This window comes from Prunus persica, chromosome G7 (assembly GCF_000346465.2).
Source record: "Prunus persica cultivar Lovell chromosome G7, Prunus_persica_NCBIv2, whole genome shotgun sequence".
Taxonomy (NCBI): domain Eukaryota; kingdom Viridiplantae; phylum Streptophyta; class Magnoliopsida; order Rosales; family Rosaceae; genus Prunus; species Prunus persica.
The window spans coordinates 8965887-9108778 of record NC_034015.1 but is presented as its reverse complement, the minus strand read 5'-3'; the positions used below and the strand labels follow the sequence as shown (position 1 = coordinate 9108778).

The following is a 142892-nucleotide window of genomic DNA, read 5'->3' as shown; positions in this document are numbered from 1 at the left end:
TTGAATACAACTAAAAATTATCAGTTACAAGTATATTGAATTAATTGGATTGAACTTCTAGTCATTGAATAACAATATGGAAGAGAATAGAAGAGTAGACACTTAGACATAGCGCACCGTAACGTCATGTCCTCTGTTCTTCACAGTAGCAGGAGCTGGTTTGTAGTCCCTTTTCAATTTCCCCAAGTTAGGGAAAACCTGCACCCTTTGGTCAAGAAGATCAATTGGAGACTGCAATTTTCCATTATCACAGACTTTCCAATGTGGGTCAATCTGGCCCCATTTCTTTGGTCCTTTACCAGTTCCTTCAATATAAGTAAATTTGATTTCATCACCTGCTCATATTCCCCAACCCAACACCAAATTAAATAAATAAAAAAAATGATTAGTAAAATCACAAGGTATATGTTAATGCTCAAAGGCAAGAATAATTAGAATCAGTTTCCTTATCTTAAACAACTTCCCAACACTGTCAAAAACTAAAATATTCCACTTTTCATGGGATAACCAAAGTCTCAAAGTACTGCCCATGTTCACAGTCTCTTTGCGTGTGTGTGTGTGTGTGTGAGAGAGAGAGAGAGAGAGAGAGAGAGAGAGAGAGAGAGAGAGAGAGCATCTTTTCTTTTCTCAGACAAAGAAAAGATGTGGATGCTGTTCATTAAAAGCAAAAAGATAGATTGATATTATAAGAAATAAAAAGTTGGAAGGAAACTGAGATTGATTCAAACCTATTACAAATAGAAAGAAGAGAAGCTAATACTTTTTTTATTCCCAAGCATACCAAAAAGATGTCATAATGTCCAAAACTGAGGCATGGAATATGGTGCTCAATCACGTGGCAATGCTACCTAAATTCAAATGCATAAAAATAGAAGCCTACTTCTTTTCACAAGGAAGTTCAAACTGGGACATGGGTATCTAAAGATTTGAATCACCTAGATCTTAACCACATACATAATTTTAAAATAATAAACTTGTTGCTGCCAATGAGGCATTGTTGACTTGTGGAAGATAGCTACCAACAATGAGAAAAAGTCTAGGCCCTAGGGGCTGCATTGAACCTATTTATATGTACTATATATCAACAACACAAGGCTATTTTTCATTTCATTAATACCATAAAGGTTGTCATAATAGAAACAGTAACAGATGGGTGATTTGAAACAATAATGAAGATCCAGTTAATGCACGAAACAGTATCAAAATGACTTCTTGGTGTCTCATTACCTGATTGACCCATAGAATGTGAACCCAAAAAAAAAGAACCTTTATATCTTTTCTGATAAAAAGATGATACTTCAATTTCAAAGTGTTTGGCTTGATTTCTGATTGGGGGTTTTTATGATTCAATTATGAATCACAGAACAAAAGGTTTTGAGAAAAATGGAGCTGCCATTTCAGCATTATCCAATATATTATGTCTGTGTGTGTGTGTGTGTGTGTAGAGAGAGAGAGAGAGAGAGAGAGAGAGAGAGAGAGAGAGAGAGAGAGAGAGAGTGGCAATGTTGCCAAGGAATTGGTAAGTTGCTCACAGTAGTACAGAGATAATTTGTAATTATATTTCCCAGAATTACTCATCAAATAAACTTCAAAAAGATTTTATGGATGTTTCCATGTGTGCTTGGATGAACAAATGTGGGAAGCAAGGAATTAAAAACAGTGTACAATATCAGAAAACAAAACCCAACAGAACAAATGTCTGAAAAATCATTGCCACACACACCCAGGACAATGTGATCTTTCATCACAACATGCAATAGAAAAGAAAGAAAACAGAGGTGGAAGAGAGAGATTAAGAGCTTACCAACTTCATCATCAGGCTGATCGAGTACTGCTCTGCAAATGGTGAAGAAGGACTGATGAGGCAAGAAAATGAGAGAAGCTGCTAAAAAGAGAAGGAAGAAGTTGGAGCACATCATGTGGTCTTTTGGGGTCTCTAGGTTTGGTGGAGTTTTGGTGATGGAGTTTGAAATGGCATGTCAGAATGAGTAAAGAAGAGTTACTTTATAGGGAGAGGGAGAGTATGTGGGAGACAAAGCATTTTGGTCTTGCAGACCAGAGGAGTATTGTGTCTTTTCCTTAACCCCACGCTCTAATAAGCTTGGTAACGGTTTTCTTGGCTTTGGTCTCTGGCTTTCCACCTGCTGGCAATGATGTAACGGTAAGTTGGTAAATATCACAATAGTTACCATTGGTGCGTTTACAGTTTACTAGTGAGCAGCTCAATCACAATGGGGTTGGTTTTGTAATAAGAAATGAAAAGGGGTCATTTTCACTTTACTACGGTTGGTCCCAGTCGTATACATAATGTTTATTTTCATGTCAATTTATTACGTTCGTTAGTGCTGTCGTCAATTCCTCTGTTAAAACGTCGGCGTGACAACCAATAAGTCCACATAGACTCTACATAGACACACATATTATGCCACATGAACTAGAAATTTTTTTAAAATAATTAATTACAGATTTAACATCAAATATATAATATAATATAATAATATTTTTTTAAAAGTAACATAAAACCTCCCCATGCCCCAAAAATTGAAAACAAGACACCATTATCTTTAAAATCAAATATATATTGTAGTGGTTTGAAGTATTTACTCCTTCAGACAAGGTTCGCATCCGTGTAGTGTGTGTGAGTTTAGTATGCTATCGCCTCTTTCAATAGGAAAGGTCTTCAAAAAAAATAAAAAATAAAAAAATAAAAAAGTAAAACAAACAAGAACAACGAAACCAAGCCCAGAAAATGCCCACCCCCAGCTCAGCGTCCCTAACATGTTGAGAACTGAACTCTATAAAGCTATTCGGGAACAAGAAAGTTTGTGAAAAAATTGCACATATCATTCAGAGACTCAAAGGGTCTGTTTAAATAGAACTGACAAGAAACAAACTAACATGAAAAAAAGAAAAAAAGAAAAGGAAAAAGGAAAAAGGAAACACAGTCCCACGTTTAACAACTCCTAAACTAGTGGGATTCCCCAAGAAATTGGTCAACTAACAATCAAGTACCTAAACAATGGATTATTGAAACCAGAAAACCGTAACATTCCCTCCCTTAAACTGAATGCTATTCAAGCATTCAATTTACAGAAGATCTTGAATAAACTTCAAGTAACTCCCGTAACTTCTCAAAGGCATCTATCTTGAGTGGTTTGGTTAAAATGTCTGCAACTTGATCCTCACTTCAACAATAGACAAGCTCAACAACTTCCTTGGTAAGATCTCGAAGAAAGTGAAACCTTACATCAATATGTTTGCTCCTTCCATGGAGCACTGGATTTTTGGATAGTTTAATAGTCGAACTATTATCACAAAAAATCTGTGTAGGACCTTGCTGACAGTATTGTAACTCTTCAAGAATTCTTCTCAACCAAACAGCCAGACATGCACAAGGTGCAGGAGCTATGAACTCGGCTTCTGTTGTAGACAAAGAGACAACTTGCTGTTTCTTTGAAGACCATGAAATAGCTTCTGAACTCAACATAAAAACATGACCCGATGTGCTCTTCATGTCTTCTAATCTCTAGCATAATCACTATCACTAAACCCAATCAAATCTGAATTTTCACTCCTTTTATAGAACAAGCCAAAATCAGTTTGTACCTTGCAAGTAACGAAGTACCCTCTTTGTAGCAGCAAAATGATTTGTTTATAAAAAGTATTGTCAATCATCTTTCCTTCAGGATCACTTGTGAGCTTTTCTCCTGGTATAATTGGATTCTTGATTGGATTGCAACCCACCATTCAAAATCTTTCAAGAATCTCTTGCACATACTTCTTTTGTCCAATAAAAATTCTAGCAAAAGATTGCACCACTTCAATACCAAGAAAGTAGCACATCTTTCCTAGATCAGTCATATCAAATTCATCTATCATAGTTTTTTTAAACTCAGCAAACATAGCTTCATCATTTTCAGTAAAGATCAAATCATCTACATACAAGCAAACAATCAGAATTTTACCTCCTCCTCCAGATTTGATAAATATAGTGTGTTCATAGGGACACTTGTGAAAGCCCACCTTTGTGAAGTATGCATCTATACGACTGTACCAAGCTCGGGGTGCTTGTTTCAATCCATATAGAGCCTTTTTCAACATGTAAACCTTACTCTCATTTCCCTTTTGTACATAACCCAGGGGCTGATCAACAAAAATTTGCTCTTTTAGGTCACCATGTAGAAAGGCTGACTTTACATCAAGTTGAAAAATGGGCCAAGCCTTCCGTGCTGCCAAAGACACAACCAAACAAATGGTGTCTTGCCTTGTGTTATGAATTTTAGACAACTTGCAACATGGAGATTATAAAGATTAGTCTAAACACAAATTATACTCGCAAGTGCACAAGGTCAATTGTAATTTAGTATGACAAATACGAGGTTAGTCCCACGAGGATTGAGTTCAACTTCAAATTAGTCTAACCTAATTTACTTCACAAAATACTTTAACTACTTTAATAATATTAATAAGAAATTAAACGCGTAGCATACTCACGTAAATACAAAAAGGATTTTTGAAACAATGATTTAATTAACTAAAACAACGAAATTAAAAGACAAAACAAGTAGAAAGTCACGAAACAAAAATAAGAGAAGCTCAAATTGATAAAATCACTAGGAAAATTAATTCATCACTAGTAATCCGATCATTTGAATTGAAATTTGCATGGATAGATGACCCATGAAAAATTGGATGGTTTTGAACCATTTTTCTTGTTGTCAATGTCCAAGAAAAATAATGAGTAATTTTGATTATCCCATTAATTTTTCCTAAAATTGACAATTGCACTTGGGAAAGTGTTTTGGCAAATTTTGGTTAAGATAAACTAGGGATTTGAATTTGGTTGCGGTTGCGTCTATTGGGATGTTAGACTGCCTACGTACCCTTGACGGGATCAAACCGACGTAGTTCTAAATTGATTTGGAAATTAATGGGTAAGTGTGGCCCACTAATTGGGAATTTGTATTTTTGAGACAATTTGGAGATGTTGAAATTTTCATAGGCAGATGACCTATGAGAAAAATTAGAAATTAATGGGTAAGTGTGGCCCACTAATTGAGAATTTGTATTTGAGATATTTGAATTTAATCTCATTGAAATTTGCATGGATAGATGACTCATAAGAAAATTTGGAATAGTTTTGTACCATTTTTATTGTCAATGTCAAAGAAAACTAATGGGCAATTTTGATAAACCCATTAATTTAATTTGATCATTGATAATGCATTTGTATCCAGGCATGATTTTGGGGACTTGAAAGACTTCATGAGTCTTGTTCCAAGTAGGACTTGCACAGTGACAGTTGAGGATGAATCTTGGAGCAAACCATTAGTCGTTTTCAACTGGACTTGTAAGCAAAGCATGAGGCACTTCTGTTTTGCCTTCAGCTTTTATGCTTCCAGCGTCACTGACTAGTTATTGTTTCCTCGGTTATCAAATTTAGCTTCCATGCCGCTTGAGTCATTCTGTTTGGCTAAGTGCCAACTTTTTGGATTGCCGGAGAAAGTGAGAGAGTAGCCATGACTTGTGCCTATCTAAATTCCATCATTTTCCCATAACAAAATAATGTGGTCTCTCTTGAAATAAAAGAATGGCAGATATTTTTTCATATGGGAACACAGAGCGTGATGAGAGGCTCTAAACAATGCCATGTTACCCTTTTGGCAAAGGAAGACAAATGTGCTAATAACTTGTCATTACCCATAGGCCCTCCAGCAAAATTGGTAATGTATGGCTTGGCTTCATATCACAATGCACAATAAGTATTGCATTGCGTTCAGCCTCTGTAAAATATTCAGAGAATTTTGAGAGTACAACCGCTTATCAAGGCTCCCATTTGGCATCTCCACGAGCTTCGATTTTCTTCTGTTTACATTCAGCAAAACATAGTAAACCAAAGGCCTTGCTTTGCTCCAGCTGGTCCCCTCACAGCTTGGTGCCATTAACAAGTGTCTTTTTATTTTATCAAGACACCCAAGGATAAAAATCCTTCTCCCAGTGAAGCATGGATAAGCCATATTATTCCTTGTTGGATTTGAAGACAAGAAGCACAAGAAGAACCTTTTCCGAATAGGATTAGTCCACAAGGATTTCTTTTAAAAAGGTATATGTGCACCACAACTTGAGAGCACCAGCAATTTAAACGATAGCGCTTGATATTTTGTTGTTGTTCTAAACCAGTTCGTACAGGCTGCCTGCTGCATCATCAAAAGAAGAAACAATCTGTTTCTTCCCCTCCTGAGGTTTCACGTGGTAACCCCCTGCCTTCCTTTAGTTCTTTATTTATTTATTTTATTCATTGAACTAACATAGCTTTTGCATAGGCAGCAAAAGCAACAGCAACAAAAGACATTCTTGTCAATTGGGTGACTTAAGGATTTTCCTTTGCAAGTGACGTGGAGCCAAAAGAACCAAAGCCCCTTGTTGTCTTTTGCTGTAACATCCCAAGGTTAATAACCAAAGAGATAATTGGCAGGAAGTGGAGTTCCAGTTTGTTTCTCCTTGCTCATCGCCAGCTACATACAAAGAGCACAAAAGAAACCTCTTGCTTTTCACATGGTGACTTCACAACCAGTAGTTTTCTCTATGCTTTAACTGTTGTTTTATCTTCAGCAGAGCGACAAATTCCCATCAGCTTGGGTCGGTGGGTCGGTGCTTTCTCATAGCAAAAACCCTTCTTCCTCTTTTTCTTAATCTTTGATTCTTTCAGTTTTTAATTTATTTTTTTTGTTTGCTGTCCATCTCATGCGAACGTCATTGAACGAGCTTTGGCTTTTGTGGCACAACAATGAGAGGAACCTAGAGAACTCTAGGATTTCCTCTACCCCTTTTCAATAGAGTTGTGCAGGAGTTTTTTATTGTTTCGGTGGTTTGCCTGCCATGACAATCAGTCCACACGAATTACTGTTGAATTGGAGGTTGGACACATCCTCGAAAGCACTTGATCAGAGCTGCCTGTTGGAATGATGATTGAAATCATCATAGAAGACAATCCTTCATGTTGATTGTGGACTGGATGTCTGAAGACATCGCTGGAGTTATTTGAGCTGAGCCAAGCCTTGGAGAGATTCTTAACTTTGTTTATGATGATTGAAATCATCATAGCCAAGAATCTCTGTGGACTGATAAATAGAAGAAAAAAAAAACTGGGTGCAGATCGTATCCTCGGAAATACTTGAGCGGAGCTGTCCTTAGAGAGATTCCTGGCCCTTTTTATGATGATAGAAATCATCACTGCTAGGAATCCTTAAGTTGAACGTAACCTGAAGTCTTGAGCAAAAACCAAAAAATTGTGCCATGAAACTAAGATTTTTACCTTGAAATGGCTCTTCCCTTTCTGAAGTGTGCTTGCTAATTTTTCCTTCCTGCAGCTGTTCTCCTTTCTCCTCCTTTTCTTTCCTGCGGCTATTCTCTTCTCTGCCTTTTTTTTTCTTTTTTCGATGACTGTTCTCTTCTCCCTTTTATAGGCCATTCATTTTGAGGAGTTTGAGATTAAATGAATAATCACTCCTTGGCTTCAATGTTTGACACAACACTTTAACTGAAATATCCTGTAGGCAAAGAATTTAATTCCATTTGAACACGTGCTCCATATTGGTGTTATCTTATCTTATAGGAGTTTCAATGTGTGCAGCCATCTTCTTTTATTTAATAAAAATTATCATTTAAACAAAGGGTTTTGTGAAAACAATTTAAAACCTGAGGAGGTGTCTATGTAATTTCTAAAACCTCAGGGAGTTTTGTGAAAAAAAACCAAAATCATGAGGGGGTGTTATTGTAAATAACTCGAAAGGCAACCGACCTCTTAACCTCAAATATTATGCTAATCATCATAGGCAAATTATCCAAATTCATTGGACTCATTCTCATAAAGGCTCGTATAACTTTAAAAATGGTTGGAGTTGTAGTGGACATGTAAGATTGGTGATTGGATTTTGCGGGTTTATGGCCTTGTTTGGGACTACTTCTATAAGAAATAAGAAGTACTTTTGCTCATATGTCTTTTCAGACACACTATTATTAAAGGCACGTAGAAAATTTTATTCAAAAGCACTTGGAAGGTTTTTCCGTCTTCATAAAACCCATGTTTTTAGTCATTAGGCCTTATCCAACCCATGAAGGGCTAAACTCAAATTTTCCCCTCCAAAAAGTAACTATTTGGGTTTTGCCTGGACTCAAATCGTTTTTTCTCCCAACCATCCGGACTCAAATTTTAAGTCCACAACTTTATTAAATTATTTAAGAATGGTTTAAGTCTAATTTTTTTTTTTTAGGGATAACTTTTCTTCATTCAATCTTTTTAAATAACTTCATAATTAAATTTTTTGAACAATTTGACCTAAAAAAATTGAAATTCTGCAAATATAATTTGACCTAGTTAAATTAAAAATATTGTTTTGACCGTTGGATTTAAATTTCAGCTGTTGAATTTTTTTTTTTTTAACCATTAAAATAGTTTATATTTAATCTAGATCGTTGATTTAAGTTATAGTTAGAATATAAACTAATCATAATAATCAAATTCAATTGTACAAGTAGATAAACAGCAGCTTGACAAGTGGCTGGATAAGTAGCCAAACAGCAACAGCCCAGTAGGTCAACTAGGGCCCATGACAGATGCTGTGCACATGGGGCTGTTTTAGGTGCAATGGGCTCCATTGAATAGTGGGTCCAAGCAATACTTGGACCCATATTTGGGTCCAAATTTAGGTTTTTTCAAATTTTGGGTCCTTCATTTTCTTGGGTTGGGAGAGGTTTTGGGCAATATTTTGGGTTTAGGTCCTTAGGTTGGAGATGGCCTTATAGGAGTAGTTCAAAACATGTCTTTATTGTCAATCTACATAAAGCGCATGTAAAGGGTTTCTGAGTAGTGTTTTTTTTAGTACAAGCGATAAGAGGGGATTTACATAAATATTCATTGGGTGTTTAGGGGTTTCGAACATCTGCCTACAAGGATGGAGGTGGAGGAGCTCAACAAATTTAGCTATATCCCATTGGATTCTGATTGGTGTTTAAATAAGTGTCAAGTTCAAATCCTCATTCCTTCATTGATTTAAAAAATAAATAAGTACTCATTTGGGAGTACTTTTGGAGCAACGAAAAACACTTCTAAATGGGTGAAAGTGCTTATGTCTTTTAAAAATGGTGTGTTGACAAAAATTGCAAAAGCGCTTTGGGTGAGGTCCAAAAGCACTTGGGTGGTTTTGAAAGAAGCACTTGGGTGGTTTTGAAAGAAGCACTTGAGAGATGCTTTTTCTTAAAAGCGCTGCAGGATAAAAACACGGGAAGCACTTGACTCTCTTTAAAGAAACTTTTAAAATGCCAAAAATACCCATATTTGATTTTTTTTTTTAAAATGCAAAAATACCCTCCTCCTTTTTTTCTCTGTGTCTCCTATTAAAACCAAAACTACCCGCGAAATATCAGACGCCATCTCTCTCACACACAATCTGCTCTGGTCGGCAACGAAGCTTCAGCCTCAACACCCTTCATCAACACCCTTCTTCTTCTTCTGCCTTCACATCCACAAAGTCACAGCACACACCAACTCTTTAGATTTTTTGGACTTCATACTTCAGGGGAATTCCATATCCTGGTGGACTTTTCATCTGTTATATTTCTGCTTCTTCTGAAAGAGAGGTAAATCATTGATTCTTGTTAAACTTGTCTTGCTTAAATCTCATGTTTCTGTTCTGTTAGTTGGTTCTTGTTGTTTCCAAATTTCTTGGCTTTTCTGTGTGTTCTCATAAATCCCAGCAATTGAACTTGAAAAGTTCCTGAATTTTTCGTTGACCAACAATTATCTGGACTAACCTTCTTCAATGTATTGAAAAAAAATAGTGAAATCCATCACCGAAGGGACTCCACTCCACAGACCAGGTAAATTGTGGAGCCTCAAAGAAAGGGCTCCTGAAATGTGGCTGTGGGATAACAATCCAAGTTAGAATAATAGCTTTAGTAATTAAGAAAAGATTTTGAATTTATTTGTATAACCTGGCCAAAGGAAATTGAGATGTAAATGCCATCTGGTTTTAAAACCCCATGTCCACCCTCAAGAATCTGATTATGTTTCCTTGGATTATCCAATTATTTGTATTATTGTGTTTCCTTTTCATACTTGTGTATCCAAACTACTTTGGTTACAAACAATTTAAGGCGGTTCAATATCGTTTAGCATTTTAATTAGTACTGTCACACAAGCTTTCAGTGTTTTCAAACTGAGTTCAAAACTAGAAATTCGCAATGTTAAATTTCTGTCACTTTCAGATCCAGTTTTCGGGATAATGATGCTCTAACTTGTTCCCTTAGTGACTGATAACTTTTTTATGTGCTGGAGTTTATGAATGGAATGAAAACATATTTACTTTTATCATTTGTGAAGTATATATTTACTCATATATATACCCTTCTCATGTTTTTATTTTGAGATCCTGTGAATTTGTATTTTTTATGTTTATTATAATATTTTGGGTTTCTTTAAATTTTTGTAAAGTACTTTATAAAATTGCTTTTACTGTGTCAACCAAACACTCAACAAAATATCAAAAGCACTTTTAAAAGTGACATCCAAACAACAAACTGCTTCTTTGTAGAAGTGCTTATGTCACAAGCGCTATTGGCATAAGCACTTCCGAAAGAAGCACTTCCAAATGAGCCCTTAAAAATTAAATAAATACTCGCCTCTCGCTATCTTGGGCCACCTTTTTACTCTGGGCTGTGCCTGTGTTAGTATTTTTTGTTTGTTTATTTGGGCTTCGGCCTGCCTCTTAACCCGGGGAAAAAAAAAAAAACCGGATAGCAGCGAAACTCCTAAACCTAGAAGAAGCAAAACGACCTTCTTTCTCAACTCGCAGTTCCAAAACCCTCTCAGTCGCTTTATCTCTCTCTCTCTCTCTGTCTCAGCTTGTTGCCGCAAAACCCAGGAGCTCTCTGGCTATGGCGGAGTACGACCTAACTCCACGCATCGCGCCTAACCTAGACAGGCACCTGGTGTTTCCCCTTCTCGAGTTCCTGCAAGAGCGACAGATGTACCCAGATGAGCAGATCCTCAAGTCCAAGATCGAGCTCCTTAACAAGACCAACATGGTCGACTACGCCATGGACATCCACAAGTCCCTCTACCACACCGAAGACGTCCCCCAAGGTAAAATTATATACATGGTATATAGTTTTGTGTTTATAGGTGTATGTGCTTTGGGTGTTGTGTGTGCACATTATGTGTTTGACAATTTTTCTGTTTGATTATGGGTATGCTTAGATATGGTGGAGAGGAGGGTTGAGGTGGTGGCTCGCCTCAAGGCCCTAGAGGAGTCGGCGGCCCCGCTTGTGAATTTCTTGCAGAACGCGGCTGCCGTTCAGGAGCTGAGGGCTGACAAGCAATACAATCTCCAGATGCTCCATGAGCGTTACCAGGTTGCCCAAGTTTTCTTCTTTTCCTTTTACTTTTTAAAACCCAGGAAAAGTAAAGCATTTAAAAGAATAATTGCTTATGCTATGCAGTGCAATACTGCATGTGTTTATAAGGTGTTATCTTAGAAGCCTACTCATTTAATTGAAAAAGGTCTAATTGTTGTATGATTAACATTACTTTTATTGAATAAAGAGATTTGGTTTTTGTTTTTGTTTTTGTTTTTTGGAGTTATTTTGTTTTGGCATAAGTTTAACTCTCCTGGCATGAATTTTTTGAACAGATCGGTCCACAGCAGATAGAGGCATTGTATCAGTATGCGAAATTTCAGTTTGAATGTGGTAACTACTCTGGTGCCGCTGATTATCTCTATCAGTACAGGGCTTTATGCACAAACAGTGACAGGAGTCTGAGTGCATTGTGGGGAAAGCTGGCAGCTGAGATATTGATGCAAAACTGGGACATTGCTCTTGAAGAGCTTAATCGCTTGAAGGAAATCATCGATTCAAAGGTTTAGAAATAATTGATTCAACGGTTTCCTTATTTACATTTTCACACGCTCACACACACGCAGTTGTTTATTTATATGTCCATGTTATTTTAATGAGCTTTTGTATAATGGTGGTGATTTTTGTTGCAGAGTTTCAGTTCGCCTATGAATCAGGTGCAAAATAGAATATGGCTAATGCATTGGAGTCTCTTCATATTTTTCAACCACGATAATGGAAGAACACAGATCATTGACTTGTTTAATCAGGACAAGTATGTCCTCTCCCAATCAATTTTTAATTTTTTTTACTTTTACTGTACAATGACATCTCGCTTTATTTATTAATAAAACAACCCATGCCACATTGTATCTCTTTTCTTATCACTCCCCATCCCTGAAAGTTTGAGGAATTTCTAATTTGTCTTGGATTTTTCTTCTTTCTGGGAAACTAATCTATCTTGGTTTTTAGTTGACATATTTATCATCTTCATCATTTTATTGGCACTCTTGTTGCTGGTGCTGCGTTTTTTCTATAAATTTGACAACTTTGCTTTTGCTTTTATCAATCCTTAACATTGATAATCTCATGCCTCTACTAGTGTCAGCTTATTTTTCTGAACACGACTCGTTATATTATGTGTTTTACACATATTTGGAAAAAGAAAAAAAGAAAGATGCTTATCCCAATCTTGTTAGAGTGGCTTAATTGACATTTGCATGAATGTTATGAATTATGTCTAATTAAAAGTTTGGGTGGAGTCTAGCTTTTTGTGGATAGGATGCCATTAAGGTAGTGATTCTTAGCCAACAAAATGACTAGGGTTCAAATATTTTGCTTAGAAATCGTCTGATACCGCGCCAATATTTTTGAGTTATAAGCTATTTAAGATATGCTTCCCCCTTCTGAAATATTGATTTTTGGTGAAGACTGAGTTACTAGACATTTTGTACTTGTATTTCCTGATGGGACTGTTGTGAGTTTTTTCAGGTATCTGAATGCCATTCAAACCAATGCTCCCCATCTTGTGCGTTACTTAGCGACTGCATTCATTGTCAACAAGAGAAGGAGACCTCAATTCAAGGACTTTATAAAGGTTATTCAGCAGGAGCAGAATTCTTATAACGATCCCATAACAGAGTTTTTGACCTGTGTATATGTTAATTATGACTTTGATGGTGCACAAAAGAAGATGAGGGAGTGTGAAGAAGTAAGTGCCCGAACATAGTGGATTGTTTGACTTCTGCTGTACCTTAATTACTCTTGAAAATAGGTGGTTGTATATCTTTTCAGTTTAGGCCCTGGATTGAACTTGATTTGACTATGTAGGTAATATTGAATGATCCCTTCCTTGGAAAACGAGTTGAAGAAGGCAATTTCTCAACTGTACCGTTGAGGGATGAGTTCCTTGAAAATGCTCGTCTATTTATCTTTGAGACCTACTGCCGTATACATCAGCGCATTGACATGGGGTAATTGCTTCTTTTTTGGGATTGTTTCTGTGTCAACCTCGTTGTTTTGACATTTAATATTTTACTTTCTATCTAAGAAAGGAAAACAGTAATAAAAATCTGTATTTCACCATGGAAAGTGGTCTATGAGCAGCAATATGTCAGCATTTGCATCGTTCTTTTCTTATTTTTGTTCCTTGTGATTTTCAAGACACTATTGTGCATCCCTGTACAAGGCACTTCTAAAAGTCATTTTTCTTAAATATTTGGGTGCAATTGACTAGTCTTAACATGCTTATTTGTTTTTGGTCCAGAGCTTGGGCGATAGAGGAGTAATGTTTGGATGAGATTTGTGTTAAGATAAAAAATTTCAGGCATAATTTTTTTAGTATGTGGTGCATGCATTTGGAGTTCATATATAAATTGCAGGAATAATGTATGGTTGAGTACATATCCGTAAATATTTTCAGAAACATAATTGACTGTATTTTAGTACCATTACCCATTATTATCGGTTTTTTTAATTAACTTACCTTCTTCACTCTTTTCTATAAATACTAAATCCAATTGAATTGCTGTTTGATAGAGTGCTTGCAGAAAAGTTAAACTTGAATTATGAGGAAGCGGAGAGATGGATTGTGAATCTAATTCGCAGCTCAAAGCTTGATGCCAAGATTGACTCACAGTCTGGAACTGTTATAATGGAACCTAACCATCCGAATGTGTAAGTTCATTGATATAGATCTTGAAATTGATAAGAGTCCGGTTGTTTTCGTTTATGACTCAGTTTTGTCTTTATGCTTTCACACCTTTTTGTCAGTTTTAATTTTCTCAACTTTTTTTTTAACAAAAAAATTTCATTGTTTCACTGGATTCCAGGTATGAGCAACTGATAGACCACACTAAGGCATTATCCGGACGTACCTACAAGTTGGTTGGTCAGCTTCTGGAACATGCCCAGTCACAGGTTGCTCGATAAATTTTGTTCAGTTCCTAGATATCCAAGATATTCTCTGAAATTTCGTTGACTTGTAACTGAGGTCTGAATTAGCAAGACTAGAAATCTTAAATTTTTGCCAAGGAGTTCACAAGCTTTTCTCAGGAACATGTTGAGATTTGTTGGATAAAAATGTAATTTACATTTGGAGGCATTTTTTGTCGTACCTTTGGAGCTTGGCTTTGAGGCTTACGGATAATGAGTTCAAATTTTACTCTTGCACCATCTAGTCTTTTATTTTTTATTTTTTCAGATGCCCAGAATAATCTAGCTGAATGCGTTTAGAATTAATTAAGAGGTGTTATTGGATTTGTAGGAAGCTCTTATTTATAATTTGTCATCCCATTTTTCCAAAGTTTTGCATTCTACTTGTTACATAGTTGCTAAAAGCCCGTTTGATAACCATTTCAATTTTAGCTTTTAGTTTTTATTTTTTGTCCTATAGTATAGAAGAAAATGAGAGTGAGAATGGGAGTGAGGAGATTGAGAGAGAGGATGAGAGGGATGAGTAACAGAAGTGAAAACAAAATCTTGAAAGTAAACAATTTGAAATAGATTTTAGTTTCTAGTTGTTACACCTCCCTCCCATCATCTCCTCTCATATTCCCTCAATTCCATCTCCACTCTCTCATTCTCACTTTCATTCTCTTTTTCCTCTATGTTCTAGCACAAAAAAATAAAAACAAAAAAATAAAAATTGAAATGGTTATCAAAAAAGTTAACAAATTGCAACTTTTTCCCTCATTTTAATCGAACCACTGAAAATTGGATTTCCCAAAAACCGTTTATTAGTTTTGTTCTTAATGAGCTCTTTGGATGAAGTTGTAACATCATATTTGTGAATAACTTCTGAAAAATAAAACCTTGGAACTAACCTCAGCAGCAGTGAGGGATGATAAAGATTTGGTCCGATCCATTCCACTAATCACACTAAGAAAAAAGATTTTTATGTTGAACCCTGTAGAGTGAAATTACCACATATTTATGTTCCTAGGTTTGTCAGTATGAGAGAAATATTTTCTAAATAATTTTTGGATAAAACATTGATTCGATTGATTCTTCCACACTTTGTTTCCAAAAAATGAATTTAAAGATAATTGGAGAAAGTTGAGTACAAGCAGAAGAGAGAAGTAGAGGGCTACATCTTTTTATAAGGGCACCATCCAATAATTATCTATAACATGGGCTCACTCATTTATTCAATTAGTACAAACAAGTAAAAATTTTACAATTATTTATCCTCGCTGTTTGTTTTCCATCAAAATGGATGTAAACCAAAGAATTCCAGCTCTTCTTCCATAATCGCTAGCACTTGCCGAGCATCAGAGGTGCAGGACTGAGGTGTTGATCGTTGTATTTTGAAGGTAGTAAATGTATAAACATTGCTGTTGTATTATGACCAAAACCCTCTCATTTCTTTTCCTGTAGATATACAAGATACCAGGCTCAACCTCTTGATATACATTCAAAGCTAGCTTTCAGATCAAAGACCGGCTACGTTTGACTGGATCCATTATGAGAATAATTACCTGAGCCCTAGCAGCCAGCACATTTCCATCGATCCCCTATGAAACTAGGGCCATTTAAAAACATGCCGTGCACTTGTGCGGAAAACTCAAATCTTCCAATTCCCTTTTACCATCGAGAATACGAATTTCCATATGTTCTCCAATTCTCCCTGCCGTAGGTCCGACTATTAGAACTTCTCTCAAATGGAGAGCTATGGAAATCAGGTCTTCTATAACTGTTGCGTCCAGGACTCTGAAAATCTGAAGATTTTCTATAAATGCCGCTTTCCTTGCTTTCAATTTCTACTTTTCTCATCTCCTCCTCAAGATCATATTGTGAGCGCTGTTGCAGAAAAAAAAAAAAAAAAGTGGGTCTAGATTTAGTAAAATGCATGGTTCAAGTCCTGGTTGAAGTATCTACCAGGTACTTTTCTAACAAATTTGCTACTTGCAACTGGACATGTTACTAACCATCCTGCCATCTAAAAGGACTATCAAACAGTAAAAAAAAAAGAAAGCATGACATGTCACCGAAAATGAATGGGTCTTCAATTAATAGTCAAAAGTACGAACCTTAGATTCAACTTAAGAATCATCATCTTACTTGACCACCAAACATGACAAAAGGACAGAAAAAACATAAAAAGGATGTAAAATAGGAAATCTCGAAGTATAAGGTCACAAATTTAAAAAATGCAGTTGCTGTATCAATATAGGCTAAGAAGTTTTTAACATGAACATTAAAAAGAAAAAAAAAGTAAGGCCAGAATATGTCTTTGAAAAGCAAATAACATATATTGCAGGAGCTGGTAGAATCAATATGTTGCATAAATAAAATGGTTCGAATCTAAGTGTAATGACACAAAAATACTCGAGCATCAATCACGTGGACTACTGTTGCATAAGTGACACCCTAGTACCAATATTCTTTTAAAGTAAAACATCAAGTAGCACACATGAAGCGGAAAAAAACCTTAGCAGGGTCTGATAGTACTGCATATGCCTCTCCAATCATTTTAAAGAGCCTGTCAGCATCCTTGTGAACCTCCTGAGAGATTTCTTTCCAGAGTTGCCCTTCATCTCCACTCTCACTCCTTGCCAAGAATTGGCCAGCCTAAATCCGCCCAAAAAAGAAAAATCAAAAGAATAGGATGTCAGAGTAAAAGGAACAGCAAACAAAGATAAACGAAAATGGGAGGTATAAAAGTTTAAAACCTTGTCTGGATGATGCTTGAGAGCTGCCTTCCGGTAAGCCTTCTTAATATCAGGACTTGCATCAGATGGTTTAATTCCCCTGGCATTGAGATTTACAATCAGTTCTTTGCAGAAGTTGCAGCAAAATAGGCATAAACATAAAAAAAACTCGACCTTTATAGAAATTTTACCATCAAACTATCAGTGACATAAAAATAATAACAGAAAAATAATGAAATGTTGATAATAATAATTATATAAAACTATCATGAAAACGTTAAATAATTACAAATACAGCTAAGTAATCAACCCCTAAATCTCAATCATAATTAAATAAATTTAAAATAAATGAAAACAAAGAATGTCTAAGCTTGCATCTACGCAATGTAAATACACTGGCTCTTATATCCATCATTTCTTAGAGCTTAATAATACCAAGGTGTTTCCAAAACTGCCCATAATCCCCCGTTTTCTATTTATAACTTTTTCCTTTTTCTGACTATTAAGCTTAATGAGAGATTTCGTATTGTAATTTTATCTAATAATATCAGATTCCCTTAACGTAACTCTTAAAACTCTAAATTTCGTTGACACCAGCCTATATTTTATGAAATACTAACTCTACTGATTCAGTATGAAAAAACTAGGCTCCTAGAATCACATATGAGCAAGGCGATTACTGAGCTATGAAGGCATTAAGATAATAAAAACTTACAAAATGACATAAAAATCCAAAGAGATTCCTTTCTTAGCTTCTTCTTCTATCAAAGGCATTCGTCGATGAGCATGCCGTAATTCTTTTACACTGCCATTGGATCTACCTTTTGAGCTACACTCTTTGGCTTTGTCATTAGATTGGTTTTCCAGAATGGATATAAGTCTTTGGAGATCACTAGCTGCCTGTCCATAGTCTCGTATCATCTCATGTAAGGTGGCTCTTCTAGAAACTGCCTGTTAAGGGCAGAAGCAGTCAGAAACAAGAAAACTGATGGAACAACTTCAAGTTCAGAATAAGTCAGTGCTAAAGAAATCAATTATTTAGAAACTGAAACTATGAATATTGACACAATGGTTTTCATAAACTACAATTACAGGGGCCGAGGATGACCATGTACAAAACAAGGTAACATTTAACAGACCACCTTGATTTCTTGCCAAAATTAGGGAAACCAAACTAATACATTTTGTTCTTTTTAAGAAAACAAAATGGTATAGTTGTTTTGTCTCTTCATTATCAATGAAATAGAACAATATTTATTATAGCATTGCAGCTCAAACTTATTTAAACCATTCTATGAAGTCCAGGACTTCAGTTGTACGCATTGTAGCTTAAACATTGACATCATCAATCGGAATATATCAAATTTAGCATAAGCTCAAGTAGTCACAGATATAAGATGAAGAAAGAACTGCAATTTTTTTTAATAAACAAAATGAGTATAATGAGAAAGGTGAACGTCTGAAAGATTGCCAATGAAATTCTTAGAGTTTACTGATCTTGTCAAATTTTGATATCTACAACTCAGTAATCAGGATGAAAAAGGGTGTTCGTGACAAGGCCTGTCATTAAGAGCTACCAAAGACCCTAAAAGAGAAATTCACAGGGTTTGTTCACATCATTAAAGAAAAGAGAACAAGTTAATTATTAGTTTACCCACACGTGCTTATGTGGTATCCTGCTTGAAATGCACTTTAATGGCATTACCTTTACATAATTTCCATCAAGAGCAATGGCAAGACTGCAGTCTGCAATGGCATCAGTAATTTGACCCAAAGCTTGGTGTGCTGCACCACGGTTGCACAAACAGATGGCTGAAAATGGACGAGATCCGAAATTGCTAGATAAAGCAACAGTATAATGTTCCAATGCTTCTGCATATCTTCCTGATCTAAATGCTTCATTGCCTGCATTCTGTTTTTAGGAAAGTTGTGAATTTAGTTCATTGTGTTCATTTAAAACTTTCAAGATTAACTCAAATGCTAAAAATTATAGGCATAGCTAACTAAAGTTCCAATCCCATACAATTGGATGAAGTATAAGCTCCTAGACAAAAGAACAAGAGCACTTATGAACAGTATGCCAGCATAAAGAAAAACAGCCTAGTTGTACATAACAATCATTACAGTAAAAGACGACTATCAACCTCCCACCAACCCACACCAAGAATAGGCTTCAACCAAACAAAGGAATAATTCAGTTGATGAACTATCTCAGCAATTTAAAACACTACAGTCTGGGACCTCTCTGACTGTAAGCATCTCTTTCCTTCCTTACTTTGGATTCAGGGGAAACTGCATTCTAATATTATAGCAAAGAAAAAAACCTAGTATCCATGATGTTATTTATTAGATACATATTACCAGTAATTAGAGAACATTGAATAACCAGGAACTTTTTGTTTCTGGAGGGTACTTTCAGGTAAGTGACCCTAAGATTTATACTTTCCAACTTCCAGAATGAAAACAATCTATCATAATGAAGGTTTGATGTAGAAGTATGTGCTACCAATCTCTCTTTGTAGTTAAAAACCATTCAGGATATGCTAAAATTGCATGCTTCACAATTGACGCAACACACGCTATACATGATACGCTAAGCATGATAGCCATAGATGGCACCTACGCAGATGTCAACTAATCCTCCACCCTACTGCAAAGAAATTAAAGCAACAGAGCACTTACCTTGTGGCTTAAAAGTTCGCGTATGGTGACAGCTAACGAAACCGCTAATTCCAATTTCTTACTTGCATACCTACATAGTTAAAATTAGATTCAGCAATTTAAATATCATTAAGAAAAGGACTGCCCTGATTAAACTGGAAAACATAGAAGTTGAATCTGCGCAGAAAACATTGTGTATTACATGTCTTTAGTAGATTCCACTTCCTGTAGCTTCTCGAGTAAATCAAGAGCTGCCTCAAGCCTACCCAAATGAAAGTAAGACTTGGATATGAAGAACCACCTCCACAACCTAACACTGTTCAGTGGAGCGAAATTCCTTTCAGCAAAAAACAAACTCTGCTCACACAACTGAACCGCCTCTTCAAACCTCCTTAACTGCAAAATGCAACAAAAAATATACAAAATATTGAGACCACAACTTTGGGTACAAGGAAACAAACACTTTATTATTATTTTTTAACTGTCATATAAAGGGGGAAACCACCACTGTGGGGGCTTGAAACCAACATAGTGATAACAGAAAGAGACCAACAGTTAAATGTACAGAAGCACCAACCACTACACTCTAATTGATTCAGTAAACTAACTAAAATAAATGAGTGGAGTAATATGGCAATAGAGCACAGACCAAACACAGAGCCTCTGCTTTCATTTCGAGCAATGTTTCTGAGTATAAACTAACTGACATGGCCTCAGAAATTATTTCTAAAGCAGTGAGAGCCGCATCAGTAGTTCTCTGGTCCAGCAGCTTGGCAGAACGATTTGTATACTCGACCACTTTCTGCAAATAAAAAAATCACATATATGTTCACATCATTTTGACAAATTGTTTATTATAAATAACTGGATGCTTGAGAATAATAAGATTCCCTATTGAGAAGAATACTTAAAACATTGATTAAGTGTATATTAAAAGCCACATAATTCATGTCAAGCACACTAACTGTTATCCTTTGGCATAAAAATTAATTATGTAAATCAATATATTAACTGATCGATATACAGCTCGCATAAACAGCATTAGTAACATTCCCCATCACAAATATGACAGGAAATAAATGCAGTACCTGAACTTTTTGTAGTCCATCTGCAGAATCTATTACAACTCTTCGATCCAAACACACACCACTTCCTGATTCTGAGCACTTATTGAAGTACTGCCGTGCAATTTCAACTTCACCGAGCAGAAGATGGCAACTAATATAAAAAACAGAAGCATATTTAGATTATACAACACATTAAAATAGGCATGCATTGCAAGAGCAACAACACATACATGATACAACATAGATATACATGAAACTTTTTCAACAATATAAGCTTGGGACAATATTTATTAAGTGAGGGTAAGTGAGCCACAATCCATTTCCATATGGCTCGGAAAATAATCAAATCACCTTAAAGAAATAAAATAAAATGACAAACAGAATCACCATATCAGTCAAAGAATATTCACCAATGCAACTCGAGTGGGCTGAAAGGCTAACCAAGCTCAACCCGAGATGTGTGTTCTGGTTTTAAACCAGGGAACAACCCACTAAGGTTGCGATGAACTCAACCTCATCTCAATCCGTCAGTAAACTTATTAGCCAGGGTTACCGAAATGGTGAGGTTGAGTTTAACACAAACGAGTTCATAAAAGCAAACCCAATCGTTGAAAAACATTTGTGTAAACATAAATCAACAAAATCAAGAGTAAAATAATCCAAGACTAGTTACACCAATTCAACATCTGACAAAAGTTCCACAACATTAAATATATCATATAGCTTAAGATACTAGTTGATATGTGCATATAATATATGAATGCATTTAATATTTTTATCAGGTTGGGTATTGAGTTCAAATCAGGTCGAGTCTCAGGTTCTATGTTGGATATTCTAGGTAGTGAATTCAAGTGATCTCTGGTTGAACTCAGGTTATTCAATCGCCAAATTCGAGCTCAACCTAGATTTGATTGGGGTGGCATTTTCCAACCCAAGCTTCACTAAAACTCTCTCTAATCTGCTCGTATGAGCTCAAATGGAATTCATAATTTGTAGGCATACAAACGGAATACTCACTTAGCTGCCCTCATTTGAACTTTGAGAAAGTTGGGATCTAATGCAGTAGCCATCACACAGTCCCCTAAAGCTTCCCTTATCCTTCCAAGAACCATTCTTGTTGCAGCACGGTTGCTATAGCATAGCAACAGAGGCTTAAGGCAGCATCCTGATCGTTCATTAGAAGGTATAGAAATTATTCCCTGTGTGTAAAAATCTTCAGCTTTTGAAAGATCTCCATTTTTATAGGCTTCGTTTCCCCTGACAGAAACCAAATCCTTACATTGTGAGAAACATAAGAATCATCTCCAATGAAACATATAACTAATAAAAATTGTTGTAAAACATAAAAGATAAAAACTCGTTGTGAAAGTATAATGCAAGGAGCACCTGATCCGCCATTTCTCACAGGTTTCATGAGTAGCAGCACTAGAAGAAATATTCACTTGCTTAAATTGTTCATTTGCTTCAGATTTACCAACTACATCTGCAGATAAAGGTTCCTTTTGTTCATTTGCTTCAGATTTACCAACTACATCTGCAGATAAAGGTTCCTTAGAGTGGAGGGTAAATAGGTCAGAAGATCCAAACTCAACATTCGGACTTGGAGTTATAACAAACGTCTTGTGACCAACTTTCATCCTATTTTTCTTTCTATGCTGTTGGCGCTTTCCCATCATTGAGCTACCTTGAGCAGAAGACGATGCCAAAAATGTGAAGTATTTATCTTTCATATTTTCAAAACCTGAAGCAAAAAGTGGTGTTTTACAAGCACTTTCTTGTCTCTCTATATTTAAGCCAATGCCAACTCTAGCTTCTTCTGAATCCAAACCAGCACCACTGATACTACTCACATGCTCACTTTTGGAACTAAAGCAGGGAGTTTCAGGTTCAGCTCCAGGACCAGACCCTTTCCACAAAAAATCATGGAAAAAGATTTTCTCACCAATATACCTCGAATTCTCCTCAATGGGCTCTTTACATATCCGATCACCTCTGTCATCCAACCCACTTCCTGCAGCAATCAAATCTTCACCTTTAGGATCAGCAGGAACTGTTGCATTGGAGGCACAGGGTGCACTATCGTTGACTAGGTGGTTGGAGTCAGTAGATGTCACAGAAGTTTCCCTTGAATGTGGATCAGCAACTCTTGTTTCCTCATAGGGAGAGAAATCCATGGGTGAGTAACATCCAGAAGGGTCTGGGTTTCCTTGGGAACTACTTTCCTTGGGCACATGATCTTGAACTGGCCATTGCTTACTCAGCTTTGACTTTCCCCTTTGTTTCCTTGATCTTTTGTCCCTAAATGACCTACCCTTCACACTGAACTCCGAAGTTTTATTTAATTCAGGAAAAAGATTTGCTCTAAGACAGGAAGGATCCAAAAATGACGTTTTAAAGTCCTCAAAGCACACTCCAAAACCATCTGGAGTGCTAGTAGAACTATTTTCATCTTTCTTTCTTACTCCACCCACAGAAGCTGCTTCAGAAACACAACCATTGCTTTTGATGCCAGGACCAATTGATGAGGATGAACATGGGGCAGTAGCTACATTTGGGTGTGTATTATTATTAATTGGATAATGAGAAAACTGTCCTGCCTCAACACTCTCATCACTTCCTGCCTGAGATGTAAATTTTTTGGAACCAGAAATTCCTATAGTGGCACCCTCCGTGTTTCTATCACTTCCAAATAAGATATGGTTCTGGTCACTACTTTCATCATTATCTCCATTATTTTTCTCTGAGGCAACATAAGGACCTCCTGAACACTGACCACAAGAATTACTTTCTGAATTGGTCTTGCAATCTCCTAAATTTTCACTACTCAGTTTCATTTCATCTTGACACTTCATGACCTTGCATTCAGTCAAACTGGAACCTTTCTTAGTGCTGCTTCCAAATACAAAAAAGCCCTTATCATGATCTTTATTTGAGATGCAACGCTCCTCAGCATGAAATTTAAAAGGATCAGCTTCCATTTTCTCAAACTCTGTTTCACTCTCTACTTTCATCTTCCCACCAAGGACATCAGGAGCCAACTTTTCCAGTTTTCCACTAGAGCTTTTCTTTCCTGAATTCAAGGAATTCCAACTAGAAACAAACACAAAACCCATATCATTGTCCTTCTTTTCCTCACCTTCATTATCAATTTCTGTACTGCCAATACCATCACAACCTGGCGTCCCCTCATTTTCACTGTGTTCTCTGTTTCCTGTATTTGAAGTAGACCCAAAATCATCCGAGCCAATAGTAAACACAAAACTTGCAGACTCCCTATTTTCGGCATTCAACTTCGGAGCTGAATCTCTTTGACTAGCTCCAAGCCCAGAACCCACATTATACCCTACTTCACTCTCTATTTTCATTTTTCCACTATTATATGTGCTCGGTTTCTCCACATATCCACCACATTCTCTCATTTCTTGATTTGAATCCAACTTCAAATCCGAACTCAAACCACTGCTGTTAGCACTAAACACAAAACCCCGGTTATCACCCTTCTGACATTCTGTTTCAGTCTCTGTTTTTTCATTCCATTTATCTTCAGAAACGATCGCTCTCACATTTTCACAAAATTCTCTCTTTTCCCGACACAAACTAGATCCCAGACCATCCTTCTTCGCACTACACTCATAACAAACACTCTCCAGCTTATCAGACTCTCTTCCATTCCCAGTATTCACCTGCCCCCTCTCATCAGAACTCAAAATTTTCACCTTCTCACAACTCTCTCCCTCCCCATTATCCAAATTATCATCACAACTCGAATTTCTCATTATTTCACTACTCCCTTCCTCCCCATTATCCAAATTTCTCACTATTCCACCACTCCCTTCCTCCCCATTATCCAAATTCTCATCACCACCAATCTTTCTAGCACCAAACACAAAATCCACACCCCCACAATCACCATTAGAAAAATTAAACCCATTGGAAGAACTAGTACCATCACTTACCGAGCAAAACGGGTTGACCCCCGGCCCACTCTCACCCGACCCAGTTCTTGACCTTGAATGCTGCTTCCTCATCTTCACAAACCTCGGCCGCAACCGACCCGATCGCGACGGCACACTCGGACCGAACTGACACTGACTTCCATTGTCGTTTGAAGCACCGAGGTTAAAGGTGGGAGAGGACGCCACGTCGGGTACAGGGTTAGGGTTTTCAGGAGTAGAGGAGGATTTGGTCGGCATAGAGGTGATCGGAGACCGAAAATCCACTGCCGCCGGCGACATTCCGACGAAGCCTGAAATAAAAATTTAGGGTTTTGGAATTGCTAGGGATTGGTTTCCTGTGAATATATATAAATATATATTGATAAATACTTTTGATATTTAGGGTTTTGCTGAGTTTAGAAGTTATAGAGCGAGAGTTGTTTATGTTTGTTGACAGAGAGAAGAAGAGGGCTTTTATTTGGTCAGGGTTTGGCTCTCTCTCCTCTTTCTGGCTCTCTTCTATGCTTCGCAGACTTCATAAGAGTGAAGTTAAAAAGAAAAGAAAAAAGGACGGTAGCCTTCTTGAGGAAGGAATTTAAATTTGGTGACGTGGTCACTTTCCTTTTGGTCCGCGCCTTACTCTGCTTCTTTCTATTGCTTCTGAAACCAAAACTAAGACCCAAAAAATTATTATACTATTTTCTTTGAACTTTCTGAATGTGAGGTGGGCATTTCATTTGAAATATCCACCTACCGATTCTATTGTATTGACGGATTGGTTTGGTTTTATTAAATAATTAATTTTTAATTTTATTTATTTCAATTCGATTCATATTGAAATGTTTGATTTGATTAACGAGTAACAATATTCTTAATTTGACAGAAATCTGTACCGATCTAATATTTATAATTATTTTATTTTTTATATAATAATATATACATGTCAACTTATTAGTGGGCTATTGACTTGTAAATACAAAACTATGATTGGTATGAAGTCAATTGCTCATTTGCTTTGTCCTCATTGCCAAATCCTGAAACACATGAATCTTCTATAATAGACAATGTATATTCGTTGATCATGGCTTCAAATTTTTTTTGGTAAACAAAGAAGAAAGCCAAATGCATGATTACATTATAGAAAATGCATGGTTACATTATAAACACAAAAAAATGCGTGATCTTGTGCCCTTATTTGTGTTTGTTATGTATAAAAGTTACTTCTAGATTCATATAAAGACATCACATATGGTCCCAAGTAGCTCGCTCGCATTAATAAATTACGGCTTTGTATACTCTTTTTTTTTTCTTTTTTTAAGATATGATCAATTAACCTATCTCATCAAACCTCTCTCACAACATAACATTCCATGTCCTTGATATGGTAGCAGAGTTTTAGACAATATATAGTGTATATGTATGTATTTTTTTAATACAAGAAAAAGTATGTATTTTTCATAATATATAGAGTGGTAATCATATTTGGGTTGAAGATTACTAGGCCTCTTTTCTTAATATTATGTATTTTTCATGTTCATTTGTAACTTTAAAACTTGGGGGGCGGCGGGGAATATTTAATTGGGATTTTAAAAGACTCTTTTAGGATAAATAAGTCTTGTGGTGTTCAATTAAGACTTTTAAATTGTCATGCCCCAACCCACAGATTTACCTAACCTTGGGTTAAGACGTGATTCACACCTTAATTATAGAATTTAATAAAAACTATAACTAAAATGTGAAGAAACATAAATAAATAAAATAAACATTTCACATAAAATATTCAACGGAAATGCGGAAACGACAACATCTGAAACCTTAAAATTTTTTACATTATTTTACAAGTTAGAACTACTCAAGAGTTCACTAAAAGATTATCTCATTATTCATCCACAAGCTATGTATATAATACACTCTATAAATATGCCAACATCATCACAAGCTCTAGATTTCAGGTTCGATACTTGCAAAATCTATTAGAGGGTGAGCGAAACCATAGCTCAATAGGGACATAAACCTTTTCAAGGTAAATTGATATAATTAAATTAAGTGACAAATAATCACGCAGCCAAATATCACATTATTAACAACAATGCATGTATGCTCTTCATCTAATCCGTTAATTCATATAACTAAACAAGCAGACATGCACGTCCCATATCATGCTTATACCACTTGGTCCCGAATGCCCATGTATATGAACTAACACCCATCTTAATCATCCCATAATTCCCCTTTCATTAGTCATCTTGTCTAACTCCCTATCGCCAGTCCCGAATCACCCAATAGAAACCATGTGTACTGTGGGATCCCTGAGACCTAGTACCTACCAAGAGTTAGACTCAACTACACAAAAGATTATTTCCCTTACCCTCTTTTCCACCATTGTTTTCTCAACTCCAGAATTCTAGCCAAATTCCACGACATGATATACTTATGCCCTTCACAACAATGTAGTCATTTAAAATATCATCAATGCGTAATAATTATGCCAACATTGTTCAAATACGTAAACATCCAATACAAGAAACGTAAATCAAACAGTACCACATTAACCAAATAGTTAACAATATATAAACATCCAATACTAAGAACATTATACAATATCAAAAATATCCATTACGCATAATATAGAGCTCATGAAATTTAATTAGATCAATCTCTGCAAAAGGCCCCCAAGAAACCCTCTACCTTGACACCAAAGCTTTTACTAGAAATGTAAGGTGTTTCCCAATTTTCCACCGCATTCACAAACTCAGTTTCTCACTCTTTTTCTTACTCCTCTCTACCACTATTTCTCTCTCGTTGTTTTTTTTTTCATTTGCTGTGCAACTCACGTCCTATATATAAGGAAATAAGGCGGCAGTAAAACACTTTCTATTGGATGGTGTAATGGCGGTTGATTTATACTTTCTAACCAAGTAATATATATAACAGATAACGAAGAATGTCTTTGTGACTCTTCCAACTCCTCCAATCATATTCTTTTTTCTTTGGTGAGTTGGCTAACCTTGCTACTTAACATGGTTTTCACTTTGACACGTACAAGGACTATTAATAAGGTCTGTGAAAATAATCGTTGTCAGATTTGCTGTGAGAGAAATCAGCTGTGAGAGAAAGCAGTTTGGCGTTTGGTAAACTTTTTGTTAAAAGTTTGTTGGTACAATAATCAATTTCTAAGTGTTCGGTAATTTTTTTTTTTTTTTTTATGAAAGTGTTGTGAGCTGTGTATAATGACTAAAAAGGGAATTCTGTTGAAATGACTTTTCTGTTAAAGTGTTTGATAAAAGGGAAAGCATTTTCACTTTCACTTATATTTGTTTTTGTGTGTATTAAATATGTTTCCATCATACCCTAAAAATTATATTGAAAATTAAATATTTGTATCCAAATGCTCTAAACTAATATTTCAAGTTAAATCCAATATATTCTATTAAAAATAAATATTTTATCAAAGAAACAAAGGAACAAAAATAGGAACAAAAAAAAAAGAAGGATCAACTATAGTAAACCCCCCAACCTATAGGGGTCATTACAAACTCATACCCAACCTTTGTTGACCCGTTTGAGCAATTACTGAGCTTTTTGAATCCTTTCATACAACACCCTCCGTCACTCAGTCTGTCAGGAACCTCATTAAGTGATGAGGTTGCGCTGTCAATGTGGATTTTTCTGATGATGTGGACCAATTTAAAAGGTCACCTTCTGACTTGAGCCATTCAGACAAAATAAAAGGTCTTTAAGCCCCAAAATCGTCGAATCCCTAATTTCATCACCTCCATTTTTTTTTTCCAATTCATACGAAGATAGAGGCGTCGAAGTGTTGTTGTGGTAAGCGAGCTCAGGAGTCCACTTCCTAGATTGATGCGAACCCTAGGAGACGTTTCTTTGGATGTGCGAAGCACGGGGTAAGAGATCTGAGTTTTGTCTTTTTGAATTTCTCTTCTTTTTTGTTGTTGTTGTGGATCTAGGTTAGAAAGTGATGTGGGTTTGATGTAATGTACAGAGAGGACAAGGGTGAAACTTCTTTCAGTGGATTGATACCCAAATGTGTGAAAGGTTGAGGACTGTTACTCCTGGATTGCTGAGAAAGGTGAAAAAGCATGAGGAGTTGCAAAGAAAAGTGGTGACAAGAGGGAAGGTTATGCAGTTACTGCTGTTGGGTTCATAGGTCACAATTTTGGTGCTTTTGTTGATGTTGTTTGGTAGGGGCTCGAGAAAACATGTACCTAACAAAAATGTTAGGCTAGAACTAGAATTTTAGGCTATATCTTAGCTACTGTTTTGCAAATGGTGTTTGTATGATAACATTGTAATAGAATGTAATTTATGTCCTGTTTGTAATGAAGTTGTAAACCTGTACATTTTGAAATGAGAGAAATAGAGTTGAAAATGCAAGTGTGAAATGAAGTTGAAAATGTAAACCTTTACATTTTGAAATGAAGTTGTAAACCTTTACATTTAGTAAACTCTTCTAAAAAATCTATGTGTGAAAATGCAAGTGTCAAAATACATAAGTTTCAATATGAAAATGCAAAACTTCCCATCTGTAAATACAACCAAACTTAATTGTTAAAATACATAAGTTGGCATCTCAAAAGGATAATCATTCCCATCTCAAAATATGCCAAATTAGAGTTGAAATCTCAAAATATATCAAATCAGAGTTGAACATAACTCTTCTCATATCAAAATATAGCAATTCATAGTTGAACATAACTCTTCGCATCTCAAAATATGCAAATTCATAGTTGAACATAACTCTTCCCATCTCAAAATGCAAGTAAAGCACATTCAACATAAGCAAAAAATAAAAAAGTAAAGGTGTGGCTTCGTTTCACTTGTCCTTGCATAATTGTTTCCTTTTTCTTTCCCTAGTTTATGGGTTGACTTGGTCCTTCTCCATAGGTACTTGTTACTTGGCTGATCAACAAAACAAGAAGGTACAATTAATGCTAGTTCATTCTTAGAACCACCACATGTGCAGTTAAATGAATACCACATTTATTGTTACTAACCTGGGTGGGTGCCTCCATTGAATTCTTTGATTTGGAGCTTTTGTCCTCACTATAATTTGTTCAATTGAGGGGTTTGATTCCTGTATACATCAAACAATTGTATAAGCACAGTTACCATGCTTACCACACAATTGTATATATCAAACAACATACCAAGGTTTAGAGGCTTACATTTGGAGATTCTCCAATTTTCTTCCTACTCCTTGGAGCTTTTCTTTTTGTCTTTCCCTTGGAGATAGATGCTTCTCTAGTTTTCTTCTTTTACTTTAGAGGTAGATGCTTGTGATGAGTTCTACTGTTGTGACATTCTTCTCCACAGTGGCTGCACCTCATAGCATGCCCTCTTTCCAAGCCATTTCTTCCTCCCTTTGTCAGTTTTCTCCTCAACCTCATTTCTCCTTAGTTTCTTTGGTCTTTCTAACTGTCTACTGTATGAAGGTGGCTTGACAGCTTCATGCTCACACCTAGCCCACAGCTTCATGCTTAATAGGCTTAATTGTGTTGTTGAATTATAAGCATGTCACATTTCACAGCTGAGTTATAGTGTGATTTAGACCAATATTGTAGAGGCTTAGACACTAGCCATTCCTAGGCCCCAATATCAAGAGTCTTTAGATGATCCATGCACCTCCGATATTGCTCAACTACAGTGACTCTTGCACAACCCCAGTTTATGTCCTTAAGTTCCTTGCCCTTGTATAATTTTCTGTAGTTGCTGAGTAAATGCCTAGCACAAAAATGATGCTTAGCATTAGGTACTACATCTTCAAATGCTACAGGCAATATTTTTTGTCTGTCAGAAATAAATGACCACTCATGTGAGTTAAAAATTTCAAGATCAGTAGCTAGTAGTTCAAGGAACTAAGTCTAAGAGTCCATTGTCTCCATCTCCACCACTGCTGACCCAAGTCTCATTGTTTGCATATATCCCAAGGGCTGTCAATAATTGTCCCTCATAGACTCCCGTCAAGTGACAACCATATAACCTAATTAGAGGCCTACAACCTTCTTTGAACCCCTTTTTACACCCTCTTAAACATGCATAAAGTCTTTGAAATATTGCATCCTTGCCATTGAAATCACACTTAATTTTCATAGTGGTTCCTGAATTAGTTCTCTTCACTTCTTCACAATAGTCCCACAACCTACTATGTTGTGAAGCCACAGTCCATTCTATCAACTGAAGAGCAGCTCTTTTGGCTCTATAGCACTTCATGTGTGAAACACCAACAGCCCATTCCTTAGTAACAACATCCATGAGTGATTTGATGGAACTTGAGGATTGGATTGAACTCTATCAATAAAAGTGTCAGTTATCCATTTGGTGGTGGCTTGTTTATTCTTCCAAACCTTGCTACAATTATGGTTGGGATTGTAAATCTTCACAATCAAGGTCTTATCCACAAAACTCTTAGCAGATACATATACATGCCATGGGCATGGGTCTTCCTTACAACAAACCTTTAGTTTGTATCTCTCATTCATCTTAAAATATACATCATTCTCATGCTTCAGGCAGTGTGCTTTAACTGCCTCTCTATACACATGACAATCTGAAAACATCATGCCTAACTCAAACTGAGGATCATGGTTGTCTGTCTCAAGATTGTATTCTGTGAACCTCTTAGTCGAACCACCTTTTTCCTCATTCAATGCAGCCTATAGCTCAGCATTAATATGGTCACATTCTTCCATATCTTCCAGTGGCTTAAAATCATTGCAAAAAAACCCCTCATGTCCAATTCTTCCTTGATCAGACCCAATGTCCTCATTCTTAGGCTTATTTCTACCTTCCTCAGGCCCAGGTCCACCTTCAGGATGACCATTTGCACCTTAATCAGGGCTACCTTATTCAGGCCCATTTGTATCTTCTTCATGCCCATTGGCAGATAGTTTAGGCCCATTTGTAGCTTCCTCATGCCCATTTGTATCTTCTGTTCTGGCCTCACTTGCAAATTCATGTGCAACCTGGCCTTGTGTATTTGTAAATGAAATACCATCCTGCCAATCATCTCCAACTAAGATATTTAGGTCAATATCATCATTCTCATGCATTACATACCCGATATCTACCAATCTAGAGTCGTCAGAAGGATAACCATCAGAGGAATCAGATTAATCAGACCGTTCTATTACAACTGCCTTTCCTTTCCCAATTCATCTCATTTCCCTTACCAATACCTTCTCATTTCCAGTCACATTTTTAGTCTCAACCCCAGTCTCACAGCCACTCTCAACCCCAGTGTCAACTCCATCTTTGCTTCCACTTGGTATAATTGTCATGGGATGTTTCTCATGTATTTCCTCAATAAGCACTTTACACTTTTTAAGTGTCTCAACTGCAGAATTGGATTGGGATTCTTTACATTTAAGGAAGTCTCCAACGTCACAGTCTAAATACTCTAGATATATCTCAGTCTCCTTAAATTCTGGAACTAATGCACACATATCTACTACATCTTCATCATATTGCAGCAATGTAAGAGAGTTTGAATGCCCAAATAATTTATAATGATATAGTATAATCCCTTCCAGATAACCCAATTCCTTAACCATATAACCTATTTCAACCATAGACAATTTGTCCTTATCAACATAATCAAAATAGGCAATATCACCTCCAACTTAGAAATTGTCACTAAATCTACCGCCGTGATACATGGTCACTGTAAACATATCAGGATCACCTGAAAATATCAAAATGTACATGCAACTAGACAACATATATACAATAATATTCATTGGGATCATAGAAGTCACTGCATTAACAATACACAGTGGCAAAAACCCTCATTTCAATATTAAATAGAACCCAAACCGTAAAAAGAAAAAACATAAACTAATAGGAACAACATAAACAAATGGAAAAACCAGAAATAGTCAAACCAAAACCCAAAAGGGTAAAATCATAAACAGAAAAAGCTAAAAGCAATAGAGCACAACACCGACAAACACAACCCAAAACTAGGCCCTACCATTCGAAACTTACAAATACAACGCACAAATCCAATATCACCGATCGAAATTGACTGTACTCTAGTCTCACTTCTCCTCAAGGTCTGGTACACCAAGCCATCACAGAAAACAACTCAAACTTTCAAGATTCTATTCCCTTTACCTCTGTGATCCACAAGAATCGAAAGCTTTTGGTAGTGGAAAGAGCAGTTCTTTTTACTGTTATTTTTTCTGTACTCTATAGAGGAATAGAAGATTTGGGTTTCATTTGAGGATTAGGGCTTCATCGTCTTTGGGGATGGTAACACATGCAGCTGCATTTGAGCTCGAATCCGACGTGGCAACCTCCAACTTTGAGCTACCATGGTGACCATTTAAATTGCTCCATGTCATAAATTTTTTTTTTTAAATTTTATAAAAACAACCATGTTGATAGCACCACCTCATCACTTAATGAGGTCCCTAACGGACTTAGTAACGGAGGTTGTTTTATGAAAGGTTTCACAAAGTTCATGTGCTGGTCAAACGAATCAACAAAGGTTGGGTATGAGTTTATAATAACCGCTATAGGTTGAACTGTTATTTTTTCTGTACTCTATAGAGGAATAGAAGATTTGGGTTTCATTTGAGGATTAGGGCTTCATCGTCTTTGGGGATGGTAACACATGCAGCTGCATTTGAGCTCGAATCCGACGTGGCAACCTCCAACTTTGAGCTACCATGGTGACCATTTAAATTGCTCCATGTCATAAATTTTTTTTTTTAATTTTATAAAAACAACCATGTTGATAGCACCACCTCATCACTTAATGAGGTCCCTAACGGACTTAGTAACGGAGGTTGTTTTATGAAAGGTTTCACAAAGTTCATGTGCTGGTCAAACGAATCAACAAAGGTTGGGTATGAGTTTATAATAACCGCTATAGGTTGAGGGGTTTACTGTAGTTGATCCAAAACCACAAAAAAAAATAAATAAATAAAAAAACCAACAACAACAACAACAACTATTAAAGTTAAAACCCCAGAAATTAAAGAGAGAGTGAAGAATGAAATTTATAATTGAAACCCTAGAAAGTAAAGAGAAAGAGGGAAGAATCAAATTGAGAAGAAAATATGTCTTTGACCTGAGTCTTGTGGCTTCTCAGGAGTGTGCTTTATTTGATTTAACAATAAAAGATAATAGGAAGAATATAAGAGATTCAAGAGAAGGAGAACTCTGTGAAAGAGATGGCGTAAAGAAGCAAAGGGATACAAAGGAGAAAACATATGAAGAGAAGAGATTGCGTGAAATAGATCGGGGTATTTTCAGAAGTTTGTAAATTTCATTAAAATCAATGCCTCTTCGAAACTGATTCCCTCATAATTAGAAAAATGAAAGCACCTCATTAGCTGCTTTCCCTTATAGTTTTATCTCACAACAATTTTTAACAATATGTGATTTTCTCATAGTTTACGAAACAGGTTGGGCTTCCCAAAATTTTTTAAAAATCACTTGTCACCCCAAATAAGCAATACCATGCGGGCATTAAGACTATTAGGATTTTTAAAAGAGAGTGTCCAAATCTAGTGGTATTCAATCAAGACTTTAAACAAGTAACAAAAAGTTATTTGGTATTCAAAAACTTGCTAATTTCGACAGATTTTTTTAAATGTGAAAGTGTGTGAGACTTTTTAGTGGGATCTATAAATACCAAACCCTATCTCAAATCCCACCCTAACCTATTAGACTTTTCACGTAAGATGTTTTTGTCTGCTAGAGAAGATGAACAGACATGTATTGAGTTCTTCATAAACAAGTTACTTTTTCCTTCAAATCTTGTGCTAATATTCTTGCCTTGTTGTATTATTTATGATTAGTAAGGTACAAATAGATATTGTCGTATATTGTCTATTTGCTATATGTCATGAATTTGATTGTTTATGAACCTATGGCCATTCTCAAGGATGCTGGAGGTTCATTTGTTCTTTTTAACCAAAAACGAAGTGGGGTTGTGCTCTCCACATCGATTCATATCTGCTTGCCGATACATATCTCGTCATTGTGTTTTTTTTCTTTGTCTATATCTGCTTACTGATACATATCTATTTGGTTGTGTTTTTTTTTCTTGTAATACCCAATCTGTTTTCTTTTCAAGAAGATGATGTATTCCATAGTTATTTTCAATTTGCAATATCGAGTAGGAATTTAGGGCTTGTTGTGTCATGATTATTTGGTCCGCAACATGTTCGTTTTTTATAGTTAAATAGTATCATAATTGTGTTTGGGCCTAAATTTGGCACGCCAAAGTACAAAAGACAGGCCCATGGTAAAATTACCTGCCCAGCCCAAAAAGTTGAAGATAACAAAATTAGGATCCAGACAGATTGGGCTTCACGCCAGAATGTCAAAAACAAAACCCCCAGCCCAAGAAAGACCAACGTGAAAACTGTCATTTGGGCTTCAAGGATCAGCCCATAAATTTTGTTGGGTTCAAACCCAAGGGAATTAAAAACACACCCACGTGATTGCCTCAACTTTGAAAAGTCAGCAATTCTAACTAAAATAAAAAATGAGAGGGACATCTCTGAAGCACTGCCAATATAAGATCAAAACCCATCTGTGTTCGGAGATTTTGCTCTAGAGCAATACACCATCTTCCGAGAAATTCACGGGTCACGCTTTCTAAATTAGAACGGGAAACAGGGAGCTGTTCAGAAAATACAAAAGAAAACCAACCGCCATAAAATTTAGCCCACACAGACGATGGCGGTGGTCGAAATAGAAAACTGCAACCCAGGAAACCAGGGAAGGGACTGCTTTAGGAGGTGACTACTGAGAGTCTATCTACCATGATTGATAAAAATCCCTTCTACTTTACATTATAGGAGATCTTTTTACCGCCCATTATTAAAATCTAAACAAAAACCACCTCCCTAAGAGGGTCTCTTATAAAAACGAAGGTAGGCAAGGAAGCAACACACTCAATTCCTCAATCAATCAAAAAAAATAAACAACAAGAAAACAACCAAAAGCTCACTTGGATTCCAAGAGAAACCAGCTTTAGATCAGAATTCCAAAGTTCAGACTTAGAAAATAAGTCTTCTAAAACGAGATCTCTCTCGTTACAAATTTGGTTCAGCAAAAGCCAAGGCAAGCAGAGTTTGAGTTTTCACAAACGTGGAGACCTCAGCAAACTTATAAAGAGTCCTGCTCAAGCAGAACAACGCTCGTAGTGCAATCCCTAGCCTACCAGACCTTCGAGAATAGCCACTTCTGCCCCTTCAAACTGAAGAAGCTGCAGTTCTGCCCACTCAAATGCCTCACGAAGCATGAAGTAAACATAAAGCTCTACCAAAATTGAATTTTGGTATCGATTTATAGCTCAACCTAGCATCTGAAGTCACGAAGTAGTACGGACCGACCCAAGTGCGTCTAGTCCAGCCCAAGCCAGAGCCTTCCATCCAAGCAGAAACGGGGTTCCGGCCGTCTTTTAACCTTCTTAGCGTCAATATGCATATTTATTGTTTTGTAAAAGGCAGTTCTGCCTAAAAAGCCGGACTTCTATCAAATTTTTCTGGCCAGAACAGCCGTTTGATACTGAGATAAATTATGAAAGTCCTCACCAGTCTGAGGCAAGAAAAGAACTTACTTGGGAGATATTCCTCACCCAAATTCACAATCATCTGTTTTAGAAGTCAGTAACTTGGGGCGCAAGTTATCCACTCTAAAAAGAAGTCTGCTATTTACATTGCTAGCAGTGGCACGCTCACACACCAAAGAAAGCTGACTTCTCGACCAACTAATGATCTCCAAGCCAGTGGGAAACTTCGCCCTTCCACCTCAGGAGTAAACACGAAAACGGGTGAACAATTTGGCACGCCCAGTGGGACTTCTCAGTATACATACTCTGACAGAATCATTCACAGATTTTCAAATACCGGAAGATCTAGCCAGAACCCACACCAGATATGGAGAGAAACAAGATGATTCTCAGGGAAGGCCTCGAATCAGAAGAAAGCGATGCTAGGCAATCTGCCCACGGCAGTACAGGAAGTAGACGTTCCAGGATTGGCTCCAAAAGGATGAATCAAATACAGGAGTCAGTACTCCGACAAGAAATCACAGTACAAAGGAGCCAGGACACTCTCAATAACATGACAGCCATGATGCAATGGCAGGTTAACAGACAGTTCCGGAAGGACCGAGAATCCGCCATGGCCAGAATCCCAAACCCGGATCCTGTAATCCAGCAGTTAGATCTCCCTTATGGCCCTCCGCCAGGACTAGTATGGCCATACCAGGAAAACCCCCTAGTTGCACAGATAGCTGGAGTACCAGACCACAGAGAAATTCAGGCTGGTCCGAGGGAAGGAGCCCTTCCTAATCAAGAACACGAAGCCCCAGCCCGACCAGATGACCTTGCACTAGCTCAGCAGAACCAGCCAGAACCTCAGCCCATTCCACTTCATGTGGCCCCGCATGATCAACCTTTGGCACTTCTGCCTGAACCACCAGCAGTATTGCCATATAGACCCAGAAGGATGGACCCTAATCCATTCCCTCCACCCGCAAGAGGGAGAAGAGGCAGAGGGGGGAATAACCTTTTTGCTAATCATGACAGGAATAGGCAGGGGGCAAACTGGAGGAATCACCCAGACATCGAAGAGCAGGAAGAGTGCAGGGAGGAAGCTCCACCCAGACCATATAGAGCAGAGCCTAGGATCGATTACGTCCAGCCAGAACAGGGATAAAATCTTCCCCCCGTCAATGCTCTGAATGGCATAGGAGCATTACAAAGAATGATCAGAGAAATCATGGAGCCCAAGGCTAGAAGAGGGGAAAGGCCTACTTACAAAAAGCCATACCTAGCCTATATCGATCAAATACCGCTGTCTCCAGGTTTCAAAGTACCAAACTTCACCTTGTTCAACGGGGAGGACCCTCATGCTTCCTCAGTTGAACACATAGGCAGGTTCTCCGTCCAATGCATAGCTATTGAGAACAACCCTCTGTTGAAATTAAGGCTTTTCGGCAATTCTCTCTCTGGACATGCTTTCACTTGGTACACCAGCCTGCCAGCTAACTCTGTTCAAACATGGGAGCAGATGGAAAATGTTTTCCATGACTACTATTACAGGATTCAGCCAGAAGTCACCATCAGTGATCTAGCTGCCCTCAAGCAAAATGAAGATGAACTGGCCCAAGATTTCATAACCAGGTTCAGAAAACTCAAAATGAAGTGCCGAATCCCTATGGAAGAAAGACACTTCATCTAGATGGCCCAAGCTGCCCTTAAAATCTCTCTCAGGAAGAGGTTCGACAGAATGTTGTTCGGAGACCTGGCGGAACTGGCTGATAAGGCATCCAAATATGAGGAGTTACTCAGGGAAGAACAGCAAAGAAGGAACCCCTCCAAAGGTACATACTACAAAACCCCTTCTTCTTCAGTCCACCTGATCGAGGTGGAATCACAAGAAGATGCAGAAGAATCAGAAGAGAAAGAGGTTTCAGTGGCAGAAATGGCAAAACTAAAACATCCCATTAGTTGCAAAGCCCTTACAAAGCCACCTAAAGACCAAAAGCCACCACCATTCATAGGAGGATTCGTTCCCAACAAGCTAACGCAAAACAAGGTCTACTCTTTTGATTTAACCAAGGTTGATGCTTTGTTCGATGAAATGCTGCTGCAAAAGGCGATAGAAACGCTCCACAGAATACCCAAGCCGGAAGAGCTCAAGGGCAGACAGTACTGCAGGTGGCACAACTCTTGGAACCATTCTACCAATAGTTGTGTTGTTTTCAGGGACGTAATACAAGAGCGGATAACGGCAGGAAGGTTGAAACTGGCAGAAAAACCTCCATCGGTCACGACAGATCTTTTCCCTCAGCCACAAGTCAACATGGTCAACTTGAATTGGCCAGAACAGAGGGAAACTGAGCCAATGACAGATGCTAGTTGTAGCAGAGGCAGAAGAATCATAAGGGAAACCAGTCAAATACCAAGAGCAACCATCTCGGCTGGGGTGGTGCTCTGTAGCAGGTGCAAATGTGAAACAGAGCTAGAGGTGGTTCTAGACAGATAAAATCAGCCCACACCTAGTGTCTTCGACAGAATTGGAACCTCATCTCGAGACAAAACAACTCAGAAGAGCTGTCTTAGGCCTACACAATACAGCGGAAGGAGGACGGAGCAACCCAGGAAGGAAATACCAGTCAAGACACCCGGAAATGAAAAGCCCTTGGCAACGATCATAGAGGGTAGATGGTACTCCGTAAGAAAAAGCGGTAGACCAACTCTGGAGCTAACCAGAACTCAGAAAAGAAGAATCCAAAGGCAATACTGCACATATCTTAAGAGCCAGGATAATACGCAAGTACGTCCAAAACCCAATTCTGCCAGGAAAGGAAAAAATCCTGAAACACTTCCCCAGACAGAACAGAAAGCTTGCCAGTCAAGGGAACTGCTAAAAACAGAACCGCCAGCCAGATCTCCTAGCCATCTAGCCTCATCATCCGGCAGTCATCCCAACACCATACAGGCTCCAGAGAAATCCGGGTCTACCCCGCTACAAGGAGAAGACGACTATACTGAGGAATATGAAGAAGAGCAATTGGACTACGAACCATTTGCAAATGATCAGAATGAGCCCCTCGGAGTTGTAGAGCAGGATGACTGGACGAAAGAATACGGGGAAGAATTAATGGAATTTGGTGAAGAATTGGACGCAGAAACAGAAGCTTTTGGCGCAGAGTTGGAAGACCTGCTACAAGGTGATCTGGGAATTAACATGGTATTCATCCTACCAGGTAAATTCAGGGCCGCCGAGGGACAAGAAAGCACTTTAGAAGGAGATGTTCTCTCTCATGAAAGCTTTGAATGTAGATTGGCAGAAGCAAAGGAGCCACCAGAACGACAAGCAGACAACCCCAGGACAGACGGAATAGCCAAAAATCCAGCTACAGAGCAACTTTGTTTCTCCAAACCAACCAGAGAAATGGCAAATCACCTTAGGCCTTTGTTTATAACGGCAAATCTTGGAGGTATTCCTATTTCCAAGATCACGGTAGATGGAGGTGCAGCCATTAATCTATTGCCCCACAGAATGCTGACCAAGATGGGCAGAATAGAGAAGGATTTGATTCCAACACGTTTGACCGTCACCAACTTCGCTGGGGGCATCACAAAAATTCATGGCATCTTAGACGTGGATGTCATAGTCTGAAGCAAAGAGTTGAAAATAGCATTCTTTGTGATAGACACTACTTCCACCACCTACAATGCACTACTTGGCAGGGATTGGATTCACCAGAGCCTTTGTATTCTTTCCACCCTCCACCAGCAGTTAGCACTATGGAATGAAGAAGGCTGCATGGAGATTATAGAGGCCGATCCACGGCCATTCCTGCCCTCTGCCATGTGCTTTGAAGCAAGGTATTATCATGATGACCTCGGTCCTTTCACTTTCCTTGGAGTCAACCAGAAAGGCCGCCCCCATGGTGTCACGGCCCAAAGACTCATTGAAGAAGGTTTAGCCAGTTCTCTAGAAGACTGGAATAGACCTTTTTGTGCTGAACTACCAGAACTCTGATGTTTAGTCTCAATCAACTGGATAAGGATTGAGCTGCAACAATCCGATCCACCACAAAAAGATTGTTGATATACTGGGAAGAAATGAGGCTTTTCATACAGAATCCAGCCATCAATATGGCAGAATTCACCCATGAAAGCATAAAGGAACAAGAGGAGGAAATTTTACAGAAGGAAGTATTAGATTTTGCACCAGCAGCACTGGATGACTCCCTGCCAGAAGTGGAGGATCCTCTACAGGAAATAAACTTAGGGACAGAAGAAGATCCAAGGCCTACTTTCATCAGCACACTTTTGAAGGGACCACTCAAGACTGAACTCATGGCACTTTTGTAGGAGTTCAGAGATTGTTTTGCCTGGCATTACCACGAGATGCCAGGATTGGACAGGCAGTTAGTGGAGCACAAGCTGCCAATTAAAGATGGCTACCTTCCGGTTAAACAGGCCAGAAGAAGAATGTCTATGGACACGGAACTAAAGGTCAAAGAAGAGGTAGAAAGGCTACTCAAGGCAGGATTCATCAGGCCAGCCGTCTATGCCGATTGGTTAGCAAATATTGTACCTGTTCTCAAAAGAAAAACAGGGGCTGTTAGAATCTGCGTGGATTACAGAAATCTGAATGAGGCATCTCCCAAGGACGAATATCCTATGCCAATGGCAGACATGCTAGTGGATGAAGCTGCTCATAACCAGATGCTATCTTTCATGGACGGCAATGCAGGTTATAACCAGATTATGATGGCAGAACAAGATATCCACAAGATAGCCTTTATGTGCCCAGGATATATAGGTGCTTTCGAATATATTGTAATGCCTTTCGGTTTGAGAAATGCGGGGGCCACCTACCAAAGGGCAATGAATTCCATTTTTCATGATATGATAGGACATTCCTTGGAAGTGTACATAGATGACGTGGTGATTAAATCCCCCGAGGAAGGAAACCATGTAGCGAGCCTGAGAAAGGCATTCCTAAGAATGAGGCAGCACAAACTAAAAATGAACCCCAAAAAATGTGTTTTTGGAGTCCAAGTAGGAAATTTCTTAGGATTCTTAGTCCACCAGAGAGGTATAGAGGTTGACAGAAATAAGGCAAAATCCATCATAGAAGCCCTACCACCTCGAAACAAGAAGGAACTTCAGAGTCTCCTAGGAAAAATCAATTTTCTAAGGAGATTCATATCCAATTCTGTGGGAAAAATCCAACCTTTTTCTTCCTTGTTAAGGCTGAAGCAGGAACAAACATTCAAATGGGAAGAACAGCACCAACAGGCTTTCCAGGAAATAAAGCATTACCTCTCAAATCCACCAGTTCTGTCCCCGCCAAAAAGAGACAGACCACTCAAGCTCTATGTATCTGCATCAGAAGTATCCATTGGAAGTCTGCTAGTTCAAGATAACAAAGAAGGAAAGGAACAAGCAGTTTACTATCTAAGTAGAACATTAACAGAAGTGGAAAGAAGGTATTCCGCAATAGAAAGGCTTTGTCTGGCCTTGTATTTCACTGCTGTAAAACTCAGGCACTACATGCTGCCACATACTATCTACATCATTGCCAAGACAGACTTAATCAAATACATGCTAACAAGACCAATGCTGAGGGGCAGAATTGGGAAATGGACTTTGGCTTTAACAGAATTCACCTTCAGGTATGTCCCCCAAAAAGCTGTCAAAGGGCAAGCTGTGGCAGACTTCTTAGCAGATCACCCAGGAGAGGAAATTGAAAATATGGATTCTTTGGACATAGCAAATGCAGATCTGCTAACTAGAGCTCATGTTTGCCTTAACAATCCAATCTATTCGATTCATCTCACACCTTGGAAATTATATTTTGATGGATCAAAGACAGATAAGGCTTCAGGAGCCGGGATTGTTCTGGAAGAACCATTAGGGGTCAGATATTGCTATTCCTTCCAGTTAGATTTCCAGTGCACCAACAACAGGGCCGAGTATGAAGCTTTGATTATAGGGCTCGAGATGTTGGTAGAATTAGGAATCCAAACCGTGGAGATCTTGGGAGATTCCATGCTTGTCCTAAAACAGATTGCTGGAGAATACAAGTGTCTAAATCCTTCTCTGGCTGTATATCTAGTAGCAGCTAGAAATCTGCTGACAGAATTTAGAGAAGCTACTTGGGAACACATCCCAAGGGAGAAAAACTTTGCAGCCAATGAACTGGCTCAGGTGGCATCAGGCATACAAATGCCCGAAGACTGCGTCCAAAGGATCATCAAGATAGGAAGGAAAAGTCTACCATCTGTTTTGACTAGAGGGATGGAGATAGAAGTCAATTCTGCCTTAATCACTGAAGATGATTGGAGGGAGCCTATCATGACTTACTTAAGATATCCCACTCTGCCCTCTAAGAAAAGAGTTAGAATCATGGCTACAAACTACCTCATGTGGAATGAAGATTTGGTCCGAAAAAGTAAGGATGAGGTGCTATTAAGGTGCCTCGGGAAGACAGAATATATAAAAGTCATGGAAGAAACCCATGAGGGGATCTGTGGAGCTCACCAAGGGGGAAGAAAGATGTACTGGTTAATCAGAAGGTATGGCTACTTCTGGCCAACCATGATGAAGGATTGCATCAACTATTCCAAGGGATGTGAGGCCTGTCAAAGGCACGGCCCAATCCAGCAGGCTCCTTCGGTTCCAATGAATCCAATAGTAAAACCATGTCCTTTTAGGGGATGGGCAATGGATCTCATTGGCAAGATCTATCCAGCCAGCAACCAGCAGCACTGTTTCATTGTTGTTGCCACAGATTATTTCACCAAGTGGGTAGAGGCCAGGCCAGTAAAAACCACAACATCTCAAGAGATCATCACCTTTATAGAAGAACAGATCATACAAAGGTTTGGCATTCCAGAATCAATCACAACTGATAGGGGTTCTTCTTTCATATCTAGGGATATGCTAGATATGGCAGAAACATTCAAGTTCCAACTGCTTCAATCTACTCCTTACTATGCTCAAGCTAATGGACAGGCAGAATCAAGTAACAAGGTGATTATCAATATCATCAGAAAAATGCTGGAGAAAAACCCGAACCAGTGGCATGAGAAGTTATCAGAGACTTTGTGGGCATACAGAACTTCAAAAAGAGAAGCAACTGGCATGACCCCCTATGCTCTAACCTACGGCCATGATGCAATTCTTCCCATGGAGATCGCAGTCCAGTCTCTTAGAATTGCTCACCAGCACGGTCTCACTGGGGAAGACTGCTCTCAAGCCATGTTGCTGGAATTGGAAGAATTGGATGCAAGCAGGATTGACACCCTCAACAAACTCTTAGCAGGAAAACAAGCTGTGTCGAGTGCCTACAACAAAAGAGTCAAAAACAAGAGTTTTGAAGAGGGAGAAATAGTCTGGAAGGCAATTCTGCCCCTTGGAGCACACATAGCTGGATATGGGAAATGGTCACCTACATGGGAAGGCCCTTTTGTAATTAACCAGATCCTCGGAATGGGAGCATACAGGTTGCAGGACCGAGATGGAGTTATTCATACTGCCCCAATCAATGGCAAATGGTTAAAGAAGTTCTATCCAACCATGTGAGATTCGCAGGCTGTACAGACAGATCCCGGGATAGAAGAGGAACAAGACTGACCCATTTTTTGTTTCTTGAAAAGAATTTTGTTTGGAGCTATTTTTGCTTTAAAGTTATTTTGTTTTTGCTTTCAATACTGTGTCCGTTTATTGCATCAAGAGTAAATGAAAAGCAGTGAAATGCTATTTAAGGGCAACAGATGAACAAGCTTATATAAAAAAAATAGCCACCCTCGCGGCAAAATTGTTCAAACAATAAAGAAGCTAAAAGTAGAAAAGACTAAAACCCTAGTTTCCTAAGGGTTTCCTGCAGGTTCGCCTTCTTGACAGAGAGCTCTTTCTGGAGCAGCACCCCCTGATGAAGTGAAGCCTCTGCAATTTCCAAGGCTGGCCTGGAAGCTGCAACCATGCTTTGCACAAGGAAGGTAGCCTTGGTCTTGGAACTCAATCCAGCCCCAAGCCTGCTCTACACATCCCTGCACTCCGCCAGTTGTTTTTGGAGCTCTTCAATTTGCTTCTCCAGCTTGTCTGCGGTAGCCCTGGCTTCCTTGTATCCTGCCACCATCTGGTCCATTTCTGCTTTCTGCTTTGCAAAATCAGCCAGGTTGGCTTCATGAGTGGCCTTGCAGAACTCAGAAGTCTTGAAGGTGGGCCTAAGATCCTCATAACGATCATGCAAGATGAGCACATCTCTGGCCAAGCTTAGGCCCATCTCAAGAATAGGCTTCGGAGCCATGTTCTGTCTGTGTAGCAGGTCCAAGTCCTTCATCAGCTGATCAAAGACTTCCTTATCTTGGTCAAACTCCAGCTCAGTGGATTGCCAGATTTTCAACCTCTCCATGGCTTCCTCGACTGCCCTAGATTTTTCCCTGCCTGGAGGAGAGCTGAGTTTCTCCAATCTATCCAATTGAGCATCCCGATCCATGGCTTCAAACTCTTCCAGTTCTGGATCAGCAAAAGAAGCCGTGGTAGACGATCCTGGAAAGGAATGAATAGGCATCTACAGAAGAAAGCATAAGTTAAGACCAGGCAGAAGGTGGAAAATAAGGGGCCTAAAAGTTATGAAAGCTTACAGCAACAGTGGGAGGCTTCAGGGGGCTGGTCACCGCTGCCAGGACGCCAACAGCTTTAGGCACTTCTACCTGGAAAGGCTACGATAGTTAAAAAGGAAGAACAAGGCAGAATTGCAGGAAAATATGAACAGGTAAGGAGGAAAATTACCACAACCACAGGAACAGCGGCAGTTGTTTCCACCTCAGCCTCCGGAACTACAACAGACAGTTCTGCCTGATCCACAGGCTCTGATGCAGACCGCTCCGCCTGATCCTTAGCCGCTGGAGCGGCAGTAGAGTGCTCTGCCTCGGCATCCTCAAATAAGGCCAGTTCTGAGCTAGTCAGCTCAGCCCTTGGACCCTCTTGTTGTTTCTGCGCCAAGGCAATGCTCTCTGCAATCACCTCAGCAGAGATCTCCTCCTACAAAACAGGGGTCAGAACAGAAGAAATTGGGCCAGAGGGGAACTGATACAAATCACAGAAATAAAACTCACATCTCCTTCTACCATTGCTGCTTCTTCCTAAGGCATTCCTTCCAACTCTTCCAGCTCTTTTTCCTGCTCCACCTCCTCAAAAGCCTCTCGCAACTCTTCATCCGTCCCAGAAGTAGTGGTAGGGACTGCTGCGGTTTCTTCTATGGCAACATACTCCACTTCACTCCTCTTTTTAAGCTTTTTCAACTTAGTAGGAGGAGGGGAAGGGCTTTCAGCTGGACAAAACAAAAGCAAAGATTAGGAAAAAGAAGGCAAGCCAGAATAAGTGTGAAAGAAATAGCTAGAACATCACGAGCTTACCTGAAATGCCAAGCCGCGTGGTATTGTCCGGAGGAGAGACAGGTCCTTTTCTTTTTCTTCTGCCAGAAAGAACGGCCTCGGCAGGGGTTTGTTCTACCTGGGCCTCATCTTCTTCATCTGCAAAAGGAAGCTCCAAGTCCCCGGCGGCAATAACAGAAGAGACTGCACCAAGGAGTTAGAGATTAGAAACCAATCCAGCAGGAAAAGACAGAAGAAAATTAAAAAGGAAAACTTACCGATCACTTCTCCTGCCTGAACAGACTGCCCACCTGCGTTGGTTGAGAGAGAAGGATCTTATATAGGCAGAACAGGCATTAGAAATCGATCATCAAGACAGAACAAATCCCAGATAGAATTAGAAATCTACCTTCTATGATTTGTGCATTGATGTCTTTGATGGTCTGGACCATGTGCGTTTTGGCGTCCCCATCCGCAAAAATGAGCCAGTTCTCCCAACCGTCGAAAAGCACCTTAAGGGCGGTAACAGAAGCAGGCAGACCTTGGAATCTGGCTTTCCACCAAGCGTCAAAGTCAGCAGAACTGCAGGAATTCAGCTCCCACGAGGGATAGAGGGTATCCGTGTTGTTGTTGATTTTGTTCACTGCACACCGGGCATCCTTGTGCACCTCTAGGTCATCTGCATCCCTCTAAGAGGAGGCCCGGTTATAACTCCGATATGATTTCAGCGGAATGAGCTGAGGACAGCCAAGCTGCCTTGCACAGAAGTTGGGATGATAGACTTCTGCCACCAGATGATAATTTGGAGGTTTGCCCCCACCATGGGGCAGATCTCTGGGCAGAGTAATGCTCAGAAATTTCTTCCTGAAGTCTGTTCTGGCAGCCTCGTCTTCTGGCTCCTTCTCGAACAACCGAAATCCGGTCTGGAACCAAGGATAGGTCCTTCTGATTACTACTTGCCACTAAGCTACCGACCTTTTTGTACAATGCCTGAAGAGCATCAAGTACCCCTCAATAGAACGCTTGGGCACTTCTGCCGATATCAGAGGAAGGGCCAGGACTTGGTCTTTAGGCAGAACTATGTCTGGGAACCTTAGCTCTAGAAAATAGACCTGCAGCCAGATCTGGATCATCCAGAATGCGCCAGGGGCGGACAGGTTCAGTGGATTCTCCAGGGTGGCAGTGTGCAGATTCTTGAAAAGGTGAGCCAGAACTGTAGGCCCAAGCCCCACATCAGTGTGATTGTGAAGTGCTTCTGCCAAATGTCTGTACTCAAGCAGAACTGCAGAAGACCGATTGGGGAAAACGAACCGGTTCAGCCAATACAGAAGGAACAACATGTGTTGCTGATCCTTGTCCTTCTCAGCAATGAATTTCTTCAGATAATTGGAGAAAGAGCAGTTCTGGTTGATCATGGCTGAAGAGATAGTGAAAGGAGTGGCCACCTTCTCTTGATTTCTTCGCCTGTGATAATCCCCAACAACATCAACAGGCCTACCATGGGGCCTGAACCCAAAGATCTGGGCCATATCCAGCAGGGTTGGCGCCATAGGACCCACACGAAAATCAAATGTGTTGCTGGCGGAATTCCAGAAGTACAAAGCAGCGGCAAGCAGGTTCTCATCTCTGTTAATTGACTACTTGGACAGGGGAATGGCATCATAAATCCCGGCTCTCCTCCAGTGACCCCCATATCTCGGAAGGAGTCTATCAATCCAGTCTGCCCATTTGACCGGACTGTTCCTCACCTCGCTGGACGGGAAGGACCGGCTCAAATTCTTGCTAACCCAAGAATAAGAAGCCAGAGCAGAAGTACTCTCAAAGCATAAAGGAGCCTCGGCATCCTTTTTCAGCAACTCTGCCATCTCAGCCGGAATAGGACCAAACCAGTGAGGCCCTAACACCAGGGTGTTCTCAAACAAATGAAGGACATTCTCGTCCAGGTTCCTTTGGACAAAGGGATGAAGCTTGCTCCTGACTTCTATCGCATGAGCATCAATCCCGGTCCCAGTAGTGTAATCGGGAGGAACTAGAGCTGAAGAAGACTGAGCACGAGACCTTGGGGAAGACATTTCTGAATCAAAAGAAGAAGCAGAGAGAGAATGAAAGAAACAGGAGGTCCGAAGGAAACAATGGAAATCCCGAAGAAAAGCTCGAAATAACAGAGTCGGAAGGGTTAGGTTTTTCAGAAACGATGGATTTAAATTTCTTTTAAAGAGAGGCGCGAAAACGTGGGAAGAGGAAGATGGGACGACACCTGATGATTATTAGCTAGTAACTAGCTAATAAACTAGCTGTTTTCCCACGAAACTCTAGTTCGTGGTAGGCGGACGTGGCAGACATAGGCTAAAAAACGAAAAAGACTGGCGCGCAAATTAATGACAAAACATTAAGTCTGAAACCGTTCCAGTTCCAAAAACGATTCAGACTTAGGGGGCATTGTTTGGGCCTAAATTTGGCACACCAAAGTATAAAAGACAGGCCCATGGTAAAATTACCTGCCCAGCCCAAAAAGCTTGAGGATAACAAAATTAGGATCCAAACAGATTGGGCTTCACGCCAGAATGTCAAAAACAAAACCCCCAGCCCAAGAAAGACCAACGTGGAAACTGTCATTTGGGCTTCAAGGATCAGCCCATAAATTTTGTTGGGTTCAAACCCAAGGGAATTAAAAACACACCCACGTGATTGCCTCAACTTTGAAAAGTCAGCAATTCCAACTAAAATAAAAAATGAGAGGGACATCTCTGAAACACTGCCAACAGAAGATCAAAACCCATCTGTGTTCGGAGATTTTGCTCCAGAGCAATACACCATCTTCCGAGAAATTCACGGGTCACGCTTTCTAAATTAGAACGGGAAACAGGGAGCTGTTCAGAAAATACAAAAGAAAACCAACCGCCATAAAATTTAGCCCACACAGACGATGGCGGTGGTCGAAATAGAAAACTGCAACCCAGGAAACCAGGGAAGGGACTGCTTTAGGAGGTGACTACTGAGAGCCTATCTGCCATGATTGATAAAAATCCCTTCTACTTTACATTATAGGAGATCTTTTTACCGCCCATTATTAAAATCTAAACAAAAACCACCTCCCTAAAAGGGTCTCTTATAAAAACGAAGGTAGGCAAGGAAGCAACACACTCAATTCATCAATCAATCAAAACAAACAAACAACAAGAAAACAACCAAAAGCTCACTTGGATTCCAAGAGAAACCAGCTTTAGATCAGAATTCCAAAGTTCAGACTTAGAAAATAAGTCTTCTAAAACGAGATCTCTCTCGTTGCAAATTTGGTTCAGCAAAAGCTAAGGCAAGCAGAGTTTGAGTTTTCACAAACATGGAGACCTCAGCAAACTTATAAAGAGTCCTGCTCAAGCAGAACAACGCTCGTAGTGCAATCCCTAGCCTACCAGACCTTCGAGAATAGCCACTTCTGCCCCTTCAAACTGAAGAAGCTGCAGTTCTGCCCACTCAAATGCCTCACGAAGCATGAAGTAAACATAAAGGTCTGCCAAAATCGAATTTTGGTATCGATTTATAGCTCAACCTAGCATCTGAAGTCACGAAGTAGTACGGACCGACCCAGGTGCGTCTAGTCCAGCCCAAGCCAGAGCCTTCCATCCAAGCAGAAACGGGGTTCCGACCGTCTTTTAACCTTCCTAGCGTCGATATGCATATTTATTATTTTGTAAAAGGCAGTTCTGCCTAAAAAGCCCGACTTCTATCAAATTTTTATGGCCAGAACAGCCGTTTGATACTGAGATAAATTATGAAAGTCCTCACCAGTCTGAGGCAAGAAAAGAACTTACTTGGGAGATATTCCTCACCCAAATTCACAATCATCTGTTTTAGAAGTCAGTAACTTGGGGCGCAAGTTATCCACTCTAAAAAGAAGTCTGCTATGATTTACATTGTTAGCAGTGGCACGCTCACACACCAAAGAAAGCTGACTTGTCGACCAACCAATGGTCTCCAAGCCGGTGGGGAACTTCGCCCTTCCACCTCAGGAGTAAACACGAAAAGGGGTGAACAAATTGGCCTAACTGTTGAGTGCCTATCAAGTTTGAATGCAGAACCATTATAATGTAGTCATGTGATGAATGATCAGTTAGGTTGTTTTAGCAAATGTTTTGTCATTGGATAAGTACAAGTTTATCAGTTGATATTAGACTGGTGCTGGCTGTTTTATTAGTACGTCTAATTACCTCTTTATTACTCTGGTTATTAAACTGGTGTTGGCTGTCATGTAGAAAATGCTTAAATATGTTTTTCTTGGTTCCGCTTTTGTTGTTTGATTGCATATGTTGTCTCGTTGTTCTCTTATAATCCTAGTGGTGTAACGAAACAATAATCAAACTAGGATAGCTCTAAACTATTTTCATCATGTTTTCTTTAATACCGAAAGTTATAGGGAAACCACTTGATTTATTCTACAAATTGATATTTCTTTGATGATCCTCTCATTTACTGTTTCAATGACAGAGACTTCGGAGGCTCGTATTACTTGCTGGAGCTTGCTTATGATCATTTATCATTACAGTTTCTAAGTATAATTCATTACAAATTATTAATGGATTTTCCTTATGCTTTTGCTGGTTTTCTGATAGTCATATTTGTATGTTTCCTAGTTATTGCATATTTTGTGTTTCACTAAATAGAATTTCATGTCTCTTATACCGTTTGATAATTTCTTTGGCTTCTCATATTTATTGTGCTAACATCCTTATTTTTGTACCGAAGTTAGAAAGAAAATAGGGAACACTGGTGAAATTCTTTTTTTTTCTTTTCTTGTTTGGTATGATACGAATTCTTGTAAGAAATCTCATTTAAAAAATTGATTATCATGTGAAAATAACTAATAAATTGTTTTACATGTGTTATAGTACTAATTTAAATGGGGGATTCACAACATGAAAATAGCAAAAGAAAGGGCAAAGGTTCTGAGATCTATGAATCTAGGACTATGGACGATACCAATGAGTTGTTACACCTTTTAGTGGATGCTGTCAATAGTGGATTGCGTGATGCTAATGGGACACTTAGCAAGCAAAATGTAGAAAGAGTGATACTTCCTCGTCTTAATGCGAAAATTAGGTTTCCAAAAACTTACAATCATTACTTGAGCCGAATGAAGTGGTTTAAGAAGCAATCTAACAAGATGTCTACACTTATGCGTAACAACTCTGGCTTTGGGTGGGACCCAATTGCAGAGACGCTCACTCCTAGTGATGAAGCATGGAAAGATTACTTGAAGGTAAGTTTAGTTCATAATCTTTTAAATATATTAATAGCTTACTATTTTAGTTTAATATGTTATTTGCAATATATTAATAATGATTAATTTGTTCTTTGCTAGTCCCACCTAAGTCACAGTAAACTTCAGGAAAGTAGTCTAGTTGATTATGAGGATTTGAAGATTGTCGTTAGGGGTGGAACTGCTACTGGCAATGGCTCGATTGCATTAGGCATTGATGAGACCAATGCAAGAACTTATGGGGTTGAAGAAAATAAAGATTTAGGGATGAAAGACTTTCTAGACAATCTTTCGAGTCAGTTGGGACCAACAGTCAAGCCAAAGTTCTAGACAATCTTTCTATTGGCATTGAGACTATTTCTGCTAATTTTGAAAGAATATCTAACCTAACGGAGAAAAAGACAGAGATAGAGAACTCAATGAAATAGAGAAAAGAGAAAGATTGAGAAAGAATAATGTTTGAGAGGTTATAAAAGAGATACCAAATTTGGATGACAATACTCGTTACATGGAGGGTGATTTGTTTAATACTATAAGGCAAAGAATGACTTGTTCTTAAAGATGTCACCTGAAGAGCGCTCATCTTGGATAAACTTCCAGTTAGGATGATTTAGTATTTTGATAATCTTCGGTTTTGTTGAACTATATTTTTATTTGTGCTATTTTGGTTATACTTTGGTTGAATTATTTGGGTTATAATTTGGTTGAACTATTTGGGTTATAATTTGATTAAACTATTTTGGTTGTACTTTGGATTAGTATTTTGATTGTTTTGATTGAACTAATTGAATAATTTTGATGATATGTTCTTAACTTATTAATCTTTTTATTTTTTAAATACAATGTCATGGCATTGCCAGATTCATTATTTTAAAGGCTCCTTATCAATTGATGGTGTATTGGTACTATTTTCTTCTATTTATTGTTTTGTAGCCTCATATATTTTTATATATACATATAATGTCACAACCAAGCATGTATGAAGGTAATGACAGAGAGGAAGAAGAAATTGATGACACAGAAATAGGTGAAGATAAAATAGATGAAGAAGATATGGATGGCGAAGATATGGATGATGAAGAAATAGATGAAGAATTTTATGAAGCCATTTACATATTAGTGATGGCAATTTATGCAGTAATACATGTGCTAATTCAGTTTTTGATTATGATGTGTGGTGAACATATTCAACATCCACTAACTCAATGGCGAATTACTAGTGTTAGATATGACTATATACATCAAGCATTGAACGATGATCCTGCAATTTTCCGACAATTATATAGAATGTATCCAGACGTATTCTGGAAGTTATGCACTATTCTTAGAGCAAAAATACTTTTGGAAGATACAAGATTTATTTGGGTTGAAGAAATGCTTGCAGTGTTCCTATAGATCATCGGCCAAAATACTCGATATTGTGTAATTCGTAATACATTTGGTCAATCACAATTTGCCACTAGTGAAAATTTCCACAAGATTTTGAAGGCCTTGAATTTAATAGCATCTAATTTGGTCGCTAAACCAAGACCGACTGTGCCTGCTCAAAAAAGGGAAAGCATTTTACCCTTATTTCAAGGTATGTGATGACTACCTAATTATATTAATATTATAATTATAATTATAATTGTCATTATAATTATAATTATTTTTAATATTATGGTTATCATTACATATGAATTATTTGAGGATTGCATTGGAGCTATTGATGGTATACATATTCCGGCAATGGTGAGGGGACGCAATGTAAGCAGCTATCATAATCGTCATGGAAAGATATCACAAAATGTATTAGCAGCTTGTAACTTTGATTTGGAATTCATGTACGTTCTTAGCGGGTGGGAGTGTTCAGCACATGATTCAAAATTGCTAAATGATGCCTTATCAAGGAGAACGGACTTAAAGTGCCCCAAGGTAAGTACTTATTTTTTTAAATGATAAACATGTATATATATATATAAGTGGATTGTGGATTTCCTAATCGACGCCAACTTTTAGCTCTATTTCGAGGTGTGCGATATCATCTCCAAGATTTTACATGTCATGGTAAAATGAAAATGAATTGTTCAATCTTCGCCATGCATCCTTAAGAAATGTGATCGAGAGGATATTTGGTATTTTTAAATCGCGATTCACAATTTTTAAGTCAACGCCTCCATTTCCATTTAAGACACAAGCAGAGCTTGTGCTGTCATGTGTAGCACTACATGACTTTCTTCGCAAAGAGTATTGCTCTGATGAATTTCCAATTGAACCAATAAACGAATCTTCATCTTCAGTATTACCAGCTAATGAAAAGGATAATTTTGAACCTATTGTTCAAACCCAAGAGCAGCAACGAGAAGATGATAATGCATGGAGGGCTAGCATAGCTTTAGATATGTGGAGAAATTCTACTTAAGAGGACATGAAGCTACATCAAATTGGTTATTAAAAGATTGGGAAGATTGTGTTAGTTTTTACTTTTCTTTATCAAAATTATCATTTCTTTGTTATCTTTTTCATTGACTTGTAACTTTGAATGTTTGATTTTATTTATGGTTGTTGTCATTCACGGGTATGCACTATTGTAACTTTGAATGTTGTCATTCCTATTGTCATTTTTTAAAGGAAAAGAAAGTCTATCAAAGTCTTTAGTTTGGTTAATGAAAGAGCCCTCTACCGTTCCAAACCGAGGCCTCATTGTCTCATTGTCATATGGATTTAGGGTTTTATACGATTCAGTTCGGTTTTGACAAAAAAACATTATAAAATCGATTTGGTCCAGTTTGCTCATACGTTGGTTCATTTTACGATTTTTTGGTTTTGGACAAGAATTTTTAAATTTTTTTATATACAAAATTATTATTTTTTGAGCTTAAAAATTCACAAATGGCCTAATTTTATGCAAAGGGAGGTAATTAGACCTAGACAGGAGAGGTGATTTGAAGTTGTGTTTGGAGAAAAATTAGTTATGAACTTAGAAATTTAGCATTGGGCGTAAATATTTTATAAATTTTTTTTTTTAAAATACACACCCTGTCTGGTTCAGCTCAATTTGTTTTTCACTACAAGAATCAGAACAGAAGTTGGGTCAAATCAGTCTGATTTTTGGTGAACTTGGTCCATTTTTTTTGGTCAATTTAGTTTTTTTTGTCCAATTTGACTTGGTTTTTCAGTTTGAATGCCCACCCTTACATAATATCATGGTATTATATTATTTCTTCTCAACTTAGCTAGATTGATATTTGAGATCCAAATATGCATTTTTGCGTTTTAATGTGTTTGGAAAAAGTTTTAGGTGCTTGGGAGATGAAGAGCTTGAGGGGATTATGGACCAATAAACCCCCAATAAAATTACACCACAAATATATATATCGTCATTATCATACTGTACATGTAAATGGAAACTGAGATCTCTTCGAACTAAGTAAAGACAAATATCAATAAAGCAAAGACTACTTCTCAGTACTTTCCCAATATCTCTCTGCCGGAAGTGCCCCACCAATCATTTCCCGCCAGCATTGCAGAAATGCAATATCAAGATTGTCAAGGACTGAAGAACGTGTCTTGCAAGTTAGACGACACGTTGAACTCCTAGTTCTGACTGACGCGGACCAACCGCAATTTTTCTTTTAAAATCAAATCAATATCAAGCAGACACTCGATAAGTCGATAAACCCTCTCATCTCCTCAGTTTTGGAACAAGAAGAAGAAGGTGGCCCAAAAAACAGAGCAAGAAGCAGGGCTCCTCTCTTTCTCCCTCTTGAGTTTTTCTCCCATCGGTTCCAGGTACGCAGCTCTGTTACTTTTCCTAAAACTGATTGCCACAAACACACATAAATATGAACACAAGAGAAAAAAGAAAAAAAAATATGACCAAAACAGTCACATTATTATTGCCATGACCCATGAAATGAAAGATGTCCATCTCCCATGAAGCCCATAAACCAAAGTTGAATTTTGTTTAGGGTTACATGAACAGATTATTGCGTCCTTTTGGGCATCTTTGTCTAAGCTCTTGAAGAATGTTCCTTTGACTGGGTAGGAGTTCTGTATTGAATGTGGTCTGTTTGTTGTCTGCTTTAAGTTGGCGTGGGCTTGCTGGACTGCTTGCTCATCTCCCTGTTATATTTCTGTTTTTTTTTTCCCAGCAGAACTCTTGTTTCCTATATATAAAAAAACGAAACCACTTTTTTTTTTTCTTTCTAATTTTTCTTGCTGTAAAAAACATACTAAATCATGCTTTATGGGTATTGATTCTGTCTATTACACTTCTATTATATTCTGTGTATCCATGTCTATGTGTGTAATTATTTTCCCTACATCTTCTGATGGTTGACATCAATGTATGCCAGCCGATAGTAAATTGTTATCTTAGATTACACAACGGTGAACTTATTTGCTTCAAGATGAATATCCTCTTATGCAATGCCTTCTTGCATAAGAAATTACCTCATTTAATGAGGCTCATTATAATGCCATAGTGTAATGCATATTGTGCGTTAGAATCTTCCAGTAACCAGTCTGTTATTAGGTTTGTTTGGAAGAAAATTCGAAGCGTCTTATAGTGAACTGAGAATTACAAAAGAAGAAGAATTGCAGGATTTGATCCATCATGGAGTCCAAGCAGGATGAAGTTTTCCACGGTACTTGCTTACTTGTTGTATATATGTCAAGCTTTCCTCAAACCTTTTTTTTATTTTTCTTGCAAGCATTAAAACTAATTATGGTTAGTTTGTTGAGCTTGCAGTGTAATATGACGGATTTCAAAATTAGATTTGTGTACAACTGTGTGCCAACTTTTTTGTTGATGGCTCCTTATCTGGATAAAGCTTTTTATAGTGATTGACAAGGAGTTAGGAAGAGATGGATTTCATAATCAAAGAATTTATGATTAGTAGATAATTAATGTTCCTCTCTAAAATGGTAAGCTGGCTTGCGATATATTCTGTCGTTTTCACACTTAAGTGTTGTGTATCCCCTTCAGAGGGCCTACTTTGTGCTTACATTATTGCTCGAGCGTTCAAGGATGTATTAGGTGGATACACAACACTTATGATAGGATAGGACATTCTTTCTGTATGATAGGACATTCACCAAAGATGATACTCAATTGTTTGCTGAAAAAAGTGAAATTTACTCTTTTAAAGGGTCAATTTCATCAAGAAAAGACCACATGCCATTAAAAGTAAAATTGGCTTCCAACTTATTTGCTTGAAATATAGACTGGCCAATTGCATATTTAATTTTGACGCTTTTGACCCTACTTAGAATTGGAAGTACTCTTGCTTTGCATCCTGAAGATGTTCATCTACGGTAAATAAAGCAGAGTGTAACAATGAAGTAGTATTAAGTGCACAGTTCTGTTTAAGTTGCTAACATCTGTGAAATTCGACAAACTTCTCAATCTGGAGTAACATTAGAGGAACTGAAATGATAGTATGGCTGTCCTAAACTTTTGGTTCTAGTTTAAATAACATCCATGGAACTAATTACTAAAAAAATTTGAAATAAGGTTATGGCATTATGTATTAAAGCTGAAGCTAAAACATTACTCAAATTTTCATCATCCTTAGATCTGTCCTAGATTCTCGGTCATATCAAGTTGGCTGCGTTGAAGTCTTTTCGTCCATTTTGTTGTTGTTGTTCTATTATATGCATTATTTCCTATTAAATCTAGGTTGAAATCTTTCTTTATTACTTCTTCCATAATCCATAGTAATTTTGGTTGGCCATTTTCACTTGAATTAGGCTTTCGTTGATTAAAGGTGCATTTGGTGGTCTAAGTTGATCATTTCCATACCACCTAAACTGGTTTCTCTTTCTTATCACTAGTAGATTGTTTCTCTAGTACACTGATTGTTATTAGAGCTACTCTTATCTGCCATGTTATCATTCTCATCTCCGTTCTATGGACGCTTTGGTTTTGCTTTTTCTTTAATGCACAATATTTTGCTCCATATATAAACAATAGCTTTGCACCGGTAATGGTTGTAAAACTTCTCTCTTAAACTATTTTGTATGCTTATATCATATAGGGTGCCGCCAAGTTGTTTCCATTTTGTCCATACAGTGACAGTTCCAGTTCCACTTATTACATTGTCATCTGTTTCTCTCATATTTTGACTCACCGATTCTAGTATTGAAAATGATATGTTTAGGCGTTGCTGTACTCCTGAATTGTTACTAAACTGTTATCGTTTTTGTCTTTATTGAATTTCATTCCATATATGCTATTTTAATTCTACTAGGTTGTTAAAGAATTTGATTCTGAGACATTTCTCCATGTTTAAAGTTTTCCAATAAGTGTCTTTAGAACTGCCCATCTAAACTATGTCATCAGTAACATATGTTAACCTCACTGCCGGTTATATTATGTTATTGGAAATAGTGTGATTGATATAATTTTTTCCTATTCCACATCTTTATTATGTATCTAGATTCGTGAACATGCTAGTTTATTTGCCAAATTGAGGTTTGAGTTTTTAACCAGATAAGGATGAACAGAAGACAAGAAACAAAGTATCTGCGTCCAATATCTCTAAGGTTGATGGGAAAGATGTGTTGAAACCGTTCTCTAGTTTCCCAGATAATAAAGTGCGAGCTAATGTGACTGATTGGAAACATGGAGAAAATATTGCACATGATGCATCTTCTGCAGATATAGATGCCTCTGCTGAAGTGAACATGGAGGCATCAATAACAGCTGAGGATGTCATGCGGGCTGGAGGCTTCGGTGCTAGGGATGATATAAGTAGTTTTCTTCCTGTTGCAAGTGACTCTACTGACTTTGAAGCTGCAATACGTGACGCTAGAGGCTATGAAGAACCACAGGGGGATATCTGCAGACCAGGTCTTGGCTGGAAAGAAGCTAGAGAAACAAAATAACTGTGTCGTTGCTACAAGCCACCATATATGTAAGTTTGTTGCACTTAAGATTTTGCTAGTTTTTGCTTGTAGTACTAAAGGATCAATGTATGCAGACAATGGTATCATAAATTTGGCTGTATGTCAATTTCAGGTTTTCATCTTTTTATTTTGTAAATTCTCTGATATTTTCTTGGAAGGGACATGAGACTCTTTGTCAAAATAACCACGAAACTAAAATGGGCTTCATAATATATGCAAGGGACACCCTTTACTGGAATACAGTCACTAAATCTATTTACAACATGCGCTGGTTTTGTATTTGATGCTTATAAGTTTGAACGCAATTTATCAGACAACCCAAAGGGACCCTATTTTGCTTACTATGCAACTGGAAATCCAAGGACATGTTAATTTAATTGCCATGACTTTACTGTAGTTTTGGGGATTATTGGCTCTGGATATGTGAGGCACTTCCTGTGTGGCTCTTTTAAATTGCCAGTGTCATAAGATGGGTATTGCCTTCTGGAAGATCCTCTGCCCGGGGGCAAGGATTGCCAAAGGGTCATAAGAAGACTTCCTCTGTATGAAAGCTTGCCATCGAGGGCCGAAATGAGCTTTCCACTCTTGTTGGGTTCTGTAATAGGGTAGATATTGCTTGATACCAAGCTGGGCTCTATCACAATACTCCAGAATTCTTGTGTTTTGTGTTAAAATTTGATCTAGGCCATCTGTTCCTGTGGAAGATGGCACTGCAGAGGATAGGAATGCCACTAAGTAGAAGACATCTTCATCTGGGGTAACCAAAGATGTGTTGTTGTTCCACCTGTAACACAATAAAGGAATTAAGGTTGAGAATATGGAAAATTTGAGACTTTTAAAGGAGTCATAAAATTGTAGAGTAGTTACTTGGTTTTGTTGACAGGGTACATAAGGATAGGACCATTGATATTGTCTGTGAGAATGTTGCCAAAGATCTCATCAGCAAAGTCATGTATCTTGCTTTTAGGGATGAGAAGGTTCATCCACGGGTGGGGAACTTCCCATAATCCTTTCGTTCGGAGTTTTATCTCGGACAAATGCACTCTATCTAGGAATTCGACATAGGAAACTTCAGACAGGAAGAGGGTGGATGGGATGTAATGCAAAAGTAACAGTAAGCTTTCAGTTCTCTGCATACACAAAGGTTTGCAATGAGGACTTTACCAAGTGATGAATATTGTATTTTCTGTCATCGAAGAAATAAGGAGGATATTTTTCATTTCCTTGAAAGTCTCACCTGATCCATGACATCAGTTTCATTGGGGTTAAAGTATTTGGCCATTTCTAGGCAGTAGAGTGTTCTTCCATCTGAATTGAATTTGCTGGCTTGCATTGGATCTTTAGGATTGAAGGAAGATCTCCAGTTATTAAGAAGACCTGTTCTATTAATTATGACAAATCCTTCAATATAGTCAAATGAATTTTCAGATGATATGAGAAACTCTTGGTCCTTGGTAAATGATGAGAAGTCTGAATACAACACTCTGATCCATTTCACCTGTCAAAATAAATAAACTATGTATTATAAATTTAGAATATATGTACTCTTGGATTGTAATGTACCTTCTTTCGAAATGAAGTGTATTTTTTTACCATCTTTGGTGCTGGTTCAAGAGAAATTCTGGCCTGTGTGATGATGCCAAACTGTCCAAGCCCTCCAAGGACACCATAAAAAAGGTCTGGACTTTTGTTCTCTGAACAGGTAATTACTTCTCCTTGTCCTGCAACACAACTTCAAAATTTATATTACTGACGCCTTTTTGTCGCATAGCTAATTGAAATTGTTTCAAATGAGTAAAGATTATATAAAATCAACATATTTTATGATGTATGAAGGAGTATTTTAGTGCCAGAAGAAAAAGCAAAGGCCAACCGGGCCAAACCCAGTGGAAAGAGTCTTGACTTGCAGACTAGTGGTCTCGGGTTCAAATCTCCATGGCACTTTCTCAGTATGTGTGAGAAAAACCCCCTCCCCCAATATCTTTTGTATGAATTTTTTTTTTACTTAAAAAAAGAGTAGGTAGATCACCAAAATACCCTTGTCTTTTTCTGATATGATGAGTGCTATGTGTTTTTGTAGTTCCTCTGCAATTTGAAGCAACTCTGTACTGTGTGAACATACCTGTGACAACCTCCAGCTGGTAGACGTTATTGATTTGTGGCCCGTGCCGGAAAGCCTGACCGCTGATCCCGGCGTATGATAAAGTCCCGCCGACGGTGAGGTGAAGGTAATCAGTCCAAGATTTTGGTGACAACCCATATTTAAGAGTCTCATGCAGAATATTTATCCACAGCTCACCACCTGAAACATCCACATAAGGCTGCTCTCCAATGTGAACCTGCATTTGTTGTGCCTTGAGTGACTCCATGTTGATGACCAGACCTCCATGGGTTTGAGCTTGACCTTGAAGAGAGTGGCCATGGCCTCTGGCAGCAACTGTAAGCTCTGAAGCAGAACCCAGTTCAAATATAAGTTTTATTGTGGAGGAGATATCAGAAACTGATTTTGGATGCAGGACTGCTAATGGGAGGGATTGAAATGTGTTGCCAAAGTCCTTTGCTGCATGATGGTTGTTTTTAAAAGTAAAGTAACCATCTAGGCTTAGTGTCTCCAAAGCTGAAGTAAGATTAAGAGAGTTAGCTGAACTTGTTGGTGTGGCAAGGAGTTGATTGGAAGGAAGGTTGGTTGTTCTATCTGGTATGCAGCCCAAGAATAATAAGATGAAGAAAAGTTTGAGGTAGAGAATGTTGTTTTGGTTGTGGAAGCCGTACATAGGCGAACCCATGTAGAAAGTGTTTTGAGGATTTTCTCAGAGAGAGAGGGAGAGAGAGAGAGAGAGAGAGAGAGGCAAAGCAAAAGGAGAGGTGTAGAGGAGTCTAAGAAAAATGAGAGGTAGAGACGAGAATTTAAAGGGGAGGTTTTAGGCGGCATAGTCAAAACACAAACTCAACAATAACTTTGTACCATAGAGACTATTGCCAGTTTTTATTTCGTGTGTGTTACGATCTTCTTTTTCTTATTTTGAGTTCCAAATTTCAGTAGACGAATTTCACAAAGAAAGCGAAAGTGATGGGCTGATTTTCGAAATACCAAGATATGCCAAAATCAACCAATAATCAACACAATGTTGAGGAAATATAAATTAAATATGACAACACCCTGGGTATTGTACCAAACACCTTTCCTCTTTTCTTGTCCAATTTCACATATCTTTGTGTACTTTCCTTGGGTTATAAACACATCTTCAATACAAATTCGTGCTCAATGGGAAAACTAAATCATTACAATAAATCTTTACTCTACTAAGAAAAAGGATGAACTTGTCGGTTTAACAATTACAACCACGGTCATGGTAAGTAGAAATCCGCGATGTAGAAAAACCCCTACCGCTGATCAAAACCTGTTAGTTTTACCAATGAGGCTATTACCACTTCAAGTAAAAATTGTACACCAGGACCTAAAATAGCACTATAAAAGGGCATTGTCCATGGAGGATACCTTGATTTAAATGTCATTATTATTATTATTAACTCGTTGTAAGTACATATCATGATATCACTGCATAAATGTACCAGTTTTATACATATGAATGAATACAAGTTTGTCAGGCGACACGTATGCCACAGGAATCAATTTTTCCTGATCGGAGAGCGATCCGCGGGAAGCCCCCACACAGTTTGCTGCATGCTGCTTCAGCTTAGTGTCAGGGGACTCGGATAGAAAGTGGGGTCCCACTGTAGCGTTTATCTTTCAGAAAGTGCATGTATTGTGGTTTTGGCTGTTTTCTCCATTGTGTCCTCTCTTTCATAATCTCGTGAGAAAGTTCAAACCAAACCAAACCAAATCAAACCAAATCAAACCAAATCTTGTTTTTAACATCTTGAGAGAGAATTGTATTATGTATGCATGGGATGGACCATCTCCACGGGTGTGTCTGTAATTAATCGCCTCGATGTGTGTGTGAGAAAAATACGTGAAAGATATTTCCAAGGTACGGATTTTATCCGGGACCTCTCTCAATAAAGTGAAGAGAAATGTCAAGTGCATGAATCTATCATTAAGTTAGAAAAGTTGTGCAATTAATTATATAAGATGTTAAGCCTCTCCATCCATTACTAATGATAATGTACTGATAATATATGTAATTGATATTAGTTTGATTGTTATTATGATTAATTTTTAGAAGGGAGAAAAATGGGCACTTATCAGTCTTGATTTCAGGCTTTGAGCTTGACAAATTTGAAACACATGTAGCCATGACTATGACATGGACTCATGTGGGTCCTGTTACATGTGATTTTCACGAGGGGTCAAGAAGAAGTTGTCTGTTGGAATTGACTTTGGCACTGCAAGGACCAATAGACGTCATGTATACATGTTGCACGAAAATCTAATGGGAACATAACATCCTAGCAAAAAATACTTTCTCATTTCTTAAGAAGACCAAGACCCATTTAAAGCCACTAGGAATAAGATGCTGGCTTAATTTCATCCTCAAGGAGGTGTGAACCTAGAATGTTCTTCCTCAAGGAGGTGTGAACTAGAATGTTCTTCCTCAAGGAGGTGTGAAAATGTTCTTGCGGAGAGTCTTATAAGCAAACAATTTTGTTGATATTTTATGAACTTAGAATATAACATGTGGTGAACTAATAACATCACGTGACAGTTTGACGATCACCCTGAAAAATTAGTTGATATTTGTGGACTCAAATTGTGTTCCAATCCATGTGCCCATTTGAATAATTGTTTTCCAAATGATTCTACGTTTTTAAAATAATATTTGTAATGGCACTATCTCAGGAAAGCTATGTAGATTTATTGGTCATAGAAGTATTCAAGTATCATTATGTTGGTGGCATGTAGGGGCCTGGGATGCTTTGGGCTGTGTGTGCTGAAGGAATGGAAAGTGGGCATTGGGGATGACGAGTACGACAGTTTGAATGGAGGGGACACTACAAAAGGCATCAACTAACAACTGATTGGCGTCATAGATCCCAGCACTATGACATCCCTAATATTATTCCCCAATATTATTATATTTACTCTACTATTCAAGGGGATTGTTTGATTCGTTATTTATCTTGAAATTTATAATTTATTGTTGAAAATCTTTGAACACAGTAAACATAATTAATTTTAATACTTGACTTGGTGCGTACAATTTCTTGAATTGTTCATGTTTGTTAGCTTCCTTTCAATGATCATTTCTACACAAAGTCGATCATCAGCATCACAAATCAATGAGACATTTGGTATTTTAATCAAATTGACTGTTTGTCTATTTTTTCAATTTTAAATGTTCATTTTTGGAAAATTTGCATAAATACTACTTGAACTTTTAATTTTTAATTTTAATCACATAGACTTTATAAAGTGTTGTAATCTGCCACCTACGTCGTTTTGGTTAAGTTTACGGGTATTTTTATCAATTATTTATAATTAAAAATAATTGTTTTAAAAAATGGGAAAAAAAAAAGAATTTACAAAATTTGAATTCTAACTTTTGATGTTAAATTTTTTGGCGAGAGAGAGAAATTGCAGGATGCTAAATTTTTTTATGTTATATTTTTTATTCTAAATTTTTTGAATTTGATGGATGCAAAACTTTCATTGGAATGAGGGATATGCCTTTGCATAATTATTGCAAGCCATGAAATGCAGTGCAGGAATGCAACAAGATCAATTGGAGCATTGAAATTTGGTATTACGTGGAAGAAAGAAAGATGGGGTAGAGAGAAGAGAGAGAGATACGGAGGTCAGTTTTTTTTTTTTTTTTTTTTAAACATTATTTTTTATCTATAGTGAATTGACGAAAAAAATTTTAAACGTAAAGGAAATTTTAATGGAGTTAGACGTAAGTGGTGAATTGCAACACTTTACGTATTTCAGGTATTTAAAAATTAAAATTAAAAGTTCATGTGATAATGATGTGCTTGCCTAAAAGTTCACGTGACATTTATGTGTTTTTTTTTTGAATTTGAAGAGTTAGATGATTTATTAATTTCCAATTTAGTTGATTTTTGTTGTTGTAAACGAATGAGATTATATGAGATCATGAAATTACATTGTAAAGTCTAAAAAAGTGATTTGTGTTGTATTAAGCTACACATGGTGCATATTTGAATGATTCATGTCGACAAAGGTAACCTTATGGTCCCAAGGAGGTAGAGATTAGCCCTAACCCTAGCTAGATTCGATGAGAGCACATATAAGCCAACCGATATGGACAGTCAATTGTCATGGAGGGCCCTATCCTCTTTGCAAGTTAGCTCTAAATAATAATTTATTGCATAAATATCTTTTAAAGTGCGAATTTGTAATGAAATTTATTATATCTTAGCTAAGATTATGAGGTTTGATAAGAAATTGTGACTAAGTTTTGAATCAAGAAATAATAGCCATCATCTCCCCATCCAATTGGGTTTACTGAACAACAATTTAGTAAAGGAAAGTGAGAAAAGCCAATCGAGGGCATGCCTTAGGGTCAATTGGCTCTTAAAACATTTCGTGTACGTTGGAATATTTACAAAGATATAAAATGGGTCAATGCATCGATTCAACATAAAGTCATGTCACCACAATGAGGTATCAAACAAAACATAAATATATATTATTGTCGTATTCACGTGAGTCGAACTTAAAATATATTACAACTAAGTGGAAAAAAGCTTTAAAAATTGAAAGTGCTAAGCTCACATGCACCACCACAAATAAGAAGAGAATGCTCGGTCCACAAATTAGGCGATGTGTTTAGTTCAGTCATCTCAACCATCTTAAATGGACCCACATGAGGTAATCTTGGCTCATAATCCGATCAAAAAATCTTGGCTCTCATAGGAAAAACTAGGGAAAGTGAAAAGATATATAAGAAAAGCATGTGATGTGAGGAAAGGGAATGTCTCCCTAGTCCCACGCACATAGCCCTAGTATACTACATACAGAAAGAGGAGTTTTTCCCAGCCAAGAGTTTCCAAAAAATATAAGTGACAGTAGAAGTTGCTCGAGAACCATCACCTTCCTACTCCCTCAGTAGGATATGGCAAAGAGAGAGAGTTCGTAAAAACCCTAGGCTGCTGCATTCTAATTTTTCTTTATGTTTAATCTAGTGAACTTATAAATGTCTAAGACAACACTTACTTCTGGCTGTGTATTTAAACCTATTTTTTCAAAGTGTAAATAATTCAAGGGAGACTAGCTAGCTTGTCTAAAGTTCTTGTCATTTCTTTCTTTCTTTTTCTTTGCTTTCTGTAAAGATCGGTTTCTTTTTTTTCTTTACTTTCATCTGCTTTTCTTGTCGGGCAAACGTCTTATAATGCTCAATGGAGAGCTTGTTACTCAGAAGCAGAACTCTAAAATTATAGATAACAAAACCAATAGCGATCGACTTGTGACATTGTCCCAATTATTGGGGTCAGTGGTGTATAATTTAGTATTTTTTGGTAGAATGTGTGTTGTTTACTTGTGCCGGCCTATAAGAGTCGAATTTTATACTGAGCTTTTTGGTGTGTAATTAAGGACGAGGACCATACCTAATAGATAAAGTTATCCTTTGCCCCCAAAAACCACCTTTTGTAAAATTAGGTATCAATAGTCCTATACTTGGTGCTTGTTAGGATAAACACAGATAAGATAATTGCAATTGCAAGTTATAAGTATGAAAAATATCTATAATTGCTTGTTGGAAGTTGGAACTTTGGTTTCATATATATTCTTTAGTCCTCAATTTGTAAACGAAAAGGATAGCAAAGACAAGGCTTGTAGCTGAAGTGGTTAAGAGCATTTACCCCTTCATCGAGGATCATAATTTCGATTTCCCCTAAAAACCCTAACTTTTGAGAGAGTCTTTCAGTGCTGTTTCACCTCACCGAGGGGGAGGGCCCTCCCCTTCTCCCCTCTATTGACTAACCTTTCAAGGTTCCTCTTAGAGCACTTGGCTTCACCCATTTTGTTGGGTCTGAAGCTCTCTCCTTCTTAAGAGTTGGTGACTTGATTGAGTTTTCTTGCTTGGATCTAAGGCTTCATGCCTCCATTCAGCCCTAAAATAAAGTCTTCAACGAAAAATTATAAAAAATAATCAAACTATAATTAAAATTTTGTGATCATCAAATTACTAATTATCAATAACTAAGGAAAAAAATAATATAAAAAATATAGGAAAAAAAAATCAGAAAATTTGAGAGAGAGAGAGAGAGAGAGTTCAGTGGTTGAAGGCTGAAGCTTGAAAAAACAATTAAGATATAGGCCGCTAGAAAAATAATTGCATACAAAGTTATATGTTGGAGGTCTCTTATATTGAGCAAAATGAAAATTGGTATTAAAAAGGAATAGAAAAATCAAGAGGGAGAAGCCAAGGCAATCGATACCAATATAATAAACTCACATTAATAAAATAATATTTATATGGGGCCATCTTTCCTTATTTTGTATTGAAAGACAAATAAAAAGTGAATATTAATATTATTAAATTAATACTATTACTAAACTACAACAACATATTAATGTAATTAATATTTAATGTGGGGCTCCTTCAAAGTGGGGCCCTGTGCGGTGGCTCACCTTGCTCATGCCAAACCACGGCCCTTCCTCCATTCTTGCTAGTGTTGTCCCTTGGCTGTTTTCTTGTAGGTGTATCAGTGATTTCGAATCTGGTGGTGATGTAGTTACTCGGTTGATGTCAGCTATCACTCAGTCTCTCTCTCCCCTCTCGATCTGGCTTCATCTCTTGGTTACATCGGCTAATCCGAAAAGCAATTTCTCGTGAACATCTTGGAAGATGTGTATAGCTACGACACAACTATAGCTCGGGTGCTTGCACCGCCTCCTTCCTTCATGTTTCATGGTTCTGGTTCTTCAGGCTTTGGGCTGTTTTGAGAGTTACCCGATTATGGTGGCAGATATGTGGTGGTTATGTTTTTCTGCTGTCTGTTGATGTTTTTTTTTTTTTTTTCAATTGGGTGTTATGCTAGTTTAGTACAACTAGTTTTGTCAAATTTAATTTTGTTCATCTGGTGCTATCATCATTTGGGATAGTCTTGTTGTCCATTACTGGCAGAGCTAGGATTTCACATTAGAGGGGGCCTTTCACAAAAAAATTTAAAAATAATTTGAATAGGAGTCCTCAAGCGCTAAACGGGTTAATAAGTTAATAATATTATTTCATACTGATTAATAATTTATCCATTTATTACAATCATAATTGTCCTGAATTTCATATTTTAACATGGTTGAATATTAATCTCATCATCTACACTATTAAAGACTCAAAATTGAATAATTTATACTTCAACAAAGAGAAGAAATACAAAAATTTTCATAAATCCCAATATTAAGATACCTTACTTAGACATGTAAAATGGGGGAAAGGGGAATTCACAAAGCTTAAATTAATCAAAAGAGGAAGAGAAGGAGGAAAAAAAAAAAAAAGAGTTTTTACTCCAAGAAGAAAATATATAAATAAAAATATGAGAAAATAAAAAATATGAGAGAGGGCCTGGGCCCACCCTGGTCCTTAGGTGGCTCCACCAGTGTTGTCCATGTGATATTACACATTAGTTCGTTCTTATGAGCTTCCTTACTGGGTTGCTATGTCTTGTTGTATTTATGTCATTCTCGTTTTGGGTGAGATTTCGTAATGAAATATCATCATTCAACAAAAAAACACTTGTATCCAAAACAAAACGATAAAGGAAAGCAAGGGGGACATAGAATTCTTCAGGCATAAATATTTTCTTCTACTTTGTATTTTCAACTTGAATTCTTGAAATGGGTCATTCTTGTTTTTTTTTTTTTTTTTCCCAATTGAAATGGTATATTCATTGGAGTTCTTTTATGACTTATTTCCCTTATTAAATTCCCTTCAGGCATAAATATTTTGCTCTGCAGGCCTTTGCCAAAAGATTGCAGCTACACGATAGTGCGTGTGCAAGTATATCAGAAAGAAAGGTCAATGAAAGAAAAAGAAACAGTCGGTTCAATGATACAATAATTTTACTGCTTGTCATGGTAAAGGACCCAATCTGCAGAAAGGGCTAAACCCAAAAGTAGTCATATTGCCATTGTATGGATATAGGCGTGGCAATTTGTCATCTGCAAGCATCTTCGTGAGATGTGAAATTATTCTTAAATCAGAAAAATAACATAGGACAATTTAAGTTTAGGTAATAAAAATAACTGTTCTTTCAACATATATAGTTAGAGTTTCATTTTTCCTTTTAAAAAGTTCAGAAACTAGGCGTTTGAGGTCAAAACGTCATTTAACTGTTCAAAAGCTCATGATTATGTATATTAAATGCAACGGTGATCGCATGATACTAACACAATTGTGATGTTTTTTTTTGTCGAAAACACAATTGTGGTATAGTTACCTTTTGTTTTCTAATGTTTGAATCGAAGAGCTTAGGGTCTCTATGCTTTGAAAAGCTCTCTTTATAAATCTTGAAGTCCATTGTGGCTATACATTAGCGACGCTAATATGAAACAGTGGCGCATGCACCGAAGAAAAAAAACAAACAATATTTAGAACCATTAGCAAACATTTGAAGAGTCAAAAGAAATTTAAGTTTTTGAAAAACATTTTTGGCCCCAAACAATTGGTTCTCATTTGATTGGTGCCTTAATTTGTTTCCTAATCCAAATTTGACCTATAACAAATATAGCATGTCTTTTCTCGTGCCAAGCAGGGGACAAGAATTAGCATCTGGTGTCGATAACTTTTGAATTTGAAAATAGAAAAACCATATGGGACCTATTAGTTTGCAGGCGACATGATGAAAAAACATATAGAACTTATCACTCTTTTTTTTTCGGTCGGATTACCCTAAACCCTAAAAACATATAGAACTTATCACTCGGGCATCAAAGAAAGAAAATTCTTTGTCTCTTTCTCTCTAAAAAGACATTACTCTTTTTTATAAATCAAGTAAAAGCTCCGGAACATATATTTTTCTTGAAGAAAAATGCAATGACTAAGAACACATACCACTAGTGTATTTGCCAAAAGTTTATATTAGCACTAAAAAAAAAAAGAAAAATGACAGTTCCAATTAGACATGCTTTGACGGTGTCAATTTCAATATCAAATCATCAATTGCTTTTTTCTGATGGTAAAATAGAAATCTTTTTCGTTTTTTGGCCAATTACTGGCTACTCTATTAGCCCTAGATTCCAGCATCGATCCCAACCCTCTCCCCTACCCACCAGCAAAGTTAGGTAACAGCAGTTGGTAAATTTTAACCTTCCTTTACATATTATATGCACCACTCTTCAACCCAAAAAAGAAAAAGAAAAAGAAAACTTTATTATGGAATTATTGCTCACTTTGCTTTTTGTTGTTTATTAGTTGTACGCCTATGTATATGTTTTTATCAGCTTTTTTGAGAAGTCTATCAGTTTGTAGCAGGTCTTATCTTTCCCCCCATTTTCTATATATCAGTTGTAACGTTTGGATTAGCAGATTTTATTACTTAAAACCTCATAATCTTACTTTAGATAAAGGAGGTTTGATTATTAATAGATATATATATATATATATATATGCATGCTCCCGACTACATAGTTGCCATTACATGGAATTTTATGGTTTACCCAGAGATCAATTTGAGATATTATAACGGATCTGTTTTCCCTTATGTGCTAAAGGAGAAAAATTGAGTTGCAATGTGGATAGTATTATTTTGCTATCCTGGTCAATAATGCTATGTCATAAGGAAGTGTTATCGTGCGTGTCATAACGTTATTGATCGACAATAGCAAAATAGTGATATTTCCGTTTTATGGAAGTCTTTCTCGTGCTAAAGACTAACATAGCTGATGGAACTACAAAAGCCTCACAAATTTAGAAACAGGGAGATAGAAGGGAAAGGGAAAAAAAAAAGTAAACGTTTTTGTGCTAGAATGAGAGTCTTGAAATTCGGGAAAATTTTGGCATATATATGCTAGAATTTTTTTTGTTGAGACTGTTTAACATGTTATGTTATTAAACTATGAATGAATAACATGTTATGTTATTAAACTGTGAATGAATAATAATATTAAAATGTGCTCTCCTCGATATTTTTGGTCGTACAAAAAAGTATTGAACCTCAACCCTAGCCTCTTGCATTCGAGTTCAAAATATATCACTTTCAACTTTTCCATCATGAAGTATACTTTTATTGCTTTGCCAATAAAGTGAGGTCGGTTGTTATCAATATGGTGATTATGGACTGCATTTCTTTGCCTACCAAAGAGGAGAAATGAAGCAAAAAATTTCCAAATACCTATTGATTTGGTCTCGAGATTCACCTCACGAAATGTATCTAAAACCTAAAATATTAACCAAGAAATTCCACGACCATGACCAGGAGACCAACCATGCTGAAAACAAAAAACATGTTAGGCCAGCCTTAATAATATTATAAACCCTAGACAACCATATCAAGGAGCATATCTAAGTGCCTTTTTAATTGGCTAAACTGTTGGGGAAAAATTATCCAATGAGCATTTGACAAATATATGACATTACAAGACACTTTGTCCTCAAATAAGTATTCTATTAATACTATAATGGAAAAAATAATTGTTTAAAAAGAAAATTAACAAATGGTTTTTGAAACCCTACTTGACAAATAGAACCATATGGGTTGAGTGTGCAGGCACTTGGGGCAACATCAAAATGGGGAGCTACCACGTCATATCTAAATTGGTCCTCTGCATCATCATGCTGCAAAAGTAGGAGTAGGGTGGCCTCGAGTACAAAGGTATCTATGGTCCTAAATGTTAGAGAGTAGAAACCAATCTCATTATTGTTATCTTGTTCCCCCTCTCATTTACATTCCACTTTTGTCATGTCTATTTGTCTCTCAAAACTTTTTGTGAAAACCCTTCATTATTCTAATGTGCTTTTCTATTACTTAAAATATTAAAGCAATCGCCAACGGAGGTGTATTTAGTAAAAAATGACATTAATTTGCATAACAGTGGTCTCAAGTTCGAATCCTGATAGTATTTCATAATGTATGTGAGAAAATCCCCCTCTCATTTCCTAAATTTGGTAAAATAAAAATAAAAATTCAAGCAATATGAGAAAGTTGGCCAGAAGTTCCCAATATTCTACCTACATATAAGAAAAATAAATTGTTTTTCAATGAAGGAATAGACATAGCTAATGATTTCTGCAATGCAATTGTGATGGAAATGCTAATAAAGTATTGATGCTCTCCTTTTATTCCCTCTCTCTCTCGCTTTTTTTATGTGATCGATGGACTCCATTCAGTGATTGTATCATGTAAAAAATATATATATATATATATATATATTCTTAGAAAGCAAAGTCTTCCTTGGCTAATTGAGTAGGTAGTCTACATATCCCTGAGCAAGGGGCTTTCCTTCGATGTCATGTGTTGAAAAAGAGAAAGGATCTTTGTTTCAAACGTATTAAAAACTTTAAACATCACAACTTTCCAATGGAACTATATATTTGTCAATTAGCTTTTCAGAGACAAAGCAGTAATTTCTATTATTTTGAGGTTTAATAATATTATTTTTATCCTTGAAATAATATCTTCGCTAGGAATTCCGAGATTCGGGTAAATGCACAACTCCTAATAGGTCTACATTTATCCTACTATGTGCTCAACCAGTTGAAACCAAATTTGATTTTGGTCCAAATTATTGGTGTCTTTTTGTATTATTTTATTCATTATTATCAAGAGGAAGAATGATGCCAAATACCATTAGTGAGACAGTTTTTATTTTTTTATTTCAAAAAAAATCCAACATAATCATCAAGCCTGCTTTTTATGCAAGACCAACTGCACCAACTTTTGGTTCAAATCTATGTTGGTTGCACTATATATTCGATGAGATCGATTCTTTAATATTATTGTACACATGATAACCGAAGGAAAACTTTAAGCAAATTGCAATTTTATAGGTTATAATATTAATGATCATTAGGGAACCGTAATACCTATAGTTCGATTGTGTTTACTGAATGTCATCATCCATTGTCATTCTGTACGGAAATACCCATAATAGATCCAAAACCAATGCGGCAACACGATATGTTTCTGGGACTATCATCATCGTTTTATAACTTTACCCAATGTTTCATTTTGTCTGTTAGTTCTAATTTGATAATGATAATTAGTGAGAGTGGTAAAAATGAATAATAGTTATTTAACAGAATTTGAATCGAATTAGATGGTGGTGGTACATTGTTATATTTGGTCGCGGTAGTTTGTTGAGTTTTCTACTTCGGTTCATGTGGTTTAAATTTTGACAATTTGACTCATGTAGTTTGATATAAATCGCAATTCGTTGACACATGTACTTGTCTATCACGTGGAGGGGAATTTTGGACGAAGTTTTGGATAAATTGGACGGAAATTTGGAGGTGTCCTGAATTGCGATGGATATTAAATTCTTGAGGTTAAATTGCCAGAATTGAAACTATAGGGACCAAAGTGTGAAATCCAACAAACTACATGGACCAAAAATGAATTTTCCCTAAAAAATATTATTGGGTAACAAATGGACATACCCGTAATATTCTAGGTGATATTAAATTTCTCTATTATTAAAATACCAAAAGGGTTGTAGAAAAAATCCTAGTTGTGCTCTATCTCTGAGTTCCTTTTGTGTTAGTGAATAAGTCCACTAGGGCATTTTGAATAATAAGTCCTTTGTGACAAATTCTTCTAAGCCATGTTTAGTTCGAAGTTCCCCATCACCTCTTTTGGGCTAATTCCTCAATCAAATCATTCTCCCAAAATTGCCTCTATACAACTTCTCATATTCTCTAAATTTAATTATACCTAGCATTCGAAACCAAAATAGTTTTTGCCATGTTTGTTTGATTGGCATAGTTGTTCGCTATTATGCGCAGTTGGATTAATAGCCAATGGTGGTGGCAGTAGGGTTCATTATTTCTCATGTGTTGTTTTAGAGTTTTGGTGATTTTGGATTTGTAGGCTTTAATTGAGATTAAGCTTAATTGTAGTAATGTGGGCTAATAGTTGTTGGTGTGTCTACTTTAGTTTGGATTTTTTTAGTGTGTCAGTTTTGTTACCCTTTTGGGTTTGGTGATTTGAATGTCTTGTTGATATCTTAGTTGTCTAGTTGAAAAGTTATCTAATTAAGTTGTTATTTGATAAGTAAACAAAAAAACATAAAGAGTTAGCTTTATCTAGTCTAGTTTTCTCTCCTTTTCTTTTGTTGTTGTTGGACAAAGCCTAGTTTTCTCTTGCTTTGGATAAGATGCTATGTGATCATAGAGTAGTACACGACTATAATACATGTGCTTGTAAGTTGCAAGTTGCTACTATAACTTTTTTGTTCACCCAAAAAATAAACCTATAACTTTTCGTACTAAAATGTGAAATAGAAAGTCAAAGGTGTCAGGGAATTTTGGTTTCTTCTGTTTAGGTATCATCTCTAGTGCACAATAGGGAACGACTTGTTTTGCCGTTCTGTTCGAAAATTTGGAACAACCAAAAGGAATCATTTAGCTTTCTTACGTGTGCGCTTCTACATTAAGGTTTGTCTAGGGGAGCGTTTTTCTTTTTCGGCTTCAAGACTCTCCAAATTCATCAACCTTGGAGAGAGATAGACAATTGGTTAGACTTTGGGGACCGATGATTCGTGCAAACAAAACTCTAATGCTCCATGAATTTGAAGTTGAGGAGGACTAGGGCAAAAAGGAAAAGAAAAAAGAAAATCCAGATCTTAAGCAAAAAGATTTAGGAGCATGCATGCCCTAGCTATCAAAGATCCTAGCTAGGGTTTATTGGATGACCATATAGTCTTCAATCTCCACACAAGAAAGATTTATTATTGTCATGTCATTGTCTTGCCACATCAGTTGCATTAGCAACTGATCCATGTGATGCCTGCCTAGCAATAGACTTGTTTGGGGCAGATCCAATGACCCAATATTGAGGTAACCAGGACATGAAAGTTACAGCCATTATCATATATATATATATATGTAGACCTCTCTTTTCTCAGAAGTTCTGAGAGACAAAGTAAGCAAATATTCTATCATTCACCTACCATTTTAGCATGCTTGATACACACAAAAGTGTTGCCATAATTAAGTACTGTTTCAAGTGCAAGGGCATCGATCAGTTTTTGTCATTCCCTTTGAAAATGATACTTCGCCAAGTCACAATCAAAATTATCGTCTTCTTTCTCTAGGGTACCCATTGGTTCTCATTGATGAGCTAGCTAGCTTTGGAGATGAGCTAGCTTTCATTGTCAATCAGATTCATGCACAAGATGAGCAACTCTAGTAGATAGAATGACTAGCAAGCTGAGCTGAGTTGGCGTATACATCATCACCACGCATAACATAAAAAAGATGACAATGGTACATTATGTTATAATGACCAAAAAGTTTGCAAAATGATCTGGAATTCTGAAACTTCGAGCTGTGAAAATCTTGAAAGCGAGAGAAAACACTTTAAGTGACTTCTTTTTCTTAGGGTGTTTTACATATACAACGGTTCCCTCTTGACATTAACAATTGTCGTACCGCTTAACATCAAACCAACACAAGTTCCTTTTATCAATGTATTTGGAACCCTACCATCATGGTTATAGAACACCCGTTTTAAAAACCACGACAGTTTTTAGATTTTCCGTCGTGTATTCAATGTCGTGCTAGCTTTTACATTATTGTAATAAAGGAAAGGTCTCCCCTCCCAATTTAATCCGCTTCATTCTTCTCGAAGGGATGACACTGACTACACTTTTATAAGTGGAAACATGAAAAGACTTGTCCAAAAGTAGAACACAACTAAAATTGTTGATATGGGCATCTGATCAGCTAATTCATTCTTCCAATCAAATCAGGTCGGAAAGTTTTCACCACCCACTTTCTTTTCCATTGGAGAAGATTTGCCACTACCATGAAAGGTAAGAAACCAAGGGATATATATATATTTGGTCTATCTAAAAGGATCTAAGAAAGTAGAAGAAATTACACATGGCGAAAGCCCATGTCTTAATTAACTTGGACCCTTCTCTCGATGGGTTTGCCACGTGAAAACAGGGTTTGCAAATTGCAGCCATGGTGGTATTATTCTCTATTTATCACCTTATCACAAGGAATTTAAAAAACAACGGTTTGTTTGATGTCTTGAATGCTCATCTATGGTGTGTGGGGAAGTTTTTCCAGTGTTTTGAAACAAAAAATTAATTGCCTCGGAGCTTTTAATACTTCGTATCTTTATTTCACAACCAATGATGGATCCACGATTTTAAATTAGGGTGGACTCAATTTACCTTAGGGTATGTGAAGTGATAGCCGTTATGAGAATTCTATGGTGAAGATCTTATCTAAGACCCTTAGATGAGGTCCTATTTCTTAACCGTTAGATTAAACTAAATAATTTAATTCAACAACTAATAATTGAATTTAACGATTAAGAAATCATAAGACCCTCACTATAGATTCACTCATATAAGTTATGTGTGCAGTGCAGAGTTATGCATGAAGGGGGATTGATTTTGGTGTGTTGGAAAATAAAAAACCGTATGGGCTATGGCCCAGGTTAGTTAGTATAAGGGTCCGTCCTTGTTGAGTTTTATTTGGTGGACATGTGTATGGAATAATAATACATACAACCCCAAAACTCATCCCATATTATATAAATAACTATCCATTTGTTAAATAATCCACCAATTTTCTTTTTCCTTTCTCACTTTGTTATTTATGTTCGCTCTCCTTTCATCCGTTTGTATAGAATGGTATTGATTTGTTATAAATTGTTTGTGTTTTTAACTTAAATGGTCCTCAAATTTATACATAATTTACATTTTGGTCCTTTAACTAAATTATTCGTTCAAATGGTCCCTATACTCGTTATTATTTGTCGAATCAGTCTACCATAACATTTTCTATCAAATTAAATCATATGAGGAGCACATGCTATATTTTTAGGGGTAAATATGACTTTTGATAGCTAAAAAAAAGTTTTTAGAACAAAAAAAAATTATAAAAAAAAAACCTCTCTCTCTCTCTCTCTCTCTCTCTCTCTCTCTCACACACACACACACACACACACACACACACACACACACACACACACACACTTATATATTTCCTTATGTTATAGAGAAGGACTCCATCAATCCAAAGTCATTGAGCTTGGCCTTGGCCAGTAGAGCCGTCGAGAGCTTTACCGAAAACAGATGCTGCTTTTAGAGAGTGGGAGGAGGAGGGCAGAAGAAAGATATGAGAGATCGCACCACGATAACTGTTATTGTCATCAACCTCATCGTCATAATCTCCATCATCGTTGCCGTTAGAACCCCCAGTGATGTCGAGCGACTCGAGGGCTCTATGGCACTACTTGAGCATAGCTTGTAGAGTCTTCCACTTCACGCAGAGCTTATCCTTCTACGAATCCCCTCTCCTCAATTTCACATCGGCCGAGGGTTTAGGACCAGAGATATTCAAGTAAAACCTAATTTACATACTCACCTCCATATCACACCACCTACATTATAAGTACACCTCAATATATTTATTTATTTGATGAAAGAGGGGGGCAAAGCCCTAGCAACAGAAAACTAAACAGAATCAGCAACAACCAATCTGCCTTGCTTGACACCTAACATGTCCTCAACAAGACGTAAACTCAACCAAATTGGAGCAAAATCAAAATAGAACACACCTAAGTCCAAATTATAGCTCCAAGCAACTAAACCATCAAACACATCATTTCGTTCTCTATAGATATGTCGAAGAGCACAACTGTCAAATTGATTCATGGGATCACAATAGGCAGTGTCCAAAGAAGTCAAAGGGTGACAATGCATAAAAGCAACTTTATGAATTAGATGCGCAAGCACATCAACATCCATTTCCACTAAGAGATGAGAAATACCTTTATCTTTAGCAAGCTTAAAGCCAAAAAACAACCCCCAAATCTCAACCTCCAATATCTTACCTTGCCCCAAATTCACAGAGAACCCACCAATCTAATCACCAAAGGTGTTACAAATCACTCCCTTTGTCCCAAACCAGGAGGTTCCCAAGCAATAGAAATTGTCGACACTAAAACTAAAAAGATAGTGATGAGAGCAACTTACAGGTGACTTGGACGGTCGAGGGACCAAATGTGCCTTTGGCAAGCACATTCCTCTTATGTTGGAGATGCAGGATCTGGGCCAAAGAGAGAAAACAACATATGAGACCTAAGACACCGGTATGGTATTGCCGAAGGCTCTCTAATTCTAAAGTTTGTTTAAGAGGAGAGCAAACTATTGAAAATCCAAGAGCATGTGAGTCAAGTTGAAAGTCTTACCCTGTATCTGGGGCGAGATGCTCTATTTATAGAGGGTGCTGGGTGTTCTTTTGGTACTTAGTTTCAATGTGGGACTTGTGGGAGTGCCTTTCGTGGTTGACACGAGTCCCAGCAAATATCCTAGCGGGGAATTCGAGAACGTCATCTCAAAAGACTTTATGGTCGGTGTGCCGAGCTCTCAAAAGACTTGGTATCGGCTGCGGGTGCTGGTGTTCGGAGCTTGAGAATTGGCACTGGGTGTAACTGTTGAGAGGCATATCCCTATGACTTTCTAGATAATCGGTAAGCTGTAGGATGCCTTTCGGTAGTTTGTCCTTTTTAAAAAAAATAATAAAAAAATAATAGCATTTGTGTGCCGATTGTATATAGATAATGCTTTGATTGCCGAAGCTAACCTATGTTTGCTTTCTTTGCCAATCTTCTTGAAGCAATCGAGCGTGTCGAAGAGACGTGGTGGCGATCGAACAGGTGCGGGGTAAAATTGCCGAAGACGGTTGTTATTTCAAGACCCTTTTAAGCTTTGACAACTTATTCAAGGCTGGCTTGATCACCGAGGCCGAGAATACAAGATGGGAGAAAGAGAGAAGAGAGAAAAGAGTAAGTGCTATCGTTTCGCTTATGTAGTCCTTTTTTGTGTATTGTGCTGTTCAGCAATTGGGTGTCGTTCCTTCTCTAACTTGCATTTTGTTGCAGTGGTAGGAATGAGGGCTATGTCTGATGCCACAAGGAGGTGTCTGGAGTCTCGGGGGCCGCATCAGAAGAAGGGGAAGGCCTCCAAGCTGAAGGCGAAAGGGCATTGCCAGCCGGAAGCCTCTTCGGCAAATGATGTAACAATGGCCGATCGTTGAAGGCAAAAAAGAGCTGAAGAGGCCGAGGCCGTTCATGTGGTCCACCTTCAGGTGACTAGTAAGAGGCAGATTGAGGGTGCCTTGATTCCAATGATGCAAAAGAAGAATGAGCCAAACCCGCTGAGGCTGAAGGTGGTGGAGCCGATTCGTGGTTGACTTGAACAATAGGCCGAATGGCACTTTGTTAAGACGTAGCCTTTTTGGCTTTTTATTTATCCAAGTTGCTTTGATTTAACCACTTTTTGTTTGTATGTATGTCTGTTTGTCGTAAACATTTTGTGCCGTTTAGGCATATATCGAATGTTAAGATAGGAACACAATGTCTACCGAATGTCGTAGTCGTTCATTCATTGTAATGATGCTGAGGGCATCACGTAGATTTAGTGAAGTGTGCTGATCCACAACACCTTTCATAGGTTTACATAGTGGGGAGGTTGAAGCTCAGTCTCATTTGTAGTGATACTTCAGGTGATCGACATTCCAGGTGTGGCCGAGGGTTTGTCCATCAAAGCCATGCAATCGATAAGTCTCTGATCGACAGATGCCAATGACTTCGTAAGGGCCTTCCCATGAAGGGCCAAGAGTTTGTTCAGCAGGTTGCTTCGTAGCTAGAGAGACTTTGCACAGGACCTAACCCTCAATTTTGAACGATCGACGCTTGATGCTTGAGTCATAATATTAGGTAGTTTGTTGCTTGTATGCGGCATGCCGAAGATGAGCCTGCACTAGATGTTCCTCGATGAGGTCGAGGTTTAGGGCGAGTTGGGATTGATTTTGCTCCAGTTCATAGGATGCCGTTCGGCACATGGGTGCGTTGATCTCCACGGGTATGACAACTTCGGTACCGAAGATGAGGGAGAGCGGGGTTTCGCCCGTTGACCTTCAGTACGATATGTTGATGACAAATAGTGCCTCTGGTAGTATGTCTGACCATTCCTTTTTGGCTGCTCCGAGCTTCTTTTTCAGTGTTTTCTTGATGATCTTGCTAATGGCTTCCACTTGCCCGTTGGACTGTAGGTGCGCCAGTGATGCAAAGAAGATGTTGATGTTGTAATAGGAGCATAAATGCCGAAAGCGAGAGGAGTCGAACTGTTTACCATTATCGGTGATAATTGCATTCAGGAGGCCGAAGCGGCAAATGATATCCTTCCATACGAATTGCTCAATTTTAGCTATAATGATCATTGCCAAGGCTTCAGATTCGACCTACTTCGTGAAGTAGTCCACATCGATGACATCGAATTTGACATGTCCCTTGCCTTGTGGCACGGGGTTGATGAGGTCTAGTCCCCATTGCGCAAATGGCCAAAGGCTGATCATTGGGGTGAGTGGTTCGATAAGCAGTTTCCGGATGGAGCCGAAGCGATGACACTGATCGCACTTGTGTACCAGTTTGAGAGCATTATTGTGGAGAGTAGACCAATAGTAACCTAGCCGAACGGTTTTAAAGGCCAAGGATCGGGCACCAGAATGGCCGCCACAAGCTCTTTTGTGAATTTCTCATAGGACGTAGTTACCCTGTTGTGGCGTGACACATTGTAGCAACTGTTGGGAATGACAACGTCGATAGAGTTTTGTGTGCAGAATGATGTACCTTGCCGATCGGTGGCGGATGGTTCTTGCTTTGGTTTTGTCAGCTCGTAGCGCGCCGTCGGTTAGGTATGTGTGAATTGGATCTAGTAGCAAGCCTCTAGTGAACCTTATCCATCAAAACTCCATACATCGCCTGAGTAATTCTAAAATGCAAGATAGGCATTCCCAAAAACTTACCAAGGTTCTCAGTAATTGGGGAGCCTTAAATAGAGCTTATCTCTCTCACAATCTCCTGTTCAGTATTAGGGGAACATAAGATAGTACACTGTTTAAAATTTATAGTTTGTCGTGAAGCTCCAAAGAACCAGATCATCAACAAAAAAATAAATGAGAAATTGCTAGCCCGGCTTGAGAAGACTTCACAGGCTTTCATTTCTTGTGATTAACAACATCAACAATCAAATGGGTCAACTTCTCAATACAAAGAACAAAAATATATGGGGAGAGAGGATCTCATTCTTTGGTTTGAAGGGAACAATCAACTCATCATTCACACAAACTTAGTAACTCACAGTTGGGATACAGCTCATTATTATAAGCTGAATATTGTTACTAGAAAGCCCTATCTCACCAAGCACCAATTCAACAAACCCCAATTTAACCAGTCATAAGCTTTGGAGATATCTATTTTCGAAGCCAAAAAACCTTTCCTACCCTTCAAAATCTTGAATTTATGCATAATCTCTTGGGCAATAAAAAAATTATCGGTGATATGCCTCCTAGGCACAAAACTGACTTGGTTAGGGTTAATGAGCTCAGGTAAAATAGGTCTTAACCTAACCACCAACACTTTATAAATCACGTTATACAAACAACAGAGACTAATGGGCTTGAATTGCATCATAGACTAGGGACTTTGGCACCAAAGTAATCAAAGTAGCATTAAGCTTCAAAGGAATAGAGCAATCCTGAAAAACTTGAGAAACCAAGTGGAAAATGTCACTAGCACTTACTTGCCAATTACATTGATAGAAACACATTGGAAAGCCATCCACATCAGGAGCTGTAAGCCCACCAATATTAAACAAAGTATTCCTAACCTTAAGTAACTCAACACTTTTCCCAACAACATTTAAACTATCCAAATTCATATGTGGAAACAGATTAGAATGCAAAACTAAAAGGAGGAGAAAAACTTTGAGTGAATAACCCTGAAAAAAATTGAACAACCAAAGTCTTAAACCCATTAGCGTCCTCTATCCAACACCCCTTATCATCTTTCAGCTGCTCAATCCTATTTCTTCTCCTCCTAATTAGAGTAGACATTTGAAAGAACTTGGTATTTCTGTCACCCTCTTGAAGCCTATCTAGACTTTTGGTTGTTGCAAAAACATAGCTTCTTGCTCAACAATAGTATTAAATTCATTAATGAGTTGTGTTTCTAACTTGCTGAGAAACAGGTTAGATCCTTTGCACAAACTCATTTGAATTCCAGCAAGCCTAGCAAGGAGCCTAGCTTTTCTCTGCCTCCATTTCTTCAAAGGATCCGCAAATGCAAATGACTTATCCAAAGCACAACCACCCCTTTGACCCCATTGTTGCCCAAGAAACTCCTTAAAATCAACATGCTTTAGCCACTTTGCCATAAATCTAAAAGGCTTATCTTGAGAGGACTATGATAAGAATTTGTCCTAGGCAAATGGTAATACAAATTCTTCAGCCAGCCTTACATTGGTATCTTGTTTAGAATTCAACTTCTCTATTGAAAAGTTGTGTGCATTCTGAATTCATCGTGTTTTATTTTTCTTGTTTACAATCTTTATTTTGACAAGCAGGAGCTTGTCCTATTTTATTTATTTTTATTTTTTGGTTTTTTGACTATTAGGCATTTCAGTTTTTAGTTTTTAATTATTTAGTTTTATTTTTATTTTTATAATATTTTATATAGATTCTAATAAATTAATATTTTAGTATAAATTGACGATTTTAACCCTCAAATTAAAGGCAATATTGACGGAGTGTAATGATTGGACCAATTCGACTAATAAGAAAGAGTAGAGGATGCTTGCCTTCCTAAACGAATGGGGGGTCTTGGTGTGAGATCTCCTTCTCTTTTTAATCATGCTACTCTAGCTAAACTGGGTTGGATCTGTCTAACTGACAACTCCAATTGGTGGGCACAAATTGTTGTTAAAAAATATCTTAGAAGGGATTGCTTCTTAGCTCTCAAGAAAAAATCTTCTCACTTATCGACCTGATTCCTTTTACCCAAAGAGGTGATATTGATATTAATATTTTGGTTTCAGATTTTATCATTAATCAATCTTAGAACAAAGAAAAGTTGAAAGAAATTTTTGATGAAGACATTACTGAAAAAATTCTTACAATCTTGATCCCCTTCTCCCCCTTGAATGACCAATTAGTCTGGGGTCCTAACCCCAATGAAATTTTTTCAATAAAAAGTGCTTACAATGTTCAAGTGCAGGATATATATATCCCACCCCCAAGCTACCCTGTTGAAGGAAATATGGGGGATTACTTTGCCCCCTAAGGTTAAACTCTTTTCTTGGTTGCTGATCTGTAAAAGATTACAAGTTAGAAGCCATCTCTACAAATTCCTCTCTCATCTTAACCCTGAATGCCCTTTGTGCTTGAATCAGATTAAAACCATTAACCACCTCTTCCTAGAATGCCCGTTTGCCTTAAGTGTTTGGCACACCACGACCCTTCTTCCAGCAAACTCTCCACCACCTTTGGATATGTTACATTGGCTAAAAAATTCTCTTGACACTTCCCAGTAGCAAGGCCTTGAAAACCTTTCTAACATTCTCCTTCCTTGTTGGCAAATTTGGGAAGCTAGAAACCTTAAGATTTTCCAAGATATTTCCTCTCACCCTGCCAAAGTGTTGAATGTGGCAAGTCATATTGGGGTGAATTACTTGAAGGAAAATTCTCACCACCACTTAAAACAATCACTCCTTGCCTCCATTAAATGGGAGCCCCCTCCCACTGGTTGGATAAAGCTGAACTTTGATGGCTCAGTTCGCAATGAGGTTGCGACTACAAGGTTTGTAATTAGAAACTGGGATAGGCATGTGATGCTTGCTGGTGTCAAGAAAATTGGACAAACTTCCATTACTGTTGCAGAATGTCTGCCTCTTAGGGATGGTTTGGCTTATACGATTCATAAGGGTTGGCGTAACATTATGCTTAAGGGAGATTTGAAGGTTATCATTGATTGTGTTAATCAGGTGGCAGCTCCCTACTAGAGTACCAAGCTTCTGATCCAAGACATTCTCCTACTTTGTTCCCTTTGTGATGATGTATCTTGCAAACATGTTTACAGGGAAGCAGACTTTATAGCTAGTGATCTTGCGAATTTGGGTCATAATCTCTCGCCGTCCAAGATTTGGGAGAATGGTCTTCCCTTGCGTGTTCCTCTTTCCTTTTATTTTGATCTTTTCGAGCCTATTTTATTTGTTTGGTAATTGAACTTTTTTTTGAATAAAAAAAAGTCGATGACAAATTTGAAAATTTAAAATTTGTGTGAGAATATAATGGGTAAAAAAGATTAATGGGTAAAAAAGATGAATTCCTGATGGATTAGCTCTCCTGGAATTAGAATACCACATTCCTTCCCAAGAGTCCAACTCCTCCAAAATGAGGAGCTGAATTCTTGATTTTTTGTGGGCCTGCTCACTTTATTTATGTCAAGTAAATATGTAAGTAATCTGTAATCAGAATTCTTCTTCTCATTTTGATTCCCATTAATAGTCATGCCGTAAAAGTAAATTAAATCTACCCACCGTTTGAAATCAACCACCTTCGAGTTTACTTATAAATTTTCACCTCCAAACCGTAATCAAACTTACATCCAAACCCTAACAAAGAACGCCAAGACTATAATGAGTGGAAAGTTATAAGGGGTAAGTTATAAGGGGTTCACTTTATAGCCATCAGATTAATCCAAGGGCTGGGGAGAATTGAGTTAAAGTTTCACAATTGGGTAGGTAAGGAACCCAAACCCGAATTGAATATCCAGCACGTCCAAAAAGAAGAAGAAGAGGGAAACACGTCCGAAAAAGAAGAAGAAGAGGCAAGTTCGAAGTTTGAACAGAAAGAACTCATCTCTCTAAAACACAGAGGTCTGAGATACCCAATGAAGGCAACGGCTAACGACAGTTGAAGGCAACGATTCGCCACTCCGTTCTCCAGACCCCGAGAAAGTATTTATTTGGAGTAGAAGGGGCAAAGGTGTGGATTCCAAATCAGTGAAGAGGCGAAGCAGTGGAAGGGGAAGGGGAGAAGCTGTATTCGTTGGAAGTGGTAGGTTCCATTTGTGGAGCAAAGAAACAGAAAGACCCCACACAGACACCTTGCAATAACCAGCATTTGGTGAGTAATTTATGGAATTTGAGTTTAGGGTTAGAGTAATGGTTTTCCCCAATTTGTACCATAAATTTTGTTGGATTTGGCATCTCTTCGTTGTGCTTCAGTTGCATGTTAATTTTTGCTTAGGTATATGTTAAAAAATGAATGAAAATGAAGTCAATAACAAGTGAATAACATGTCAATAATGATATGAATAAGATAATGGTGTTGAATTGGAGGAGGCCCTCAAAACCTTCCACATTTGAAGCAGTGCATAGTGCAGATTAAGAAGAGGCGCTAGAATATATATATATATATTTTATGAAGTAAATATGATTTCCTTTGTTACTAAATTTGCCTGAGAAACATTTGAACAGATAATAATAAACTCATGAATAGAACTGCAAAGCATTTGATGAGTAATGTAAGGAATTTGAGTTTAGGGTTAGAGTAATGGTTTTCCCCAATTTGTACCATCAATGTTGTTGGATTTGGCATCTCTTATTTGTGCTTCAATTGCATGTTAATTTTTGCTTGGGTATATGTTAAAAAACGAATGAAAATAAAGTCAATCACATGTCAATAACATCTCAAAACCTTCCACATTTGAAGCAGTGCAGAGTGAAGAGTACCTCTCTGGCACTAGAATTTATATATTTTGTGAAATAAATATTATTTCATTTGTTACTAAATTTGCCTATGAGAAATGAGAAGAGATAATAATAAACTCATGAATAAAAGTGCAAAGCATTTGAAATGAAGGTTGATCTATGACGATTGTGGGTGACTGAAGAAAAAGGTAGAAAGAAAGAAGGATGTGGCAATTGCTTAGCAAGCAGATAGCAGAGTACATGCTTTGCTTTGCTTCCTTCCACTATATTTCTTATTTATTTATTTTGGGTTGTGTATGAGATGACAATAATTGTCATGTGTGTGAAGTGCAGAACTTGCCTACATTGCACTCACACGAGTATGGATCCATAAATAAAACACGTGAAATTGTTTGTAATGATCACATAATCATTGCATTAACAGGTATTTGCACAAAAATTGTCATATTGCTTTGATGATGTTAAAGCCTGTGATGAGTAATCCATATGCTCATGTACTTTGTAAAAGTTGTAATGTGCCTGGTTGACTAGTTGTGATTGTGCAAATACGTGGTAGTATATATGTTCACGTTATTTCACATTGTATTTGAGGAAATGGGATCCAACGTGGAGCTGGTATGGCCAGAGGCAGAGGTATATTCGTCACGGGTGAACAACTGCTCACATGCAAATTCATCTCTAGCTGCAATTCGAGCGAAGTTGAGTGCGGAACAATTAGAACAATTCAAGACATCATGCTTTGGCCATCTTCTGAATATAGATAAGATTCAGTTTAGCGGGCAGATTGTGCATGGGGTTGTGTTGCGTAGAGTAGCAGGGCAGGGTGTGAAAGACTTGAATGGACTGAGTTTCTTATTAGGGTGTGACGTTGCTCAGTTCACTCGTCAGGATTTCTGTTTGATCACAGGGCTTCGTTTTGGGGAAGTGCCTGAAGTTTCCAGTGGAGAGAGTAATGAAATCAGACTTCAGAAAAGATATTTTATAGACGAAGGAATTACATGCAATGCTTTAGAAGAAGCATTTGTGAGGTGCACAGAGGAAGATGACATCTACAAGCTAGCTCTTGTTTACTTTGCTGAGTTAGTGGTTTTGGGAAGGGACAAACATTTGAACATCAATCTAAATTACCTGACCCTTGTAGAGGACTTGGATGCGTTCAACAGGTATCCGTGGGGTTCGGTGTCCTTTGACAAAACCCAAGACAGTCTATTTTCTGCACCAACAAAGTATGTGAAAAGCTTGGAAAATGAAGAGGGAAGAGGGAAGGGGAAAAGTAAGGTAACGGGAACAAGCCGGAGAAATGAGAAGGGCAAGAAGGATAAGCATGGTGAAGCGCAAAGGAGTGGCTGGAGTTTTAAAGGTTTCACGTATGCTTTCCAGGTACATGGTAATAATGTTCATGTCAGTTATGTTTTGTTTTTCTTTAAAACATAAATAATGACTTTTGTCCTGTGAATTGTGTAGATTTGGGTATATGAATTAATTCCTAGAATGGCGGACCTGAATTACTGCAAGGTTGTTGATCCGACCGCTGTCCCGCGTATTTTGCGATGGAGAACTACTACGTCTGTTCCAGAGATGAGAAAGTTGAACAATTATTTTTTCCAGAGCAAAGAGGTTTGGTTTGCAGCCCTTAGAACTATTGATAAGATTGAATGAAATTATGAAGTAGAATGATTTAATATGACTCTTGTCTGTATTCTGAAACAGTCAGTTCAGTTGCGGGCGCTATGTCCAAGTGAAGAGGAAATGAGACAGCCATATTGGAGTTGGCCACAGGATCGCCCTGCTGTTGTCTCGGCAGAGTCAATTCCTTCTTCATGTGGTGATCTTGATGAGTTGAACAAGGTGGTAAGCTTGTTGAGGTCCGAGTTGTTTCAAGTAAAGCGGGAAAAAGACGTCCTTCACTTAAAGGTCATACGGATGGAAAAACTGTTGGACCAATGTTTAGGTCCTCAGTTTGAGCAGGAAGTAAGGAGGGACCTAGCTTTACTGAAACAGAGGACGAATCGTTGTGTGGTCTCACATCTATTTAAGGGATATGGGGAAATGGATGACATTCAATGGGATGAAGGGCCAAGTAACAGAAATGAGGGAGAGGAAAAAGAAGATGAAGGGATTGAAGGGGGTGAAGGGCCAAATAATAGAAATGAGGGAGCACATAAGGAAGAGGAGGGGATTGACGGAGAGGAAAAGGAAGAGGAGGGGATTGAAGGAGGTGAAGGGCCAAGTAATAGAAATGAGGGAGAGGAAAAGGAAGAGGAGGGGATTGAAGGGGGTGAAGTGCAAGGAAAACCAAGTGAGGTAGATGAAGGGCAAAGGAAAAGAAGTGAAGGAGAGCAAGTGCAAGTAAAAAGTAGCAAAGGAGAGGAAGCCCAAAGACAGAGCAGTGAGGGAGAGGAAGTGAAAAGAAAAAGCAGTAAGGGAGAGAAACTGCAAAGGAAAAAAAGGGAGGGCAAGGAAGTGAAAACACAAACAAGTGAGGAAAAGGAAGTGCAAAGAAACCAATGTGAGAAAGAAGATAATGAAGTTATGTTGCATGGGGGTGACACTGGCGAGAGCACGGAGGGGACACTGCTTGAGTTTACTGTCGGGGACATTGATTTGGATGAACCTACAGCTGTGCTATCTCAGTTGAACGTGTGGTTGAATGATAAAGGTAAAGCTCTGGCACAAGGGGTCCAATTACGGAAAAGGAAGAGGATCATTCCTTTGTGGAAGATCGTTGAAGGCAGTGAATTGGTTCCAAAAACTGGGGCACAGACAACCGGACTGAAGATCTTAGACCCAATGAAGGCGATTTCGCATGATGATCTGGTGAAATTGCTGAAACTTTGTTGGGAATGGCGCCAGGACCCAAAGTAAGTCCCTTGCAATTATAAGATAGAAGCATGACTGTATATAATTTTTTATATACAGTGTTCTAAAACTGTTTTATATTCATAGTTTGGTGATGCAATTTGGCAACGTGGAAGCTGAGATTGAATTCTTCGCTTCCCTCGTGAAAGCTGATGGTTGGCTGAAAGGAGATGTAAGTGTAATTGATTATGCATTTGTTTTAATGTACATACATTATGAGAATGACAAGAAAAACATGTTGCAGCACATTGATTTGGGGTTGTATCTCATCCGGAAGCGACAACAACAATTGGAGACAGATTCGGTAGAAGTAGCGGACTGGACAACGACCGATGTTTTTTTTATGGTATGTCATCGGCCTTCACCAAGTGTCGTTAATAATTACACATTTTCCATACACACACTAGTGGAGGTGTTTAAGCATTGATTGTTTTGTATTTCACAGAATCACATTCGTACTTGCTTTGCGGATAATAAAAGAAAAAAACAGCAGCTTGGGTGGAAAATCAGAAAAAGTTTACTAAACGTTGTAAATGGGAAGGTTCCTCCGTGTGGGTTGGATTGGCAGACCGTCTATAAGGTGTATACCCCATTTATGTTGACGAAGTACAAGCATTGGGTGGCTGTAATGATTGATCTGGTATTGTGTGAAATCAAAGTGTACGATTCAAAGGTTTCACTAATTCCAGATGACATCGTAAAGGAAGAACTCGGCCCGCTATCAATTACGCTTCCAAATCTTCTCAACACCATCGACTTTTATGAAGAAGGTGTTTATGCAAACAATTGCAGCCGAGATTGGTGGTGTCCGTGGCCAATAGAGCGTGTGGATGTTCCACAACAGTCTAATGAGTAAGCACAACTTGCAATTTAATTTTATTACTTTCAATTGTCAATTACGTTAGAATGTCATTAGTTTAATTGATCGAGTTCTTGTTTTGCTTCAGAGGCGATTGTGGCATGTTTGTGTTAAAGTACATTGAGCTTTTCAGCGCTAAGCTTCCGTTAGCTACTTGCACCTCGCACAACATGCCTTTTTTTCGGTTGAAATTGGCTGCGGAGATAATAAGGGGAGATGCTTACTTCCCATGATATTGGTTGAAGATGACAAATGGTACATGAGAAGGTTTTGGGAATGTCCATTCTCAAACTAATGTAAATACACAATAGAGATGTACGGGTCCTTATCGAATTCTACCGCTAACTCCTTCATGACATTTACATGTTTGTTAACCAAACTGCATTGAATTGGAATTTTAAGACTGCATATGTAAATTGGGATTTGAAGATGGCTTTTTAAGTGTATTACATCATTGCAAAGTGATATGTCATTGTTGATGCAAGCCACCATTAATCGCAATGTGTTGCATCATAATAGGTGTCTAAACATGCGAAAGGTTTTCCGCAGCTCAGGAGCATCAAAGTAGAAACAAAGACAATATACACAAAATCAACATACATATCACAAACGCACCGACAAACAATACACACACAACAGACAAACAATATACACAAACTTGGCCTGCCATATACAGAGAATAGATATGCAATATACACACAGTAGACATGCAATATACACACAATACTCCCTTAACACACACAATAGACATGCCCTTGTCATTGTTGATGCAATATACTTGGGAATGACAACCATAGGGAAGTCGTATTGAATAGGATATTAAACTTAACAGTTGTTCTTCGTACTAAAAGAAAGAATAAGGTTCGTTTCCCCCCTTCTTTCTTACTTGAGTGATACTTGTGGCCGCAATAAACATCCAAATGTGGGGCAATCATATTCCATATACATGCAGCAAACTGTCAATAAACCTTCAATAAACATTCAATATCGTTTCTATAACATGCGAAATACATGCAGTTACCAAATATTACAAAATGAGTTTAGGGTCTCATTGGTGGTGCGTGCAACATGTCTTGTGCGGGAGAACTTTCACAATCTTTTAAACCGTGCAGTTAAATGATCATTAAAAGAACAAATAATATGACAATTGATACAACTAATAAAACTAATACCAAGTCCTTAATGGACTTCAGCATGTTCAGCACTCTAGCATCATACGTGTCATCTTGATGTTCTGCTTCAGCGGAGGTTACATCAACCCATTCGAATCCATTGCAACTGGTGGCTCCCTAATTGCAGGCATCATATATGGAATATAATTCTGTCAGAGTTAGACATAGGTTTTTTTTCACCCACATACATATTCTTTAAATTAAAACTTACATAGGAGGTTAGACACTTCCAGAATGGCTTCCCTCGATTTTTGTCTGATTTTGAAACCCGAAGCACCATTGTAGCTCCACAATACTGACACCTCTTTGTTTGAGCGGGAGATGAAGACGAAGACATGTTGAATCTTCTCAGTTGTACCTCTTCTCACTCAGATCTTCTCACTGAAACCTCTTCGGACTCATACCTTCTCACTCATAGTTGTCATTCATACCCCTTCACTCATAACCCTAAACTTGTCACTCAGCTCTCTCTCATCTCTGCCCAAATCGAGTTATATTTCATTTTTTTGGGATCATTTGGTGGGTTGGTCACGATGTCGACACCTGTACCGTCAGCATTGTGACATCTTTTAGCCCGAATTTTATTCATTTATTTATATTTCATTAAGGCAACTAGTTGGATACGAATCCGTCATTAGTAGTTCCATTTTAATAACATTACTAGGGGTAGTTGGGTATGGGAAAATGAAAAAGTATATGATGGGACCTTCTGTCACTAGTCAGTAATCCATCACATTTGTATCAATGAATTTGATAGTGGGATAAACCCAAAAATGGCTATGCAAATAGCCATTTAATTAACTTTTTGACTGTCTGACTCTGTATGCACCGTTATGACGTTTTCCCTTCTTTTATCTTAAGTTTTAATTCACTGGGGTTCAGTTTCTTTCAAAATGGTCAACTTGGAAAAACCCCAACTGGAAACACCTTTTCAAAACACTATAAACAGAGGCTAAAACAAAACGTGTACCCCAAATATTATCATTTATCCCCTCTGCCACTCCTCAAATCGTTCCATTCCAAAAACTTTTCAATGAATTCGAAACACTTCACTACAGTCGGAGGAAAGAGAAGGAAGCATGTCCATTTCGATATGCCCGAAGCCTTCATCCCGGAGTCCGCTTGGTTTCAAGTCATGTTATACGTGGCAAAAGAATCATCGGAAGATCTCTTCCGTATGGCATCTGTGTGCCGATTGTTCCGAACTTTGGCAAACAGTCCACAAGTGTGGAACACCATTTCAATGGCAAAGTACCCATACGATCCTATCTGGTACCGTGCCAGACCTGCGGTCCAGCATTTCTTGCAACAATGCAGGGCTTGCGATAACCCTGAGTCCATATTTAGAGAAGTATTCGAAGGTTTTTTCAGGCACGGTCAGGTGGAAGCGTTGTATGGGATGCGCATTGCAGCCACGGCAGGCCATATGGAAGCGGCATATGTAGTTGGACTACTTGGTATGTCCGGAATTGGTCAGTCAAAAGAGGATGCATTACAATTCTTGTGTTCTTTGAATCAACGTAACAACATTGATATGAAAGGAACCAGGGATGCTTTAACAGGAAGATGTCGCGGAGCATTTGTTGCAAGACATATCGTAGATATGTTTGACTATGGGAAGATTAAGTTCAATCGGTGCAGCGCTTGTAACAACAATGAATGGTATTTTGTTATTCCAGGGTGGCCTAGTGAAGACAAGATAAATCCTGCGTTTTGGACTTGCTGCAACCGATGCAAATGGCACCGTGAGAGTATTTTTTGGTGCAAAATCCTGCGTGAGTATTTTGTTGGACGGAATGACGTATTTTTGCATTAGTTGTAGTACGAATTTACGGTTTTGATGCATTGTGGACTTGCTTCTCTTCACTTCTAGGTTGGCTGGCTACGTTATACCTATCTCAGTTTAAATGTTGTTCAAATGTTGGTATTTTGTCATAAACCGTTTTATATATAAATGTATAATATTTATTATATAGCGGAATGATTACTTACATCATAGACGGCTAGGAATGACATTTTACTGACACAGATATTTTGCTCACCGACCCCAATCTTCATATTTGGTAAACCAAAAGTCATGCATGGAGTAAATAGGTGTCTTTTCACCAGTGCTTGAGAATGACATTTTCCCACTTAGCATATCCGAACGGATTTGGTTACACGTGTCTTAACCTAGGGTGTTGAACAGTGAATGACGTAGACTATTTTTTTGTGTGGAAGGAGTACAATGGATGACTTGTATATTTCCATATTATGTTTCAAAACATCCCTTCAACCTAAAAAATAAAAAAATTAACAAATTGAAGAACAGAGAAACCGATGAGCACTACAAATGGCCTATTCGCACGGAAAATAAAATTGTTTTCAACAAGTTGGATGTGGTATAATTAACAAATGGACAGCCTAAAAAGTAATATCATAATAATTATAATAATTGTGGATAAATAATAATAAAATACTAATGTAGCATAACCATTAAACAGGGAATGCAGTAGGAAGATGAAATCGCAATAAGTTCGTAGAAATTTTCGGATCGTTTTTCTAATTTTTGTGTATTTAGTTATGAATTTTCCAAGAAAAAAGGTAATAAAATAATAATTTAGGGTAAAATGGGAGGATGTGGCCATGTTGACTGACGTACACTTGTGCAAGTAGTGAAAAGTGACGGGCTGAGATCGCGCCAGGTGTCATCTTCTTTTACATTTTGGATTCTTTTGTTCAAAAATCTTTGAAACTAGGTAATAAATAGTAGGAAAATTGTAAAAATGGCCCCAAAATTACTCCGGCCTCCTTTTGACGTCCTTAAACTAGGAGAACCTATAAATCATTCGTCTCGCAATGAAATAATCCAAAATTGTGTTACATAACTCACTTTCCTCTTAACCCTAAGTATTGATGTTTGTTAACTTCAACTTGAATAACCTACTTCAACAAGCATCTCCCGTTAATGTTGGGAATTAATTTTACAAATGCGTAACAATGAATCGGAGAATTCAGCAACGGAGATGGAGTGTCAATGAGTTCGTAGCAATTTTCGGAAATAATTTTGAATTTTTCTGTATTTAGTTATGAATTTTCCAAGAAAAAAAGGTAATAAAATAATAATTTAGGGTAAAATGGGAGGATGTGGCCATGTTGACTGACGTACACTTGTGCAAGTAGTGAAAAGTGACGGGCTGAGATCGCGCCAGGTGTCATCTTCTTTTACATTTTGGATTCTTTTGTTCAAAAATCTTTGAACCTAGGTAAAAAATAGTAGAAAAATCCTAAAAATGCCCCCAAAATTACTCCGGCCTACTTGTGACGTCATAAAACTAGGAGAACCTATAAATCATTCGTCTCGCAATGAAATAATCCAAATTGTGTTACATAACTCACTTTCCTCTTAACCCTAAGTATTGATGTTTGTTAACTTCAACTTGAATAACCTACTTCAACAAGCATCTCCCGTTAATGTTGGGAATTAATTTTACAAATGCGTAACAATGAATCGGAGAATTCAGCAACGGAGATGGAGTGTCAATGAGTTCGTAGCAATTTTCGGATAATTTTTTTATTTTGTGTGTAATTAGTTCTGATTTTTGTAAGGAAAAGTAATAAAATAATAATTTAGGGTAAAATGGGAGGGTGTGGCCATGTTGACTGACGTACACTTGTGCAAGTAGTCATCAGTGACGGGCTGAGATCGCGCCAGGTGTCCTTTTGCTATTATTTTGGCTTTTTTAGTGCAACAATCTGTGGACATAGGTAATAAATTCTACGAAAATCCAAAAAATGCCCGGAAAATGAGAAAATGAAAATTATTTGTACATAACTCACTTTCCTCTTAACCCAAATTCACGTTAACACGTATATTTCGGATAATATTCGAAATATAATTTCTAATAATACAATATTTAGTTTCACTATATACAATAATATGTTTTGTTATAATAATGAACATAAAAAATAATTGCACATGCTTTGAAGCCATCATTGCAACTACGCCTAGAGCTTTGAAGACGTCAGTTCGTATTCAATAAGTTGTCCACATGCAACTGCACCTAGAGTTTTCAACACGTCAGAGGTATTCAAGAAGTTGTCCACATGCAACTGCACCTAGAGTTATTAACACGTCACAGGTATTCAATAAGTTGTCCAAATGACGCCGCATTGGGAATCAGTAATATATTTTCAATCATGTCAAATCACATAAATAATGTCATACTTTTTCTCAATAACCTCACACAAGTCAAGCAAGTTTAAAACCCTTAGTGAATATTTGTCCTAGTCTATATGAGTGATTATATAATCAGTTGCATAATATATTTTTCACAGTATATGTTAACTTTGAGAGGGATTCCACAAACATAAAATATAAAGAAAGCAAGAAATAGTAGGAAATGAACCAGTACAAAAAACAATATATAAAGTGTACATAATAATTCCATAACCTTGTCACAAACGCACTCACAAAAGCTTTTCCATAAACCTTGTCCTAACATATACTAAATAAAGGCAACATTGCATATGATGCAACCATGTCCAAATCTGATAAGTGATCAAAAACAAATGGACATGGCAGCAACATATGACTGAAGTAGATGGTCTCTTTGCATCTTCTGTTTTCGTAATTAAAGACATCAAAATATTAAGGTTTAAATCTTCCATAGTAGTTAGCATCAAAATAGCTTTGAAGCAGAGTGTAACGAAAATTCCAATTCCACTTATTTGCCTCTGCTCAAACACGAGAACCAAAATGGTTACTTCCCTTGCTGAGTATATTTGGTGACGTCGGAAACGGTAATAGATGACCAATCAAACCCGGGTACGACGAGTTTTGCATAGGATCGGAAGTAGTCGAATCCAGCTTGCATCACACGCTTCTTTGACTCCACTGCATTAGATGAGTTCTTGTATTTTTGAAGAGCTACACTCCGAAGTCGTTTGTGTCTACGCTTCATGCGCTGCAACTTCGCCCTATCCAGATTGGCCTGCCTTTTGTCATCTTCAATTTGGCCTTCCACAAATTCCAACCGTGCCCTTGCCCTTTGGATTTCATCACCAAGTTGAAGATGCCTCTCCTTCCAAAAAGCAACAACTCTTTCAGACTCAAAACTTCCAACAAAATGGTCATTCTGTCTAGGAATGTGACATTGCTTGTCTGGTGACTCACTTGCGTGTCGAAGCCGGTCTTTGTTTGGAGGGGTGTTTATTATGCTCACATCAAACTTGGTTGTGCTTATGCTCATTCTTTGGGGGGAATGAGTTTGTTTGCTTGAGAGAGTATCAGTAGATGGAGACAGATTCGGTGGAGGAGTGAGTTTTGTGTGGAACGAGAATTTATATGAAAGGGGTGATAGTAATACCAAGAAAAGGGTTCCCGCCAAAAAATATTTGGTTGAGAATGTATAAATTAATTTTTGGTCTGATACAATCTAAGTTGAATCCTAACTAGTTTGGTTGAGTTAACTAAGTAGATGTCACTTCCATTGAGTTTGTTTCAACCACTATCAGTGGTGTCAGGAGAGTGTGAGGTTGACATGCTTGAAAAGCAAAACCTGACACCTAATTTTAAAAAATTCCCGCCAAAAAGTACATATGTTGACTACACACAAGCTTTGGTATGTTGGTCTATAAACCTATGTTCCCTTTCTCAAACGAAATTGCATATGCAATCCTCATCCTCCCAAAACAAAGAGGATTATTCAAGCATGTCAACCTCTTCAGGCGCCAACAACACAATCGAAGATGACAAATTGGAGTGGCAGGTTCTATTTCCACATTGTACTCGCCGACCCCTTCCTTTTTCAACATCATTTGGGAGTGAGGGGGACTCCGATGATCCATTACAGGCAATACATGCAGTCAGTGGCAAGCTGGATTATAATTCCAGACTGATCAATTCATGGCACGAGAAATGTGTTGAAGACGAGGCAATTTTGGCTGATCTTAACATTAGGGTGAACAAAGCGTTATCCCAAAAGAACAAGTACTTGAAGCTGAGTCATAGCAGGAAGCTGAAAGCTGAGGAGTTGGATACAGTAATGAATGATGAAATCAAAGGTTGTTTGATGAACCATATGCGATGCGAAGAGCACCATACTGAACTGGAGTTGGCATTCAACGAAGGATTCGACAAATTCCGAGCATTTGCGGCAACTACTCATACAAGTTATGATTGGAACTATGTGTCCCCTGATGCTGTGAGAAAGATACTAGACGATGGGGGTGACATGAATGAGCATAAGCACGTCAAAGCTGCTCGGAAGAAGCCGACCGATACGACTAAGTGATTGCGGCTACCGCTGTTCAGTTGGTTGAGGGTGACCGTGGTATTGCACATATACTCCCTTAATGTCATTATCTAACTTAAAATAACACAAATATCAGTTTCATTTGCTTCATATATAATTATTGGGACTATGTATTGTAAGTCATCATGTGTTATAATGTCTAACATTATATTTTGCAAATATGGAAATATTATTCAAGAAGCAGTCAATATCACAGAAAGCCGGGAATCAGTAAATGCTCCTTATCATGTCTATTTACATTAAAGAGCTGGAGTACTAATGTGTTAAAAAAAAACTGACACGTGAGTCATAAGTTACATAACATGTGCTATACATTGTTTACTGAATGGTTTATGGTTTATTTATATATAATAAAATTCCAAATATTGCTGAAGATTTATTTCGTGTATATCACTAGGGATATGAGTGGCCATAAGCATGTGAGACCTGCTAAGAAGAAGCTGACGAGTACGACCCAGTGATTGTGGCTACCGTTGTTCAGTTGGTTGGGGAGATCGTGGTATTGCTATGAGGAAGCACATAATATGTTTTGCAATCAAATGTTCTTTTGTGTGTGGAATTATGAGTATTTATGTAAGTTAGTGTACCCTTTAATATTTTTCACCTATGTATCGAAATGTAATTAGCTGCAATGTTATGTTTTTTTTTTACCCGCTGGTTTCTATTTGCTCTGTTCCAACAAAGTGCTTCGAGTATCCTTCACTTACAAAAGTGTACAAAATCGTGCCCCTAATAACCAGTCGGAAAAAGTGGCTGCTGCTGGAAATGATTACTGGTAATGGAAACAACAGCTGGCTGCTGTAATTGCTGCATTACCCTGAGGAATTGAAAAATGAATCTCTGTTAAAACAATTTTCACCCTAAACTGCCCATTTTACATGGTAAGAGTCATTGCTTCTTCACATAACTACAAATTTCAAACTTGATCAAATGTCTATGAAAATTTATAAATAGGGAGAAGACGTAAAATTAACATGTCTCCAAATGTCTTGGAAGAATGAAACCAAGCAAATTTTCATTTCAATTACCAGTGGCCATAGTAAGAGCTCATCGGTGGACATGAACAAAAACACAATAACATTCAAAAACTGAATCTATCAAACTTCACTTGATCATTAATCTTCATAACAACCACATTTCGTCTAATACAAATATCAATCATTCAGTTGGTCTGTGCATCCTGTCAAAATCGTCGAATAATGGGTCACTACGATGTATTGGAGTTGATTCGTCATTGTTCGACGGTGATGTCCTGCATAAACATCAAACACAAGCACATAAAAATTGTACCTTTTCATATTTTAGATATTATTACAAATAGTGGTAGCATCTTACGGTGTGTTCAAGGCTGGGCATTGTCTTCTATCATGACCAATGTGTCCACACTCCCGACAGTGTCTAATCCCTCGCTTCATTGCCTTTTCCTTTGCTCCCGTTATTCCTTTCGACCTTCCTTTGCACCTCACTCTCTTAGGGTCTTTCATATATTGTGTTTGAGAGCTGGACCCTCCAACTTCGTTATTACTTGGTCCATCCTTCAGCAACTTCAACTTCACCTGCAAACTTTTTAGAGTCTCTGACAGTAGCTCACATCCTTCTTCACTCATTAATGCATCCTCAACCACATCTGAAGCAAGTCGAGACATTGTACTCCGCTTTATTAGAAGGCCAGGATCTGCACAGTCTTTAATTTCGTTGCCATTTGCATCTGACACCAATCCACATTTCGCAGTTTTCTTCCACCTCTTTAAAATATATTTATCGGGCATATATTCAATCTGGTCCCTTCTGAACAATGCTAGGATGTGCTTACAAATAATTCCAACAAATTCAAATCTTTTGCAGCTACACGATGCGTGGTCAGAATCTTTGACATATACGACTTCTGCCACTCTTGTTTCCCAATTTTTCCTTTCGCTCACGTTGAACACAACTTTACACGCATCCTCTGTTTTGAGCTCTAGGAAACATGCTGTACTTTGTATTAGTTCTTGCTCAAACTTTTGAAACATTGTCCTTGTGTACAAGGTAGCCATTTGTTTGTTCATTGGCATCGGTAGAAGACATTGAGCCACTTCAAATGCATCTACGTGATCAGCAACTAACTCTTTTTCACGTTGATGAGAAAGTGCCCTCTGAAATCGTATTATGAAATCCATCAACGAATTTCTCCTTGATATGTATTGCTTGAAAAAACCATGAGAACCTTCCGCTCTTTGGCTGCTTGACATTCCAGCGGCAAAAAATTGTCGTGCGTAGGCTGGAACCCAAGATTCCCTTAAATCAAACATTGAACTTAGCCATGGATGGTCAGTCAAACCAGCCTTTGTAACCACAATATTCCATTTTGCATCAAACTCATCCTTATTGTCAGTATCCCATATGGCTTTCTGAAATTCAGGCCAATACTCCTTATAAGCGTCACGTGGTAACTTAACAGAGAACTTTGATGTGATGTGCCATATGCAAAGTCGATGAAATGTACTCGGGAAGGCTATTGAAATCGCTATGGCCATTGCCGCATCTTGATCTGTAATGATCGTTTTAGGTTCCCCACCTGGCATGGCTTTCTTAAACTCCTCAAACATCCAAACAAACGACTCAGTCGTTTCCTTGCTCAAAAATGCGCATGCTAAGACAATTGTCTGACCATGGTTATTAACTCCCAACATTGGTGCAAATGTCAAGTCGTATCGATTCGTGTTGAATGTGGTATCGAATACAACAACATCTCCATAAAACCCATACGCCCGTCTAGAAGTTGCATCTGCCCAAAAACATCGACTAAACCTGTCATGCCCATCTCCCTCAATCTTGAAATAAAAAGCCTCATTTTTTTTCTGTTCAGCCATAAAATACTCGGTCACTAGTTCAACATCGTGGTTCCTCAGCTTCCCATTCACACTACATTCATGATTGTAGATATCTTTTTTGATAAAACCGATTTTATCCATTCCTCCGGATTGCACCTCGAATATACTTACCTTCTGATGAATGGGAATATTAACTGAACCCAACTGTTTTGTGAGTACTTTTGTAGAATCTGAAATATGACGGTGTGATCTCAATAAATGCATTCTTTCTGAGGGTGTCATCTTATGATTGTGTCCCTCTGCAAAAAGAGAAATGGTATACTTCTTGCTCCCATTTGTCTTCACAACCACAATCTTTGCTTTGCAATTGCATCTACTTATTCCCCGTTGTCTTTTTCTCTCCCGAGTTTCATCCTTCCTGTATGCACCTTGTTTGCAACATACAAATTCTTTCCTCAAAATCTCTTTCTTATTTTTCCCCCAAAAGCTAGAATGAAGTCGAATACCAAAGCCAGCCAAGAATGCATATCTATTATAGAAATTGTAAACGAGGTCAAGCGAGTCAAACTTCATCCCAACTGCTGGTGTTTCCTCATTTCTTACTTTAGGAATATAAACCCTCCCATTAGCTGTTGCACATTCATCACTCTCTGAGCCCCCAGACATTTTATCTACGTATATTATTGATCCACTTCTATATTACTGCATAGCAATTATTCATTCATTAATCAGTCATTACTGCATCACAACATATCAATGCATTCCACTTACACAAAACATTGCCCAAATTGACACAAAATACGCATAGCCTAACTTCCGATTACACAAAACACAAGCAAAATTTCATAAAAGTTACGTCATCTCTTGTGAAATAATCTGGTAAAAATAACATTAGAACCAACATGTTCAACTAAGAACACAAATGTAATTCAAACCACCAATTACAGAACTTCACCCAATATCCTCTCCAACTGCTTACTCCTAATGTCATTAAGCCTAAGTTTAGGTTCTTTTACCTACATTTCATAATTTTCCACCCCGACCAACAACAATGAACTAAGTATATTGAATATTCATAAGGAAATGACACATTATTGATGCCACAAATGACGAATTTCCCACCCTCACAAAAAATAAACCTAACCCAATAAAATCAATCCAGCAAGTGAACTTACCTCTCAAAATCAATCGGGAGCTCTGAAGTCAGTCAGCTTGAAAGAATGTGGTGGACATTAGAGAAGACTCTTTGGTATTTCAGACTCCATCTCTACCAAAATCGAGGAACAACTGCTGCTGTGGCTTCTAGCTACAAAAACAGATATGCTACTTTGCTTTCATCTGGAATCTTGTCAGCTGAATGAAAAAGATAAGGGGTTTTCACTTGAGCCATAGAATCAAAACAGGGCAACAGCTAGGTAAGAGCCATTCTTCGTAATACCCAGGATACCATAGATCGCAGGCCTCCCAACGAGCTAATGACAGTGGAGTGACTATAAGGTTTGGGAGATTTGGATCCTTCTAATTGTGGGTTTGCTTTACATTCAAAAAGAAAGGATTGTGTTCTTCAGTTTTTCACAAAGAGGGAAAGAGGGGAACAACTGAAGTTGGGTTTCTAACGGGTTAGATTTCAACCCGATTCTACATGCACCCTCTTTTAAAAACTCACCGTTGGATGAAATCCAACGGCTCTTACATACCCCTCAAAAACACCCCTTATAACTTCCCACTCACTATAGAAGCTCCCAACAAAGAAATACACAATGACTTTCATCTTTTAATGGCAATTTTGAGTCGTTATGGGCTAAGGTGAGAAAAAAAGGTGCAACAGCTAAGGCCCAAAACCACAAGGAGCAACTGTAGAGAGTGGCCAAAGACGCACTACATGTGTAGAGCGGGGAAAGTTCAGACTTGAGAGCAGAGAGCCGAAATGGCGCCACACTTTCAGAACTCAAAAACCCTAAAACCCTCAAAAGGTTCTCTTCCTTCTTAAACCCTCAGACCACATTTATTCACGAAATTACCCATCAGGAAATGGGGTTGCTCTTCCGTCCTCTACTTGCACAACGTCTTGGTCTGGCTTTCTTCAAGCAACCTCGCCTCTCTTCTCTACTCTGCTCGGTCCACCAGGTTGGTTGGTCTCTCTCTCTGATTGTTTTCTTCAAGAAACCTACAGTAGAATAAATTCTTTTTAATTCAAAATAAGTAACATTTATTTTCATTGTTTTGGTGTTTTTGCTCCAGAGAGGAAGAAGATATTCGACAACTTGCGTTGGTAGTTTTCACATTGCTTCCGTTGGAATTTAGAGTTTGTTATGTGCAGAAATTTTGATGCTTTATTGTTCACAGCTGAATGTGATGGTCTGCTGGATGGTGATGATAATGATGATGCCAAAGCAAGAGAAAAAGATGCTGCACTGCGTTTGGCTCTCTCACGGCTTTCTGGCGATTTCGGTAGAGAGTCTATGTTGTCTTTGCAGCGGTTTTTTCGCTCAAGACGTCCACCGATCATCTCCACTGGCTCCTTGAAGCTTGATTTAGCTCTTGGGATTGGAGGATTACCAAAGGTAGTTAATTGTGTACCTATTACTTCTTCATTAAAACTAATTTTAGCCACCTCTTTACCCCAATCTACCCGGAAATTTCGAAATTCTGCATATGGCTTGATGATGGTAGGATTTGATACAGGCCTGTTGTAGGATGAAAACAGACAGGTTACTAATAATTTCAAACATAGGTGCATTGAATTCATGTGATTTTCTTTTTTATCTGCAAATGGATGAAATAGTGTCAATTTTAGAACTCTAGTCTGAAATGTACATTGCCCTCTGCAGGGAAGAATCGTTGAAATTTATGGGCAAGAAGCATCTGGGAAGACCACACTTGCACTTCACATCATCAAGGAAGCTCAAAAGCTTGGAGGTGTGTATTTAATTTGTGGTCTCATTCTTTGTATAGGAAGTGGAGACAATAATATATTCACTGACTCAGTTTGATAAGGAACATGGAAGATGCCATTTTGCTCATCTCTGTAAAACTCTGGTCATCCACTGTACATAAACTAAATATTTTATGCTTTAGTTTTGTTCTGTGTGTGTATAATATTGCATAGGGAAATGAAGTTTTATAGAAGAGAAGGGAATTGCCCCCAGTACATGAAGGTACACACAGTAGGAGCATATATCTATAGAAAACAGAAATTTCTGAATGGTAGAACATGAGATGAAATACAAAACTGATATCCATTGATTTAGGGACGAGAGGATAATATAGTTTTAATTGGTGGACTCTATAGGACCACACTATTTTCCCTCCATTTATACAACATAATACAGTGAGTGATAGCCTTCCAAATAGAGCTACTGCGATTCTTATTGAGTAACCACAACCACATATAGTATGGGTCTTCCACCCACTACTAACCTCAACCTATTAGCCAATATCTTAACTATCCCTTCATACACACTGTGAGTGTAAGTTTTGGTCTGAAATCTTTAATGAGAAGGTCCAGGTTTCTTCAGGGTTAGAGCAGTGGAGGCACTGAAACTTTTTGTAAAGGAATCAAGATCCTAAAAAATTCCTAGCAAACTGTTGCAACATCTCTCTCAAGGGCAGGCCTACAGACCTGGAAATTTCCATATTAACAACATTAGGGTCCCAAGTCATATGACCATTCAAATCATGGAAAAACCTCAAAGATTCCTGTATCCGCAAATGGATGTTCCAACCAGCATGTTCCTCTGTATTACTAGATTGAAAATTTGAAACATCCCTACATGAAAACTTATTTCATTCTAGCACCTGGTAAGAAATATTGAATGACTTCATGGTATCTGTTTTTATGTTCATTTCTTTCTATTTGTCTTCGTAGGAGCAAATCCCTATATGTGACTCATAGGGGCACTTGTTCCATATAACAGAGCTTGGTATTTTTTTATAGGAAAAAGTTACAATGAATGCAACTTACCCATAAGGCTTGCCATCTTCTTGACTCCGTCCTTAACAGAGACCATTTGCTCTTAATGAAATTCACTATTTAACCCAAAAATGCTTCAAAGCAAAGCACATACAGAGAGTTATAATGTGATCTGGTATAGACCCTCATACTTGAACTTTTAGAACTTACTAACTACTCAGTGGAACAATGTAGTTGGTAATATCTATATCTTACTAAGAAGAGATGTTACTCTAACCATGCAATCTTAAGGTCTCTTTCTCCATTTGCCTCTGTCTCTCTCTGTGTGTATCGTTTGTATATTATATATATAAAAATATATATTTTATATATTTTGAGTGTGAAATATGTGCAATTTTCTTGCATCTCCTTCACTCCTGTGAAATTAAATTATTTAGTAAAATGTTATTTAAGTGCCCTGGGCTTTCGTATTTTCTAATCTTCCTTCCTATTATGAGAAGTCTCATACAAGTTAGATAGAAAATGTTTCTTTTAGTTTTCTCATAAGGGAAAGCACACATACACACACACATATAAATTAAGGGCAGTTAAAATCTTAGTAGTTCATCTCTCTTAGAAACTATAAATGAAACCAATATAAGGCTTAATTACTTTCACCTAATCATTTGATGTTTTGACCTATTTCTCATTTATTTGGTTGTTATGTATGGGGCTGGTATATCATATGCCCTGCTAGCCATTTGTTTAATTCTGATAATTATATTGCCCTATATCGCCTCTTTTCAGTTCATTATTATAATTGCTTAACCAGACTGTCCTTTTGGCCAGGATATTGTGCGTATCTTGATATAGAGAATGCAATGGATCCTTCACTTGCAGAATCTATGGGTGTAAACACAGAAAACCTTCTTTTTTCACATCCCAGTTCAGCTGAGAATGTGCTAAATGTGGTTGACACTCTGACTAAAAGTGGTTCTTTGGATGTAATTGTGGTTGATAGTGTAAGTGATTAAAACTAAATATGCTTGTCGCGTTATTCATTGGAGAATTTGCTTCTTTTGATGTTACACTTTGTTGAGATTGGATATTTTGGATGTCTCTTACCAACATAGCTTCCCAGCTTTTGCTTTCCATTGTCCATGAAGAAAAGACACATCTACCTGTTTTTAAACACCAATAACTGCATAAAAAATGCTGATATATAGACAAACATATTATACATACATGATAGTGGTGCTCAGCCCTCTGTTTGAGGGAGCCTTTGTCATTTGGCAAAGATATGCTATCATCAAGTTATGAACAGGAAAGGTGACATTGTCAAATTGATGTATTTTAAATACCAATCAAAGAAGGTATACCCGTGGTGTGATTAGACAAACTAGGAATTGAAATGCTCTTCGACTTGTAACTAATGAGATATATAAAGATAAGTTAATTGAGTTGACTGTTGGATGTAAATTAGAGCGTTCATTATTGGACTTGCCCTTTCCTTTTCTTTAATGGGATGAATTTATGCTGCTGTGTTGTCATGGATGTAGATGATACTATTAATTGTTTTAGAGTATTTCACGGATAAAGAAACTAACAATTATTGCTTGGGATACTTTGATATTTCAGGTAGCCGCCCTGGTCCCCCAGTGCGAACTTGATGTTGTAATTGATGGTGCATACCGAGATGCACAGTCAAGAATTATAACCCAAGCATTACGAAAAATACATTCTTCATTATCCCGTTCTCGAACTCTTATCGTTTTTGTTAATCAGGTTATTGCCACCCTACTTGAACATTTTTACCTATTTATTGTCTGTTATAAATTCTGTCTTTTAAGCTGCAGAAGGAGAAATGATGTTTACTATCTAATATTTTATTTTGGGTATCTAGGTTAGATCAAGTCCAAGCACAGGGCAAGATTTTGGACCTATGGATGAGGTTACTTGTGGTGGAAATGCCTTGAGATTCTATGCAGCAGTACGACTGAGAATAAAAAGGACACGGTTGCTTAAGACTGAGGATAAGGTAAATCTTTTATTAGTTTAGTAATGACAAGAATACATACAAGCTATCAAAGGTTATTTTGAGATAGGCTCATTTTGTGAACAAATTTATTGATGTTATGCTGCGCTTAATGCTTCTTGATGCTTCATGCTGTTGTGCTGTTGGTCTCTTTCGATCAGTCAAATCGCTGTTGGGCAAATATATCGGCATATCTGTTAAGACTATCTAATAGTTCTCTGCAAAAAGCCAGTTTCTTTGATGTTCTGAGCACAGTTTTAAAAAGCATTGACTAGGTGCGCCTTGAGGCGAGCATTTTGTTTAGCTAACTTACCATTTAACTTACGTGAAACCACTGACGCTGTCAGATGCATTACAAATTGCGGCTGAGGTGCTGCAAATTGCAGCTGATGTGTAAGTGAGGCAAGGAAGAAGAGTGTTCGTGCCCTACTTCTTTTGTTCAAAGCGCCGTTGTAGTGCCTTAGCTCAGGCTGGTTCAAAGTGAAACTTGCCGTTTCACTTAAAGGCTTAAAAAACAGCCTTTAATTATTCTAATTTTTGAAACACTAAAGTTTCCTTTGGCACAACCTCTTCTTTCATCCCAAGTCCCACCTACTCGATACTAACAGCCTAAATATCCGTGTCAATCCTTAAGTTTTCAACTGCACAACCCCCTCTTCCTCTCCCACGTTCCACTCGAGAAATAAAGTGGTATGAATAATTGCATTGTTTGTTTTTGTAACGATATCATTTGACTGAATGAATATCTTGTGTGTTGGGATTGATTTTTATGCTTAATAACAGTTAGCACTTATAGGGCTCGTTTGGTACACAAGACCGTCTTGGCATGGACTATGCTTAGGGACTGGCTTGGCTTGGTCTAAGTTGGATAACACTTATCATGCGTTTGGTGTATGCTTGGACTAGGACTATAATTTTTTTATTTTTTCAAAAATATCTATATATATGTATATATGTATTTTATAATATATATGTATATATACATACATATAATATATATATGTATATACATGTATATAAGTATATTATATATTTTAAATAATATAAACGTACATACATATATATAAGTGTATATAGGTGTATATATGTATATTATAATATACATGGTTATAATACATATACATATATTTATATATATATATATGTATGTATATTATAATATATAATATATATATGGGTATGTTATAATAATAATAATAATAATAATATACATGTATATACGTGTATATATGTATATTATATATGTATGTATATATACATACATATATATTATATATATTATAAAATACATATATATATTATATATATATTATAAAATACATATGTATATATAATATATGTATAATATATGTATATATATATTATAATATACATATATATACGTATATACATGTATGTAATATATTATAATATATACATGGGTATAATACATATACATTATACATATGTATATTATAATAGATAATATATATGGGTATGTTATAATAATAATATACATTATATACGTGTATATATGTATATTATAATATATATGTACATATAGTATAAATATATAATGTATATGTGTATATACGTGTGTATATGTATATTATAATACATACATGGGTATAATATATACACATATATGTATATATACTTATACAGTCCCCTTCTATTGAGGGATCCCTCAAATAATTTTATTTGAAGGACGCCCTTTAGGGTACCCTACAATTTTTTTCTCAATGATCCAAACTATCTATTTTTTAGGTCTTCATTCATAGATCATCCTTACAAAAAATTAGACAAATCGGAAATCGTTTCGACATCCAATTATGTCTTACAAAATCAATGAACACGGTGCTTCAAGAAAATGCTAAAATTTCAATAACTTAATTGAGTAATCAAATGATATCGGATTCAAGTGATTTTTTTGTAGAGATGATCTTTGAATGAGTATCTACAAAATAGACGGTTTGGATTAGTGAAATACAATCCGGAGTGGGGCCTACAAGGAGTGTCCCTCAAATAAGCTTATTTGAGGGATCCCTCAATGGAAGCTCTCTGTATATTTATATATATATGTATTATAATAATAATATATATATATATATATATTACATATATACATGTATGCTATTATTATAATATTAATATGCATGTGTATATGGGTATATTATAATAATAATATACGTGTATATATCTATATGTATTTATATATTATATATGTATATATGTGTTTATATATATACATGTATATACGTGTATATATGTACATTAATATATAATATAATATATATTACATATATACATGTATACATGTATGCTATTATTATAATATTAATATGTATGTGTATATGAGTATATTATAATAATAATATATGTGTATATATCTATATGTATTTATATATATTATATATGTATATATGTGTATATATATACTTGTATACGTGTATATACATGTATATATGTACATTATAGTATATGTGTATGTAATAATAATAATAATAGTAATATATGTTATTAGTATTACAATATAATATATGCATCTCATACATTGGTAAACATAGGACTAGCTAATCCTCCCTTTCTACATGGGATTAGTAGTCCCCTCCTAAGGAGGTGTTTTTGGTGGGCCCGGTATTAGCAATCCCATCTAAGACTAGAATTAAATGAAACAAATATGGTACTAAATTTAGTCCAAGCCAGTCCAAGCCAAGCCTGTGTACCAAACGACCCCATATTGAACTATTTTATTATATTATTTATGTATGTTTTAAATTAAAATAATACATGTTCGAAAAGGCAGATACATCGCCTTACGGGGTCAAAAACATCTCGCCCTTTAAAACATTGCTTCTGAGCAGTTGGAGTGGTAAAGAAGAGTACCACAATGCTGCAATAAATGGAATGCAATAGGGCTGCAAAGAGAAAGCAGTAAAATAAAAAGTTTGCTTCTGCAATTGAAGCATACTTTTGTCCATGAATTTCAGTGTGTGCAATCTCATGTCCTTCCCTGAAAGTTGAGCACCAAGAGAGCATGGTGTCGTCATTCCTCCACAGGTTAATGTGGTTTAGGGCCACTTTTCGAGCATTTCACTTGACAATTATGTAGATGTATCAAAAACTCTATTGCTTAGTATTAGGTTGAGCTACTTAGACAGTGGTGGTAAAAGCTCCTTAATGCATTGTGTGTGGGGCATTTACATTTCCATAAACAGATGCAGAACACTATGGATATTCAATTTATATGATAACTGAAGTTTCCATCTTTTAGTTGACTCTCTACTTTAAAATTTTGCTTGCCAGATTTTTTACTGTTTCCGTCTGAGGAATTCTATTCTTTCATTTGATCATAAATTCCATCTTGGTATAGGTTACAGGTCTTGGGATTTCTGTGCAAGTGGTGAAAAATAAATTAGCACCTGCGATGAAGAAGGCTGATCTGGGGATACAGTTTGGGAGAGGCTTATGCCTTGAATCTGAGGTATTTCAGTTGGCTTGTGAGCATGGTCTCATTGCCAAAGAAGGAAGCAGTTACCTCATAGGACGAAAGGTGTTTAGTACTGAACATGCAGCTGAACAGTATCTGGCCAAAAATGATGCGCTTTTTGACAAGGCAGTTACAATTTTAAGGAAAATGATGTTTGAAAGATAGTCGGGTTACGGAGATCTCGAGTGAAGAGCATTATTCAATGTGAAATTGAAATTGGAGGGCCCTAGCTACATCCGATGGCACAATGCTGCTTGAAGGATCTTTGTGATGACATTTGCAATGGATTGCCTTCCTGTTTAGGCGGTAACATCTCTATTAAAGATTTGGAGGCTAAATGTGACCCAGTCCATTGACATTGGAAGTTCCCTCCATCATCCATGACCTTACAGTGATCATGATTCATATGCAAGTATAATTGAGCCACGCTCTGGTGTGTCGGACAACTAAATTGCAGCACAGTGCATTTGTACGTGTATATAGAAACTTGATTATGTATGAGTTGGACTTTATTTTCTACATTGTTTGTGAGAAGCGTACATCTTGATGAAACTTTGCAGGTATCTCAGATTTTGAATACAAATCATCAGTAGCTAATTGCTATACAAGCTGACAGAAGGCATTGCGCATGCCCACACCCATTTTCTGATATAAAATCAAAGTGAATTCTGGCATCAGATGTCCATCTTTAATGCCTTCTCTGTTGTATTATCTTTTAGTTTTATTTTAGTTTTTGTTTTGAAAACAAAAATTATTTACAAGGAGGATCCTCTCAGGATCTATAGTGCCTTCTATCATACAACTTTTTAGTAGAAACACTAAAAGGAAGGAGGCTTAGGGCCGAGAGTGATTTTTAAAAAACAATTTGAGAAGGCCTACTTTTCCATATGGATGCACACAATAGAAACATTGCTTGGATCAAACCACCGAAGAAGCTTGGATCTCGCATGAAAACATGACGGGTCCAAGTTTCTTGTCCCACAAGCAAAGTGTCAATACGGACGCCAAAGACGCTGGGCATCCTATAGGTGACAACAGTGCAATCAGGGGAGGTGGGGGAGGCTGAAAACGCCACGGCAGTGATAACGCTGTCATGGTATGGGAGGTTGATTCTTTGACGCGTAAAGGGGTTGAAGAAGGATTTGGAGCTTGGATTTGGAGCTGTGGTTTTTAGGGTTTAACCAAGCATGATTTGATTCCCTGGAGAATTCTCCAAGCAAGAACAACATGGGAATGTTTTTGTTGATTTCCCCTTTGTGATGAGATTTATAGGGAAGACCCATTATCGACGCAGAAGAAATTGTAAACGGCAAACAAAGAGAAAGGAAAAACGTTGAGGACTGATGAGTCTAGCAGAAAGTGATACATACAATTGTACAACTTGTTAAGACTTGAGAGTAAAATGGCCAAATGTATAGAGGCTTAATCCTTTCCCAACTATATAAAGTTAGTCGGATTTCTTATTAGGTGAGTAAAGTTTTGTCAAGGATAATTGTTGTGAATTGGTTCATCCGTGGTTTCTAAATTCTAAAAGGTTTTGCCCTCCACATTCTATCCATATGAAATGAGGAGTGAGGTAAAAACCGGGATCCTTCTAATTTCTTTTCTTTTATACAAAGCTGTTGTATATAAAAAAAAGTTAAAATTAAACTATGTAAATATGGACAAGAATTGTGTCCTAAAAAGAGGCTTTCATATCAAAATCCTAATGCTTTATAATAACCGTATTTCTTTTAATTTTTGGCTCAACGACTAGAAGTACTCTCTCTATTTCCCACTATTTTTTTAATTTTATTTTTGGTCTAAACCCACAGGACCTGGTGGAATATTCTTCGATTCACAATGCACCAGGGCAAGTCTTATGTATATATACTTTTATGTTTTACTTTTTTTTAAAAAAAAATTGTCCATAAGCCAAGCTTTATTTTTGTTTTTATTATTATTTTTTGAATAAAAACGATGGTCTAAATTACAGAGAATGAGCATTTCTCAAGCACACACAACTAGGATGCTATTGGGGTTCGAATCTGAGACCTCTGATCTGTAAGTCAAAGCCATTTTTTCACCGGACTAGGCAGACTAAGCTTTACTGATCTAAGGCAAGAGTACAAGGAAAATAGGATGATGATTACAGCTACCAGTGGCAAAATCCACAAGCAAGAAGCCAAACTAACTACTAAAAACCACATTTGGCTAATTAGCCGTAATTGTCGCCTAAAATGCCAAATGAGCCATCAGATGGTGGTTGGCGATCAATTTCAATATTTCAAGTCATTTAAACGTAAGAAAGGAGCAACATATATACTCCTAGACCACATTAAGTCAAGTCTATGAAGTCAGTCAATGCAACTTATAGTGCTTAGAGTTTTTCTTTCTTATTTGTATTACTAATAATCATGGCTTGCTTGACTATTAGATCTATTTCAGAAATTTTTGTTATCAGTTTTGGTCCACAATTAATGCATCCTCACCCAACAAATAATACTCTACAGCTATATACACAAAACACATAAACACTAACTATGAACACGTAAAACCCTATGCCATGTTTGGTGCTTATAATTGGATTGAAATTGATAACTCACAAGATTCAAGTTAAGTTGAAGTCAGAAATGAAGGTAGAATTGAAGGATTTTTCATTGTGTGGGTGTTAAAAGAGATTAGTTAAGGTGTGTATGTGGGGATTATCATTGGCCCAATACCTTCAATTTGCACAAGATTTGAAAGTTTGCCTCAATTTCTTCCTTTAATATATACATCTTAAATCGAGTGAGCTATCTGATCCAATCCAATCATAGACACCATATGTGCCCTCCGTATACTCTTATACTATATGAGGGAACAAATCAAAATCTGTACATCTATATGCATAAAGTATATGGTGTTAAAAGCTTCAATTTTGCATAGTCTACATGCACATCAGTGATGGAGAGTGGAGCCTACAAATTGAGACGTGGTTAGAAGACTATAGACATCAAGAACACAAATACAGTTGAGTCTCCACCACTTGTCTCTGTGGAAGAAAAGTCCAATAGGGTGTGTTTCGGGCAGGACCGTGCTGATTAATGCAACGTTTTCTGAGCTATACTAAGTTTTGTAATTTCTTGGTGGAATTTTTTAATTACCATGGACTGCATCTTTGAGTCTTTGGCTCCATCTATAAAGAGGGAACCTCAGAACTTGGAGAAGCAGTGCCTCTTTCCTTCTTAGCTTACTTCAACTTTCGACCAGCAAAAATTTGCACAATGGCCAAGTCACATGTAGTTGGCAAAAGCCCTTCCATGGTTTCCATAATGCTGCTTTGTGGTCTGCTAATGGCTACCCTTGCCACAACAGGTTGTCTATTTTCTCACATAGACAAGAAATAGGAAGAGAGAAAAACATGGGAATATATTATTTTGTGTTTTTTTCTTATTATTTAAAGTATTGTTAATTGTTTCTTTAATTCTATTATATTATTATTTTTTATTTGATATAAATGTAAAACATGCACATCACCGGAACTTTGTCAAAAATTTCTCTTAAATTGTAGTATATACTACATATATACATGTATACCTTGTATATGCATGCATGACTTCCAAGTTTGTAGTGCCTTAGCATACTTTTGTTTTGTTCGGATACAAGTGATAGTCTAAAAGCTTTCGCTTGTCTCTTGTATGTATATATGTACTTAATTTTTTCAGCATACATGGATGCTATTAAATTTCTATTCACAAAGCGAAAATAAGAAAAACTGACGTATATTTGAATCCGATCATGCAGAAGCAATTGGTGTTTGTTATGGAACACTTGGAGACAACTTACCTCCACCAGGAGAAGTAATAGCTCTCTACAAGCAATACAACATCCAAAGAATGAGGCTCTATGCTCCTAACTTTGACGCACTCCAAGCCCTCCAAGGCTCCCCAATTGAGCTCATTCTAGGTGTAGAAAATGAGCGCCTTGAAGACATTTCTTCTAGCCAAGCCAGTGCAGATGATTGGGTCCAAAAGAATGTCCAAAGCTATAGCAATGTCAATTTCAAATACATTGCGGTTGGAAATGAAGTAAAAGCCTCAGAAGCACCCTTTGTTGGCCCAGCAATGGACAAAATTCAAAATGCAATTTCTAAGGCTGGTCTTGCAAACAAAATCAAAGTCTCCACTGCGGTTCACCCTGTAATTCTTGAAAAATCCTTCCCTCCATCAGAGGGCTCATTCGGGCAAGACTATCGTCCATTTCTGGATCCGATCATCAGCTTCTTAGTGCAAAACAAATCTCCGTTACTCTTTAACATGTACCCGTATTTCAGTTACATTGGCGATCGCAACAATATTAAACTTGAGTATGCTCTTTTTACATCTCCCTCAGTTGTAGTGAATGATGGGCAGCTAGGGTATCAAAACCTGTTTGATGCACTCTTGGATGCGGCTTACTCAGCATTAGAGAAGGCTGGAGGCGGTTCTCTAGAAATCGTCGTATCAGAGACTGGTTGGCCCTCGGCTGGCGGGGATGGGACAGTGACAACGATGGAGAATGCGAGAATTTACAACTCAAATTTGATCCAGCACGTGAAGGGAGGGACGCCAAAGAGACCTGGAGGCCCCATAGAGACTTATATATTTGCCATGTTTAATGAGAATCAGAAACCTGGAGAAGAGACTGAGAGAAACTTTGGGCTGTTCTTTCCAAACAAACAGCCTGTATATCCCATTGATTTCAATTAAGGGTGGAAACTCTAGTGTTCTAAGGGTACTTGTAACCCTAAATAAAAGCTAAGTGTCTTCTGATATATGGGCAAGTTTTTTATTTATTTATGAAATCTAAGGCAAAAGCCAAATGTCTTGTGATGTATCCAGGGGGAATATATAATGACGAAGGATTTACAGAATTTACTACTTATAAGATGAAGTTTACTAGGTTTTTTTGAGTGGCCAAAGTTAGAAAGAGGAAAAGGAAAAACTAACACACAGGTACTATGAAAATCTGAATTTAGAACCACTTGAAAGCAGTTCAAAGTCCTGAGCTAATCCAACAACCCCAGGTTCTTTAGGAATTAAATTTCAATCACATATACATATGTCAATCACAAAAGCTCGGTAATATTGTATCACTCATCCTGTCACGACTTTCTTTGGTTGACCCGGAATCTCGGATACCAAACCAAACTGTAATGGGATGGGAAAACGTAATGAATAATGTGAATAATAGCACAAACTCAACTCACACAAAGATATGTACAAGAAGAAAACTTATTAGTTTTCAAATCATAATGATGATGAGGGTACTCTATCAGGGGATAAAGGTTCTCTCTAATCGCCTTGGCAAGGTGAGGGGAGGGCAGGCTACTGGTTAGTCTAATGACTTTTTCCTTATGCATAAAGAAACTCGCCTAATTCTATGGGCTCGTGTCCCATTTTAGTATTAATAATAAAATATCATTTTTTATCACAGAAAAGAACAACCTAAATATGCCCTTTTGTTGGCAACATAATTACTATTAAGTGATTGCAAAGGTATCTTAAGTAGCCTAGCAATGAATAGCTACATGCATTTCCTCTCCATTAGCTAGTGAAAAATTTCCAAGATAAATATATAATTCCTCAAAAACTACAAAAGATTTCGTACAACTAGCAGAAATTGTTGCAATATTAGTAATCTTCCACAAAGACAAGTGGTGGAGATTTAAAAGTGTTATGGTCTTCTGATCATGTCTCCTTTTTAAACTCCAGAATGAAAAATGTTAGGGGTGGTCCCTGCAAATCAAATGAAAAATATAACTTAATTTTTATATGCAAACAATTCTATCGAAATTAATTATTTATACGAGGGGATTTTCAATTAGGATATGAGGAACAAACTCAAAATTAATTGTCAATAATAGCCAATGGATCCAGCCTAGTAAAAAAGGATCTTAACTTGTAGTGGTCTCAAATTCGAATTATGACATCCTTGTAGAGTGTGTGAGAAACCTTTCTCCCTCTAATAATTTCTCTTGTATTCAAAACATCATTTCAATTATTAATCCGAACCTCTTTGTATGAGTGACTCTTTCTACCTTCACTTAATACAAATCCTCACCCTTTACGTTGTAAATTCCTAGTAAAATTTAATAATATCCTATTGTTTATACAATATTCAACCGAGTACATTCGGCACTAGGAATCGAAGCATGAACAGTGCAAGCCTACCGAAGATAACATTAGCAACACCATGTGCCCCTCCGAGGCAACAACTGCTTGCCGAAGGTAGTTACTGAAGCTCTCGACTACAAAACATAAGACTACGGACATGCGTCACCCCACTACAGTCTGCATAAAGTCCTGCATCGAAACTTTGTGCAAAACTCTCATTTTCATTCCCTGTAAATAGGGAACAGTGCCGAATTAAAAAGGGATAACTACTTTTCACCTTTACTGTTACTCTGCCAAAATTACCACATATACTCACTGACTTAAGCATCGGAGAGCCTTCGGCAGGTACCATATCGGTGCTCGAAGCTTGACGATTGCTTCTTCCTCATTGTCTTCTGTAGGACCCCTTCACGCCGAAGGTTGATAACCCTCTCGCCTTGCTGAAGATTCACCACTCATTCACCTAAGTTGACCATCCCAAAAAGAGCATCAACAGTTTGGCGTCGTCTGTGGGAATCGACTTCTGAATCCCATTTTTCCACCAGTCCTGCTGGCTCCTTCTCCCATTCGACCTCGTCGTCTCTTCTGCCCCTTCTACTCCACTATGTCGAGTGAAGCTAGCCTTGGTTCCCAATGAAAGGACCCGCCCCGAATTTCTCAAAACCCGAGGCGAATCCTGTGAAAATTCCCGACATCACCCTGATGTCGGGTCCACTTCTAAAGTTATACCCTTTTTCCCAAAATGAAATAAGGGTACGAGACTTTCTGCCGAAATTTCGCCAGAGTCTTCCCTGTAAATTGAACATTTTTCAAAATTACAACCTGCATAAAAACACATTTAATATCCACAACTGGCAGCATGCACAATATAATTTCATGCAATTCACATAAACGGCCTTCGGCCTTCTAATGATTCTCAACTTCCAAGCATGCTAGCAAATCAATTCATGCCTTAAACAAGGCAAACGATAAATTCAAATATATATTATGGCTACTAATTTCAACATACAACATCTAACTTTTTCAATTTCGACATACGAGGTTTTAACCTCCTAACACAATCACATCTATGTCCGCGGCTACACCTAATAACTTTAGGCTGCCTACGTACTCTCACTGAGCGATCAAGCCACACGTAGTTCTTCCTTAAAACCCAATTCTACACATAGGCAATATCTTATTTCATTTCTCTGTCACATAATCTCCCCATACGCCGGTACTACCAACGCTACATATGGGGCCTGTCAACATGCCGGATAACCTACGCCACGTGCGACCATACCATACTATCACAATATCTCCTCATACGCCGGTACAACCAACACCACGTATGGGGCCTGTCAACATGCCGGATAACCTACGCCATGTGCGACCATACCATACTATCACAATATCTCTCCATACACCGGTACAACCAACGCCATGTATGGGGCCTGTCTTAACGCCGTATAACCTATGCCACGCGAGACCTCAACATCATATCACATTATCTCCCCATACGCCTGTACAACCAACGCCACGTATGGGGTTTGTCGACACGTCGGATAACCTACGCCACGTGCGACCTAACTTTCACAGGGTGGTACTTGTAGTGTAACCAAAATCCGGGGAGGTACCTAAGGTAGTGCATATAGCACTTCAAACTGACATTCTAGACTCCTATTATACCTTTACAAACGTATATAAATTTATAATTTACTTCTAATATTGTGTAAACCTCAACAATAATCTAGCACTCGATAATCCCCTTGGGAAGGTGAGATTACTCTGGGAGACTCACGGTCCACCAAGGGTCAAACTACCCTAACCTTGGTCAAATGGGCCCACGCCCTCCAAATTTTGATCCGAAAGTTCCTATGGGTTCTAAAAGGTATAGGACACTTTTCCTGCAAGTTTGGTTCAGATCGGACGGTCAGATCGCTCACGATCGCACGATCTGACGGTTAATATAAAACATAAACTTTAAATTATTAAATCAGAACATCCGGGGCTCCGATTCATGATCCGTGAATTCCTACACGATCCTAGAAATACCTAGATTAACATATATTAAATTCAAGACCATCCAACGGTCCCAACCTATCGAACTCGGATAACGCGCAATATATGAAAATTCATTTGATAGTCAAACGACGTCCAAATTGAGATCCGCAAAATCCTACGCACTCGTGACAACCTAAGGATCTCATCGCGACACAGTGTAACTTCACTATCCTCGCCCACGCACCGCCAAGCGCGCTAGCAGCACTGGGTGCCCAAAGCGATTACGCATCGCAGGAAAAACTCAAAACCACGGCTCCAAATTCCTACCCTAGGTATAACACCCTATTTGGAGCCACTTTTGTTCTTGGACCTACCCTAAAAACTGACCGGAGATGGCCGGAATTGTGATCCCAAAATCGGTCAAATTTCAATTCGTAAATCGAATTACCTACGCTAAAAATTGATCCAATCCTACCCAACAGGCAGCTAGATTATGAAGAATGGATGAATTTCCATACCTTGATCGCCAAAAATGGAGGCCGGAGGAGGGAGATCGGAGCCGGCGAAGTTCGAGCGAAAACCGAACAAAAATCGCCTTTTCCGGCAGCTGGAGCGGCAGCCGATGTCAGGAAAGGGCCGGGTCGTGACGCCGAGGCTGAGCCGGTCCTTTTGGCACTAGTCCCATCCGTAGCCGCGGCAGGTGGCCGAAGATTCGAGGAGAGAGAGAGACCGTCGGGGAGAGAGAGAGATAGAGAGAGAGAGAGAGAAATCTGATTTTTTTTATATAAAAATCCCATTTTGAAATAATTACGATTGTGCCACGGGGTTTCTTTTGACCATATCTCTCTCGTTACAACTCCGATTCGGGCCCATTACGTGTCTACAAACTCGTCTCAGTACGACCTATCCAAAAATACTAGTCACTGCCCCAAAATCTCTTTGAGTAAGAAAATGACCAAAATACCCCTATCTCAAGGGTAAATTTGTAATTCCCCTTAAATAATTTAAATAATTTAAATAAGAGATTTAATTTGGAGTCGGGGTGTTACACCCAATACCACACCCTACATGGGGACTCATCTCGAAAGAAGCCTTCGGTCGACGCGCAACTCCGGGCCCCATGCTGATGTCGCCAAGATCACGGAGAGCTATGATCACCTTCAACCAAGAATGCCGAACTAGAGCATGACTGCCGAACCTTGAAACGAAAATGGGAGAACACCTACCATCAATTCACACAGTAGGACATCACCCAGGGTGTTGAATGCACCCAACCGAACCAGCTAGTTGTCTCCTGCCATAGTGCCCTGACTCAGTCTAGGCCTGACAAAGGCAAAGGTCACCTTCATCTAGAGGCGACCAAGTCATGGCTCCTTCACATCTCCCCATCAAGGGATCGGCCTCCTGTCCCAACCAAGATTTACAAGGATTGTAGGGTTCGCATCTCGGAGCTTCGGCCAAAGCCCATCCCTATTCCTGTCGACCTCGACGATCTAAGGATGGCACACCTAGGTCCTTTCCCGAAGCCTGCCCGCTTGCCTACCTAGGAAGGAGTGGGGGACTCGGATGATTGAGAAGCTTACAATCCTAAGGACTGGGATGAGAAACATACCTACCCCCACCCAACCAACGCAACAAGTCGTCGCCACCCAATGCTCTCCCCCATGCCGACTCTGCCATGCGATTCCTCTTTGAGAAGGTCCGACGTCTTGAGTATGAGCACCATCGTAGCCATCAGCTCCTCTGGACAAAGCCACGCCTTGGCCCCTTCACTAAGCGTATTCTTAACTATCGTCAGGAGATGGATAGGTGGCTTGAGTAGATTTCCAACAGCTTGACAAATGCTTAGTCGCGCTTTTGGAATGGTTGAAGATGACTTGCTAATGTTGAACCGAGATTGTGTGAGCTTGGCATGAGAGCTTGGAGTGTGGGAGCTAAAGAGCCACAAGTTTAGCAAATAAGAATGCATGTGCTTGGCTTGGTGTTGGATATGCTTGAGTTTGAGTGTTGATGATTTATTGTTTGTGACTATGGCTATGGGGATTTAAGAGTTTCAAGAGAAGGAGGATGGAAGGAAAAGCTTGAGGTTTGAAGGCTATGGTATTTATAGCTTGGAAGGAAGGAAAAGCTTGGGGTTGTGCTTGGTGAGGCTCTATAGAGCATATGATGGATTTCAAGGGTGAGAAAGTAGGGAGGAAGGAAGGTGGTCTAATGATTGCTGGGGTGCTTGAGCAACCAAGAGATGTTGGTCGATGGTTGCTAGGGTGCTTGCAGCAGCTGAAGAAAGGTGAATTTTTGCGGTTGTTGAGAGGCTTGCAGCAACCAAGAGGGGTTGGTTTTGCCTGGGCAATGCCTCCCAATTTATAAAAGATGAAGGCTGTCTTTGGTTTCCAACAGGTAAAAGGAAGTGTTGGAACTAGTATATTTCCAACGGGTAAAAGGGAGCATTGTGACATTCTTATTTCCCACAGGTAAAGTTAGGTATTGAAAAATGACTATTTCCTATGGGTAAAAAGAAGTGTTGGAATTGGCTTGTTTCCAGTGAGTAATAGGGAATGCTTAAAGAATATCTCATTTGCTCACCCATATTGGAGAACTCCAAGTAATGGGCTTTGACTTTGATGCTCCCAAGTAGCTAGCCCAAAATCTCCATTATCCAAGAGCTTCCGTGGGCCTTATGGACTTCCGTAACCTTCCACACCACAACCCCTCGTGCAAGCCCCGTAAACCACATGACTTGGGGTTCATGTGAGCTTGGTAGGTGATTGGCATATATAGGAAAAATGTATTATTGGTTTGACATGTCATGTACACTATTTCTATATTTATTTAATAAATTAATTCCCAAAATACAGCTTGGATTAACACATGACCAACATTACATGTTATATTGGGATTTAAATGTCTTTGGGCTTCCCGTGACTTTTTTTGGTCTCAACAGGTTGATTTTAGAGCTTTAACCTAAGCCTCTTTCATGGATCTTTTGATTCAAAGTGTTGGCATGCTCAAGACTCTACATTTCTCAAATGTAAGAGGAGAGAGGAAATATGTTCATACCCTTGAAGAACAATCTTATTGAGCTCTCACCAAATTGCACAAAGAAATGCAACATCCAACTTCACCACACCAAAGAACTCTTTGGAATGATGATATTAAAAAATCAGGTGTGAAGTGGTTAAGAGTATTTACCCATGATAGATAACCAATACTCTTAACCACCTATTTCTAAGTTTGACATGTGTTATATAAGATAACTAATAGGTAACCATTTATAATAACTAATTTAGTGGATTCTAAGTTTTTATTGTCACAAATTATTGGAGAAGGCTTTATCCATGTTCATCAGATTGCAAATGAGGCTGCTCACCGCATTGCTCGCGTTGCTTTACATATTGGAGTGGTCATCTCTTGGTTTGAGGAATCTCCATATTTTTTAGTTGATGTTTTATTTGAGGATTGTAAGGCCATCTCTAGTCATAGAGTTAAATGTAGGTCGGGGCTATAAATTTAGTCCTCCAAAATATTAAATTTTTAAAGAATAGTGTAAGGCTAAATTTTTCCATCTCCAGACATGCAATGCTATATTTCAGGGTCCTTCGTATTTTATTATTTTGAGAAAAACTATGGTACAACACTCATACATTCCACAACTATGTATTGGTTAATTTAATTAAACTACTATTTAGAGACAATTCCATATATGACACATGTACGTTGATAACATTTAAAAAGGGTATTTTGAAAAAAAAAATCCTAATGGCTAGCTGACGTCAACACGCATTTAATATTGGCTGTTGGATATGCATTTGCACGAGATGTTTCGTGCTCTTGCCCACACTTGATAATTTCTCTTCTTGAAAAGCACATGCATGGGGCCCACCAAAAAATTTGGTCTTGGCCAAAGCTGGGCTACAATTGACCTGGTTGGAAGGCTACAATTGAACTAGAAATTAACAGATTAATACATGCTCTTCTTCTTCCGTTTTTTTTTTATTGATGAGCACCCATGGTGTACCCAAATCCTAACTGGAAGTTCGTCAAATAATTGTATTGGTTTTGTATCAGAACCCTAAAATATTCCAAATTTGCAAGTTCTGCAGGAGTATTGGATTGGCTTGGCTAAAATTTCTATTCGCTTTGCCTTTGAGGCCAGGGTACGTACGTAGCAATTGAATAATAGGAACCGATGCGGTTGAGGAAAGGGTCAAAGAGAGAAGCATACCTTACTGTTTAAGTTGACTGAATTTTTTATTTTTCCTCTTTCAAGACAAAGATGAGGGAAACAATCCCTAGTGTTGGTTTTAAGAAGGAATTTAGGTTTAGGGTTTAGGGTTTGAAATATTTGTTAAAGCAAGCATCGTATTGGATCATAATAAGGTATATTTGAGGTATTTTATTATAAAGTATTAATAAAGTAAACCATTAGAAGAGTAAAAGCCAACATGTTTGTAAAACAAGAAGAATAGACTGTTTATAGAGTGTTACTTTTTATTAGTTTCAGCCTTCATTTCCACCTAAGAAGAAACTATTTAGTTGGAAAAAATTGTGCTTCCACTTTAACCGTTGGAACTCCACATGACAGTTTAACATTTCGATAAGAGATGCTCTTATATATTTTACGGAATTGATTAATAGTTACCTTTTTATTGTTTAGATCGTGGGGAAGGATATGTTTTTGTGTAATTGAGTGAAAAAATGTTAATACAATGTTTGTCATCATATCTCCGGAGGAAGTCAGCAATATATGCAATGTACCAAACTTTGAGTCTCATTTTTCCACATACAATTGTCAAGGATGAGCACAAATACCATCTCATCGCTTGCCATTAAATTTATATTGTCTTTATTAACATCATGAAATTTGGAAGTCAAGCGTAAGCAATACGGATTGCAGCTTCTATGTCTGGCCCTACTCACCCACTATCTAGGCTTCAATTGTCTTATATATCCACCACAAGTTAATTAACTATGAGATGAGGGCCAGACAATTATATTTTGAAGTGTTTGAAAGTGGATTTGAGACGAAATGGCTTTTAACTCAAGTTGTTAAGAGTATTTATTTGGTACTTGAGGTCTTAGATTTAATCAATTCTCCGTCCCTATTATTGCCTGTATAAAAGGAAAAGTGGATTTGAGGCCATTGAAAGACTATTGGGTTTAGCCATGATTAAACAAGGCAACCCTCATGAAATATAATGCAAATTAAGCACAAAAATGCATTAGAGAATGATGGAAAAGATTAGCAAACACTTGACCAAGGGTTTGACTATTCTTAGTCGTTGCAGGCCACTCTCTGATGCCTATATATTAAAGAGCAAGAGGCAACACTACTACATTTTACACTTTGCGCGACGGAGAGAATTTCGTTGCACAAAATATATTGTAGTCGCACAAATTTCAGCGCAACAGAAACTTCGTCACGCAGAATCCGTTGCGCAAATATCGTGAAGAAAGACTTTGCGCGACCAAGTTTTTTCATTGGTAGCTCAAAGTCACTTTGCGCAACGAAAAAATATTGGTCGCGCAGAATCCGTCGTGCAAAGATCGTGAAGAAAGACTTTGCGCGATCAAGTTTTTTCATTGGTCGCTCAAAGTCACTTTGCGCGACGAAAAACATTGGTCGCGCAAAGTCTTAAAATTTTTTTTAAAAAATAAAAAATTCCCGCGTCCCATTTTTGGTACCCGCCCAAATTTTTAGAGTTTTGCGCGACGAATACTAACGTCGCGCAAATATTTGCGAGACGAAATATTTTTTGTGTTTTATAATTTTTTATTAAAATAAACTAATTTAATAGTTTGCGCGACGAAATATTTTGTCGCGCAGGGTTTTTGAATTTTTGTTTTATTATTTCTTTAATATTAAATTAATTATATTAATTTTTTCAAATTTTTACTTTTTAAATTTAATTTAATTGTATGATTTTTTAAAATTACTTTAATTTAAATTGATCTTAATTTAATTATATTAATTTTTTCGAATTTTTACTTTTAAAATTTAATTTAATTGTATGATTTTTTAAAATTACTTTAATTTAAATTGATATATTCAAAATAAAATTACACATGAAAAGTAGTGATCAAATTATCCAATATATATATATAATATTCAAAATGTACACATAAATTAACAAAGTACAATAATAAAATCCTAATACAATCGTATTGTGGTGGTAGTGGTGGCGGATATGTTTTGATAGCTTCCTAATCCTCAACTTTAGCCGTTAAAGTCTCGATGATTCCCTACAAAAAAAACAAATATGGTCAAATAACAAAAAAAAAAGAAGACATAATCTCCTAATTGTTATACCACAAATCCAACCCAAACTCCAATCCCTCCCCTTTACTCAATCCCAAACCCCACACAAACTAAAAACTAACTCCAAAAACACATATTAATGAAAAAAATTTAAAATTTGGAGAGAATATACCTTTTGGCAAGATTGAGAGTGAGTGAGAATGAGAGGGAGAAGTGAGTGTGAGAGAATTAGAGAAGATAGTGATAGAGAGATGAGAGAGTGAGTGAGAGTGAGAGATAGTGAAAAGAGAGATGAGAGAGTGAGTGAGAGTGAGAGATTGTAATATCCCAAACCAAAAATTCATAATTAAGGAATATTTTATTTTGCGAAAAGACAATTTTGCCCTCATAATATTTTATTAAGAAAAAGGTGACAATTCCATTTGGGCCATTACGTAGAGCACGGTGAAACGAGTTCGTAGACACGTAATGGGCCTGAATCGGAGTTGTAACGAGAAAGTTATGGTCAAAAGAGTCTCAGTGGCATAACCGTAAATATTTCGAAGTTGAATCTATAAAAACCAGCCAGCTCTCTCCTCTCGCGCAAAAACTGCCCGCCGCCTTCCAGAGCTTGCTGGCGCCGCCTCAGGGCACCACCGGCCACGGGACCGGTGGCGATGGAACCGCCGTCGAGTCCCCTACCTTTTCCGACCATTCCCGGCTGGCTGTACGGCCTGTGCTGGCCGGAAACTGCAGAAAAGCGACGGGAACTCACCGAAACTTTAAGGCCGCCGATCTCCCTCTTCCGGCCACCATTTCTGTCGCCCCAGGTATGGATCTTGAACCTCTCGAGCTGTTCTAGCTGCCTGTTGGGTAGGATTAGATCGATTAATAGCGTAGCCATCGGATTTTTGAGATTGAAGTTTCAGCCGATTTTCGGCCTCCGTTTGCGGCCACTTCCGGCCACGTTTTGGGGTAGGTCTAAGAACAAAAGTGGCTCCAAATATGGTGTTTTACCTAGGGTAGGAGTTTGGAGCCGTGATTTGAAGTTTTTCCGGCGAGCCGAAATCGCTTCAGACACCCATCGCTGCCGGCGCGTGCTGGGGCTCGTGGGTGAGGGTAGTGCAGTGGCACTGTGTCTTGTTGCGATCCTTATGTTGTCACGAGTGCATAGGATTTCGCGGATCTCAATTTGGATTCCGTTTGAGCCCCGAACGGATTTTCCATATTGTGCGATTCCCGGGTTCAATATTACCGAACCGTTGGATCGCGCTCAATTTCGGATATGTTGTTCCAGATAATTTCAGAATCGTGTAGGATTCGACGGATCGTGAATCGGAGTCCCGGATACTCCGAAATCGCGAACCCTGGGGCTAGGGTTTGGAAATTTTATGATTTCACGATCGTGGTCAATCCAATCGTCAGTTTCAGACCAAACTTGCAGGATATGGTTCCTTAAACGTGAGGAACTTAAAGGAACTCTCAGATTGGTCATTGGAGGTCGTGGACCCCACGGGGTTCCGTCTCGACCAAGGTGGAAGTTTATCGCTTAATGAAGTCTTGAGTCTTTTCAGACGATTGTAAATACCTGAAATACCTAAGTGGGCAAGAAAATGACTTTAAAGTTAGTGCACGCACTTCTAGAAGTCGGAGGTCAGAGTTTTACTTAAAAAGTTATACCGAGCAGTTTTATTAATCAAACATTCATGATGGTTTACCCAGGCACCCGGGACCAGACAGGCCCGCAGGAGAGACCGTCAGGAGGTCTAGCGAGCTTGGACCAGGAGTGAGTGGACTTTCTTTCATAAATGATTTTATATAAATGAGTTATATAAATGCTTTATATAAATGAGTTTACATAAATGATTTTATATTGATTTTATATAAATAAGTTTTTATAAATGAGTTTATATGAGTAAATTTCATTATTTGATTTTGAATAAGTTTTACCGAATGTTTTCCGAGCATGATTTGTGCCGTCAAATATCTTTATTTCTATGCTATTTAGTTGAACATGGTAGAAAGTGACAGAAAGCAGAGTTGAGATTTATATCAGAGAAAATAGCAGCTTAGTTTCAGACTTGCCAAATACAGTGATTTATCAGATTTTTCTAAAATATTTATTTTTAACCACCGTGTGTACCCAGCGATGGTGATTACCCTCAGATGGACCGATGTCTACGGACATCCAGTCTATTTACAGTTCTGTCAGTGCACTTGACATTGCCTCACGAGTTTCGGGGACGCTCGGACCGTGAGTGCCAGAATTTGCGGCTCGGCAGACTTGATGTCCCGAGACCTGCCAGGATTGCGACGCGGCTGACTTCGTGTCCCCGAGACCTGCAAGATTGCGGCTCGGCAGTCCCGAGACTGCCAGAATTTGCGGCTCGGCTGACTTCGTGTCCCCGAGACTGCCAGGATTGCGGATCAGGCTGACTATAGTCCCTGTATCTGCCAGGATTTGCGGCTCGGATAGACTGTGTGTCGCCGAGACCTGCCAGGGGAATTGACGGAATTACAGGGGTACATCCGAGTGGTAGTTTTGATTAATTGCAGTGCTTTAATTCAAGTTTTGAGTACATTGCTTTATTGCAGGTTTGATTTCAGCACTTTTATGCAAATTGGATTTCAGTGCTTTCATGCAAGTTTTATTGCTCTTGAAAGCGATTGCATATATTTCTATAAATATGTAACTGCGTTGGCTTTCATATGTTTCCAAGATAGTTTAGATATTCAGTTTTACTCAACTGTATTTGATTTCATTGTTTTTATGCGAGAAGTATCGAGTTCGAATATGATTTACATATAATGCCTTGAGTTTAGTATGCTTTAAATGTAGAATACGTGTTTGGATTTATTTCCTTATTTTTACACCGGGGGTTAGTATATTCTTAGATATTTTATGAACCTTTATTTTTGGTCCACTCACACTTTCAACTGTTTTGCGCCCCCAGGCTGTAGCGTGCACAAGACACCCACCACCGGGCCATCGTGACTTCCGCGCCTTCTGGTTCAAAAATGTTGGTATGTAAACCAATTAAGTGATCCGTAAGCTATCAAAATTGCTCTGATATATTGCCCTAGAGTGAGAATGGAACTTTTGGCATGTTTATTGAAGTGCTGGCTGTTGGTTGTTTGGACGATTATGCTCGTTATGACAGGTGTAAGTTTTGGATTGAATGAAATTTAGGGGAGACTGCCGAAATTTCGGTAGAAGTAGTCAAAATTTTAAGAAAAAGGGCAAATAGGTCTTTCGTGCTCGACATTTGCCAAGTGTCGGACACGCACAGGGTTCGACTCGAATTCCAAAGCGGAATTTGATTCGGGTCCTGTCAGAGATAGTGAAGAGAAAGATGACAGATTAAGTGAGAGGAGTGAGTGTGAGAGAAAGGTTGGGATCTGGGGAGAGGGAAAGAGAGAGGAGAGGTAAGAGTAGAGAAAGACATTGAGAAAATGGTGGAGGAATTATTTCAGTTTTAACCACAACTGAGTAGTCAGGCAAGTATAGTTGTGGTTAGCAATCTAACCACCAATAAAACTGCGATAAATAGGCTGCCATGTATCGCATCACATGTACCCAAATAATGCTCACATAGAGCAAATAATCTTATAAATTACCGTAACTTAAAATATTATGTCTTTTCTTGGCAATATTGATGCATTAAAAAAGTTATTATAATCTCATTATGTTAAGGATGTTAAAGATAAATTGCAGATATAAGCTCAGTCAAGTTGGATTAGGGGATGTGCTCCCCACTTTGCCCCGAGTTCAAATCATTTTTCTTATAATTTAAAATAAATTAAAGTAAAATATTGTTTGTATAAAAAAAGACATTATTTAAATTGAGATAGAGGAATATTGTTTGTGTCATAAAGGAATATACTTAATACTTCCCTGACTTTTCTCCCGCCTATATAGTTGACTTGTCCTTATTAGGTTTACTTGGACTTTCTTATTTACAATTACAATATAAGATATTTACATTAACACTCTTGAGGTTTTTTGTCTTTTGACAAAACTCTCCCTAAGGTTTCAAAAATTACATGAACACCCCTTGAGGTTTTAGATTATTTTCACAAAACCCATTTCCTTGTTTGTCCAAAAATTGATGATTTTATTAAAAACAATTACGGAAATGAAAAAATTAACCTCAATGATTGCATATGCAAAATCGACGAAATTTTCATATATATAAAATCATCAATATTTGGTCGAAAAATCTACGAAAAGGGATTTATGTGGTTTTCTTGTCTCATAAGGTACGTACGTGAGAGCAATGTTCGTCCCTCCTTTGCCACCTCATATCTCTCAACATCTTCTCGTCTTGTCACGTATTTTCTGTTTGTCTCTTAAGAAACTTTGGATTAAAAGAATAAAAACACATTTAATTTAAGCTTATTAAATGAAAAGAAGAAAAGGACAAGGAGAACCAGAAAACAAAACTACCCGAAGGCAGGCTTGGCCACATGGTGAAAGTTCAACTAAGACGATAGTTATGACACATAACAAATCTTTGTTACAGAAATCCCACTCTAAACGCAGGGGCCTCATCCCACCAACCAAACCAAGAAACAGCCCTGCCATGATTAGCCAAGGCCCTCCTTATAGTCTCACAAAAGATACGAGAAAATCGAAAATGCATCAGTGAAAGACGGAATAAACAGACATTTGTTGTTGCAACAACGTAGACAGTTGAAATTGGACCCTCCTGTAAAGAGATCTTGAGCAGGTGCAAATCTCTTTCTCATCTCTATAAATTAAGGAGCAAGAGGCGGACTTGAGAGACGTACACTTAGAATATTTCTTAGAAAATTGTATGTTTCTGACCATGACTAAATCGAATTCGTCATCAGTTGGCAGACTCCTTTCTCTGATTTCCATAGTACTTCTACTTGGGCAGCTGGTGGTGGGTAGCTTGGCAACAAAACAACACACAGGTATGCATATATAATTGGCACCTCTGTCAATCTAACTGCAAATTACGACATTTTTGTGTGTGTCTATTTTAAAGATAAGGACCAAACTGTTCCATGCAACAAACCACGCATTTCTAATCAATCTCACATGTAAGCAATATTAATTCCTTTTTCAATGTAGGTGCTCCAATTGGTGTATGTAATGGAATGGTTGGCGATGACCTACCACCCCAAGCAGAAGTTGTTGCCCTCTACAAGACAAATAACATCCCAAGAATGCGACTTTATGATCCAAACCCAGCCGCTCTAGAAGCCCTTCGAGGCTCCAATATCAAGCTCTTGCTAGGCGTACCAAATGAAAACCTTCAATACATTGCCTTAAGCCAAGCCAACGCAAATGCATGGGTCCAAAACAATGTGAGAAACTATGCCAATGTGAAATTCAAGTACATTGCGGTAGGAAATGAAGTCAAGCCTTCAGACTCCTTTGCACAGTTTCTCGTCCCAGCCATGCGAAATATTCAAGAGGCAATTTCTCTTGCTGGTCTTGCAAAGAAAATTAAAGTTTCGACAGCCATCGACACCGGAGTACTTGGAGAGACCTTTCCTCCTTCGATAGGCTCATTCAAGTCTGAATATAACGCCCTTTTATATCCCATCATCCGCTTCCTAGTGAGCCACCAATCGCCATTGCTTGTTAACTTGTACCCTTATTTTGCTTACAGTGGCAACACTCAAGACATTCGTCTTGACTATGCTCTTTTCACAGCTCCATCAGTTGTGGTACAAGATGGGAACTTTGGTTACCGAAATCTTTTCGATGCCATGTTAGATGGTGTTTATGCTGCTCTTGAGAAGGCTGGTGGAGGGTCTTTGAAAGTTGTTATATCAGAGACTGGTTGGCCATCAGCTGCTGGAACAGCCACAACAATTGATAATGCAAGGACTTTTATATCAAATTTGATTCAACATGTGAAGGAAGGGACTCCAAGGAGGCCAGGAAGGCCCATAGAAACTTACATCTTTGCCATGTTTGATGAGAATAGAAAGACCCCAGAGCTTGAGAAACATTGGGGGCTCTTCTCCCCAACAAAACAGCCTAAATACCAAATCAGTTTCAATTGATTAGCACTAAAAGGGATGTTGTGGTTGCCAATAAAAGATTGCAAAGTTACCTGCAAAGTTATTTTTGTGTGTGTGTGTGGTCACGAGCACCCTTGTACCAAAAAAAAAAACTCATAAAGAGCAAATAGTCTTAATAAGAGATTGTACGAATTATAATTGTATATGTCTTCTTTGGTAGTTTGACGCATTACAATTTACAGTTGTCATTGTATCTTTGGGTTTAGTCGCTACTTGCATATGCAAATTCATTTTTAATTACTTCAATAGAAACGAACTAACTCTTAATTTAGTTGTATTTTTTATTGGCGTGACTTGTGGACCATTGACTTTCTTTTCTTACGCACCAATGATTCCTATTATAATTATATTTGATTTACTTTAATTCCTGATTTCCTATTGTAAATAGAAATAAGAATTTATTATTTACTTGCCCATTCAGGTTTCGTTGTATTATAAATATGACCTCCTATAAGGAGAAGAATACACAGAAAATTCCCACAAACATATATTCTCTCATAGTTCTTATATTTTTGCATGGTATCAGAGCGGCGATCTTGGAATTGCTTACTCTAGTTTCCAACCCCGACACATTTTCAGATCCTGATCCAGATTCCTACTAAACTTGTATCCTATGCATCTTTCACTGCACAAATTATGTCTTCCCAACTAATGACCCCGACACATGGACGTGATTGCTCATATTGTGGTGATCTAAGACACCCTCATGAGACTTGTTTTAAATTGCATGGCTACCCTGACTGGTGGGCCACTCTTAAAGATCGAACAAAACCCGATACAACCCGTAATGATACTGGTTATGGATTCCATACTTCGGATAAGGGTGATTCCACGAGTTGGATAATTGATTCATGTGCAACTGATCATATAACGTTTGATCTTGATGATTTTCTGAATACTATCCAACCTCGACGAACTTGTATTGCTAACACCAATGGAGTTACTTATCATGTGACAGAGGCTGGCACTGTTGCACTCTCTTGCTCTCTCTCACTGTCTGATACTTTACTAGTTCCGTCTTTATCCAATAAATTTTTGTCAGTTAGTCAGCTTACTAAACAATTGAATTGTTGTGTACTCATTTACTCGAGTTTTTATTTGCTTCAGGATATTCACACTAAAGAGATTCTTGGTCGTGGTACTAAGAGAGAGGGGCTATATTATGCAGATGACTTCAGTCCTGGCATGGCTTACAGTGTGACGCACCCCTTTATTAGCAAACAAAAGCAAATATGGTTGTGGCACTGTTAATTGGGACATCCGCCTTTTAGTTATATGAAGCATCTTATACCAGATTTATTCTCAAGTTTCAAGGACTCCGAATTCACATGTGACACTTGTATTTTGGTCAAGAGTCACCGTGTGCCTTATCCGTTGAGTACGGACAAGTGTACTACTCCGTTTACGTTAATTCACTATGATGTCTGGGGACCTTCACCTATCACTGCTTCTTTTGGTGTTCGGTGGTTTGTCACATTCATAGATGATTGTACACGGATGACATGACTTTATTTGCTGAAGAATAAAAATGAAGTGTTTTCCCGTTTTCAATCCTTCCACAAACAGATGAAAACTCAGTTCAATGCTCAAATCCAGATTCTTCGCTTAGACAATGGTGGAGAATTTGTCAATCATGACTTTCAGGCTTACTTCCAACAACATGGAATTATCCATGAGATGACTTGTCCTCATACACCGTAATAAAATGGTGTTGTTAAACGAAAGAATAGACATCTTCTTGAAACTCCAACATTTCTCTGATTTCCATAGTACTTCTACTTGGGCAGCTGGTGGTGGCTAGTGCTTGTGCAAATAATCTCACGGGAGAATATTCGTTTCTAGATCCTTCAACCTTCGATCTTCCTTCTCTCTCTTCCTCAATTCCTGTAAAAAAGACTGGAGTAAATAGACCACACCCGAGGGGTGTTGGCCAAAGGCCCTCCGATGCCTAAGTTAGTTCGAGTGTTTGTAGGAAAACAATAGCTAAGCAAAGGGTACAGAGTTTTATGTAGGGTGTAAACCGGGTGGCCGGAGCCGTGTGTGGTGGCCGGAGCCGTAGGGAGAAAATATGGAGAGTGGAGAGGGAGAGAGAGCTTCGGGTATTTTTCTCGGGTATAAGGAGTAAGTTTAGATGTCCCTTGAATGATGAATGAGGTCGTCTATTTATAGGAGCCTCGGGGCTAGGGTTTCGTAGGGATCGAGTCATCTTTGATAATATCCGAATTAAATATATTATCTGTTAAGAAGATAATATCTGAATTAAATGATATTATCTTCTCTTTATTAGGATAATATCTTAATTAATGATATTATCTCTTTAAATAAAGATAATATCATATTAATTAAGATATTTATCCCAATTAATTAATTAGCCAGATAAACTGGTTTAATTAATTAATTTAATAGATAATCTTTTTTTCCACGTGGCGTACCCTGATTGGAGACGAAAATATATGCTCCCACAGCTAGCTTGGCAACAAAACAACACACAGGTACGCATATATAATTGGCACCTCTGTCAATGTAACTGCCAATTTAGCTTTTGTTTTTCTAGCGTATCATTCATCTAACTCGTGATTAACGAAAGCCAATGCACAGCAAATTACGACATTTTTGTGTGTGTCTATTTTTAGAAGGTAAGGACCAAACTGTTCCATGCAACAAACCACGCATTCCTAATCAATTTCACATATAAGCAATATAAATTCCTTTTTCAATGTAGGTGCTCCAATTGGTGTATGTAATGGAATGGTTGGCGATGACCTACCACCCCAAGCAGAGGTTGTTTCTCTCTACAAGACAAATAACATCCCAAGAATGCGACTTTATGATCCAAACCCAGCCGCTCTAGAAGCCCTTCGAGGCTCCAATATCAAGCTCTTGCTAGGCGTACCAAATGAAAACCTTCAATACATTGCCTCAAGCCAAGCCATCGCAAATGCATGGTTCCAAAAAATGTGAGAAACTATGCCAATGTGAAATTCAAGTACATTGCCGTAGGAAATGAAGTCAAGCCTTCAGACTCCTTTGCACAGTTTCTCGTCCCAGCCATGCAAAAACTTCAAAAGGCAATTTCTCTTGCTGGTCTTGCAAATAAAATTAAAGTTTTGACAGCCATCGACACCGGAGTCCTTGGAGGGACCTTTCCTCCTTCGATAGGCTCTTTCAAGTCTGAATATAACGCACTTTTACATCCCATCATCCGTTTCCTAGTGAACCACCAATCGCCATTGCTTGTTAACTTGTACCCTTATTTTGCTTACTGTGGCAACACTCAAGACATTCGTCTTGATTATGCTCTTTTCACAGCTCCATCAGTTGTGGTACAAGATGGGAACTTTGGTTATCGTAATCTTTTCGATGCCATGTTGGATGGTGTTTATGCTGCTCTTGAGAAGGCTGGTGGAGGGTCTTTGAAAGTTGTTATATCAGAGACTGGTTGGCCATCAGCTGCTGGAACAGCCACAACAATTGATAATGCAAGGACTTATCGGAGAAATAGGAAGAGGGGGCTGGTGTATTTATCGGAGAAATAGTACCTTGAAAAGTTGCTGCACAAATTTGAAATTAATAAGGAAACCAAACCTGTAAGTACACCATTATCTCCTCATTTTAAATTGAGTACTCAACTATGCCCTAAAACTGAGGAAGAAAACATCAAGATGAAAGATGTTCCTTATTCTAGTTTGGTGTGGGAGGTTGATGTATGCTATGGTATGCACTCGCCCCGATATTGCTCATGTAGTTGGAATTGTTAGTAGATTGATACACAATCCTGGAAAGGTGCACTGGGAGGCTGCTAAATGGATACTAAGATATCTTCATGGAACAAGGGAGACAGGAATTTGTTTTGAGAAGAATTGCGAAGGAGTTGAAAAGTTCTCAATTGGATATGTGGACTTTGATTTTGCTAGTGATTAAGATAAAAGAAGGTCCACAATAGGGTATGTGTTTATTATGGCAAAAGGTCCTATATGTTGGAGATCAATATTACAACCAACTGTTGCATTATCAACCACAGAGGCTGAATATATGGCAATGGCTGAGGCCATTAAGGAAGCAATCTGGACGTTAGGGTTGATAGAAGATTTGGGTGTTAATCAACACAAGTTGGATGTGTATTGTGATAGTCAGTGTGCCATTTACTTGGCAAAGTATCAGGTACATCATGCGAGGACCAAACATATAGATGTGAGATATCACTTTATTCAAGAAGTGATAGCTTAAGATGAAATTCGTATCAAGAAAATTTCTACGGTAGATAATCCCATTGATATGTTAACTAAGGTGGTAGGTGTAACAAAGTTCAAGCACTGCTTGAATTTAGTGCATGTGAAGCAAGTTAGATCTTGCAATATGATCGAGCAACGGATGCTGCTATGTGTAATATCTCAGTATGGATTTCATGCTAAGGTGGAGTTTGTTGGAATTGGCACAAAATCAATATGTGCCTAAACTAAAAAATATATATATATATATATCAATATAGGAAAAGGAAGGCTGTAGGTTTTTGGGTTAGCTTGGACGCAAACTAATATTGGCTTAATTTCCTAGTTTGATTAGGATACAGTTTTAGTCTAGGATTTGGTTTCCTATGTATAATAGGGTTTGGTTGTAACCTATGTCATCTATTAGTATAAAAGATGACCTTAGGAGCAGTGTATATATAAGTTTGAGAGGCATCTGTTTGTGTACTTGAGAGTTGTTGGGTTTGTGAGTTCTCTTGTATTTCTTTGGTAATTAATAAGAAGCTTCCGTTGGATAGGGACAATGGCAGATCTAGGAATTTTTATTGGGGTAGGTTAAATTTTTTTTATTTTATAGAGGAGATATATTATAATCCTTTTTTCTCTTGAAACAAAAATGTAAATAAAATTTTATAAATCAAACAAAGCTACAATGCGAGCAAATATAATACAAAGAAGTACAAAATATAAATAAATACCAAACAATCTCAAAAAAACGTTCTCATACAAAACTATCCTGATCAACAAATCTTAAAACAATGGCCATTTGCTCTCTATTAGATGCATCCTTTGCTTTATCAACAAGACACAATAAGTTCCCCAAAAATACTAGACATTAAAAATCATATATGCTAATTAATAATTCAAGTTGTAAAAATAAAACATATATCAACAATCTCCAAAAGTTTTCACTTAAACCCTAAATCATAAAAACTTAACAATAACAATTAAAATTGGAAAATTGAATATATATATTAAAAAATAATAATAATAATAACTTACCAAGATTGAAGAACCCACTAAGATAGGTTGGTACAATTTTTTAGAGGAGGAGAGCTATTTCCTTTAGGTTCTCAAGGTTCAAATATGGCGTTTTAGGTGGCTAGAAGAAATTTTTTGATGTTTGCTCTATGTGGGCGTAGCCCAATATCTGTACGATTAGAATAGCTCAAGTTGATAGAGCCTTAGCGTGAGTTCTGCTCCTAATCAAATTTATATAGGTTTGGATTGGATTGACGTTTATTATTTCCTATATGCTTCAAGAGTGGGCTTATTTTAAATAGAGTACTGAGCTATTATTTACTTTACTTTTAGATTGGGCTATTATTAATTTATTAAAAAAAGAAAAACAATGCATGTGTAGGCTATATTTATTTGGTGCAATGGGCTAATATTTATTTGAGTAGGAATAAACCTATAATAATAAGACCATGTTTAATATTTCATAAATGTTCCCCCAGGCTGGAGTTAGGTCAGCCTTTGGTTAGGGATGTACTCCAATATTGGAGAGGACTTTAATTGTTTGTGTTCTTTATTCTTTGTTCATCGTTTTAGTTCTTGTTTAGCCTTAAAAGTATAACAAGTTTTACATTTCGGTAGGAGATACTCTTATACATTTTACGAAACGGATTAATAGTTACTTTTTATTGTTTAAATGATGGGGGAATAATATGTTATCGTATAATTGAGTGAAACGATGTTAATACAATGTCATCATGTCTCCAGTGGGAGTCGGTATATATGCAATGTACCAAACTTTGAGTCCCATTTTTCCACATACAATTGTCAAGGATGAGCACAAATACCATCTCATCGCATGCCATTATTAAATTTATATTGTCTTTATTAACATCACGAAATTTGGAAGTCAATCGTAATAGCAATACGGATCGCAGCCTCTATAGACTGGTCTGGCCCTACTCACCCACTATCTAGGCTTCAATTGTCTTATATATATCCACCACAAGTTCATTAACTATATTTGAAGTGTATGAAAGTGGATTTGAGATGTAAGGGCTTTTAGCTCAAGTTGTTAAGAGTATTTATTCTGTTCTTGAGGTCTTAAATTAATTCGATTAATTGTTCGTCCCATTATTGCCTGTATAAAAGGAAAATTGGATTTGAGGCCATTGAAAGACTATTGGGTTTAGCATGATTAAACAAGGCAACCCTCATGAAATATAATGCAAATTAAGCACAAAAATGCATTAGAGAATGATGGAAAAGATTAATTAGCAAACACTTGACCAAGGGATTGACTATTCTTAGTCGTTGCAGGCCACTCTCTGATGTCTATAAATTAAAGAGCAAGAGGCAACATGGAGAGGCACACTTGCAATACTTCTTAGAATATCTATCTTTTCCTTATTATCATGGCTAAATCCAATTCGTCAGTCGGTAGAGGCCCTTCAATGATTTCGATAGTATTTCTACTTGGGCTGCTGATGGCTAGCTTTGAAACAACAGGTATATATCTCTCGCAAGATTCGTCCCTATTTTGGCTTGGAAGGCTACATAGTTTTTATAATTCTTAACCTGCTTTGAGTACCTATAAGAGCTCGTATTTGACAATTATTTATTTATTTTTTTACTATAGATCTGTGGGAACTGTTGCCTGATACTTTTCTTTTACACAATTACTTGATTTTTCCAACGAACTTCTGTGTTGCTTCCATGTCTGGGTCAGGGTGGATGGAAACAATGTGCAAAACAGAATTTAATAGCTTCTACTTAAACTTCATTTTCATGTGCAAGGTTATTGATAAGCGGGGGAAGGGAAGAATGCTGTTGGGTTTTACTTTTTTTCAATTGAAAAATTATTTATTATTTATTTTGTCCACGTGTGTACGAAATTACAAAAACACCCATGTCACGTAGTCAAAATTAACAAATTTTTGGACGGAGTTGATGTTGGGGGGCAAACAAGGCCACCAAAATACGGTCAAGCGGGGTAAGTGAGCCACTTTGAATTTCAGAGAGCAGTGTGAGATTTGACCGTAGTTTCAAGGGACATTGGTGTAAATAGGCCTTGAATATATTCATGATCATTTTAGCAACAAATTATATTGTATAAATCTAGTGAACTTTTCACCAGGATCATAAAACCTCATTATAATTTCTTCAATATTGCAGGAGCCCAGATTGGTGTATGTTATGGAATGCTTGGAGATCGTTTACCACCCCCATCAGAAGTTATTGCTCTGTATAAGCAAAATAACATCAGAAGGATGCGACTGTATGATCCAAACCAGGCTGCTCTAGCAGCCCTTAGAGGCTCTAATATTGAGCTCATGCTAGGCGTTCCAAATGACAACCTTCAAAGCCTAGCCTCAAGCCAGGCCAATGCAAATACTTGGGTCCAAAACAATGTGAGAAACTATGGCAATGTAAGATTCAAATACATTGCGGTAGGAAATGAAGTCAAGCCCTCAGACTCCTATGCACAATTTCTTGTCCCGGCCATGCAAAACATTCAGAACGCAATTTCTAGTGCTGGTTTGGGAATTAAAGTCTCCACTGCCGTAGACACTGGAGTGCTTGGAAATTCCTTTCCTCCATCGAAGGGAGAGTTCAAGTCCGAATATGGAGCACTTTTGAACCCCATCATCCGCTTCCTAGTGAACAACAGATCGCCGTTGCTGGTTAATTTGTACCCGTATTTCAGCTACAGCAGCAACACTCACGACATTCGTCTAGATTATGCTCTTTTCACAGCTCCATCAGTTGTGGTACAAGATGGCCAACGTGGCTATCGTAATCTTTTCGATGCCATTTTGGACGCTGTTTATGCCGCTCTTGAGAAGGCGGGCGGAGGGTCTTTGGAAATTGTCATATCCGAAAGTGGTTGGCCATCAGCTGGTGGAACGGCAACAACAATTGATAATGCAAGGACTTATAATGCAAATCTGATTCAACATGTGAAGGGAGGGACTCCAAGGAAGCCCGGAAGGGCCATAGAAACCTACATCTTTGCCATGTTTGATGAGAACAGAAAGAACCCAGAGTTGGAGAAACATTGGGGGCTGTTTTCACCAAGCAAACAGCCGAAATACCCAATCAATTTCAACTGAGTAGCTAGGCAAGTGTAGTTGTGGTTAGCAATCTAACCACCAATATAACTACAATAAATAGGCCGTCATGTATCACATCACATGTACCCAAATAATGCTCACATAGAGCAAATAATCTTATAAAAATACCGTAACTTAAAAGTCATTTCTTGGCAATATTGATGCATTACAAATTTCATTATAATTTCATTATGTTAAGAGCCTGTTAAAGACAAATTGCAGATATGGGCTTAGCCAAATTGGCTTAGGGGAAGGGCTCCCCATTTTACCCCGAGTTCAAATCCTTCTTCCCATAATTTAGAATAAATTAATGTATAAAAAAAGCCATTACTTAGGTTGAGATATAGATGTCAGTGGGTTATTTCATAAAGGAATATGCTTAATACTTCCCCTACTTTTCTCCCATCTTTTTTGTCTAATAACGACTACTCCATTAACTCCCATTCAATTTTCTATTATGCCAACCAGCACTGCTTTCGTAATTCTATTATGATAACGACTTCAACCCCATGTTGTATAGTTGACTTGTCCTTATTGGGTTTACTTGGACTTTCTTATTTACAATTCCGAAATAAGAGATTTACATTAACACCTTGAGGTTTTAGGTCTTTTTACAAAATTCCCTGAGGTTTCAAAAATTACATGAACTTCCCTCGAAGTTTCAGATTATTTTCACAAAACCCCTTTTCTTGTTTGTCCAAAAATTGATGATTTCATTAAAAAAAAAATTATGCAAATGACAAAGTTAACCTCAATGAATGCATGCAATAAATCTCAAAAACTAACTTAGCTTTGTTGTTTGGCGAAATATTTTTATATATAAAATTATCAGTATTTGGACGAAAATCGACGAAAATGGGTTTATGTGATTTTCTTGTATCATAAGGTACGTGAGAGCGATGTTCGACCCTCCTTTGCCACCTCATATCTCTCAACATCTTCTCGTCCTGTCACGTATTTTCTGTTTGTCTCTTAAGAAACTTTGGGTTAAAAGAATAAAAACACATTTAATTTAAGTTTATTAAATGAAAAGAAGAAAAGGACAAGGAGAACCAGAAAACAAAACTACCTGAAGTCAGGCTTGGCCTCATGGTGAAAGTTCAACTAAGACGATAGTTATGACACAAAACAAATCTTTGTTACAGAAATCCCACTCGAAACGCAGGAGCCTCATCCCACCAACCAAACCAAGAAAGAGCCCTGCCATGATTAGCCAAGGCCCTCATTATAGTCTCACAAACGAAAATGCATCAGCAAAAGACGGAATAAACAGACATTTCTTGTTGCAACAACATAGACAGTTGAAATTGGACCCTCCTGTAATGAGATCTTGAGCAGGTGCAAATCTCTTTCTCATCTCTATAAATTAAGGAGCAAGAGGCAGCCTTGAGAGACGTACACTTAGAATATTTCTTAGAAAATTGTATGTTTCTGACCATGACTAAATCGAATTCGTCATCAGTTGGCAGATGCCTTTCTCTGATTTCTATAGTACTTCTACTTGGGCAGCTGGTGGTGGCTAGCTTGGCAACAAAACAACACACAGGTATGCATATATAATTGGCACTGCTGTCTGTCAATCTAACTGCCAATTTAGCTTTTGTTTTTCTAGCGTATGATTCATCTAACTCGTGATTAACGAAAGCCAATGCACAACAAATAACGACATTTTTGTGTGTGTCTATTTTTAAAACATAAGGACCAAACTGTTCCATGCAACAAACCACGCATTCCTAATCAATCTCACATAAGGACCAAATTGGTGTGTCTATTTAGCAATATAAATTCCTTTTTCAATGTAGGTGCTCCAGTTGGTGTATGTAATGGAATGGTTGGCGATGACCTACCACCCCAAGCGGAAGTTGTTGCCCTCTACAAGACAAATAACATCCCAAGAATGCGACTTTATGATCCAAACCCAGCCGCTCTAGAAGCCCTTCGAGGCTCCAATATCAAGCTCTTGCTAGGCGTACCAAATGAAAACCTTCAATACATTGCCTTAAGCCAAGCCAACGCAAATGCATGGGTCCAAAACAATGTGAGAAACTATGCCAATGTGAAATTCAAGTACATTGCGGTAGGAAATGAAGTCAAGCCTTCAGACTCCTTTGCACAGTTTCTCGTCCCAGCCATGCGAAATATTCAAGAGGCAATTTCTCTTGCTGGTCTTGCAAAGAAAATTAAAGTTTCGACAGCCATCGACACCGGAGTACTTGGAGAGACCTTTCCTCCTTCGATAGGCTCATTCAAGTCTGAATATAACGCCCTTTTATATCCCATCATCCGCTTCCTAGTGAGCCACCAATCGCCATTGCTTGTTAACTTGTACCCTTATTTTGCTTACAGTGGCAACACTCAAGACATTCGTCTTGACTATGCTCTTTTCACAGCTCCATCAGTTGTGGTACAAGATGGGAACTTTGGTTACCGAAATCTTTTCGATGCCATGTTAGATGGTGTTTATGCTGCTCTTGAGAAGGCTGGTGGAGGGTCTTTGAAAGTTGTTATATCAGAGACTGGTTGGCCATCAGCTGCTGGAACAGCCACAACAATTGATAATGCAAGGACTTTTATATCAAATTTGATTCAACATGTGAAGGAAGGGACTCCAAGGAGGCCAGGAAGGCCCATAGAAACTTACATCTTTGCCATGTTTGATGAGAATAGAAAGACCCCCGAGCTTGAGAAACATTGGGGGCTCTTCTCCCCAACAAAACAGCCTAAATACCAAATCAGTTTCAATTGATTATTGTGACAATAAAAGGGATGTTGTGGTTGCCAATAAAAGATTGCAAAGTAACCTGTAACCCCACGCACACCACCCGGCCCCCCCAATTTATTTATTTTTTTTCACAAGCACCCTTGTACCCAAAAAAAAAGCTCATATAGAGCAAATAGTCTTAATAAGAGATTGTACGAATTATAATTGTATATGTCTTCTTTGGTAGTTTGGCGCATTACAATTTACAGTTGTCATTGTATCTTTGGGTTTAGTTGCTACTTGCATATGCAAATTCATTTTTAATTACTTAAATAGAACCGAACTAGCTCTTAATTTAGTTATATTTCTTGTTGACGTGACTTGTGGACTATTGACTTTTTTACCTTACACACTAAGGATTCCTATTATAATTATATTTGATTTACTTTAATTCTTGATTTCCTACTGTAAATAGAAATATGAATTTATTATTTACTTGCCCATTCAGGCTTCGTTGTATTATAAATATGACTTCCTACAAGGAGAAGAATACAATGAAAATTCCAACAAACAAATATTCTCTCATAGTTCTCATATTTAGCATGGTATCAGAGCGGCAATCTTGAAATTTCTTACTCTAGTTTCCAATCCCGACTTAGGCTCAGATCCTGGTCCAGATTCCTACTAAATTTGTATCCTATGCATCTTCCGTTGCAAAAATTATGCCTTCCCAACTAATGACCCCGACACATGGACGAGATTGCGCATACTGTGGTGATCTGAGACACCTTCATGAGACTTATTTTAAATTGCATGGCTACCCCGACTGGTGGGCCACTCTCTAAGATCGAACAAAACTCGATACAACTCATAATGATACTGGTTATGGATTCCATGCTTCGGATAAGAGTGATTCCATGAGCTGGATAATTGATTCTGATTCAACTGATCATATGACGTTTGATCCTGATGATTTTCTAAATACTACCCAACCTCGACGAACTTGTATTGCTAATGCCAATTGAGTTACTTATCATGTGACAGGGGCTGACATTGTTGCACTCTCATCCTCTCTCTCATTGTCTAATACTTTACTTGTTCCGTATTTATCCAATAAATTGTTGTCAGTTAGTCAGCTTACTAAACAATTGAATTGTTGTGTACTCATTTACCCGAGTTTTTGTTTTCTTCAAGATATTCATACTAAAGAGATTCTTGGTCGTGATACTAAGAGAAGAGGGCTATATTATGTAGATGACTTCAGTCCCGGCATGGCTAACAGTGTGACACATCCCTTTGATAGAAAACAAAAGTAAATCTGGTTATAGCACTGTTTATTGGGACATCCGTCTTTTAGTTATATGAAGCACCTTATACCAGATCTATTCTCAGGTTTCAAGGACTCCAACTTCACATGTGATACTTGTGTTTTGGCCAAGAGTCACCGTGTGCCCTATCCATTGAGTACAAACGAGTGTACTACTCCGTTTACATTAATTTACTATGATGTCTGGAGACCTTCACGTATCGCTGCTCCTTCTGGTGTTCGGTGGTTTGTCACATTCATAGATGATTGTACATGTATGACATGACTTTATTTGCTGAAAAATAAAGACGAAGTGTTTCTCGTTTTCAATCCTTCCACAAACAGATGAAAACTCATTTCAATGTTCAAATCCAGATTCTTCACTCAGACAATGGTGGAGAATTTATCAATCATGACTTTCACGCTTACTTCTAACAACATAGAATTATCCATGAGATTATTTTTCCTCAGACACCACAACAAAATGGTGTTGCTGAACGAAAGAATCGACATCTTCTTGAAACTGCCTGAGTACTTCTAATTGGCCCTCATGTTCCTCGCCATCACTGGGATGATACTATTGTCACCGCAGTTCACTTGATCAACCGTATGCCTTCTGGTGTATTGACCTTTAAAACTCCCTTACAAGTGTTTGTGCAAAACAGATCCCTCCCTTCTGTTTTGGTACTCATACCCCGAATCTTTGGATGTGTGGCTTTCATTCATCTCTACAAAAATCAACGTAGCAAACTTGTTCCCTGTGCACTTCGTTGTATTTTTTGGGTTATGCCACTCATCAGAAAGGCTACCGCTGTTATCACCCTCCTACCCGACGTACTTTTGTCACTTTGGATCTGACCTTTCTGGAATTTGAGCTGTTCTTCCTTGACCTATCATCCAATTCTACGATTCAGGGGGAGATACGAAGTGAAGAGTAGAATTGGAGCAACTTGGAAAATGAAGAAATTCTCCTATGTACAGAAATGATCGATAGTTCCGAGTCTGGAGCACGAGATTACTATCTGCCGAAAAGCGATCAATCGCTCATTCATAACGATCAATTGTCTGACTCACCTGATCCCTGCGAAAATATTTCTGATCCGAGTCCCACACCTACAGATAATGCAGAATAAAGATGAAGACCCTCCTTCTAACTCAACAGTACCAACAGATCAATCTCCTAAGAATATCCTTGAGGTAACTACTCCTACTACACTTGTGAATTTAGAGCATAAATCCATTAGATACCAATTACCTTTCAGGCAGAATCGTGGAAAGCCACCAAATTGTTATTCACCTGATATTGTCAAGACTTCAAAGTATCCAATTACGAATCATGTATCCACTGAGAAGCTGTCTGAACCACTTAAGGCCTTTGTGCATCAGTTGTCTGCTATTGATATCCCAACTAAGGTTACTGAAGCGTTTAAATATCCTAAGTGGGTTCAAGCTATAAAGGAAGATATGAAATCTCTTGAGAAGAATCAGACTTGGATACTGGAAACTTTATCACGAGGAAGAAAGATTGTCTTATTTAGATGGATGTTTACCATAAAACACAACGCTAATGGATCTATCGAGATATACAAGTCAAGAATTGTGGCGAAAGGGTACACACAGACTTATGGCGTATATTATGAAGAAACCTTTGTCCCAGTTGCAAAATTGAACACAGTCAAAGTCTTATTATCCCTCGCAGCTAATTTAGACTGGCAACTCACCAGTTTGATATAAGAATGTCTCTACATGGAGGAACTCACGAAGAGGTGTATATGGACATTCCTCCTTGATATAATACTATTCAGATTGGAACAATATGAAAATTACGAAAGACGTTGTATGACTGAAACAGTCACCACGTGCATGGTTTAGATGGTTCATCATGGCAATGAAGAATAATGGTTTCAGACAGAATAACTCATATCATACTTTGTTCTTGAAACATCAAAAAGGGAAGGTAACAACTTTAATAATCTATGTTGACGACATGATTATTACTAGGAATGATAAACATGAAATATCTCAGCTACAAGACTATTAGGCTACTGAATTTGAGATGAAGAATATCTAGGTGGACTCAAATATTTCCTGGGGATTGAGGTGGCCCGATCATAAAGAGGCATATTTCTCTCTCAAAGGAATTCTAGATTGCAAACCTGTAGACACTCCTATTGTTCAGAATCATCATCTTGAAGAATACTTGGATCAAATTCCAACTAACAAAGAAAGATACCAAAGGTTAGTAGGAAGATTGATCTACTTGTCTCATAATAGGCCAGACATTGCTTATGTGGTGAGCGTTGTTAATTAATTTATGCATTCTCCGAGTGAAAACCACATGAATGCAGTTATTTGGATCTTTAGATATTTGAAGT

At 37.8% G+C, this 142892-nt stretch overlaps 15 protein-coding genes and 2 pseudogenes across 19 annotated transcripts in view; 13 read left to right on the top strand and 4 right to left on the bottom strand.

Moving 5' to 3' along the window:
- The window catches only part of LOC18769150 (alpha carbonic anhydrase 4), a 3353-nt gene extending 1315 nt beyond the window's left edge, over window positions 1-2038 (bottom strand). Inside the window, exons 1-2 of the mRNA XM_007202357.2 lie at window positions 1805-2038; window positions 118-335 (exon numbers count right to left, since the gene is read on the bottom strand). Of these exons, the coding sequence (XP_007202419.1) occupies window positions 118-335; window positions 1805-1919 (333 nt within the window). The 5' untranslated portion in view covers window positions 1920-2038. The remainder of the gene's footprint in view (window positions 1-117; window positions 336-1804) is intronic.
- Window positions 10795-14568, top strand: LOC18771317 (eukaryotic translation initiation factor 3 subunit E). Its single transcript, XM_007202004.2, has 8 exons — window positions 10795-11143; window positions 11258-11412; window positions 11691-11918; window positions 12048-12169; window positions 12886-13105; window positions 13225-13367; window positions 13933-14070; window positions 14226-14568. Exons 1-8 carry the CDS (start codon window positions 10936-10938, stop codon window positions 14323-14325), a joined length of 1314 nt encoding a protein of 437 aa, XP_007202066.1. The 5' UTR covers window positions 10795-10935; the 3' UTR covers window positions 14326-14568.
- LOC18771325 lies at window positions 15415-25339 on the bottom strand. 2 transcript variants are annotated; one of them, XR_002272734.1, is made up of 12 exons: window positions 22160-25339; window positions 21791-22030; window positions 20795-20924; window positions 20356-20508; window positions 19909-20102; window positions 19728-19797; window positions 18751-18957; window positions 17761-17996; window positions 17067-17145; window positions 16825-16965; window positions 15873-16194; window positions 15415-15765 (listed from the first exon to the last, which is right to left on the bottom strand). XR_002272734.1 is itself a non-coding variant. In XM_020569391.1 (11 exons), exons 1-11 carry the CDS (start codon window positions 25006-25008, stop codon window positions 15979-15981), a joined length of 4515 nt encoding a protein of 1504 aa, XP_020424980.1. In that variant the 5' UTR covers window positions 25009-25339; the 3' UTR covers window positions 15415-15978. The 2 variants fall into 2 exon arrangements, 1 of the variants encoding a protein (XP_020424980.1); XM_020569391.1 differs by having other exon boundaries at window positions 15415-16194.
- Window positions 50498-51187, top strand: LOC18770523 (uncharacterized protein At2g29880). The gene is made up of 2 exons (XM_020568946.1): window positions 50498-50857; window positions 50960-51187. Exons 1-2 carry the CDS (start codon window positions 50498-50500, stop codon window positions 51185-51187), a joined length of 588 nt encoding a protein of 195 aa, XP_020424535.1.
- Window positions 51833-53291, top strand: LOC109950375 (annotated as a pseudogene).
- Window positions 54441-57869, top strand: LOC18770191. Its single transcript, XM_007203417.2, has 3 exons — window positions 54441-54628; window positions 55374-55485; window positions 57333-57869. The coding sequence occupies exons 2-3, from the start codon at window positions 55455-55457 to the stop codon at window positions 57725-57727; spliced, it is 426 nt and encodes a 141-aa protein (XP_007203479.1). The 5' UTR covers window positions 54441-54628; window positions 55374-55454; the 3' UTR covers window positions 57728-57869.
- On the bottom strand, window positions 57930-60764 carry LOC18771839 (cytokinin dehydrogenase 1). The gene is made up of 5 exons (XM_007203096.2): window positions 59871-60764; window positions 59342-59469; window positions 58986-59246; window positions 58616-58878; window positions 57930-58532 (listed from the first exon to the last, which is right to left on the bottom strand). Exons 1-5 carry the CDS (start codon window positions 60532-60534, stop codon window positions 58211-58213), a joined length of 1638 nt encoding a protein of 545 aa, XP_007203158.1. The 5' UTR covers window positions 60535-60764; the 3' UTR covers window positions 57930-58210.
- On the top strand, window positions 84999-86406 carry LOC109950374. Its single transcript, XM_020568945.1, has 2 exons — window positions 84999-85784; window positions 85869-86406. The coding sequence occupies exons 1-2, from the start codon at window positions 84999-85001 to the stop codon at window positions 86061-86063; spliced, it is 981 nt and encodes a 326-aa protein (XP_020424534.1). The 3' UTR covers window positions 86064-86406.
- LOC109950373 lies at window positions 86937-88355 on the top strand. Its single transcript, XM_020568944.1, has 5 exons — window positions 86937-87265; window positions 87351-87435; window positions 87508-87609; window positions 87709-88115; window positions 88211-88355. The coding sequence occupies exons 1-5, from the start codon at window positions 86937-86939 to the stop codon at window positions 88353-88355; spliced, it is 1068 nt and encodes a 355-aa protein (XP_020424533.1).
- Window positions 90388-91110, top strand: LOC109950372. The gene has a single exon (XM_020568943.1). The coding sequence runs from the start codon at window positions 90388-90390 to the stop codon at window positions 91108-91110; it is 723 nt and encodes a 240-aa protein (XP_020424532.1).
- LOC109950444 lies at window positions 96544-97311 on the bottom strand. The gene is made up of 2 exons (XM_020569134.1): window positions 96926-97311; window positions 96544-96842 (listed from the first exon to the last, which is right to left on the bottom strand). Exons 1-2 carry the CDS (start codon window positions 97234-97236, stop codon window positions 96749-96751), a joined length of 405 nt encoding a protein of 134 aa, XP_020424723.1. The 5' UTR covers window positions 97237-97311; the 3' UTR covers window positions 96544-96748.
- On the top strand, window positions 100304-108475 carry LOC18770997 (DNA repair protein recA homolog 2, mitochondrial). The gene is made up of 8 exons (XM_007202878.2): window positions 100304-100530; window positions 100645-100675; window positions 100750-100967; window positions 101235-101322; window positions 103145-103317; window positions 103934-104080; window positions 104199-104333; window positions 107683-108475. The coding sequence occupies exons 1-8, from the start codon at window positions 100435-100437 to the stop codon at window positions 107962-107964; spliced, it is 1170 nt and encodes a 389-aa protein (XP_007202940.2). The 5' UTR covers window positions 100304-100434; the 3' UTR covers window positions 107965-108475.
- LOC18770708 (glucan endo-1,3-beta-glucosidase, basic isoform-like) lies at window positions 111016-112675 on the top strand. Its single transcript, XM_007202262.2, has 2 exons — window positions 111016-111135; window positions 111565-112675. Exons 1-2 carry the CDS (start codon window positions 111045-111047, stop codon window positions 112506-112508), a joined length of 1035 nt encoding a protein of 344 aa, XP_007202324.1. The 5' UTR covers window positions 111016-111044; the 3' UTR covers window positions 112509-112675.
- Window positions 126963-128207, top strand: LOC18771149 (glucan endo-1,3-beta-glucosidase, basic isoform). 2 transcript variants are annotated; one of them, XM_007203614.2, is made up of 2 exons: window positions 126963-127071; window positions 127232-128207. In XM_007203614.2, exons 1-2 carry the CDS (start codon window positions 126963-126965, stop codon window positions 128173-128175), a joined length of 1053 nt encoding a protein of 350 aa, XP_007203676.2. In that variant the 3' UTR covers window positions 128176-128207. The 2 variants fall into 2 exon arrangements, with proteins under 2 accessions (XP_007203676.2, XP_020424667.1); XM_020569078.1 differs by having other exon boundaries at window positions 126963-127077; window positions 127226-128207.
- LOC18770296 lies at window positions 129936-131729 on the top strand (annotated as a pseudogene).
- On the top strand, window positions 134598-136666 carry LOC109950426 (glucan endo-1,3-beta-glucosidase, basic isoform-like). The gene is made up of 2 exons (XM_020569061.1): window positions 134598-134906; window positions 135573-136666. Exons 1-2 carry the CDS (start codon window positions 134813-134815, stop codon window positions 136508-136510), a joined length of 1032 nt encoding a protein of 343 aa, XP_020424650.1. The 5' UTR covers window positions 134598-134812; the 3' UTR covers window positions 136511-136666.
- Window positions 137948-139256, top strand: LOC18770164 (glucan endo-1,3-beta-glucosidase, basic isoform-like). 3 transcript variants are annotated; one of them, XM_020569087.1, is made up of 2 exons: window positions 137948-138056; window positions 138322-139256. In XM_020569087.1, exons 1-2 carry the CDS (start codon window positions 137948-137950, stop codon window positions 139254-139256), a joined length of 1044 nt encoding a protein of 347 aa, XP_020424676.1. The 3 variants fall into 3 exon arrangements, with proteins under 3 accessions (XP_020424676.1, XP_007203263.1, XP_020424675.1); XM_007203201.1 differs by having other exon boundaries at window positions 138313-139256; XM_020569086.1 differs by having other exon boundaries at window positions 137948-138062; window positions 138307-139256.

Coding starts and splice junctions, on each gene's coding strand:
- LOC18771317 (XM_007202004.2), top strand. CDS start 10,936: ATGGCGGAGTACGACCTAACTCCACGCATCGCGCCTAACCTAGACAGG. Junction 11,144..11,257: donor CACCGAAGACGTCCCCCAAG/GTAAAATTATAT, acceptor GGGTATGCTTAG/ATATGGTGGAGAGGAGGGTT. Junction 14,071..14,225: donor GAACCTAACCATCCGAATGT/GTAAGTTCATTG, acceptor ACTGGATTCCAG/GTATGAGCAACTGATAGACC.
- LOC18771325 (XM_020569391.1), bottom strand. CDS start 25,008: ATGTCGCCGGCGGCAGTGGATTTTCGGTCTCCGATCACCTCTATGCCG. Junction 17,997..18,750: donor TTGATGGAAATTATGTAAAG/GTAATGCCATTA, acceptor TGCCCTTAACAG/GCAGTTTCTAGAAGAGCCAC. Junction 16,966..17,066: donor TCAAGCATCATCCAGACAAG/GTTTTAAACTTT, acceptor GGGCGGATTTAG/GCTGGCCAATTCTTGGCAAG.
- LOC18770523 (XM_020568946.1), top strand. CDS start 50,498: ATGGGGGATTCACAACATGAAAATAGCAAAAGAAAGGGCAAAGGTTCT. Junction 50,858..50,959: donor CATGGAAAGATTACTTGAAG/GTAAGTTTAGTT, acceptor GTTCTTTGCTAG/TCCCACCTAAGTCACAGTAA.
- LOC18770191 (XM_007203417.2), top strand. CDS start 55,455: ATGGAGTCCAAGCAGGATGAAGTTTTCCACG. Junction 55,486..57,332: donor GCAGGATGAAGTTTTCCACG/GTACTTGCTTAC, acceptor GTTTTTAACCAG/ATAAGGATGAACAGAAGACA.
- LOC18771839 (XM_007203096.2), bottom strand. CDS start 60,534: ATGGGTTCGCCTATGTACGGCTTCCACAACCAAAACAACATTCTCTAC. Junction 59,247..59,341: donor TTGAACCAGCACCAAAGATG/GTAAAAAAATAC, acceptor TTATTTTGACAG/GTGAAATGGATCAGAGTGTT. Junction 58,533..58,615: donor TACCCTGTCAACAAAACCAA/GTAACTACTCTA, acceptor ATTGTGTTACAG/GTGGAACAACAACACATCTT.
- LOC109950374 (XM_020568945.1), top strand. CDS start 84,999: ATGGGATCCAACGTGGAGCTGGTATGGCCAGAGGCAGAGGTATATTCG. Junction 85,785..85,868: donor GTTTCACGTATGCTTTCCAG/GTACATGGTAAT, acceptor TGAATTGTGTAG/ATTTGGGTATATGAATTAAT.
- LOC109950373 (XM_020568944.1), top strand. CDS start 86,937: ATGTTGCATGGGGGTGACACTGGCGAGAGCACGGAGGGGACACTGCTT. Junction 87,266..87,350: donor GAATGGCGCCAGGACCCAAA/GTAAGTCCCTTG, acceptor TTATATTCATAG/TTTGGTGATGCAATTTGGCA. Junction 88,116..88,210: donor GTTCCACAACAGTCTAATGA/GTAAGCACAACT, acceptor GTTTTGCTTCAG/AGGCGATTGTGGCATGTTTG.
- LOC109950372 (XM_020568943.1), top strand. CDS start 90,388: ATGCCCGAAGCCTTCATCCCGGAGTCCGCTTGGTTTCAAGTCATGTTA.
- LOC109950444 (XM_020569134.1), bottom strand. CDS start 97,236: ATGTCTCGACTTGCTTCAGATGTGGTTGAGGATGCATTAATGAGTGAA. Junction 96,843..96,925: donor TGCCCAGCCTTGAACACACC/GTAAGATGCTAC, acceptor ATGTTTATGCAG/GACATCACCGTCGAACAATG.
- LOC18770997 (XM_007202878.2), top strand. CDS start 100,435: ATGGGGTTGCTCTTCCGTCCTCTACTTGCACAACGTCTTGGTCTGGCT. Junction 100,531..100,644: donor TACTCTGCTCGGTCCACCAG/GTTGGTTGGTCT, acceptor TTTTTGCTCCAG/AGAGGAAGAAGATATTCGAC. Junction 101,323..103,144: donor GGAAGCTCAAAAGCTTGGAG/GTGTGTATTTAA, acceptor CCTTTTGGCCAG/GATATTGTGCGTATCTTGAT.
- LOC18770708 (XM_007202262.2), top strand. CDS start 111,045: ATGGCCAAGTCACATGTAGTTGGCAAAAGCCCTTCCATGGTTTCCATA. Junction 111,136..111,564: donor GGCTACCCTTGCCACAACAG/GTTGTCTATTTT, acceptor CCGATCATGCAG/AAGCAATTGGTGTTTGTTAT.
- LOC18771149 (XM_020569078.1), top strand. CDS start 126,963: ATGACTAAATCGAATTCGTCATCAGTTGGCAGACTCCTTTCTCTGATT. Junction 127,078..127,225: donor AAAACAACACACAGGTATGC/ATATATAATTGG, acceptor ATTCCTTTTTCA/ATGTAGGTGCTCCAATTGGT.
- LOC109950426 (XM_020569061.1), top strand. CDS start 134,813: ATGGCTAAATCCAATTCGTCAGTCGGTAGAGGCCCTTCAATGATTTCG. Junction 134,907..135,572: donor GGCTAGCTTTGAAACAACAG/GTATATATCTCT, acceptor TCAATATTGCAG/GAGCCCAGATTGGTGTATGT.
- LOC18770164 (XM_020569086.1), top strand. CDS start 137,948: ATGACTAAATCGAATTCGTCATCAGTTGGCAGATGCCTTTCTCTGATT. Junction 138,063..138,306: donor AAAACAACACACAGGTATGC/ATATATAATTGG, acceptor ATTCCTTTTTCA/ATGTAGGTGCTCCAGTTGGT.